Source organism: Simochromis diagramma, unplaced genomic scaffold (assembly GCF_900408965.1).
Source record: "Simochromis diagramma unplaced genomic scaffold, fSimDia1.1 OVJJ01000580.1, whole genome shotgun sequence".
Lineage (NCBI taxonomy): Eukaryota > Metazoa > Chordata > Actinopteri > Cichliformes > Cichlidae > Simochromis > Simochromis diagramma.
This window is the reverse complement of record NW_024387396.1, coordinates 843-103,323: the sequence shown is the minus strand read 5'-3', so window position 1 is coordinate 103,323 and position 102,481 is coordinate 843. Positions and strand designations below refer to the sequence as shown.

General features: G+C 43.0%; 8 protein-coding genes and 1 non-coding gene across 14 annotated transcripts; 4 read left to right on the top strand and 5 right to left on the bottom strand.

The window, feature by feature from the left end:
* Nucleotides 1–11,730: 11,730 nt before the first annotated feature.
* Nucleotides 11,731–32,884, bottom strand: LOC120720378 (low affinity immunoglobulin gamma Fc region receptor II-like). Of its 2 annotated transcripts, XM_040010045.1 has the most exons (8): nucleotides 16,847–17,411; nucleotides 15,771–15,945; nucleotides 14,434–14,475; nucleotides 14,088–14,354; nucleotides 13,768–14,007; nucleotides 13,508–13,684; nucleotides 12,808–12,933; nucleotides 11,731–12,549 (listed from the first exon to the last, which is right to left on the bottom strand). In XM_040010045.1, exons 2-8 carry the CDS (start codon nucleotides 15,799–15,801, stop codon nucleotides 12,545–12,547), a joined length of 888 nt encoding a protein of 295 aa, XP_039865979.1. In that variant the 5' UTR covers nucleotides 15,802–15,945; nucleotides 16,847–17,411; the 3' UTR covers nucleotides 11,731–12,544. The 2 variants fall into 2 exon arrangements, with proteins under 2 accessions (XP_039865979.1, XP_039865980.1); XM_040010046.1 differs by lacking the exons at nucleotides 14,434–14,475; nucleotides 15,771–15,945; nucleotides 16,847–17,411 and adding exons at nucleotides 30,291–30,332; nucleotides 31,868–32,884.
* Nucleotides 32,885–34,859: 1,975 nt separating this feature from the next.
* On the top strand, nucleotides 34,860–35,613 carry LOC120720380 (CST complex subunit CTC1-like). Its single transcript, XM_040010048.1, has 2 exons — nucleotides 34,860–35,095; nucleotides 35,239–35,613. The coding sequence occupies exons 1-2, from the start codon at nucleotides 35,010–35,012 to the stop codon at nucleotides 35,570–35,572; spliced, it is 420 nt and encodes a 139-aa protein (XP_039865982.1). The 5' UTR covers nucleotides 34,860–35,009; the 3' UTR covers nucleotides 35,573–35,613.
* Nucleotides 35,614–38,327: 2,714 nt separating this feature from the next.
* LOC120720379 (CST complex subunit CTC1-like) lies at nucleotides 38,328–53,160 on the top strand. Its single transcript, XM_040010047.1, has 8 exons — nucleotides 38,328–38,398; nucleotides 38,519–38,604; nucleotides 38,776–38,911; nucleotides 39,188–39,256; nucleotides 39,330–39,492; nucleotides 39,695–39,750; nucleotides 39,857–40,013; nucleotides 52,250–53,160. Exons 5-8 carry the CDS (start codon nucleotides 39,361–39,363, stop codon nucleotides 52,406–52,408), a joined length of 504 nt encoding a protein of 167 aa, XP_039865981.1. The 5' UTR covers nucleotides 38,328–38,398; nucleotides 38,519–38,604; nucleotides 38,776–38,911; nucleotides 39,188–39,256; nucleotides 39,330–39,360; the 3' UTR covers nucleotides 52,409–53,160.
* LOC120720377 (E3 ubiquitin-protein ligase TRIM39-like) lies at nucleotides 42,629–53,269 on the bottom strand. Its single transcript, XM_040010044.1, has 2 exons — nucleotides 53,157–53,269; nucleotides 42,629–44,491 (listed from the first exon to the last, which is right to left on the bottom strand). The coding sequence occupies exon 2, from the start codon at nucleotides 44,480–44,482 to the stop codon at nucleotides 42,836–42,838; it is 1,647 nt and encodes a 548-aa protein (XP_039865978.1). The 5' UTR covers nucleotides 44,483–44,491; nucleotides 53,157–53,269; the 3' UTR covers nucleotides 42,629–42,835.
* Nucleotides 53,270–61,476: 8,207 nt separating this feature from the next.
* LOC120720376 (E3 ubiquitin-protein ligase TRIM21-like) lies at nucleotides 61,477–67,474 on the bottom strand. Its single transcript, XM_040010043.1, has 2 exons — nucleotides 67,098–67,474; nucleotides 61,477–64,555 (listed from the first exon to the last, which is right to left on the bottom strand). The coding sequence occupies exon 2, from the start codon at nucleotides 64,544–64,546 to the stop codon at nucleotides 62,897–62,899; it is 1,650 nt and encodes a 549-aa protein (XP_039865977.1). The 5' UTR covers nucleotides 64,547–64,555; nucleotides 67,098–67,474; the 3' UTR covers nucleotides 61,477–62,896.
* Nucleotides 67,475–74,784: 7,310 nt separating this feature from the next.
* LOC120720383 lies at nucleotides 74,785–83,604 on the top strand. Of its 5 annotated transcripts, XM_040010051.1 has the most exons (8): nucleotides 74,788–74,954; nucleotides 76,843–77,199; nucleotides 77,298–77,393; nucleotides 77,772–78,098; nucleotides 78,906–79,238; nucleotides 81,465–81,794; nucleotides 81,962–82,291; nucleotides 82,357–83,604. In XM_040010051.1, the coding sequence occupies exons 1-8, from the start codon at nucleotides 74,906–74,908 to the stop codon at nucleotides 82,446–82,448; spliced, it is 1,914 nt and encodes a 637-aa protein (XP_039865985.1). In that variant the 5' UTR covers nucleotides 74,788–74,905; the 3' UTR covers nucleotides 82,449–83,604. The 5 variants fall into 5 exon arrangements, with proteins under 5 accessions (XP_039865988.1, XP_039865987.1, XP_039865984.1 ...); XM_040010053.1 differs by having other exon boundaries at nucleotides 74,786–74,954; nucleotides 81,465–81,478; nucleotides 81,976–83,604; XM_040010050.1 differs by having other exon boundaries at nucleotides 74,787–74,954; nucleotides 81,962–83,604.
* A 646-nt stretch (nucleotides 83,605–84,250) lies between these two features.
* On the top strand, nucleotides 84,251–84,322 carry trnap-agg. Its single transcript has one exon. It is a non-coding gene; the product is annotated as a tRNA-Pro (tRNA).
* Nucleotides 84,323–85,905: 1,583 nt separating this feature from the next.
* LOC120720384 lies at nucleotides 85,906–93,180 on the bottom strand. Its single transcript, XM_040010055.1, has 6 exons — nucleotides 93,130–93,180; nucleotides 91,181–91,469; nucleotides 89,854–90,093; nucleotides 89,543–89,614; nucleotides 89,255–89,380; nucleotides 85,906–87,279 (listed from the first exon to the last, which is right to left on the bottom strand). Exons 1-6 carry the CDS (start codon nucleotides 93,178–93,180, stop codon nucleotides 87,242–87,244), a joined length of 816 nt encoding a protein of 271 aa, XP_039865989.1. The 3' UTR covers nucleotides 85,906–87,241.
* Nucleotides 93,181–95,672: 2,492 nt separating this feature from the next.
* On the bottom strand, nucleotides 95,673–99,684 carry LOC120720381 (E3 ubiquitin-protein ligase TRIM21-like). Its single transcript, XM_040010049.1, has 2 exons — nucleotides 99,393–99,684; nucleotides 95,673–97,604 (listed from the first exon to the last, which is right to left on the bottom strand). The coding sequence occupies exon 2, from the start codon at nucleotides 97,593–97,595 to the stop codon at nucleotides 95,934–95,936; it is 1,662 nt and encodes a 553-aa protein (XP_039865983.1). The 5' UTR covers nucleotides 97,596–97,604; nucleotides 99,393–99,684; the 3' UTR covers nucleotides 95,673–95,933.
* Between the last annotated feature and the right edge of the window lie 2,797 nt (nucleotides 99,685–102,481).

Sequence of the window (102,481 nt, the reverse complement as noted above, 5' to 3'; positions counted from 1 at the left end):
TTAAAGTATCTGTATGCCGTCCGGACCTGGAGCTGCTAGCTGTTAGCTTGCGGCCATATTATCTACCTCGGGAGTTCAGTCATGTGATCTGTGTGTGTGTTTACATCCCTCCGAGGGCCGACGCAACAGCTGCCTGTGAGAAAATACACACAGTCACAGCAAGACTTCAGACACAAAACCCCGAGGCTTTCATTATTATATCTGGAGACTTTAACCATGCCACACTGGATTCTACTCTGGCTGCTTTTCACCAGTTTGTGAATTGTCCCACAAGGAGCAACAGGGCAATTGACCTACTGTATGCTAATGTGAGAGATGCATATAGAGCCACCCCCCTCCCCCCACTTGGGAAGTCAGACCACAACCTGGTTTACCTACAGCCACAATACACACCCCTCGTCCAAAGGCAGCCTGTCACAACATGCTCCATCCGGAGATGGACCCCAGAAAAGGAGGATGCTCTGAGGGACTGTTATGACACCACAGACTGGGATGTGCTCCTGAGCCCACATGGTGAGGACATAGAGGGGGCGACACACTGTCTTACAGACTACCTCAACTTTTGTGTGGACACAGTCGCCCCTGCTAAGACGGTACGGTGTTATCCTAATAACAAACCGTGGGTAACACAGGAAGTCAAAGCTGTCCTCAACATGAAGAAGAAGGCTTTCAGGAGCAAAGTGAAGGAGGAGATGAAAGCAGCACAGCGGGAGGTGAAACGCTGCCTGAGGGAAGCAAAGGACACCTACAGGAGGAAGGTGGAGCAGAAGTTGGAGAGGAACAATATGAGGGAGGTCTGGAATGGTGTGAAAACCATCACAGGCCACAACACCAAGAAAAGCACAGTGGGGGGGACTGTGGAGAAGGCAAACGAACTCAACAACTTCTTCAACAGGTTTGACCAGCCCACAACCCCCCCACCCTCACCCTCACCTTCACTACAGAGTCCTCTCCCCACTCTCCTGCCTCCCTCGCTTCCCCCCCTTCCTGACACCATGACACCCCCCTCCTCCAATCCCTCTCTCAGCAGCAAGACATCTCCCCCCCTCCCCTCCTCCCAAACATCTCCCAGTGTCACAGTGGATCAGGTCAGGAGGCAACTGAGGAAGCTTCGCCCCAGAAAGGCAGCAGGCCCAGACAAGGTGTGTCCTAGGATGCTTAAGGCGTGTGCTGCTGAACTTGGGGAGCCGCTACAACGAGTCTTCAACCTCAGTCTGCGACTGGGGAGAGTGCCCGCCCTATGGAAGACATCCTGCATCGTCCCGGTCCCTAAAAGGAACCGGCCCAATGAGCTGAATGACTTCCGACCGGTGGCACTGACGTCACATCTTATGAAGACTCTAGAGCGGCTCTTCCTCAACCTCCTCCGACCACAGGTACAACATGCCCAGGACCCACTACAGTTTGCATACAAGGCGGGTGTCGGAGTGGAGGATGCCATCCTGTACCTCCTACACAGAGCCCACTCACACCTGGATGGGGGAAAAGGCACGGTCAGGATCCTGTTTCTTGACTTTTCCAGTGCCTTTAATACCATCCAGCCCTGTATGCTTCAGGAAAAACTGAACAGGATGGAGGTGGACCCCTGCCTGGTGGCTTGGATCTCCGACTACCTCACCGACAGACCACAGTACGTCAGGCTGAAGGACATCATGTCTGACACTGTGGTCAGCAGCACAGGAGCACCACAGGGAACTGTGCTGTCCCCTCTTCTCTTCACCCTGTACACCTCTGACTTCTGCTACAACTCTGAATTATGCCACATTCAGAAGTTTGCAGACGACACAGCCATCATGGGGTGTATCTGGGATGATCAGGAAGAGGAGTACAGAAGTCTGGTGAGGAACTTTGTCGCATGGAGTCACACAAACCACCTGCAACTCAACACCTCAAAGACTAAGGAACTGGTTGTGGACTTCGGGAGGTCCAGAGAAGGTCCACTGCCGGTTCAGATAGAGGGGGAGGAGGTGGAGGTGGTCAACAAGTACAAGTACCTCGGGCTGTGGGTGGACAATAAACTGGACTGGTCATGCAACACAGAGCACCTGTATAAAAAAGCCCAAAGCCGACTGTACTTCCTCAGGAGGCTGAGGTCTTTTAACATCTGCAGGAAGCTCCTGAGGATGTTTTACCAGTCGGTGGTTGCTGGAGTCCTTTTCTATGCTGTGGTGTGCTGGGGGAGCAGCACAGCAAAGAGGGACTCATCCAGGCTGGAGAAACTGATCAGGAAGGCTGGCTCTGTGGTCGGCATGAAGCTGGACACTCTGGTGACAGTGGCAGAGAAAAGGACATTAAAGAAACTGCTGGACATTATGAACAATGCTGGGCATCCTCTGCACACGGCCATTAACAACCAGAAGAGTCTGTTCAGTGACAGGTTGCTTCTCCCCAAGACAAGAACTAACAGACTTAAAAACTCCTTTGTCCCACACGCCATCAAACTGTTTAACTCCTCTCTGGAGGGGAGAGGGAGGGGAAACAGGGGGACAAGGGAGGGGGGAACAACTAAGCTGTAGTGCCTCTTCACCTCACTGTACAATACCTTTGTGCAATACTTTTTGTAAATAGTCAACAGTGCAATAGACTCAATACTTGAAATGTGCAATTCACTTGTATTTTTATTTTTTATTCCTATTTATTCTATTTATCCCCTTTGTATATTTTATTTATATTTGTCTCTGTATTTATATATGTGTGTGTGTGTGTGTGTGTATATATATATATAACAATTCTGTAACTGTAACTTCGGTCGTTGCTGTGCTTTTTTTGGAAGTCGAATTTCCCAGAGGAACCCACCCGAGGGATTAATAAAGTTCTATCTTATCTTATCTTATCTTTAAAACCAGCAGTACCCCAAAGTGTTTTACAGTAATACGATCATTTATAGGAGGGAAACATTAAAAGCCAATAAATACACCAACAGGTGGAGCGCACTAATTTGCTGCAGTGCAGTGAAAATATGTAAAAGAAAATACAAACACAACTCGACTTAGAGATTATTTAACAATAAAATAAAATAATTAAAACTACATAAAAGAACATTTACAGGATACAGACAATAACTAGGGAAGGCTAGATTGAGTAAATCTTTTTATTAAATTATGATCCCTGTGACTTTACCTGTAAGCTTCTCACTGGGAAGTTGCAGTTTCAGATCGCTATGAAAGTCCTGTGAACGACTGTCACTGCAAGGCTGCTGAGCTTGAACAACTGCCTTTACAAACCCAGTTACACAAGATCTGGGGGCCTTCGTAAAATGTAAATAACAACAGAAAGAACTGTTTCGCAAATCTCAGATTTCATTTTTTATTCACAATAGTATGCAGAAGTACGAAGCCCTGCAGGGGACATGGGAGAAAAAAAAGAATTAGGGAGAAAAAAAAAAACTTAAGACGGACTAAAAAAAAATTAGGGAGAAAAAAAAAATTAAGACGGACTTTTGCGAGATCTCGCAAAACAAACTCGGGATCTCGCAAAAGTATTGCGAGATTTCGCAAAAGTTTTAGCCGCATTCTTCGGAGGCAGCCAGCTCGAAGCCAACCGGGAGGTCGAGGCACGATGTGCCGGGAAAGCGGTGTTCCTCCCGGCTGTATTAGGTCTCGACCTCCCGTTAGCTTCGAGCTAGTGGGTGTCAGATCTCCAAAAACGTCGGAGCACTTTTGCAAATATGTGATGTCTTGTAAACCGAGCAGGTATCTGACATTTACACAACTACATTCACGCCTCAAAATATCTTAAAAGTGTATTTTGTGACCCAGAAAGAGTAATATTACAACTAAGTAGCTGCCGCCATTGTTGGAATTCAACTTTCGTGAGAAAGTTTTGCGAGATCCCGAGTTTGTTTTGTGAGATCTCGCAAAAGTTTTGTGAGATCTCAAGTTTGTTTTGCGAGATCTCGCAAAAGTTTTGCGAGATCCCAAGTTTGTTTTGCGAGATCTCGCAAAAGTCCGTCTTAATTTTTTTTTTCTAGCTAATTTTTTTTTTCTTAATTTTTTTTCCATGTCCCCTGCGGGGCTCCGTACAGAAGTCATTTAGAAAAAGACTGAGGTTGTGATCAGGAAGATTTTTCATTTCATGAAGTTTCTGCATCTATAACCAGAAATGGTGGAATTATGTAAAAACATACAGAAAAATGTGTCAGTGCTTCTTTAATTACCTTATTAAGCAGAGAAGACATCAGATCATCTTTTTTTAATGGAGTGTTTGCCCAGGGTGCCATACAGGCTAGCCTCTGCCTATTACTAAAAACATAAATAAAAACATTTAAGTTTGTGGTTTTAAGGTGAAAAAATGTGTAAATTTTCAAGGGGTATGAAGACTTTTTCAAGCCGTCCTAATCCCACAGATGATCTTCTGTAAGGGAAGTGAGTCTGGAATCAATGAGGCAACTAGAAAAATTTGCATTTCCTGTGAAAATGCAGTGTGGATGCTTTAAAGCTGAAGCTGTCTGCTGAAAAAAGCTGAAAAAGTTGGAAAGAAAAAAAAAAAATGCTGCCCTGAGCAGGATTCGAACCTGGCCCTTCTAGTCTCAAGGAAGCTACTCATCTCACTGCGCCAAACTCTTTCTCACAAAGAAGAGGTGGAGAGACTGACAATTCTGCTGAAATGAGCAGAAGCTGCAGAGAATTGAGGTGAAAAGAGGTGAAAAGGCTAAAACTTTGCAGAAAAGAGATGAATCAGCAGAATTTCTGCTCAAAAGAGTTTTTTTTCTGAAAACAGCTGAGATTTGTGCTAATAAGAGGTGAAAAGGCTGAAAATTTTGCAGAAGAGGTGAATAAGCAGAATTTGGGCAGAAAAGAGGTGAAAATTCTGAAAATTTTGCTGAAAAGAGTTCAATCAGCACAATTTCTGCTGAAAAGAGGTTATAAAGTATAAAGATTAAAGAGAAACAGGAACTCAATAGTGTGGATGCTTAAAGCATCCACACAATTAAACACCTGCTTGGTGGCAGAGCCTGTAGTGTGGATGGGATTCACTTTGAGTTCCTGAAGGCTCTCGATGTTGTAGGGCTCACTTGGTTGACAGGCCTTTGCAACGTTGCATATCTGGGGCCCTTGACTCTCAGACTCGGGTAGTGGTCCCCATATTTAAATATTGGGGAGTGAAGGGTGTGCTCAGACTGTAAGGGGATCACACAACCTCAAAGTAGAAATTTTGACCGAATTTTTCTTCCTTTCAGCTGATTGGTTAACGTCATGTCAATCACAAATTTAACAATCCAGTGAGAGAACAGATAGGTTTGGCTGTTGGAGGGGTGCTTTACTGAGCTTCAGGTCCTGGAGGTAGTTCATTCTTATGGTTCTTATGGGCTAAAATTGTTGGTTCTTCAGCCTAATTATTATTAGGCTGGTAACAATAATAATTATTGTTATTATTATTTTTCTTTTCTTTCTTTTAAAAAAACAAAACAACCCAAATCTTTTTTGCACACACACCAATTTGCATCTATAGATGCACAAACATAAATGTTTTAGATATTTTGGTTTACAAGGTTACAAAACTCAGTTCACAACTAGTCGGTCAGATTTACAAGTACAAAATATTTATGACCACAATTTGAGCCCATAGATGTGTGTGGAGAATCAGTTTGTGTTGAACATGTTTCACCTTCACGAATCCTCACAGTCAAGGGAAGAGGAGACAGGGAGGCAGGAACCAATGAGAGACAAGGAGGAAACTGAAAAGAAGAAAATAAAGAAGAGTGAAATAAATGAGACAAGGAGAGAGTAGGCAACGAAGGAGGAGTGAAGGATGAAGGAAACTTTGAGACAAGAAGATAGAGGCAACATAGGAGGAGGCAGGAGATAAAGTGAAAGAAGAGAAGGGTAAAAAGAGTAAAGAAGCGATGAAGGAGACATACATAGAGGAGGAAGGAACAATGAGACTGGAGAAGTAAGAATGTGAGAGTGGGGAAGACATGGTGGAAGGAGGGAGGAGACAAGGAGGCAAGATGAAAGGAGACACATAAAGGGAACAGAAATAAAGAAAGTTAATTTTGGACAATTTATGCCTTTATTTTCAATCATGTGACTCCGACGCCCTCTGCTGGTCAGTGCTAACGTCACACAGCTCACAGAAGAAACATTTCCCTTTGTTTGCACTCAGGTTTACTTCTGCTGCTGATGTCATCACTCATCTCTGTGAACGATAGAAGAGACAGGTTACTGTTAATGTTTGTCTGACTGACACAATAAAGCCTAAACATTTATTCTTTACTGACTTTAGTCACTTTGAATCAATAACCAGGATCCATTTACCTGACTTTACCTGTTTAAACTCATTCGTGCCTTTAATGCTACATGGAATATACAAAGGAGCACGAGGAAGATGAGGAGAGGACTGAACAGCGCTTGCCTTGCCTGAAGATCATTACCTCTCCTCACCAGCAAGTCTGCAGCTCTGACCTCAGTTTCCATCATTCATTTTCCATTTGATCTTCTTCTTTTGTGGTGTCTGTAGGCCCTAAAGACCTGGGCCTTCGCATGATGTGCCCAGTCACGCCACCCAGGTCTCACTGTCATTGTCCACATGAGCTCTAAAGTCTCCAAAGATTCACTGGATGAAGAACCCTTGAGTACCCCACCCAGTTACCCCCAACAGACTGGCTGCTCTCAACTGTTGTTTGGTGCATAAATACAAACCACAGTCAGGATTTGTTCACTTTCTAAAGATGAATTCATTTGTTCATGCTTCTCTGGACCTCTGTGGTTAGTCCACATACAGGTACGCCCAGCCTACCTTCGTTCTCACCTGTGTGGCGACGTCAGTGTTGTTGTGTATGAGTGAGTGAAGGACTGAGTTTGAGTTTCTGTCTGTTGAACTGAACTCAGATTATTTGTAATTTTTTTTTACTGAGAATGTTTAGAGACAGTCTGAATGTCTGAGAACAAAATGCTTTTGTTCATTGGTGCATTTTTTAAATTGAGGTGCTGCGATAGTCCAAAGCCGAGACCCTAACATTGAATGAAATGTATTGGTGGGATTTCAGAGAGCTGTGCATAACGTACATAAACGTCAGTGAGCTGAAGCAGCACTGTGAAGAAGATCACGTTTTTCAGTAGTCTTGAGATCAATGTCTCATGGAGGCTTCACCTGTTCACCTGTAATGACCTACGCCTGTATTCACACCTCTGCTCGTGTGATGACTCACATGATCAATATTCGGTCAATGACCTTCAGGACAGAGGTTAGTGTCACAGTTTCAATGTAGAAACAGACACAGTTACTCTTAATGACCTCTTTGCAGATATAAATATTTAGTTCTCTTCCTCTGGTTCTGTTTTTATCTCACATTTACATCACCTGTCAGAGAACAGGTAAACGTGTACTTGTTAAACAGCTTCTAGTCTCAGGTGTAATCAGCTAAATCAGCTGCTTCACCCAGAAGAACTGATGTAGTGTCTGATAGACTTCATACTTCTGTGTTTCTTTCATAGAAGTTGAACCAGAACCAGAACGGCCAGAAAAACCACAGCAGCCATGACTGTGATGATGAAGGAGGAGGAAGAAGAAAGAGCTGGAGGAGGAGAATAGGTGGTGTGAGTGTTTGTTGTTGTAACGGAGGCTGTGGTTGGAGGACCTGCAGGAGACATGATAAAGCTGGTTCAGTCAGTTTATGATCAGTTCAGCAGATTGTCTTTATACAGGAAGTGATGTCAGTGTTATGACCTTTGACCCTCAGAAAGCTCTGAGGAGATGATCCAAATTCATCAGTAGAGACCTTCATCAGACTGCTGCACATTAATCATGATGCTGTTTTGGTTAGTTGTCCATTAAAGTAGAAATAAGCAGTGACTATGCCACCAGTTTTGTCTTTGCAGCGTAGAGTGACATCACTTCCTGTCTTTTCAGGAAGTGTCAGGATGTCAGGATCCTTTCTTTATATAAAAATGAAAACAGCGTGCTGTTATTCTGATGATTAAATGAACGTGTCATGAGGGCCAGAACTGAGCAGAACCCTGGAGGAGAAGCAGGGTTTAACAACATTTATTGGTCTAGCACAGGTTAACACTTGGCAGTAGCAGAAAACAGCGACACAGAATGTAACAGTGACTTGGCGTGAGAAACCTGGTAACGTGGTTGTGGACCAAAAGCGGAAATTGGGCTTGAAGGGTAACTGGAGCGTGACAGCTTAGGTCTAGCTGTCACACAGAGGAGAAAGGAGAACGGAGTTAGAAGAAGGGGAAACACTGGAGAGGGTGAGTTTAGCTGTATTTATAGCTCACTGGGAGTTGGAGTGAAAAACGCTTTGAGGGAGGGGCAGTGTGAGTCCAGGTGAGTTGGATGGTGTGAGCTGGCTGATCTACGTTCCACAGGTTTGGATGGAGCGGGATGGCAGGCCGGTGAGGCACGGAGAGATTTCCAGAGTGAAGATAAGTTGTTTGAGGTCCAAGGGATGAGCTTAAGGTAGAGTAAGAGACGTGGAAAACTAAGGCACACGACACCAAGGGACATGAACGCCAGCTCCAACATGGAGTAGCTGACTAACTGGTGGAGAAGGAACGTCAGTGTGAGGCTTAAATATCTCCAGCCTGATTGCCAAAAATCAGCTCCAGGTGAGTGGAGCAGATGAAGAGATTATGGGCCTGCTTGGGGCGGATATGAAAGAGGTTCAAGAACCTGGTGGAAATTTGCAGCCACTCACCTCGATTGTAACGGAATGACACACCAGTAAACTCCACTGATTTGTTGTTTGTTTGAGTTGATGCTCCCCACTCAGGCTCTCAGCAGCTTTGGGTGAGTGGACAGTAAAGGTACTGCAGGCAGGTCTTGCAAATTAAAAAAGCACATTCTTGAAGGTTAGATGTTTATTCCACCTCAGCTGTGGGATGAACAGTGTGAAAAAGCTGTTTCATGGATTCTATTTGCAGGTTTACGTCCTGTTTGAGTCTCACTTTGCTCATATTTGAAGCTCATCATCAGAAAGTAACAAAGCATACAAACTCTGAGAGAAATTAAATTTGACTCAGTTGACATGATGGAAAATTTGTAAACAGAAGAGGAAGTGAAGACTATACAACAAAGGCCGGTCAGACAAACATTTAGTACATGCAGCTAGCAGCTGTGGTTTCCTGAGTGAAAGCTGATATCTGATGATTGTTGGCTGATATCTATACAAACCATCATGTTACAGAAACTGAAAACATCTCTACTTGATTTCCTCTTCACAACATGACAAACAAATATCAAATAAAACCAAAACACAAAAGAAGATGAGTGAACTCTTCCTGTCGCCTAAACAACACATGAAACTGTGGACAGACCTGAACAGATTTGATTTTAGAGTCAGTCAGTGAGAGCTCACACTCTGTTAGTGTGTCTATCTGTGACAGATGAGTGAAGCACTTCAGTGTTTACACTCAGTGTTTGTCCTGGACCATGGTTCACTTCATCTACTCACCTGCAGTGCAGACAGCAGCAGCACACACACACCTGCAACAGGAGGTCAGAGGTCACTGAAGGTCAGAGGTCACTAAAGGTCAAAGGTCATTTAAAGACACTGTTAATTTAATGTTACAGTCACATAGTCTTTGGCTGTTGCCAAATTCAGAGGCCGCATTTGTAGGCCGAATAGGTCACAGTGAGGCGATGAAGGCTGTTCATATTTGAAGGCTCCTCCAAATGTGGCCCACAAATGCGTCCTCTGTCTCCCCAGATTTGAAGGATGGGTCTCGTGAATCCTTCATGGGCAGCCATAAATGCAGCAGCAAGGCGCATTAAGATCAAATGAACATCGTGGAGGGGAAATCAACAGAGGACAGGAAATCTCTACCTTATCCCACTGAGATTCAGCATTCTGAACAAGCTGAAGATGAGAGAGCAGAGCCGGGCTGATACCAAAATAAAGACTATCACAGTAATCAAGCCTGGATTAAATAAATGCATGAATAACTTTCTCAAAGTCAGCCGATTACAAAATGTTCTTATTTTCTGCCCTGAGCTGGAAGAAGTTGGCTTTTACAACGGAATTGATTTGTTTCACAAATGAAAAACTGCCATGAAAGAAATCACTTGCAAATTTTTTAAACAGGAAGTTCTGGAGTTTTCCAAAGGGCTAAGGTCACCCTAAAGATAATGACGGGGCTCAAATCGTAAAATCTACGTTCTTTGATCATTTACATGCAAAATATTTAATGTCAACCATGATTTTAAATCATTGGGTTAATCTAGCAAAACTGCACCAGCTGTTTGTGGTCAAATAGCTGCTAAAAGGAGCTTAGTAATAGTAATAACAAGATAATAATAATAGTAATAACATCTTGGAGATTGAGAGACCAGTGACGGACATCTAGAGCAACTGTAAAATTGGCATGCAGTTTTTGCACTAAAGGAAAATCACTACCATCTCATGCGCCTACCACATTGGCGCCAGCTGTGGCCTCAAGGCTGGAGCTGGACAACAAGACCTTTCTCCATGATAACAGACTGTGTTTAGAATCTTCGTTCCCATCCTTTGCACCCCAAACACCTCTGCATGCTTATCTCCAAGGCCGAGGTCAGGGGGCAGATCTGGGCCCAGCGCATGCTACAGGACCAGATGTGCTGTCTACACCGGCTTACCCCCACCCCTGTTGCTTGTGCTTCTATGGTGTATTAAGAGTCATTGAGTGCTTAGAACAGGTACTGCTGAAGGGATTGGCTGAACAGCTGTCCCAATCCAAGGAATGGGTACGAGTGCAAGGATAGGTTGTGTCTTGGCCACTGTCACCCCAGGAGTAGGGACAGGCATGGGAAGTAGTTGGACACCAGCCAGGGTGCAAAGGTGGACTGGGCCTTGGATGTCCTCACGCTGGGAGCAGGTGACGGCTGGACACTAGCTGTTGCTACCTGAGGAACTGATATGGTTGCAGGGACAAGCGGAGCCCTAGCTGCTCTAGGCAACTGGGACTGACTGGACCACAGCGACCACCATTCAGGGAACTGGAAAGGGTGCAGGGGAAGGCAGGGTACAAGCCTCTCTGTGAGCAGGAACAGGCAGAGAGACAGGCTCTAGGATGGTCACGGGAGGGCAGAAACAACCAGAAAGAAAGAAAGCAGGGAAACTATAACTGATACGGGAAAATTTGACTGAACCACACGGCGTTGTTGAGGTGGAACTGCTGAGTGAAACAAAGCTGACCTTGAGGAGACAGGCATTTGAGGAGGGAGTTTGTGGGTCGTCTTCTTCCTTCTACTCATCATCATCATTTTTAGTTTACTGTAGTTCATGAGGTCATGGTATTTCATTCTCAGTAATAATTTGATCCAGTTCAGCACACTCTCATGTTCTGTCAGACACTGTTTATCTTTTCTTTCTTCATGGCGGGAAACAGTCCACAACGTTCGAACAGCAGTTAAACTGAACTTAAACACATAAAACACTTCGTGGTTTATCACACCGGTTGTTTTACCTGTGATCATTTCCCACTGGTGTCAACAAGGAAGCCCTGTCACGCAGAGACTTCAGCTTCTCTCATCAGTTAACCACACGAGCAGCACCTGTTTTGATGTGGGTGAATGAACGCTCGACTCTGGGAAAAAACAGCTACTGACTCAGGTGACTTCACCATTTATCTGCTTTTGATGTGACTGCTGCGTCTCACACAGGAGAACTTTCTCCCGTCACTTTGGTGACTCTGCATCTTCATCAGCTCCTCGTGCGTCGTGTGGAATCCAAAAGGTGGCCTAACCTCATCTTTGATCTCTCTCTGAGCGACTTGTCAACTTTATTTTTCACCAAACACACCTGGATAAAGAAAATTTCCCACATTTATTTTGGAAAAGGGCAGACGTTCATACTAACCTGAACTGACTCACACTATGTACCAATCACATTCTTCCAGTGCAGCGATCTGTTGAAGCTGCAGGATCAGTGCCACGGCTGTCTGACACTGTCACTGTCCCATTTTTCAAACAGTGAATCGACCACAGAGACCACAGTAAAGGTTTAGTGGAAACCAGTGACAACGTTAACTGTAAAACAGGAAACTAGCGAGAGAGCTGCAGACCTGCTGTGGATCCTGCGTTCCTGTCCCACTTTCAAAACTTTTGATATATTTGAGGTAAAAATATTTTTTTCCATGACCACATGTTACGACCTCAAAGTAGTGATGCTGTTTAAAACAAATAAAAACAGAATCCAATGATTTTCAAGTCTCATATTCTCTCAAAGACAGAAAACCAAACACATGTCAGAAGTGTCATTTTGTAATGCTCCTGTACAGCCTTGCCTTTTAACATCATTCTGGAAATGTCTGTGAACTGAGGACAGCAGCTTTTGGACTTTTTGGGAGTGGGATGTTGCTCCATCCGTGTCTGATGGAGGGTTTTAGCCGCCCAGCAGTCCTGGCTCTTCTTTGTCCTGCTTCTGGTTTCATGATGCTCCAGATGTTTTCATTGATGAAAGATCAGGACTGCAGGCAGGCCAGTTCAGCACCTGACTCTCCTACTATGAAGCTGCGCTCCTGGAATAGGTGGTGTGGTGAACTGTGTTCATTGACAGTCATTTCTGGAAGTGTTCCTCCTCCAGCTGTTGGTCTTTGGTACCACTTGGTTTTCTCTTCTTTTAACCTGTTTTTTGGTATTGTATTGTTAATAAAATATAAGATTTACAAATCTTTGTATTCTTTGTTTATATATTTTTTAAATTATTTTTAGAAAATGGGTTTACATTTAAATTTGTCCAGAATAAGAAACTTTCAGATTAATTTAGAGACAGAGGTCAAATACACATGGCAGCATGAAGAGGGGAAAAAAAGTCTCATCTTCTTCAACTCTCAATTTCTCTTGCTTTTATCGCTCATTTATGTCACCTGCTAGAATGTGTACCTGTAGTGTTTATGCTCAGGCTGGAGTAAATCACTTCTGGTTGGATGACTGACATCTTATTGGCTGACTCTCTAATGGTGACCTCGGCATATGTGACATCATTTGTAGAGGCTGGCTGGTGTCTCCCTGCAGAAATGATGTGATGTGAATGAACGTTGGTGATCACTTCACTGCTGTAGGATGTTTAGAAGACCTTCATAGACAGTCTGATGTTACAGGTACAGGATTCAGGAGCAAAGACTCGTTGATTATGGATTAAGCAGAGCCATGATGGCAGCATCAGAGTGATGAGACCACAGAACACTGTTCCTGTATCATACCACCTTAACAAGTGACAGCCAATCAGGAAAAACAACCCAAACTGGTGTTTGTGTCTGTGGGGTTTTAGTCTGAGTCTAATTTCTAGGGAGTGATTCTAAAATTGAAACCCTGATGGAAGCTGTCTGGACCTGACTTTGAATGAGAGATAAGCCCAGTTTATATCAGTAATACTTTTCATTTTTATGGACCCACTTCCAGAACTTTTAAAACTTTTCAGTTGGGCCATGGGAACGCATCAGTCTAAAGATGTTGGGACCCAGTGCTCTACAAAATAAATGCAGACAGGAAAGTCCCTCAGATTTTCTCAAGTGAAATTTCAAAATATTTTAATTTGCTGCTTGAACCAAAAGAGCCCAGGTGGGTCAGACAGATATCATACCTGTGCGTTTCTTCCAAAGAAGCTGAACTAGAACCAAAACCAGAACCACAAGGACCAGAGAACCTACAGTAACTATGACTGGGATGATGAAGGAGGGATTAGGAAGAGGAGGAGGAGAACAGGAGATATGGATGTTTGCTGATGTTTTTGTTGTTGTTGGTGTTGGTGTAGTAGGATCTGCAGGAAAGATATGAAGCTGGGTCATTCAGTTTGTTATCAGCTCAACAGGTTTAAGCTTTAACAGGAAACAGTGTTCTGACCTCTGACCCTCAGAAAGCTCTGAGGAGATGATCCAAACTCATCAGTAGAACACCAGTAGAGACCTTCATCAGACTGCTGCACGTTAATGGTGATTATGTGCTCTGATTTAGGTCCAACAGGACGTCCATTAAAGTAGAAATAAGCTGCAGCTGTGCCACCAATTTTGTTTTTACAGCGTAGAGTGACATCACGTCCTGTCCTCACAGGAAGTGCAGGGATCTCCAGGATCACTTCTTTATCTGAGGAAAAGACCCACAGAGTGATGTAGAGGTGGTATAACAGTGTGCTGTTAGTCTGATGAAATGAAAGAATTCATTACCTGATACAGTGATGTTGACTTCTTCACTCTTCTCTCCAGCTTCACCTTCACACCAGTAAACTCCACTGACTGGTTTGAACTCATCAAAAACACAGGATGGACCATTTATCTTCCCAAAGCCCCGCCCACCTGCTCCACATGACTCAGTCGCACTTCCTGTGTCCCTCTTCACCGTCCATCCATCAGAGCCCAGCTGACCTTCACATGTCAGAGACACTGAGGCTGCTGTGAAGAACTGCTGAAGGTTTGGACTGACGCTCAGAGAGACTGGAGGACAGACGGACAGTTTCTATCAGTGTTTACACTCAGTGTTTGTCCTGGACCATGGTGCACTTCATCTACTCACCTGCACAAACAGTCAGTGCAGACAGCAGCAGCACACACACACCTGCAACAGGTCAGAGGTCACTGAAGGTCAGAGGTCACTGAAGGTCAGAGGGCAGGAACCTGTTTCAATCTGGTCTTGTTCCAAAAACATCACATTAAAGGGGGGAGACCTTTAATTCACTTTTAAGGTTCTGTTTAGGTTTTAAAAGTACATTTAGACTTATAAACATCACACAAAGCGCCAGCTCAGTTTTAACACATGCTGACGAAACTATGTTGGTACACTTGGTCTGAATGAGGTGGGCGTCATATCTGTTTTGACACTCTAACACCCTGCACCTAAACATTTCCCAAACTAAGCAGATTTTGGGGAATTGTTGATTATTGGAAGCAGAAGAGAAACTGCTCCCCACTCAGGCTTCATGAAGACTCAGCAGTTTGGGGTGGATGGGCAATGTTGAATAAAAGAGTAAGGGGTACAGCAGGCAAGAAAAGCATTCTCAGGATTAAACAGTCAGAACTTATAAACCAAATTCATGGGATAAGGGTTAGTTGTTTATTCAGCATCAGCTGATGAATAAAAACCTGGAGAAGCTGCTTCATTGATCTTTATTCACAGGTTTGAGTCCCAGATTGCTTCTGTTTGAAGCTCATCATGAGAAAAATAACAAAATACACAAAAGTAAGGTAAATGACAAAAAAACAGTCTCCAGTCCTTTCATTAGAGTCCACATGAAGGAAAGTTTGCTCTCTATAGTGGAAGTGAAGACTACATAACAGACCAGAGGAGCATGTGGTACCTGCAGCTAGCAGCTGTGGTTTCCTGAATGAAAGTTGATCTTCGATAAAAAAAAAAGAGGTTGCCTGACTTCTCTACAAGTCAACATGTTACAGACGACAAACTGGATATGAAGGTCCAACTCTCTGAGTCCAGAACACACGATGGATCTGAACTTTGAGATGAAAATAGGTTCTGAGCAGCAAAACGTACAAACTGTTGATGAGACAACTTCAAGTCACATACAAACACACTTTCATTGTCCTTCTTTCACCTGTCAGGAACAAATTTCTCTTCATGTGGTGCCTCTGAGTTAAAAGTGTGAGCTGCCGTAAAAAAACAAACACATTTTACTTGATTTCTGTCAAACTTGACGAACAAATATCAAATAAAACAACAAAAAACACTAAAGAAGAAGAGTGAACTCTTCTTCTCTCATAAACGTAACTTCAGACTTTGGACCTGAAGAGATTTCATTTTAGAGTCAGTCAGTGAGAGCATCCAGCACACACTCTGTTACTGTGTTATAAGATAAATGAACGCTATGAGTGAGTGAAGGATTTCAGCGTTTGACTCACCGAGGAGCAGAGACACAGATGAAGTCTTCATGTTGTCGGGACGACGACTGGCAGCAGAGTGACACCTTCAGCTTCACCACTTCCCTGTCAAGATCATCACGCTGCTGCTTCTGGACAGCGAGGACGAGGAAGAGCTGGTGATGCGCAGTTAGCTGATTTGGATCAAAGCTGGCTCCTTATTTGGTACAGAGGAGGGAAGTAGAGGGCGGAGGTGGCTGTGAGCTGGGGTTTAAGAAGCTGCTGTACATCCAATCATCCAATCAACACTTAGGAACTCTTTCAAACCAGCAATCAGCAGCATCCACCTGCCTCAACAGTCAACACACACATATCCATACTCACATCTCAGAGAAAGCAGAGAAAGATGCACACCATCCCGTGGGAGGAGCCAAACATCTAAAAATATATGACACGTGATCATGTATCATGAAATTTAGCCCCACCCCAAAATCAAACATTTCTCCCCTAAAAGAAATGGACTTAGGGTTCAGAGTGTGTTTGGGGAGTGTGGGTTCATCTTGTCTCCACACTGGGTGAGTGCTGATTATTTGTATATGTGTGTATGAACAACACGTTCTCACTCCCAAAGCGTAACATTTTACGCTAGGTGACAAATCGTCAACATATTACGTTTTCGGCTACCCACCACGTTCCTAAATGACGACCTCGGAAAAAAGAGGAAATATGAGAACCGTCTGGACTGAATCTACACATGTTCGCTCTTTTTCTTCAACTCGCTTAGAAACACGCTATTTAACATCATTATAGTCCTGGTTAAGGCCAGGAATAAGGTTATGGTCAGGGCTAGAGATAAGGTTAGGTTTAGGGCTGGAATACAGGGCTGGAACAGGATTACCGCGGGAGCGTCATTGCACTGGATTCCAGCCATAACCCGCCGCGTACCATAAGAACGCCGAAGGTCTCCTTTCGCGTTCCTCACGAACGCCGCGGGACGTGACAAAACGTCGACATGTTACGCCTCGGGAGCGAGAACGGGCTGGTATGAAGGTGGTGTATGTTTGTGTCTGTGTGTGCATGTTTGTCTATGTCTATGTGTCAAGTCAGGTCTCACATACTGGCTCACTCCCGGCGGCTGCTTGGCAGGGCCTGGCATCCGTGACTCCGTCAGGCCCCTTTGGGGGGTGGAGGGCCCTCAAACCTCGGTCCGCTCTGGTGCAGCTGGCTGCTGGCCCTCTCTGACTTCTGCACTGTGGCTGCTGGGTCACATCCCATATAGGCATCTCCTCAGCTCTTTCAAGGAGGGTGGAGCATCTGCCCATCCGGTGGTCCTGGGGGGGGGGGCTGAATCTTGTCCATGCCCGCTATGACTCCCCACACCCACTATCAGATCGTTACACGGAAAAACCTTCTGAATACAAGTGCACACAGGTGTGTGTCAAGATGAACCGAATCAACCTTTTGGGACTGCAGGGAGGGCACTGGCTGCCCCGAGAGCGAAATGCCGTGACCTGTTATTGGAGATACAACATCAGGAAATCTTTATATGGTGTTAACCTGCTGTGCCCAGAAAATGGCCCAGCTCATGGTGTGTTTGAAAAGCTGGGAAATCTAATATTGGATGCACTTAAGCTGCAACTGGGAACCAGCAAGGTAACACATTCACATTTAATGAAGTTTCGTGTGAGTGAGCAAGTATTTCACTGAGGCAATTCAGTTCAGGGGGATGTGTAGGCTGGGATATCATCCACGTAGGCTTCTAGTTGAACAGCACTGACCAGCCTCATCAGGAATGTTGCTCGTTCACGTCTGCTAAATTTTTAAATCCAAAACTTCAATTATATTGTACGAAATGTTCAGGTGTGACAAAAGCATGTATGCATGATTACAGTTTTTACTGCCACGAGGACTGGACCGGATTCTGGACCGGAGTTTTCCCCATTTTGTGGATAAGCTGTCGGTCCACTGTTTACCTCAGCTGTCAATGCTGGAGCTGAGAAATGTCCACTTTTATTTACTCTCAAACAGGGTGTAAAACTTTGTGCAAGTTAATAAAGCTCACTGCTGACCGAGGACAGCCATGCTGAGGTGAGCTGTCGACGATATGCTAAACTGTTGGTTAGCGTTGGTATTAGCCTCTGTTAGACTGTGCCAGCTGCAAACAGCAGCTAACAGAGGCTTTTCCACTTTCCTTGAAGTGGATCCTTCATCATTTGTTTCTATTCATGTTTTTTGGCAGTTCTAGTAAATTGTAAACTCAGTCAAGAGAATCTGGATAAATCACAGATATTTTTACAGTACTTCATCTGCAAACAGACTGTTTTTCAATGAGGCCTAATACTTTTCTTATGTTGAAAGCTGATAGCTGACAGGGTTTGATGAATGTCTGTGAGAGATTAGAGATTCAGAACAGAAACGCTAAGGCTGCTAGTGTTTGTCTTTATACCATTTTTCTTGTATCCACTGATATTAGCTAATAAATGTACGGTCTGTACATTTCTTCTGTGTGTGATGATGATTTATTTGTATAAAGAAAAAACTAGCTGTCACAACACAAATCAGTCAAATGTCTGATGTTTTACATATGTATATGTGTTACAGTGCTGCATTTCTGCCCTGACCTTTGACCCCATGCTCAGACTAAAGGTTCACACAGGCGGTTAACAATCAATTTCTGTGTAAAGCATCATTTGTAGTAAACATTTAATGCCTGTCTCAGTTTTACACAACCTGATGGAAAAGAGAAGGAGAGCAAAGGTCAGTGAAGGGAACGACTGTAGTGCAAATACAGGTGATGTCAGTGAGGATGTGACCCTGCTGCCCTCTCCTAAACAGAGGAGACATTGTTACCCCAATACTGTCAGGCCAACATGAGTCAGCAATAAAACAGGGAAGATGTGGGGTTAATGCGCACTAATGTTAAAGAAGATTGTGTCACAGGGTTTTAGAGAAGCATTACATGTTAACTACAGTAGCTCCATAATGAATGAGTAACACGGGAAAAAGCTATCCTGTAAAATTCAAACAAATCAAACAGTTGGAGCTGTTTAGTAAAGGAGCCGCCTACTAATATCATGTGAAAATGTTTAAGAATTCAAGAAAATTGTTTCACCTTCTTGTACACAAACCAAAGAAACTTCCAGACATTTCACCAGAAAAAGATGACTCTGTTGATCTCACAGTTTTCCATGCTTTCATCTCCTCGAGTCTCCTCACGTAGTGCAGACTTTACTCAGTCAAGAGTCCAGCTCGTTCAAAACTCTGCTGCCACACTTTCAGCATATTTAAAAAACAGCGCTACACTGGCTACCTGTGATTTTACCATATTAATGGCTACTTTTAAAGCGTTCCTTGAGCTTGTTGAGACCCACATTACAAATGATGTTACGTCCTCAGATCAGAGCCCCAAATAAAGCTTATTGTTATTCATTTTTTTATTATTGGCTCCAATGGAGAGGTTGTTGTTCAGTTCCACCTGGAAACACAGATCCCGTTTGAGTTGCCTCAGGAAGCTCATCTAGTGCAAAACTGCCAAATCAAACATGCTGAGCTACCGGCTCCACCTGTTTATTATTTATTAATAATACATTATAGAATGTGTTACTGTTTATCTGCAAGACCTTCATTAGGAACCTGGAATTTTAAATCATTATGCTATTATTATCATTTCAAAATGCCAATCACTGGCTGTCACTACAGGTCTGTGCTGGACTTTCAGTAACAGCCACTTCCATGCAACAACTGCCTGAAACATAGTACACTAAAAATGAATTCTTTACAAATCCCTTTGCAGCCCTGGCAAAAGCCTGCTTTTAGTAAATGGTAGAAGGACTGGTTCTTATGTAGCACTTATATAGCGCTACTCTGACGCCACAGCCAGGGTTCAGTTTATCAGCAAGAGATTTTTATTTAAACAAAGGAATAAACTGAAGGCTTATTTTTGGCCAAGACAAACATCAAAGTTGAAGGCAGCTGGACATTTGGATGCAGAATGTACACTTTTTAAGCAATGGCAAGAAAAACAGATGACCAGGGCCTTCATACTGAAAAACAGGACAAGCTCTAAATCTTAGCAGGGAGCTGACGGGACTGGCAGAGAGAAAATCCTCTTCTTCCCATCCTCCTTTAAATTTGATCTGGGAAACTCCATCAATAACTCAGCCCTGATGCACAAGAGAATGAGAAGGAGTAGATGGTTAAAAGAGAATCCAGGAGATGAAAAGACAAGAAGAATAGAGGAGCAAAGAAATTATCACAAGGACCCACAGTGGACAAAGGGTCATAATCATATTTTGTGAAGCAATAACTTGTTGGATAACAGCTGAATGTGTACCTGCAGTGTCCTCGGACTGGAGAAAACAACATGTGAGTGTGTATCTGTAATTTTATTGGCTGATTGTCTGAAGTTCATATCCTGATAGGTGACTTGACTCAGACTTGATGACAGCGTCCTTTCTGCAGGAATGAGAAAGACGAGGATTTAAACAAGAGACAAAGAATAAAAGATTCTAAACCGAAGACGTCTGCCAGCATGGAGCACAAACTGGGAGTCATCAGGACGCTACAACACAGAGCGAACACCATCCCCACAGACACAGCGGCCAGGAGGAACATCACATCAAGAAGGCCCTGAGTAAATGTGGTTATCCCAGCTAGTGATGTGTCGGTCGCGAAGGAAACTCTCAGAGCCGACTCTTTGACGTGAACGACACGAGCCGGCTCCTTATCGCAAGCCGTGGGTTGTTTTTTTTTCTTTCTCTCACCCTCTCTCTCTCTCGCACTTTTTCCGCTTCACTGAGCAGAGGGGGGAGGGGCGGTAGTGACACTCAGTAGCACAGGAACAGAGCGGGAGGGAGAGAGAGAGAGAGCAGGGACAACAACGTCACATTAGAAAGGTATAATAATCATCCACAACTATTTTCAGTTGCAGATGATAAAGGATTCAGAAAGTTTATTCATGCAGGTCCATATGACAGAGAATGTGCATCTTGTTTTTGTTTTCATATTATAATTTATATTTAATTGTGTTGTGGTTTGCAGTGTTTTGTGTTGTTTCACTTTAAATTTGTTTAATAGGAAAAAGCTGAAAATTTAAATAGTTAAAAGTTGAAATGTGACTAGTTGGTTTTTGTATTATATGATTTATTTATTACATTTTATGTGGAGTGAATAAATAAAAGTATATTTACGGTGGCCCCTACAGACAAAGCACATACAAACTCCGAGGCATGTACAGAAGAGAACAGAAGTGCTCCAGGATGCTAGGGGGCAGTATTGAGCTTTTGTTACCTAGTGGCTACACAATCCAGCAAGTACCAACAACCGGATTTGGTGTGTGGTAGTAACAGGTAAATGAACATATTTTTTCAATTATTTGACTATATATGAGTTGTACTGCCTCTGCTATGGTTGGGCAGTCAGCTAAACTCCTTCCCCACATCAAGACTCTGATGACACGATTCCCGGTTCACAGGTTTATTGACACAGGGAAAGGTGAAACTGTAACAAACAGTACAAGGCATAATCACTGTACTTATTCACCATGTACATATATAACGATGAAAATATATTAACCCAGTTTTTTAATATGTCAACATGCAATGTTCATATGAATTACTTCCCTTTTTAAGTCAAATACAAACATCAAATTATGATTTTAACAAGTCTTGCTATAATGAATGCCTCCAATTCGTTTGTCATTCCCCTTTAACTAGCTCCATAAGTGATTGCTAGCTTAAACTGCACAAGATAGGTTTTATCATTAAACTTACAGAAAAATGAACTTACTTGAAAGAAAGTGGTCTATACATGCACATAAAATATAAAACAAGTCTATACATACCCACAATGCTACCAAAGGCATAGGATGTATGTGGATGCCACTGGATTTATCTGGCTAAGGCCACCATGCTGCACATGCCTTCTCCTTAATTCACAGACTTACTTCCTGTTTACCGACGACATCATGTCCTATTACAGACTACAGGTTTTAAGGTGGCACCAGAGAGTTACAATTGCATATTTAAACATTTACCAAATCCAAGAAAACAGTCTACCTTAAAAACTTTTGATATCAGAACACTCCCCGCCTGGCGTGATTAACGCCACCACACTTTGTCAATGACAGTTCAACACCTAGACATCTGAAGCCAGAAGAAGTACTATTTCTGTAATGGGTCTCACAAACAATGTTTCTCCTCCTGGCTTGATGACCTTGACCTCGACCTGGCGAACTTTACCATCTTTGCTTTGGAAAGTTTGTGTTACCAGACCAAGTGGCCACTTATTTCTTTGTACTTGACTGTCCTTGAGGAGAACAACATCCCCTGGCTTAATGTTTGGGTTAGATGACTGCCACTTCCTACGTGATTGCAATGTTGGAAGGAACTGCTTGCGCCACCTGTCCCAGAAGGTGTTGGACAGGTGCTGGACTTGTCTCCACTGATGCTTGTAGAGGTCAGCAGCTCCAAACTCTCCTGGAGGAGCAGGAACACAGTTTACCTTCTGTGTTAGAAGAGCAGCTGGCGTAAGAATGAATGAGTTGTCGGGGTCAGTTGTTACAGGAACAAGAGGCCGGGCATTAATGATGCCTGCTACTTCTGCCATGAAAGTTACCAACACTTCATGGGTAAGCTTCCCCTTGAGCTGGAGGAACATGGAGTCAAGAATCCTTCTAGCCAGACCAATCATCCTTTCCCACGTTCCACCAAAGTGGGAGGCATGTGGAGGGTTGAATGTCCAAGAGCATCCTTGGGCTGACAGATAAGACTTGACGCCATTGTGGTCGATGTTAGAGGGTATCTTCAAGGACTGACAAGCACCCACAAAGTTAGTGCCTCTGTCTGATTGAATACTTTTGACCGGCCCTCTAACTGCTAGAAACCGCCTTAATGCGTTGATAAAGCTGGATGTGTCGAGGCATTCTATGACTTCAATATGTACGGCTCTTACGCTCATACATGTAAAAATCACGGCCCACCTTTTGCTGTGTGAGAGGCCTCCTCTAGTCCGGCGTGCAGAAACACTCCAAGGACCAAACACATCAAGGCCAACATTTGTGAAGGGAGGGTCTGTTGAGAGACGATCTGCCGGAAGGCTGGCCATTTTTTGGCAGCTTACTGGAGCTCTAAGTCTTCTGCATGTCACACATCGGTAGATGATGCTGCTCACTTTTCTCTTTCCACCAACTATCCAAAATCCAGCTGCACGGACGGCCCCTTCCGTAAAGAGACGCCCTTGATGGTGAACTTGTTCGTGGTACTGTCTAATGAGCAGGGTTGCAATATGATGATTCCCTGGAATAATCACAGGAGTCTTCTCACTCTGAGCAAGACTCGAATAGTGAAGACGACCTCCGACTCTTAGTAGGCCATGTGCATCAATAAAGGGATCGAGACTTTTCAGAGGACTACTTCTGGGAACCTCTTTGTGTATTATGATACATTTGATCTCCTCGCCATAAACCTCTTCTTGGACTGTTCGAATGATGATGTCTGAGGCTTGGGTGGATTCCTCAACACTAAATCCTGTCTTACAAAGATGCCAGCCCTTACAAGGTTTGTTTGTTGTGATCATGTTGTAACAACTGGCAATATGTTTCAGATGGGCGATTGCACGAGTCAGTGACTGCCACGAAGAAAACTTGGTGAATCGCTGGGACCCAAGTTGCTTGGATGCTGTGGCAGTGCTTAATGTGGACACAAGCGGTTGGATGTCTGGATCTGAACCTGGGTCCACAAGATCAAAGGTGATGTCAGGGATGTCTTGCTCTGGTTTGGACAGAAACCTGGGTCCACTAAGCCAGTTGGTGTCTTTTAAAGTGCCTGCAGCAACAGAACGTGTTGCATGGTCTGCAGGGTTCTGGTTTGTGGCCACGTAGCGCCACTGGCGTGGACTGGAGGATCTTCGAATGCGCAGGACCCGATTACTTACGTACACATAAAAACGCCTGGTCTCGTTACAAATGTAGCCCAGAACCACCTTACTATCTGTGTAATAAGTCACAGCATTAAGCTGAAGATCAAGTTCTGCTGAGATCAGGTCTGACAACTCAACAGCCAGTACTGCTGCACAGAGCTCTAATCTCGGGATTGTGTGCTCTGGACGAGGAGCCAGCTTGGCCTTTCCCATGACAAACCCCACATGCTGGTTTCCAGCAGTGTCTGTGACTCTAAGATATGCTACTGCAGCAATAGCTTTTGTTGAAGCGTCAGAGAAAACACACAATTCTCTGTTGACAGCTGTCGATGGTGAAGTTTCAGTGTAGGGTCTGGGTATCGTCAGACTTGACAACTCTGTCAGTGAAGCTCTCCACGAGGCCCAAGCTTCCTCCTTGTCTCGAGGTAATGGCGCATCCCAGTCACCATTCTCAGCAGTGAGCTCTCGCAGAATGGCCTTGGCTTGTATGACAACTGGTGCTACAAACCCAAGAGGGTCGTAGAGACTGTTAATGATAGATAAGACTCCCCGGCGAGTATAAGGTTTTGTCTCCTGGGAGACACTGAAGACAAAGCAATCTGTTTGAAGGTTCCAGTTGAGCCCGAGACTGCGCTGCATCGGTACTGTGTCTGCATCAAGGTCAAGATCTTTAAGGTCACTTGCATAGTCTCTTGAAGGAAAGGCTCTCATGACCTCCTTCTTGTTTGCTGCGATCTTATGCAGCCTCAGGTTAGACCTGGAGAGGACATCCTGTGTCTTCTTTAACAAGTTGATAGCTGCTTCGACTGTAGGCAGAGACTTCAGTCCATCATCTACATAAAAGTCTCGCATCACAAAATGCTTTACATCAGGGTCAGCATGGAACTCACTGACCTGAACGGATTGATGCAGGCCGTAAATAGCCACTGCAGGCGAGGGGCTATTCCCGAACACGTGGACTGTCATGCGGTAGTCCACGATATCTTTGGAGAGGTCATTATCATGGAACCATAGAAACCTTAAGAAGTTTCTGTCCTCTTCTCTGACCAAGAAATAGTAGAACATTTGTTCTATGTCTGCTGAGAATGCAACAGCTTCCTTTCTAAAGCGAATCAATACACCCAGCAGTGTGTTGTTCAGATCAGGCCCCCTCAACAGCACATCGTTGAGTGACACACCATTGAATCGAGCACTGGAGTCAAAAACTATTCTGATCTTCTTTGGTTTCTTGGGATGGTACACACCGAATGTTGGTAAATACCATCGCTCTTCCTCCTCACCCAACGGAGGAGCCAACTCTGCATGACCATTTTTGAACATCTGTTCCATGAAGCTAAGGAAGTGTTCCCTCATTTCAGGCTTCCTCTCAAAGTTGTGAATGAGAGACTTGAGACGCTTCAGTGCCTGAGGCCTGTTGTTAGGAAGCTGCTGACGTGGACTCTTGAAGGGTAAAGGGGCTACCCAGCTGTTATTTGTGTCTTTCTGTAGTCCAGCCTTCATTATTTTCATGAATGAAGCGTCCTGAATTGAAGGAGCAACTTGGTTATCCTCTTTGGTCCTCTTGAACACATTGCATCCAAGATGGTCAACATCGCAGATGGACTCTTGCTCAGGACATGTTGGAAGATGGTCTGCAACCTGGATGGCGCTGTACCTTTCTTTAACACAAAACACATTAGGGCATGGGTTAAAGATAGATGGCCTTCGCAGCTCTGTGGTATTTGTATAGAAGGAGCTGATTGCTGATGGCCTATGGACACTGCCAAGACACACATTGCCCACAACAACCCACCCCAGATCTAACTTCTGAGCATAGGGCTGGTTGTGTGAACCATTCACCTGTTTGCGGACTTTATGTACTCTGATAACGTCCCGCCCTAGAAGAAGCATGATCTGGGCATTTGAGTCCAGATCTGGGATGAGGTGTGCCAGTTACTTTAAATGTGCATGATGAATAGTGACATCAGGGGTTGGAATCTCATCCCTGTTGTTGGGAATTTCATTGCATTCTGTGAGACTGGGTAATGGAATGCGGACAGTCCCATCAAGAGATTCCACCTCATAGCCACTTGCCCTCCTACCTGATGATTCTTTTACTCCTGCACATGTTCTCAGTATGTATGGCGCACATGGGCTTTTGTCACCAAACACTTCAAAAAACTGTGAGCGAACTAACGACCTGTTGCTTTGCTCATCCAAAATTGCATACAGCTTCACTGCTTTTTCTCTGTTCCCAGCTGGATATACCTTCACGAGGCATATTTTGGAACAGGATCGGTCCATCAGATCTCCCCCGCAAACCTTTGTGCATTTGGCTGTGATGTCCGATTGAGGCAAAGTTTCAACTTCCTCCCCGGCATGGTCTGGAGCAGGGTCCTTCACTTCTATCCAAGGTGCAGGCCCTGGATGTAGAGCTGTGTTGTGCCTTTCACTTTTGCACTCAGAACACTGCACTTTGACCTTGCAATCCCTAGCAAGGTGTGATGATGCTGAACAGCATTTGAAACACAAATTGTGCTCCTTCAAGAACATCTTGCGCTCATCAATCGGTTTTTCTCTGAATGCACGACATTTGCGTAATGGGTGTGGTTTCCCATGAATGGGGCATACTTTATCACAATCATCAAGCTTTGATGAGAACTTACTAGAATCAGAACTAGCTCTGGAGTATACGTCCGTTTTACAGACTGAGATTCCTCTATGCTTGTTTGGCTGCCACGCTAACTTTTCAGTCCTGGGGCTGATGTCTGTCTGAGTGATGAAGTTGAAGCTTGGATCGTTGGCAATGCTAGCCTCCTGGCTAACAAACTCTACAAAAAAGGTAAAGGGCGGATACGGCACATGGTCTCGCCGCTTGTACGATGCGCCAGCTGAAGCCCACTTTTCTTGCAGACGAAAGGGGAGCTTCTGCACGATTGGGTTGACACCTCTTGCTGTGTCAAGGAATGAAAGTCCAGGTAGGTCTCCTTCATCCTTAGCTGAAAGAAGTTCCATCAGAAGATCACTCAACTTTGTTAACTTAGCATAGTCTCGATTTCCTACCTTTGGAAATGTGTCAATGCGCTTGAAGAGAGAATCCTCTATTGCCTCTGTTGAGCCGTAGGTTCTATCAAGTCTTTCCCATATCATATCCAGCCCAGCTCCTGGATGATTAACATGAATTGCTCTGATCTGCTCTGCGTGTTCTTTTGACTCCTTGCCAAGCCACTTTAAAAGAAGATCCATCTCTTCACTCGCAGTCAAATCTAAGCCACTGGTTGCAGATAGAAATGAGCGTTTCCAGGCTCTGTAGTTCTGTGGCTTGTCATTAAATTGAAGTAAGCCTGTAGACACAAGTTCACGGCGTGCAAGATATCTCACAAAATCATTTGGGTTGGGGCTGCCATAGTTGGCGTTAGGAGATATGGGATAGGCTGAGGGAAATGCACCACTATAGTCATTTTGAGATCTGAGATTCTGGGTTGGAGTAGCAGAACTGTGTTCAAATCTTACTTGTCGTGGCTCGTGAACATCTTCTTCCTTACAGATCTGAACTCCATGTGAGCTGGGGAACGGCTGTGATTTTGTTGGCGTAACACTTTCATGCCGCTGATGCTCTGTCTCTGATACTTTGCCTTGGTCCGCAACATACTGTTGTGTTCGTTGAATAGTTTCTAGAGGGTCAGAATCTAGTACAAGGTCACAACTACGTCTTTCACTATTGATATCAGCTGCAGCTTCTAGCACTTCTGCCTCCGCAATGGCTGCAGCAGTTTCTTTCTTATATTCTAGCATTTGCATTGAGGCTTCCAATTTAGCCTTTTCTAGTTTTAGGTTTATTTCCTCCTCAGCATAAGAAAGACGAGCCTTTGCTGCTTCTGCACGTGCTCGTGCCTTGGCTGCAGCAGACCCAGTTGATGATGCATAGGAGTGCACAGAAGGAGCGTGCGAATGCGTTTTTGACATGGTTGTTTCTTCTGACTGGGACTGAACAATTTCTCAGCGAATCTCTGCTTAGATGTGCTAATTGTCCATTAGTTGATTGTGATGATGGTCTCCCTACCATCTGTCGGCGTTTCCACGTTATCTTGCCCGCTAGGAAGTGTGGTTTCACTGTACTGCCTCTGCTATGGTTGGGCAGTCAGCTAAACTCCTTCCCCACATCAAGACTCTGATGACACGATTCCCGGTTCACAGGTTTATTGACACAGGGAAAGGTGAAACTGTAACAAACAGTACAAGGCATAATCACTGTACTTATTCACCATGTACATATATAACGATGAAAATATATTAACCCAGTTTTTTAATATGTCAACATGCAATGTTCATATGAATTACTTCCCTTTTTAAGTCAAATACAAACATCAAATTATGATTTTAACAAGTCTTACTATAATGAATGCCTCCAATTCGTTTGTCATTCCCCTTTAACTAGCTCCATAAGTGATCGCTAGCTTAAACTGCACAAGATAGGTTTTATCATTAAACTTACAGAAAAATGAACTTACTTGAAAGAAAGTGGTCTATACATGCACATAAAATATAAAACAAGTCTATACATACCCACAATGCTACCAAAGGCATAGGATGTATGTGGATGCCACTGGATTTATCTGGCTAAGGCCACCATGCTGCACATGCCTTCTCCTTAATTCACAGACTTACTTCCTGTTTACCGACGACATCATGTCCTATTACAGACTACAGGTTTTAAGGTGGCACCAGAGAGTTACAATTGCATATTTAAACATTTACCAAATCCAAGAAAACAGTCTACCTGAAAAACTTTTGATATCAGAACATGAGTGCCTGTGTATAAATACACACACAAGACACACATGCTTTCAATTGTGTAACTTAAGTGATCTGCTCTGTTTGGAAGTTCAGTTAAAGCTAGAAATGTGTTTTGGAGTTTGCACGTGCTTTGTGTCGTGGTCCTCGTGCCTCGCTGGCTGACTCTGTGTTTGGCAACATGTTTTGTTTGGTTTTTTTCCTTTGCGCTCTCTCTCCTCTGCTGGGGCGGTGCTCATTACGGGGTCCCGCCCCTGGCCCACACACCTGTGCTCACCGTCACACCTGCAGCCGATCCCAGCTGATTTGGAGCACTATTTATGACGGCGGACCTGAACCTGTATCTGTGAGTTTGAGACTATCCCTAACCTGGACGTCTTTCTCTGTGTGTATATAGATCTGCCCTGGACCCGAGAGAGTGTGTGTGTGTTTGGAACCCACTGAGAGCAAGTATGGGATTAATCCCTGCTTCCCCCCGGACCCTGGAGCCCCGGACCGTTTTTAATTAAAGCAACAAAACAACCTGAAGAGCCGCTTGGGAGCCCGAAGAGCCAGTTCTCTAAAAAGAGCTGGAAATCCCATCACTAATTCCAGCTGGACTTTTGTCAAAACCTGTAGTGATACTGTTGTGACAGGAGTATCGGAGCAGTTGAGATGCATTTTTTCTAAACACTGGGTCTCTGTGGAATTTGAACCCCAAAACACGCTGCGCCAAAAATTGTTCCACCCCAAGGATCGGGTCTCGTACTTTATCAATAAAAGTGTCTCTATATGTTTCATGTAAGATAAGTTCTCTGCTAAACAATGTGAATGGGGACCGTTTATAATTGAATTATAGTATATAATTATATAATTATTAAGGAAAATTTATTTTTCCATGTAAAATGTTTCATCTAATGAGCTCTGGGGGGGTTGACACACTTTATACCTATTTTTTTGTTCCAAAACAGCAAAGCTGCAACCAGAATAAGATCCAGAAGACCCAGAGAACCCAGAGCAGCTACAGGTGAGATGATGGAGGAGGACGATGTAGTAGGAGGGGAATTGAGATTGGTAATTGTTGTTGTTGGTGGTTTGGTGGCACTTGGTGAAATGGTGGTGGTGTCATAGACATCTGCAGGAGAGATGATAAAACTGGGTCATTGAATTTATTATAAGCTCAGCAGGTTTGCTTTAAACAGGAAGTGATGTCAGTGTTCTGACCTCTGACCCTCAGAAAGCTCTGAGGAGATGATCCAAACTCATCAGTAGCACACCAATACAGACCTTCATCAGACTGCTGCACTTTAATGGTGATGTTTTTCTCTGATTTAGGTCTAACAGGACGTCCATTAAAGTAGAAATAAGCTGCAGCTGTGCCACCAGTTTTCTTTTTACAGCGTAGCATGACATCACTTCCTGTCAACACAGGAAGTGCAGGAATCTCCAAAATCACTTCTTTATCTGAGGAAAAGACCCACAGAGTGAGTTAGAGGTGGTATAACAGTCTGCTGTTAGTCTGATGAAATGAAAGACTTCATTACCTGATACAGTGATGTTGACTTCTTCACTCTTCTCTCCAGCTTCACCTTCACACCAGTAAACTCCACTGATTGGCCCGCTTTGCTTATCAAGCAAACAGGATGAACCATTTAACCTCCCGAAGCCCCGCCCCCCTGCTCCACATGACTCAGTCCCACTTCCTGTGTCCCTCTTCACCGTCCATCCATCAGAGCCCAGCTGACCGTCACATGTCAGAGACACTGAGGCTGCTGTGAAGAACTGCTGAAGGTTTGGACTGACGGTCAGAGAGACTGGAGGACAGACGGACAGTTTCTATCAGTGTTTACACTCAGTGTTTGTCCTGGACCATGGTGCACTTCATCTACTCACCTGCACAAACAGTCAGTGCAGACAGCAGCAGCACACACACACCTGCAACAGGAGGTCAGAGGTCATTTAAAGAAAGACTGAGGCTGCACAGTTTTTTTTTTTTTTGTTGTTGTTTTTTTTCTCTCAGGAAACTTTTTAATCTCCTGAAGTATCTGCCACAATCTAAGGAGCTTGGAAAGAAAAGCGTCTGGACTTCTTAAGTTGCTTGAAGACGTTTCACCTCTCATCTGAGAAGCTTCTTCAGTTCTAGGATCAAACGGTGAAGAGACCCACATTTAAGCTCAGTGGGAGTTTCCCACTGAGAGGGACAATGGACCCCCTGATGATCCTCTACCTAATCACATGAGCCAAGGTGTGATAATGGGTGTGGGTCACAATCAGCCAGGGTTTTACTGCTACTACTTTGTACTTTCTTACTTTGAGTACATTTCACAGTCTGTACTTTTTTTTACTTTTACTTGAGTTAATAAGTTGAATCAGTACTTCATCTTCTACTGGAGTATTTTTGAACAGTAGTATTTGTACTTCTACTTAATTATGGAAGGTCTGTATTTTTGCCAGATCTGTGAGCCACGCAGATTAAACTACACAAACACCACCGTGCACTGTAACAGGAACAGGAAGTTATAAAATACCACCGAGACAGCAACGCAGGTTAGCCTGTCTTTTCCTGTTTTCTATACATTTTTTGATCAGATGGCAATCAACGGTAAACATCACAGTGCACAGCATTGTAAACAATGGAGAAGGAACTGTGCATGGATGAGCTTTCATTCATGTGCAGAGAAGAAAGTGTGGGACTAAGAAGCCACCCTTCAAAAGCACAGTTTTTATTTTCAGATTTGCGGCCTGTTTCAGTCCCACACTGCTGCTGTTTAAAGGTCATCATGTCAACGGGAATGGGAACTTTAACAGTCAAAACCGTCTGTGGTTGTTTGAATACACTCAGTCCTCTTAATGGAAAATTGGCTGTGAATAGAGGAAGTGAAGACTAGATAAAAGAGGGGACGCAGTCAGAGGACCCTGTGCTTCATGCAGTCAGAGGCTGTGGTTTCCTGACTGAAGAGATGTTTGATGAAAAGAGGTCAAGTCTCTTTTGTTCTTTTGGTCTTCATGTTGCTGACACTTAGCTGGGCAGAAAGTTTAATCGCTGACTTAGTCCAGACTATATGGTGACTTTCCTGCAGGATTCCAGGTTAAACTGCTGAGAGTCTGAACCTCTGAGAGGTTTGCAGTGATGATGAGATCGATTTAAACCGAAAAACTTTCATCATGCATGTTTGAAACCATTTTCTATCACTCTTCATACATTTCAGTTAAAACTGTGAGCTCCATTATTCAACATTAACATCACTTCTTGGTTTCTGCCCAACTTCACAGCCACCAATCAAATGAAACCAGAAAGACATAAGAAGGAGAATGAACTGTTCCTCTCGCCTTGACGAAACTTTTCAGAATTTTTACATGAACTTTAAAGTCAGTAGCTGCAAGCTTGTAACTGCTGAAAGGTTGTTTTCCTGCCATATTGTTTGTTGGAGCTGTGATAAATAAATCGATGATTTTAGTGTTTGACTCACCGAGGAGCAGAGAGACCGGTGCAGTCTTCATGTTGTCTGGATGACGACTGAACGTCAGTCTGAGCAGCAGAGAGACGCCTTCAGCTTCAGCACTTCCCCGTTAACAGTCTTCAGTACGTCACGCTGCTGCTCCATCACAAAGAGGCAGAGCAGCTTCTCCAGCAAACATCAGTGAATGACATGTTCCGTTGGGTAATTCAGCTCCTGATCTATAATCCTTTTAAAAAACAAATTCCCTTTTCCTACAAAATGTTAATTGAACTCACATGTAGTTATAAGGAAAAACAGACTGTATGTGTCCAAGTCCAAACTATAAATGTATATCATCACTTTAGCTCCATCTTTGTAGAAGTAGTCGGTTTAAATCTGGTTTTACTATCTTAGAAAACATTATGAGTTGCAGCACTTTATAATAACTAAGAAGCTGTAAAATTAAAGGTGTTGAGGTGGCAGGCAGGATGTAGGACCCAAACGCAGGACCCAGAGACAGAATGATTAACTAAAGTGGCAGCTTTATTGCTGGAGAACATTCAAATAGAAATAGAAGAAAACAAAACTAGAAACTCAAAACTTAAGCCCAAACTAGAAACCCGGGAAACTAGAAAATCAAACCAGGAAAGAGTGAACCAGAACATTACCAGAAGCACATAGAAAACAAAACACAGTACAGTGAGGGTACAGCACAACAACTAACAGAGAAACACAGGGCTTAAATACACAAGCAGGACTACGAGAAGATGGGGAAGAGGTGGTAACACATCTGGGACAAATCAGGCCTAATGACAGAAGGGAAGCAAAACCAAGCACACTGCACACAGGACAGGGACTATCAAAATAAAACAGGAAACACATGAGGCACAGACTTGATACTGAACAGAGGGAACACAGAGCACAGGGACAGGACTGACAAACTGCAACATGAGACACGACTGAACAAGAAAATCAGCATGAAGACAGCACTAAACCTTGAGTAAACATGAGGGCTACAGGAAGAAAACCCAAGTACTAGAAATCACAAAACAAGAACTAGAGAGCTAGAAACACAGAACCATGAATCAAAATGATAAACCATGATGGAATTAATGATTCGGACTGCCTCGAAGAGATTCTGGCAAACCGTCAGACGTCTCAGGAGGGGAAAGCGGTGCTCTACCTGCACTGTGTATAGTGCTGGCGGAGCGCTGCTGACGTCGACTGAGAAAATTGTCAGGCGGTGGAAGGAATACTTCGAGGACCTCCTTAATCCCACTGACACGTCTTCCGAGGAGGAAGCAGAGTCTGGGGATGAGGGGAATGACCCGCCAATTTCCGGGGGCGAGGTCACTGAGGCAGTTAAACAACTCCTTGGTGGCAGAGCCCCTGGTGTTGATGAGGTCCGCCCCGAGTTCCTGAAGGCTCTGGACGTTGTAGGGCTGTCCTGGTTGACACGCCTCTGCAATGTTGCGTGGAGATCAGGGGCAGTACCTGTGGACTGGCAGACCGGGGTGGTGGTCCCCATCTTTAAGAAAGGGGACCGGAGGGTGTGTTCCAACTACAGGGGGATCACACTCCTCAGCCTCCCTGGGAAAGTCTATGCCAGGGTGCTGGAAAGGAGAGTTCGTCCGTTAGTCGAACCTCGGATACAGGAGGAACAATGCGGTTTTCGTCCTGGTCGCGGAACACTGGACCAGCTCTTTATCCTCTCCAGGATACTTGAGGGTGCATGGGAGTTTGCCCAACCAGTCTACATGTGTTTTGTGGACTTGGAGAAGGCATTCGACCGTGTCCCTCGGGGTGTCCTGTGGGAGGTGTTGCGGGAATATGGGGTGTCTGGCCCATTGCTACGGGCCATTCGATCCCTATACAACCGTTGCAAGAGCTTGGTTCGCATTGCCGGCAATAAGTCGGACTCGTTCCTGGTGGGTGATGGGCTCCGCCAGGGCTGCCCTTTGTCTCCGGTTCTGTTCATAATTTTTATGGACAGGATTTCTAGGCGCAGCCAAGTGGCGGAGGGCTTTCGCTTTGGTGGCCTCAGAATCTCATCTCTGATTTTTGCAGATGATGTGGTTCTGTTGGCTTCATCGGGTGAGGGCCTCCAGCTCGCACTGGAACGGTTCGCAGCCGAGTGTGAAGCAGCGGGAATGAGGATCAGCACCTCCAAATCTGAGGCCATGGTTCTCAGCCGGAAAAGGGTGGAGTGCCCACTCCGGGTCGGGGATGAGTTCCTGCCCCAAGTGGAGGAGTTCAAGTATCTCGGGGTCTTGTTCGCGAGTGATGGGAGAAGGGAGCCGGAGATCGACAGACGGATTGGGGCTGCGGCTGCAGTAATGCGGACGCTGCACCGGTCCGTCGTGGTGAAGAGGGAGCTGAGTGTAAAAGCGAAGCTCTCAATTTACCGGTCGATCTACGTCCCTACCCTCACCTATGGCCACGAGCTGTGGGTAGTGACCGAAAGAACGAGATCGCGGATACAAGCGGCAGAAATGAGCTTCCTCCGAAGGGTGGCTGGCCTCTCCCTTAGAGATAGGGTGAGAAGTTCGGCCATCCGGGAGGGGCTCAGAGTAGAGCAGCTGCTGCTCCACATCGAAAGGAGCCAGCTGAGGTGGTTCGGGCATCTGACAAGGATGCCCCCTGGGCGCCTCCTGGGTGAGGTGTTCCAGGCATGTCCCACCGGGAGGAGGCCCCGGGGCAGACCCAGGACACGCTGGAGAGATTATATCTCTCGGCTGGCCTGGGAACGCCTTGGTATTCCCCCGGATAAGCTGGAGGAGGTGGCTGGGGAGAGGGAGGTCTGGGCCTCTTTGCTTAGGCTGCTGCCCCCGCGACCCGGACCCGGACAAAGCGGATGAAGATGGATGGATGGATGGATGGAATTAATGATTAATAATAACACAAAACCAAACCTTGATGTTTAAATGGAACCAGTTTAATTGTACAGCCATCACCTTGGAAATAAACATTTTGTTATATTTGTTATGTTATTAAAACATTTTAAATTAACATTTTATCATCATCATTACCATCATCGTCTGATAAAGTCTGATAGGAGCAGGCTGCACATACATTGTTTATACATATACATACTTTATTCTTTAGTGTGTGTGTGTGTGTGTGTGTGTGTGTGTGTGCTGCAGCTTGTCTGGTGGGTGTGGTGCAGTTCACCATGGTGACAGAGAGATTCCTCCAATCAGATTTCCCCTCCTACCAACACCTGGACCAGGACAGGTTCACCACACACAAACACTGCAGGTACACACACACAACCTGCAGCATGCTGACTGCTCATTGGTCCATTCTCTGTGATGTAAGAGGGTGTCTGATTCGTTCAGGATGTGAGCTTCCTTCCTGGTTGTAAACATTACGAGTTAAATAAAGCTGGGTTCAATTCACAGGGTTTACCTGCAGTTCTCTCTGGACCACCTGCACATCCTGAGTCCATCTGTTGCCATGGAGACACACTTGAGACACAAGGGGGAGGAGCCAGGAGGGGATGTCACTGCCAGGAAGCAGACAGTGGAAGAAGAAGAGACTGCTGGGAGTAAGAGGAGGAGAAGAGAAGAAGAAGAAGCAGACTCCGGCAACCCCTGGCCCTGTGTCTCCATGGTGATCAGGGTGGAGCAGAAGGAGGGTGTGTCCTGGAGGAATACAGGGGCGGAGGCAGAGGATCAGAAGGCAGGGCTGAGACTGTGCTTCTCAGTGAAAGCTATGTATATATATATGTATTAGGGGTGCAACGATACACAAAATTCACGGTTCGGTTCGATACTTTGGTGTCACGGTTCGATATTTTTTCGATACAAAAAAATGTTCATGCCTTTTTAATTTGTCATTTATTAAATTTTCACGGCACATTCCGCACCACATCTCTGTGCGTTCATCATTTGTTTGAAGCCAGCTCACCTCCTGCAACTACTTTTCCGAGAATAAGTGCTTCTTTTGTGGTACGGACTCCTGACATTTGTTTGGAGGTGGAGGAACATCACAGTAATTGCTTAAAGGAGCTTCTTCGACATCTTTAAGAGTTCTAAACAAATGTCTCTCCTCCTCCTGAAAATCTTATGTACGCAAACACGCGTTGCAACTTCTTATCTTGTGCGCGTTTTTTATTTTGACAGCGAATGCGCACCTGTGGACCACTTATGTGCACCCCTGGTTATTTAGCTCATCATATCGCAGCCACAGAAATTCTTTTGTCCATGAAACCATAAAGCTGCACTTTCTTTTTGCCTTATAGTCTGATTTGTCATAACTTTTCCGTTTTGTGGTAAGCTTTTCTTTGGCTGTCACTTCTTCACCCTGACCTGTCTTATTTGGCTCAGCAGAACTAAAATATATATCCTGCTGCTTTTACGCACGCACTCACATAAGCTCAGCGATTCTCTGCGCGATCAACCTCTCACATGTTTAAGCTGCGGGAGATTTCACTTGTCATGTTTGATAGTAAGCTAACGATTGATAAGACGATGTCAGAGGAATTGGTGCGCAAATTATCATCACTCACAGATCAGTGCTGTCGCTCTCTATACACAGTTCGCGCGATTGCAAAGTGAAAGCAAAAAAACAAGCGCAAATTCAAACGCGATTTCAATATGTCACATATTGACAGTGGCTCACCGATGCCAATGACATAATTACCCAGCTACATTTCCGAAAGAATGCAAAAGCATTGAAATATATTTTTCCTTCCTATGATAGCCCGACAGGCAGGGCAGAGATAGATTTTGGTAGCCCGACTGGAAAAATCGCTAGCCCCAGGACGTCGGGCTAGCGATTTTGCGAGCCCTGTATCTGATTGAGGAATCCCTCATCTTTGGAAAAGAGAGTTTATTACAGAGAAATGGCTCTTTCCAAAATAAAAGCTATACTATATGCTTCTTCTGGGCTATATTCTCAGCAGCATATTAAACATATCAGGTCCCCATAAGGAGAATCATGTGCTAACGGCTATCTAAATGACTCGGGTAAAGTTTGTAGCATGCGTGCTTGTTGTTTTTGTCTGCTTCCACTTGTCTTTGCACTAGGATGATGTCGGCGTAAATGTGCAGTCATATTCGTTGTGTTCCCACTAGTGCCGTCAGCGTAAATCTCGTTAAAATGACGTTAACGCCACAAAACGGCAAATCTCCGTTAACGAGCTACCGCGGATCGCCCCGTGCATGGGGCTGGACGGCCAACACGTTAACGAGCTAACTGCGCTAACACACTAGCTCCCACCCATGTAATTGAGCATTGCGTGGCACATCCAACATACTGTTTTACTTTTGTCCATCAGGGTCATACGTCACATGAAAACCAAAATAGTTCCAAACGCCAGATCTGAATGAGGTTCAATTTGCCATGTTGCAAGGAGAGCTTAACTTCTGTCTCGCTAGCTTGCCCTGCGCTCAGTGAATCTGCGTTCGACTACTCCGCCTAGGCTGCACTGTCGAGCGCAGATTCACTGAGCGCTCAACACAGACAGCATTGTCAGAAGGAAAGTTGATAAAATAAATTAAAAATTTTGTATTGTTCGATACATATGCGTACCGAACCGAAAGCACTGTATCGAACAGTTCAATATCGATACGAGTATCGTTGCACCCCTTTTTTTTTTTTTTTTTTCCTTTTTTGCCTGTCCTGTTTGGCTCTTTTGCCATCAGAATTGTTGTCTAAAGGCGAAGAAAGATGCCCAACGGATTTACTTTACCAAATTGACCATCCCAGCCTTGCCGTAATGGTCCATTTGATTCACCTTTTATTGTTTATTTTATTTTCACTTGCTGAATACGGGACAGACTTGACTGGGGGAAAGAAGGGGAGAAAGAAAGAGGGAAAGAAAAACAGCTGAGAAGAGGGACGGGGGAGAAGGGCAAAAAACAAAAACCAACAGAAAACAAAAAAACAAAAACACATATCGTTGCACCCCTAATAAATATATATATATACATATATCAGTCTGGATCACATTCCAGTATTTTGTTGGCTGGTTTTCCTACAAAACACAACAAACATTAGCCCGCAAAGCCACAGTGAACAAAGCAGCATAGCAATGAATTCAATTCAAATCAATATAAGACTTATTTGTAACCTACATCAACAATTATGATAAATTACGTAATAACTACAACAGAAGACTGACCTTTGTGGAAATGCTTGGAGCAGACTAACCTGTGAGCTGGAGTGTTCTGGGACGTTATATTTGGTCTTTGAATGGCTGCAATACAGACCATCCGTCGGCTCTTTGTTACTTTGGAAACATGGCTCGAACAATTTCTCTTCCACGACGTGATTCGATAACAACCGATCTCTTTACCCGTCGGCTTCCCATGGCTGTCATGTGACCGGCTGTTGCAGTTAATAATACAGCAGCTTCTTGCCATTTTTGTGTTTCTTTTTATTACTGTGTGACTGTTTTCGTGTGAAAGCCTGCGTGCGCTAGTACCGCTTGCCACTCATACCTACCATCCTTTGCGGTTTTACCCCAGAATGACGTCACATTTTCCATCTCTATTCTCTGTGTTTTCAGGCCGTCCCACCCACAGTCTTGTCCGTCTCAGATGTCTTAGACTGCAGGTAAACTGCTCGTCCCTCACTGAGTCGCCCCCTGTGGCCAGCTGAGGAACTGCAGCTGCAGCCTGCTTTAAACTCTTACTGGTGTGTGTGTGTGTGTGTGTGTGTGTGTGTGTGTTTCAGCTCAGAGCTGGTGTGTTTTCAGGGTGTGGTGTCTGAGAGGATCAGTGTGAACAACAGGACTGCCCACTCTGGACACACACACTCAGGTACAAACACACAGGTGGTTTGTGTATCAGGCTTTTCTGCTGTGAAGTTGTAACATGGGAGTCTATGGGGGCGACTCACTGCTGCCTCTGCTGGACACTAGAGGAACTGCAGGCATCAGTGCTTCAGGTATGAGTCTCAGGTCTGACTGTTAGCTGAATGTGTGTCTGCAGGTGTGCGTCTCACGCTTTGTGACCAAGCTGGGAGGAGTCTACAGGTGTACCTGGACTTAAGCCACACCCCCTACCCACCTGGCCTATTGCCTGGTAACACTCTGCTGTTGTCTGGTTTCCAGAGGAGGCTGTCCAGGTGAGACACACATAGACAGGCTTATAAATGTTTGGACTCTTTATTTGGACTCATTTCCAACAATGTCACCCCCAATAAAGTTCTGGATTATCTTGGATTAATAGGCTGCTGGTTTTCTTTACTGGTTTCAGGTGTTACCAGCAAAATAGTTGTTTAATCATCTGGAAATGTACCCAGATTTATTTATTTAGACAGAGATCTTGACCCCCCAATGTTCAATACAAAGTCACGCCGATGGTTACGTACCTGTGCGGTTTACCTGTGTGTGTGTTTCAGGACAGGAAGTGTGTACTGCACGTACTTACCTGTCAGCTCCATAACTGTGTTCTCCCTGGGAGACACCAGGTAAGTTTACAGGTAAAGTCTGGTTCACGTGTTTGTCGTGCTGTTGTTTATTTGTTTGTTTGGTTTCTATCAGCTCGGCCCAGCCTCCTCCTCCTGCTCCCATCATGCACCTGGGTGAGTGGGCTCTGAGCAGCAAGCAGAGGTGCGCTGTGGGACAGGTCAAAGGTCACGTGGTGTGTTTCCTGTTCCTGCAACTGCAGTGGAGCTGCTCGCTGTGTGGCAGCGTGTACACACAGGTACTGCATAAAATACACACAGTGTGTACAGGATGTGTTTAGTTGCAGTTTCTCGGGTGCAGTGAAAGTACTCAGAGTGCTTCATGTGTTGTTAGCGTGTTGGTGGTGTGTTAGTGTTGGTGCAGTAAGTAAAGTGTCGTTTTGGAGGAAACTGCTCACGATTTCAGGTGTGTGTGTTTACCTGTTGCTCTCTCTCTCTCAGGGCTGCAGCAGCTCTCAGTGTCACTCGACCTCGTCAGTGTTTCAGTCCAAAGCAAAGTAAGAGCAGCTTCCTGTTGAGCTCACCTGCTGATACGTGTTAATCACCTGGATCAGTCAGGTGACAGTCACATGATCAAACCATGTGGCTCTGCTCTTCGATCAGGCTGGTGATCGATGACGGGACAGGTGAGGCTCACGTCTGCTTCTCAGCTGCTCTGGTTCATGCTCTGCTGGGATTGGCTGATGCTCAGTGGGAGGGGCTTCAGAGAGCACTCAGGGTCAGAGGTCACATCAGAGTCTTCCCTCGTGGGCAGAGCCAGGTCAGTAGCACCTGTCAGGTGTATATATTTACCTGTCACAGGTGAGTCACAGGTGAGTCACGTGCTCATCGTCGTCTTTAAGCTTTATTTTGTCTTTAAAAATTTAAGATCAGGTCATGTTTTTATTCCTGAGGCTTTAACTGTGAAAGGGAACATCCTGTTTACATCCTGGTAACAGCTCCGTCTGCTCACACTTTACTGCTGAACTGGTTTGGGGGCGTGGCGTCAAACTGAGGGTTTTCTTCATATTTACAGTCGGTGTGAAAACGTCAGAAGGTTTGAGTGAAAAGAGAGAAACAGATGTTTGTGAGGATTCACGTTGTGGATATCTGAGGTTATCAGAGTGTCAGGAAGGGAAACCTGAAGAAAGTCAAAGAGCCGCCCAGCACAGAACAAGCCTGTCAGAGCAAAGACTTCAAAGACTCTACAGGCTGCACAGGGACGCACTGTGAGCTCACAGAGCTCCACGTCTGCAGACACCTTCAGCCACACTGCTGAGGACGAAGACCTGCAGACTGAAACGTCCTGTGGTCAGAGGAGGTGAAACGAGAAGAAGATGCAGCTACAACCCAAAGAATAGCGTCCACACACACACGACTCTGAAGGTTGCAGTCAGGTTGGGTCAGGGTGGTGAGGTATCATCACAAAGGGGCCTATAACAGGTCATGTGACCCTTCTACAGGAAGTGATCCCTGTGAGTGGCGCCCACATCAGAGACGTTCTCAGATGGTGATTCATCAAACCTGCACCAGTAAAATCTGACAGTAGAAGGATGATGAGTGAAACTGGTTAATCTGGTGTTTGTGGCACAGAAGGTTTGACCTCCACTGTGTGACACGGATCAGACTCCAGCTGGGCCTGCCGCTCTCAGCCTCACTCTGAGGAAGCCCACAGTCTGTCACAGTGGAAACTACACCGGGGGACCCCATCCTTGGGGTGGACCCATTTTTGTTTTAGCGTGTTTTGGGGTTTAAAAGCCACAGAGACGCGGTGCTTAGGAAAAATGCATTTCAGCTGTGCTGATGCTCTTGACACGTATAAGACTGGGGAAACCTGCATTCAGCTGGACCTGAAAAACACTATGTCCAGATAAACACAATCAACTTTTGGAGAAAAGTAAAAGATTCTTCATCAGACTAACAACTAAAAACATGACACTTACCTTAACAGTATGGGCTACATCAAATATATTCAAGACCGACAACAACACTTCTCACTGCTGCTAATTTTAACAAAACTAAACAAAAAGTAGAAAAAGGCAATTCACCAAGTCTTGAAAAGTAAAACTGAAAAATAGAAACACAGAATAAAATAAAACATCCATCCAGATCTTTACCACCAACAACATAAAATCTGTCTTAATTAAATGGCCAAATTCTCCAATAAATTAGCAATAATAAAGTAAGAAAAAATAAGACATTCAATTCATGGACGCTCAAATTAACAGAGCGACATTAAACGCACCTCATTGCCTGCCGTAGCGTTCTTCGCAGCTGCACTTCACCTCAAAGGTCGGTTAATACATCGGATTGAACTTAACCAAAGTCCAATTAAAGGAAAATAAATGTTTCTAACAAATACAATGAAGAAGATTAAAATAATTCACTGTCAGTTACTGTCGCTGTGAGTTTGACGAGGTCAGCTGCTTCATTTGGTTCTGCCTAAAGTTCTCTCAGTGATCCAGTGTTTATATGATAAGATACGTGTTTAATGCAGAAAGTTGGAATTACAAGTTGGTAAGAAGCTTTTTAACAAAGGTTTGATTTAAGCTTTAAGTTCAAAGGTGAAAGAAATTTCACGTTTGATGAAGGAAGATCAAGGCTAACAAGGACATAGGTCAAAGGTCAAAATAAGGTGAGAAAATATAATAGATATATATAATCAATCAATAAGGTGAAAATATCAGATAAAAGGTTTTTTTGGTTATAAGGAATAAAGAGGTCAAAGGTCAAAACAAGAGACACTGGTAGAGACCTCAAATCATTGTTACTGAAGAAGGAGGAATTCTTTAACAGTACGACATTGATAGAGTTTGTTTGTGTGTTTGAGAGTTCAGACTGAAAGGGAGCGCACAATCGTGTGTGTCTGCAGCTGTTGTGTTGTTGCTGCATCGTTGCCTCAGGGGGAAAGTTGTGTGTGTGTTATGCAGACTAGCAGAGACTGCAGCTGTCAGCAGCCACACACACTTTCTATTCTTCAAATCAAATCACAGTGAAACATGTTCACTGACAGCTCAGCTTCAGCATCGTCTTCATGCTGTGACTGCAGCCGTTCAACTCTGTTTGTCTTTAACCCAAATCATCACAACATGCAAATATAATCATCAAAATGATGTGACTGGAAGGATGCAGCAGTCTGTGCTCCACCTTTCTCCTCCACACCTGCAGGTGGAGAACATGGATGCATGAATCTCTACAGAGTTCTTTGAATATTATCCGTCTCATCAGTTTTCAGTGAACAAAACTCCTCACAGAGCCAAAATAAGCAGTTTGTATCCAACATAACTCAGCTGGACTCTGATGCTCCGTATAACAGCCACACATGAGTCTGGATTCACTCAAAGCATTGAACAAACTTTATTGTAAATGAAGCTTTTGGACATTTGTTCACTGATATTTGCTCTTCAGCTCGAGTCTCCATCAGTGGGAACATTTCCTGATTCAACTTTTCTTCTGTTCAAATCAAACTCCATGAGAATCAAAGTGTGAATCAGAGTCCTGATGATCAGATTCTATAGAAACATGGAGACTGTAGAGGATTTACACTCAACATGTTCATTTGTTCCCTTCAAGAAAAATCAATCATTCATCCAATTAAATCAGTCATTGATCAGTTTGATTGACAGGACAGATGATCAGAGGTGCAGAGTTTTTACCTCCATCATTAGGACAGGGTTCGAAGAATGGGTGGAGTTTGTGAGTGAAGGAGCAGCCAGTAAAGGAGTAGATCAGAGCTGCAGCACCTACATCATAAAAGGAGACCAGACCCTCCTCATAATCCACAAACACCCCCACCTTCTCAGGACCAGGATGAAGACAGAGACGGACTGAAGGACCAGCACGAGCACTGTACTCATTTCCATTTCTCAGCACTACAGTCCAGAAACCATCCTGAGGTCTCGCTGTGATTTGTCCCTTCCTGTTGATTGACTCTGTGGCCACTCCTAAAGTCCACTCAGTCTTTCCTTTAACCTGAACCTCAAAGTAAAATCTGCCTGAAGAGAAACTCTGCTCTCCTAAAACACAAGCACAGTAAGAAAATCTCTCTGGGTTGTCTGGAAGTTTCTTCCTCACATCACTATGATAAACTTGTTTTCCATCATCAGACAGGATGAGATTAGGATTTGCTGTATCAGGATCCAGAGTCACATCCACCTCATGCTGCTGCACCCTCTGCAGCTCTGCCTCAAACAGCTTCTTCTTCATGGGTTTCCAGACTGTCTCCTCCAGCTGAGCCACAGCTCTCCCCACAGTCTCCTCATATGATGGTGGATGAACTCTGACCTCTGTCCAGTCCTTGCTGGGTGGAGCTTTCAGGGAGGAGAAGCTTTGGAGGAGGTGGAGGTGGTCTTCAGAGCGTGAGAGCTGCTCCACCTCAGAGCTTCTCTCCATCAGCTCAGAGATTTCCTGTTCCAGATCTTTGATGAGACCTTCAGCCTGTTTCTCTGTAGCTTCCTGTTTGTCTTCGATCTCCTTCATGAGCTCCTTCAGGCGTCTCTCAACAGACTCCATCAGAGCCGTGAGGACCTGAACACCTTCTGCTTTCTGTCTGTCTGCAGCATCTTTACTCATCTTCACCGACTCTGTGATCTCCTGAATCTTCAGTCGTCTCTTCTGGATCATCTGCTGAATCTCAGCCTCTGTCTTCTCCAGCTCTGCCTTCTTTCCTTCATATTCTTCTCTCAGAGGAACAAACTCGTGGTTCTTGTGGTCTAAAACAGGGCAGAGCATGCAGACACATGTCTGGTCGGTCTTACAGAACAGCTCCAGGAGTTTATCGTGCTTTGTGCACATCCTGCCTTCCAGGTTCTCCACAGCATCAACCAGCTGATGTCTTTTCAGACCTTTCAGTGTCAGATGAGGCTCCAGGTGAGTCTGACAGTAGGAGGTCTGACACACCAGGCAGGACTTCAGGGCCTTCAGTCTGGTTCCAGTGCAGACGTCACAGGGAACTTCTCCTGGTTTGGCAGCTTGTTGCTCTGAGCTGCTGCTGCTGGCTTTCGGCTGAGCTTCACGTCTGAACTGAGCAACCACCTCAGAGATGAAGGTGTTGATCTTCAGCTGAGGTCGAGTGTAGAAAGTCTCTTTACACATGGGACACTGACAGATGACATTCATGTCCCAGTGCTGACTGATGCAGGTTTTGCAGAAGTTGTGTCCACATGGTGTAGAGACTGGATCAGTGAACACATCCAGACAGATGGAGCACAGAAACTGATCTTCAGATCGCAGATTGCTGGCAGCAGACATGTCTGCACTCTGAGGGAGAAAGAAGAGAAACATTTGATTCAAAATTCACTTTAAAGGGAACATGGCTGACAGCAGACGAGAGTAGACGTGCATTCGTGAGCTCCCGGCGGTAGGCCCAGGAATCTACATTTATCCTAACTTGCCCTTATATAATTTTTGACCATAACAAGAGGCAAAGTTACAAAAGAAACTTCTGCATGGCAAATTATAATTTGCGACACTCAAAACGAAAGAAAACGACAAAAACTACGGGATACCAGCACGCATTGGCAGCAAGAAATATGGCGGATGGGGAGGAGGAATTGCCAATTAGCAAATTACTCAATGCTATCAAAGAAACTAAAGAGGAACTTACAAAACATATTGACAAAAAAACGGCTGATATACAAATAACCCTGACGAAAATTGAATCCTCTCTTAACACGCTTTCCGAGCAGGTTGAGGAGATGGAGGCACGAGTAAGTACAAACGAGGATGACATTAAGGAAATGCATAACCGCACCAATAAAGTGGAGAAATTGACAACTCAACTCAAGGACAAAATCGACGACTTGGAGAACCGCAGCAGAAGGTCCAACCTAAGGATACTGAACATTCCCGAGCAAGTAGAAGGCCATGACACTGTGGGATTTTTGGAGAAATTTATACCACAAATCCTGGGGAATGACAACTTTACATCAAACATTACCCTTGAAAGAGCACACCGCGTCGGGAAGAAGTCTGATAGACCACGGCCCTTCATTGCTAAGTTTCTGAACCTCAGAGACAAAGAGAAAGTCCTTCGACTGGCTAGAAGTAAGGGAGAGACGACATATGAGAATAAGAAAATATATTTTTTCCCGGACTACAGCGTAGACCTGCAACGCAGAACAGACGAGTTCCGTGACGTGAAACAAAGGCTGCGAGAAAAGGAGATTGAATATGCTCTGATGTACCCAGCGCAACTTCGCGTCAGACATCAGGGATCGATTAAAATTTTCCCCACTCCTGCTGAAGCGCAACGCTATCTGAAAGATTTTCTGAGTGAGTAGACTAAAGTGATGTAATGTGATGTCAACAAAGCAATTTACATCCGTACTCGCAGACGAGAAGTCCTCCACTGTTAAATCTGGGGATTGAGGTGAAATGAAGAAAAAAAAAAAGGGACTATAACATTAAGCATTGATACAGACTCTCGCCACCTCCCATCTGTCAGACGAATTGAATATATGATTTATAGCAATCTAGTAGTTAATAGCTAACATAAATATTTGCTTATTACTCAGCTAAAATAAGTACACATTTATAAAACTATAGACTTTGTGTGCATTTATGATTTAGATATTAATCCCTTACTGGATGAGTGTGATTATATTGTGGTTAAATATTTTACTTTTTCCTTTACACAATTACGTTCTGTATCCGACTGCTAAAATTTAATACTTTGCTGTTTATATATTACCGAGAGTGGCTAGAACTTTAACTTTAACAACTGCCTGGGCCACCACCATTGTTTAGTTGAATTACCTACCTTATGTGGTTTTGTTATAGGGGTTTTATGAGGCAGGTTTTTATTTTAATGTTTTGGGGTTATGTATGGTCTCTTACAAAAAATTCTTCTTATACTTATATAATTGTTCAGATAGCTCATTGGCTTAGGTTATATCCTACCATTACACCCATGTACAGAATTTTACTACACCGAACTTAAATTAAGGGTCATATAACCTGTATATCTTGGAATATTAGAGGGATCAATTCACCTATTAAGAGAAAAAAATGTTGACATATTTAAAGAGGCAAAACGTAGATGTCGCTTTTATCCAGGAAAGCCATCTCACAGACGCTGAACATTTGAAATTACGAAGAGATTGGGTAGGCAATGTTTTTTATTCATCATATACCTCCAAAGCAAGAGGAGTCACCCTGCTTATTAATAAACACTTGAACTTTCAACTAAACTCAGTTGAAAAGGACAAAAATGGCAGATTCCTACTTGTAAATGGTGAAATAAATAGAAATAAGATATCTTTGGTAAATATATACGGGCCCAACTATGATGACCCTTTATTCTTCAATAACTTAATAATGAAAGTGGCTACAATTGAGGGACAGTATATTGTGAGTGGAGATTTCAATATGGTCCTAAATCCCTCCTTGGACCGGTCCTCACCTAAAACAGTTTCTTTATCCAAAGCAGCAACTGCATTGAACCAAGGTATGAAGGATATAGGCGCAATTGATGTATGGCGAAACCTCCACCCAGGTCAAAGGGATTTTTCTTTTTTTTCTCCAGTACATAATATGCACTCAAGAATTGATATGTTTCTTATATCACAAAATATGATGGTAACAGTGATAGACTGCTCTTACTTAGCAGCTACTTTCTCAGACCATAATCCCATTAAACTTCTCTGGGCTACCAATATATCGCAAAATATAACCTACAGATGGAGGTTTAAGAATTATATGCTAGGAGACTCTGATTTTATTTCATACATGAACACTAATATTGAAATATTTCTAGATGCTAATTCAAATTCTTCCTCACATGCTAATATTTGGGAAGCGCTTAAAGCTTATATGAGAGGTATGGTTATGTCATATGGGGCTAATAAGGCTAAAAAGGTCAGAGAGAAGATATCTAAATTGGAGACCGACATTAAAAACTTGGAACAGGAATATATTGCCACCAAAAAGGAAGAATGTCTTAATACATTAACAAAAGCAAGGTTGCAGTATGATAATTTATGCACCAATAGAGCAGAAGCAGCTATGGCCAGAACTAGATATCACTACTATGAATTTGGAAACAAAACAAGTAAATTACTGGCCTGGCAAATTAAGAAAGAAACATCAGAGAAATTTATACGGACAATTCTAACGGAAGATGATAAACTTCTTGATGAATCAGTACTCATAAATGCAGAGTTTAAACGGTTTTATGAAGATCTGTATAAATCTGAGCAAGGGGTCGATGGTACTGTTGCAAAAAGATTCATAGATGGAATAACCCTTCCTAAATTACATAATGAGGACAAAGAACTGCTTGATGTAGATATAACGGAGATGGAGGTTCTTCGAGCCCTCAAGTGTTTACAAAATAATAAGACCCCTGGACCAGATGGATTCTCAGCTGATTACTATAAGGCCTTTTCTAATAAATTATTGACACCACTTACAAATATGATTAAAGAAGCCTTAGAAAATAACAAATTACCGGAATCACTGGAAAATGCAACAATTACATTATTGCCAAAGCCGGGCAAGGACAAACAGAGATGTGACTCTTATAGACCACTTAGCCTTTTAAACGCAGATTATAAAATATTATCTAAAATAATTGCACATAGATTGGAGGACATTATGCCTAAGATAATAAATGCCGATCAAACAGGCTTCATTAAAAACAGACAGGGAGCAGATAATGTGCGGCGCCTGCTCCACATATTGAATGCCGCTCAAAAAAATCAAGAACCATTGCTAATAATTTCCATGGACGCTAATAAAGCATTTGACAGGATTGAACCAAACTTTCTATTTCAGACAATGGAAGCCATGGGCTTCGGAGAAAAGTTCACCCGCTATGTTAGGATACTTTTTAACAAGGTTTGGAGGCCTATCTCCACCCACCACCACTTCCCCTGCCGGTGGCGGACTCCCTCAGGTGTCGGTGCGTTGGTGGTTCTTTGTATCTGGGGGTGGGCGTCCGGGTACACACCGGCTCACTCCTTGGCGGCCGCTTATTGGGGCTCGCCATTTCGGAGGTGGGGTGCCCCCGGCCTCTCGGCCTGGGGCTCGGTCACTCAGGCACAGCTGGCTGCCGGCGGAGCTCACGGGCGCGTCACTACAACTCCCCCTGGCTTCTGCTCCGCGGCTGCTGAGTGAGCCCTCATCTGGGAGTCTCCTTAGCTCTTACTGGGACAGTGGCGCAGCTGCCCCTCTGTGGGTCTTCCTTGGTCTCTTGTGTTCTGGGGGCCTCTGGATGTCTGGAGTTTTGATCTCCTCCATACCTGCTTGATACCATAAAGGACAGGGCTGTGGCCCCCCCACACTCCCTAGCAGATCGTTACATGGAGAAACCTTTGGAATGCAAGCATGCTGATCCACACAGGTATGCACACAGGTGTACACATGGGTATTCACAGACGCGGACTACAGCTTTCTTGGCTGCTGCCTCAAAGCACACTGTGCGCTGTCTATCTTGCGTGTTGCACAATATCGTTTATTATTTAGTAACTATTGATATCTACTGCTAGCTAGTTTATTGTGATGGTGCCGTTTTTTTCTATTATTATGTTGCTCTTTGTTGTTTGCTTTCTTCTCTGTTTTTTTTTTTTTTCTTCTCCATACAGGTGACCCAGGAGTTTTTTTTTGTTTGTTTGTTTGTTTTTCTCTCTTCCCCCCCTTCTCACCGTCTCTTCTCCCCTTTGGTTTTCTTTCTTTCTCTCCCCCTGTCCTATCCCACAGTTATGTCTGTCCCGTTTGCAACTGAAAATAAAATAAATTCATAATTATAATAAAGGTCAATCAAATGGACCAATATGGCATGGCCATGATGATCCACTTGGTAAAATAAATCTGCTTGGCATCTTTCTTGGCCTCAAGACAACAATTCTGATGGCTAAAGATCCAAACGGGACAAAAAAAAAAAAAAAAAAAAAAAAAAAAAAAAGGATACTTTTTAATGCCCCCGAAGCCAATATTATAACAAATAATGTGCTTTCTAACACTTTCTCCTTAACCAGAGGCTGTAGACAAGGCTGTCCAAGTTCTCCCTTGCTCTTTGCGATTGCGATCGAGCCACTAGCAGTGGCCATTCGTACTAATGTTGCTATATCTGGAATCAAATTCGGTACAAGCGAACATAAACTTTCTCTATATGCAGATGACCTCCTACTGTATATAACGGACCCTCTCAAGTCAATTCCCTCATTAATGAATTGTCTTAAAGAATATAGTGCAGCTTCAGGATACAAGTTAAATTATACCAAAAGTGAGATTATGTCATTAAATATACAAGATAATCGTGTTAGAGCTCTTACAGATCCACTACAGTGGTGTAATAATGGATTTACATATTTGGGCATACAAATTGGTAAATCTGAGGATAAAATATTCAAACTAAATTATATCAAACTGTTGGAACAAACTAAACTTAATATACAGAGATGGATGGATTTTCCATTATCCCTTATAGGGAGAATTAATGTTGTTAAAATGAACATTTTGCCCAAGTTTACCTATTTATTTCAATGTCTCCCTATAAATGTTCCAAAAAGTTTCTTCAAAGAATTAAATAAACTTATAACCTCCTTCATATGGCAAAAGAAAAACCCAAGAGTTAAACTCTCCTCATTACAGGCCCCTTATTCAAGGGGAGGACTCAACCTACCAAACTTTAGGAATTATTATCTGGCCTCCCAATACCGATCAATTTTGATTTGGTTACATGCAGAGAGGAGTGAGGTTCGATGGGTTCCAATAGAACAATATGAGGTGAATCCCATATCATTAAAAGACGTCCCATTTCTAGGTACGAAAAAATGTTTATCTAAGCTCACAAATAATTCAATAATATTAAACACCTTCCGTGCCTGGCAGGAATCCCACTCACTTCTAAAAATAAATATTTCTTTTTTTAGAAGGACACCCCTATGGGGCAATCCTGATCTCTCCCATCATATTTCCGACTCCATATTGCGGGGATGGAAGGATAGAAATATTCGAACTGTTGCCGATCTATACAATAATGACACATTTATTGACTTCCAACAACTAAAGGAAAAATTTAAACTTCCAGACCAAAATTTTTTTAAATTTCTACAAATAAGAGACTGGATCAAAGAAAAAACCAAAGGAACATTCCCTGAGATTCCTAAAGAAAGTCCTTTTGAAACGCATCTTTGCACCAAACCATGGAAGTCAATAAAAGGAATAGCATCTTCAATATACACTATTATTAATGAAAAATTACCTGACTACAACAAAACGGCTCTGAAAAGAAAATGGGAGGCAGATCTGGGCTATGTTTATGAAGAGGTAGAATGGTACCATCTAATGGAACAGGCACAGACCATGTTAATTTCTACAAATCATAGACAAATGCAATTTAATATATTCCACAGGACATATTATACACCTTACAGATTACATAAAATTGATATTAATTACTCTCCCAAATGTTTGAGATGTAAGGTGATAGATGGTGATCTCCTTCATATGCTGTGGAATTGCCCAGTAATAGAGGAGTTCTGGAGACGGACTACTGAAATAATTTCAAGGGTGATTGGGATCCAAGTCGAAATGGACCCAAAACTATGGATTTTAGGTGACATAGATTCTATAAATGTGGATTACCACAAGAAATATTTTATTTTACTTGCGAGTACTGCAGTTAAAAAATATATTCTGACACATTGGAAATCTGAAAATTCTCCAACACTGAGATATTGGATTAATGAGTTAGCATCCTACTGTACACCTGAGAAGATACCGCATAGTGTAAAAGGGAAATACGGAACCTTTAAAAAAATTTGGGGACCATTTCTTTCAGTATTACCGTCTTTGGATTTGACAGAATATAGAGATGACGTAAATTCCTCTGGGTTTACCCTGAATTGATCCTTGGTTAGGCCCTTCTGATCAGAGTTCTTGAATGTTGTGCTGATTCTTGTGTATAGACGGGTGTAAATATGGGCTGTTTGGATACACGAATGTGATGAAGTTGAGAGCCATACAGGGGTAAAGGGGTGGGGGGATGGTGGGAGGGGTTCACACGATATGTTTTTCTTTTTTTTTTTTTTTTTTTTCTTTTTTTGTTTTTTTTGTTTTTTTTTTTTTTTTTTTTTTTTAAATTTCTGTAATTACCAATACTGTTACTATTATAATTATTATTTTTTATTATTATTATTAATACGCCCGTATTTTCTGTGTTCGGTCCTCAGATGGTTGAGGCTATGTTTGAAAGATAAAGATACTAGAGTGTGTTCCTGAGAATATTTTTTTTTTTTGGTCATAATGGCCAGTCAAGCTTTGGCTAGTTGATGATACCTACTCTGTCCCATAACTGTAAATGTCTTTTATTGTTTCTTGTTCGTTTTCAATTTAAAAAATGAAAATAAAAAGTTTAAAAAAAAAGAAAACAAAATTCACTTTAAATTTCATTTTACAAAGAGAGAAACAAGCGTCAGTAGTCTGAGGAGCTTGGAGAGAAAAGCGTCTGGACTTCTTTGAGTTTCTTGAAGACGTTTCATCAGAGAAGCTTCTTCAGTTCTCAGAGTAACTGGTGGAGACCCAGCAACACACTCAGACACAAACTGGTTCATCCAAACACAAACCTAACATCGTAGTGTCTGCTGTACAGTGCAGCGTCCAGATGAACAGGATCAACGTTTGGGGATGAACATAAATACAGTCGTTACAAAGATGTGAAATTGTTTCTCTGACTGTTTTACAGAAGGTCCAAGATTCATCCAGATCATTTGTATACTTGAATAAATCAGTTTGTTGGATATTTTCCATCAATTACTGTGAAGTAAACTTCGACCTTGTTGGTGACTGAATACTTCTTATTGTACATCCAGATCAACGAGCCATTAATATTAAACAGTGACTGTTCCAGTAGAGCTGACAGTGAGGAGGACGATGAATCACAAACCTCAGAAATGTGTTATTAACTGTTGATCCAGTATTTTAATGGCATTGATGAGAACATGTTTATTCAGAGGTGTCTGTATATTTGGTCCATTTGTGCGTCAGTAAAAACTGTCCTGTTTTCTCTCACAGATACTGGAACATCACAGCTCCTCACAAACTCAGGATGTGGAAGAAGATGAACTTTTCCAGTCACTCGCTGGGATACATCATTCATGTTATTCTGGATCCTCAGAAAACATTGATTTATTTTTGTGTTTCATATATTTGTTTGTCCAAATCAAAGATTGATGTTAGTAGAGAAGAAGCCACCATGATAAAGCCTGTGTGTGAAAATGAGATCAGTGGATTTGATCAAAATCACATTTAAGGAGGAATTCTGTCCTCCAGTTTGTTTAAATAAGCTTTGGGATTAAACAGCATCATCTATGTTTGTGTCTGATGACATGTTTGATCCAGGTCAGCTTGAATATCACAGCTGATGTGTGGAACTCTGACATGTTTAAAGCCTGATTATCAGGATGATTCAAACACATCTGTTTAAATAATGAGATTCATGTTTCCACACAAAGTTATAAAGTGCAGCATCGACTGTTTTCTGAATGATTGAGGAACATCTGTGACTCTTACAGGATACACTAAGTCAGATAATCTTTGTAAAATGTGTGAATGACTTTTTGAAGTACTGACCAAAATCTACTGGTTGACAGTATCAAAGGCTTTATATCAATAAAGAATAAATAGGTGTTTTCACGTCTGTAATCCTTATGATCAATCAAATCCAGAATCAATCTAAGAGGAACAGGAAGTGATGAATAACCAGGAAGTGTGGAGTCAGTCTGAAGTCCAGAGCACAGCCTGAGTCCACAGTCCTGAGCAGAGCCACAGTGAGACTGAAGCAGCAGCTCGATGCTCCTACAGTGGATCTGTGGTTACATGAGCAGATTTCTATGGATCCAGTGTGACTGTGATGAGTCCTGATGAAGTGAACAGAGTGAAGATTTGTGTAGAAGCAGGAAGTGTGATCAGCTGCACTCACCACTGTTGCTGAGAGAAACCTGATGGACTCCAGTGAATCTTCTTTTAGAGACAAACAGGACTCGACTGCAGCTCTGCTGCTGCTCTCTCACACTGTCACTTCTGCAAAATGACGTTGACCTTCTTGTTTTTCAGGTGTTGCTCCGCCTCTTCCTGCCTCTCCCTTTACAGGAATCAGCCGGTCTGTACTCAGTGACTGTGTGCAGCGGGTGGAGGAGTGAGGAGTGGTGTGTGGGTTCACACAGTAATGACGGCCTCAGGTGATCAGGAGAAACTCACCTGGATTTCCTTTTTCCACAGCAGACTGAGAGCTTCAGGTGGACCCTGAAGGAGGTCTCAGACACAGGTGGTAAAAGTACACATACTGTGTACTGAAGTAGAAGTACTACTGTTAAAAATACTCCAAGTACTAATTCAACTTCTTTACTCAAGTAAAAGTAAAAAAGTACTGGCTGTGAAATGAGAGTAAAAAGAGCTGATTGAAGAACATTTCTAACACATGTTTATACAAAGCTGACTGAACCATGTGCTGCATCAACGTGATAATAAAATAATATTATTCACTTTGTTTCTAATAAATATTCCCAGCTTGAATCAGACAAGTTGAACATGAGCAGAGAAAAAGAAGGAAATCCAAATATTCCTGTGTTCAGTTTTCTCCATTTACAGGCCGACTGTGCCTCTAAACAGGAACATGAGCAGGAAGAGGCTGAAGTGGATTCAGCAGGTGGAGGATGCCTAACATCAGCTGGAAAGATTTACTGTGACGTTTGTTTGCTGTTTTCGCCTCGTGCACGAGAACATCACCAAATAAACTCGAGACAGTTTTTAATATTTCACTGTTCAAGAGCAAAAAGACTGACGGACTGTGTTTAAGGCCACCTCACAAATGTCACACATGAAATATTCAGTGTTTATTTGCTGGTTTGTTGGCAGCAGCTCCTTAAAGTCTGTCACACATCTGTTTGACCGTCTCCAGTTAATCTGAGACACCAGTTAATCTGCAACACCAGCATCAGGCGGCTCAGCTGATCTCTGGTGTGTAGCTGCTGTGCTGCGGTCCCATTCCTCAGTGAAAGCAACAGCAGAACAAAAACTCTCTCGATCCACATGTTTGAAAAGAAAGCTTTTAAACAGATGAACACACTCAGTAAAGGACAAAGAAATAAGTAAGAAAATATTAGAGTAAAGAGTAAAAGCAGGAGCGACTGAAACAGGCTGCATGCTAGCTGACGCATGCTAGCTGACGCATGAGCACTAGAACTGTTAAACTTCATTGTTATGATTTTAGCACCGAGTTACATGAAATCCTGCATCAAAAAGAACAACACAGCGATCACAGACATGTTTCTGCCAACAAACCAACATTAACCCAGAAAAGCCTCTAAAACAACCTGCTGTGGTTTGGAGTAGAGATTCCTGAATTTACCAGGTGCACCTGAAGGCAGCACAATTTAAACCGTAAATAATGATGTAGGTGCGCAAATCCTTTTCAAGCTTCACAGCGTCAAATGAGCCAGCTTACATTTGTTGCACTTCTACACCAAGTTTTTAGATTAGATTAGATAAAACTTTATTAATCCCTCGGGTGGGTTCTAATAGCACAGCACCGACAGAAGTCACAGAATGTGAGCTGAAATATACCATATATACACATGTATAAATACAGAGACATATATATACATATATAAATACAGAGTATACAGAACGGATCATAGATCACAGATCAAGTATTGCACAGTGAAAGGCACTACAGCTTTTTTTTTTACGCTCGCGTTTCTTCGTTGCTGATTTTTGTTCCACAAACCAAAAGAAAAAAGAATCAACCTTTAATATATTTTCATGTGTGTTTCAAGCACTGTGACATATCACACACACACATGCTGAGTGTGTCACTGATAAAGCTGTGACACAGCAGCTCACTCAGTCCAGTCCAGGTAACAGACTCACCTGTTAGCAGCAGCTCTGCCCTCACAGAGCTCAGCTGCTTATTTTAGTCAGCAAGAAACATTAATATTATGGACTACAGCCGTCTGTCAGGGCCGTTCAAGGACACAACGTCACACACAGGTTTAAACTGTTAGACTCTGTTAAGGTTCAAATATTGAGGAAGGAGAGTACAAACAACCATGGTCCAAGAGCTTGGTCAAACAATTGATTTTAATGAAATGCACGCGTGGGAAGACCAGTTCCGTTCGCAGAAAGCGCTGATCTCCGACTACTCAAAACATAAACAGATATTTTATACCATCAGGGTTTGAATTTAATGACGCCCCCTCAACGTCAAATCAATTTCATACATAGGTCAGATCAAAACCACAATGACTTTTAACACAGTTTAAAAAGAACATTGTCTTCGTCTTCATGGCAGGTACTTCCTGTCACTGCCGGATGCTCGCTTATCATCTTGACACATCAGCAGCAGTTCTGCGACAAACTGCTCTTTTGCAACCCCGAGCAAAACATGATTAAACTTCCACCTATAAATGATTCTCTCTAACTGTGTGTCTGTGTGTGTGTGTGTGTGTGTGTGTCTGTGTGCTAACCACAATTACACCCTATTTCACCTCGCCGACTAGCTCCTGACCTCTCACCAGACAGAGAGACAGAAGCCACTCTCATATATGTAATAACCGAACTGAAACTATGTATATGTCATCTACTGAATAAATGTTTTAATCAAGAACCTCTACTAAAGGCTTAATACAAGAATATGAACTTATAAACGATAATAAAAATGACCTGCTATAAGTGTTTTGTAAGCATGTATTGCAATTCCTTCTATGTTCTAGTTTCCCTCAGCATGGATCACCTGGACAGTCACGCCAGTGAAGCTTAAGACCCTTAATGAACCGAACATCAACTCAAAATAAGCACAGATATGCAATATGTATAAAATAGTTATAACTGCATCTGGAATACAAGGTTAATGTATAATGTTAATGCTAACAGTATGCATAAGCCTTTTAAGGCCATCTTAAAACTATCGGTTACATTGTTAAAGCAATGATCATACTGCAGATTATATTGTGCTGGTAAAATACTTTTGTTCATCCCCACAACTCATGAATACCCACAACGTTCGATGCACATTTATCTTTAACAGGAGCAAACGGCCTGATCAGATAATATAAGAACTCATAAAAGCTCATTTATGTAAATCTCTGCTTGGACCAGTGAAACAGTCTCACACTGACTAAACACCATCACTACTTCAGTAATGACAGAGGGGCGTAGGCGTGCTCGTGGGACAGCTTCCTCCAGCTGTGGAAACCAGATGTGGAAGCAGACTCCCTGATGTTGCAGTCCAACACCAGTGTGAGCAGAGAGGACTCAGCTGCTGGGCGGAGCTTATCTTCCTGTCCTGTTCAAATCCAGCATGAAACTCTTCTTATGTTCCCTCTTCAGTCTGATCCTGTCTAACAAACATCACTGTTCACCTCCTCCTCCCTCTGTGACTCCTTCATGTCCACTTTACTCCTCAGTAAGTCTCCACAGCTCCAAACCAGCTCTGCATTCAGAGTTAGTCCACGTTCTCACCTCCATCTTCAACCTTTCCTCAGCCAGAGTGTTGTGTCTGTGCTTCCACAGGCCCCGCTGGTTTACAAACTTGTTCCTGTTAACGGAAACAAGACGAACAGCTTTTACTTGCTAGCAAGGGAGGACCGCTTGGTGTCTCAGGAAAGCACTGAATCCACCCACAGACGACCTTTTACTGAAAACAGTTACAGTACACACAAGCACCACCCATTGTAAAACCCCCCTATGGTCAACAAACATATGGCACTATGTGTGTGTGTGTGTTTGGGGTGCGTTTGTGTGACCTCCTGCCCACAAAGGATGATAAAGCAGGAAGCTTACTAAGCAGCAAACAGAGCCCTCACATAGATGTGCCTATAAGAAAACACTGCAGCCTCCCCACCAACAAACTGACTGGAGAGGTGGTCAGAGACAAAGGAACGTCTTTGATCAGGCTGCTTGAACCAAGACTTACAAACTTAAGTAACACAATGACAACATTTAACAATTTGACTCCAACAGAGATTTTTTGTCCTGTTTTTACACTGAAATGTAGACGAGTAACAGATGAACACAAACACCTCTCATTATCTTGTAGTATATTTCCTTGTTTTATTATAAACAGTAAAATAGATGCACTCTGCCTGATCTGATCATGTGGGTAATAAACCTTTAAATAAGTGACTTATTTCTACAGCAATTCTTAGAACTGCTTCTATCAACAGTTTTCTCAATCTCCCTCCCACCTTTTGTGCTTCAGGTGAAGTCCCGCCTTCTTCCAGGAAGTAGCTCACCTGTGTGTCCGTGTTTAGTGTCCTGGGCCCTATTTCAGGAAGCCGGTTTAGAAAACTCAGAGTGAAAAACGATACTCAGGGTTGAGTAACCCCGAACTGTCCAACTCGGAATATTCGGTTTCAGAAAGGCTGATAACAATTAGTTCAGTCAACGCGGAGTTGCTTTAACCCCAAGTTAAGCGCGCGCACGAGGATACATAAAGCCCTGATTAGTGGAGCACAGATTAAGCGAGTCACCATGGAGACGGAGGGAAAGAAGGCGCGGTCAATGTATCTTACAGCGCTTGAGGCCGAAATTCTGATGGCAGCATATGCCGATAACATGCAAATTTTGCAGAAAAAAAGTAACACAGCCTCAGCTGCAAAAGAAAGGGAGCATGCATGGCAAAACATAGCCGACAGAGTCAATGCGTGAGTGTTAATTTAAACATTGATCTAGGGATTTCCACCCATATAACACGTTATTTTATTTTATTTTATTTTTTATTTTATACATTTTATTTTGTGATGTGATGTGAGCGCAGGTGCAACCCAACAGGCCCCAAACGTTCCTGGCAGCAAGTAAAAATGAAATATAAAAATATAGTCCAAACAGGTAAGGTGTAATTGTATTATGAGCCATAGTGCTTGGTCTGTTTGTCCGATGTAAATCAATTGCAGTTAGAGGCTACATTAATTTCCCCTCTGTAAGCACTTATTGAAATTATCTGAGCACATTACAAGTACATATTTGCTTACTCTGTATGCTCAAATGTGACCCGTTATGGCCACTAGAAAAAAAGCGGAGGCCCGAAAAACAGGTGGGGGTCCTCCACCACCACCACTCACAGAGGCTGAGCAGTTGGCTTCCACATTTGTGATAATGTTGGCAGCATCACATATGATCTTCACAGTGCAGAGAACACAAATTAGCATCCATTACTATAATGAAATAATTTGTTAGTTTGAAATGCTACAGGGAACTATGTACCTGCACATTAATGCTGTGGAAAGACTTCCTGTTCACATAGTCTCCTTCATTTACTGAAGGAGCAATGATTGGAATGTGAGTGCCATCTGTACAGCCAATCACGCCTGGGAACCGTGAGAATAAATGTAAAATTTAAGTAGTAGTTCAAATATCACCACATCATGAATTAAGTTTCGTTCATCCTGCTACCTGCAATTTTGTGGAATCCCTCTTTGATGAATCTTGTGGGTCTATGACCGGGGAACACCACAAACGAGTACAGGAGACGTTTCAGTGCAACTGTAACATTCCTGACTGCCCGACAGACGGCAGCCTTGGAAACGTGCTCAGCGTCACCAATATTATACAGAAAGCTCCTGTTTGCAAAAAACCGAAGTGCGATACAAATAATATGTACAGAACTGAGAGCATGTCCGCGATGTGTCACATGAGCAATATTAGGCCTGAGGATGTTATTCAAATAAATTATAGATTGTGCTGAAAAACGGTAACGTTCACACAGGAAATCATCAGGAAATGATAAAATGTCCAAACGCGCTCTGATCACTCTCTCCCGGCGGAGAGCTTCACGGAGTGTGTCGTCATAGTAACTCACTCGGGATTAATCTAAACTCGCTTTGTGAAACCGAAAACCCAGAGTTTTCGTTAACTCAGGGTATACTTACTCAGAGTTTGCACTAAACCGGCTTCCTGAAATAGGGCCCTGGACCATGGTGCTCTTCATCTACTCACCTGCACAAACAGTCAGTGCAAACAGCAGCAGCACACACACACCTGCAACAGGAGGTCAGAGGTCAATGAAGGCCAGAGGTCAATGAAGGTCATAGGATATTAAAGGTGAGAGGTCACTGAAAGAGAGTGGACATTATGACCAGAAGGCAGTAATAGGCCTGGGAGAGCATCTTCTATGTTACCATGTTCACCCTTCACCCTGCTATGATGGCACTTGTTTAGCCATTTGTCACATAGACTCTGGATGTTATATTTCAAAGCTGCACACTGGTTATCTGTGTAGGTCACAGTTAGGTGTTGTGAGAAAGTTGGTGACACCCAGTTGGTGGGGAGGTCCTGGTGGTGAAGTCTTCTGTTCTCCTGTGTCAAGAGTGCAGACAACAGCTGTTGAAACACCTTCTCTTTTAACGTCTATTCAACTAAATGCTGTGCTATTCATCTTTAGTGACTGTGTACCTGCCCCCCCCCCCCCCTCTCTCTCTCTCGTGCTCATAAGAATGAAAACGAATAAAAACTTGTTGATTACTGCTACTCATGTGACAAAGTGCAGGAAGACCACGCCCGGGTGCATATTTTTGGTAATAGCCCGTCACCAGTAGTAACCATCTATTGCCTTTGACGAGCCACCTGGGAAGGCGAGACAAACTTTGGAGCAGACACAAGACACTTTGTCGAGAGACACTTCTGCATCGATGACGGGCTGATTTCAGTTCCCACAGAGTCTGCAGCCATCGATCGGCTTAAGCACACATGTGCAGCCGAGTCCAACCTCAAACTCCACAAAATTGCCTCAAATAGTTTCTTAGTCATGCAAGCCTACACCCGGTGTGGAGTTCTCTCCGTATGTAATAGTATCTTCAACCTCTTGTATACTCCCAGTGGAAAACAGTTAAAGAAAAAAAAACATAAACATGTTTAATGAATACCTTTCATAACTTGAAATGCAAATAGAAATTATACATTTTTAAAAATGATGCAAACAACAGAGTAAAATGTTTTTATTCACCCCAAAATGCAGCCAAGGCCTCAGATTTTTTGCACAATCATTTCAAACTATTTACAGAACAATCAGGTGTGTTGCATCAAATAAGAAGGCACACAAAGTATTCATGCAACTCCCAAAGAATAGGTCCTGTCCACTATAAAACAGAGGAGAACACCACAAGGTCTGACAGCAGGAGCACCTGTGACATTCACTAGTATAACTCACAAAAACCCAATAACTGCATAACACACTAACTACAGCCTCCAAGTAACTCCCTGATGGATGACATGAGCAATGAAGAGCTTCACTGATTTTATTAGGTTCTCTTTGAGTCTCAACCTGCTGCTGTTTGAAGCTCATCACCAGAAAAACAACAAAACATACAAACTCTGAGGGAAATGACCAAAACAGTCTCCAGTCTTTTGTTAGACTCTGTGTTTATAGTGGAAAATTTGCTCTTATTAAAGGAAGTGAAGGCTACATAATAGGCAGATTAGAAAAACGTGTGATGAGTGCAACTAGCAGCTGTGGTTTCCTGAATGAACGTCGATGTTCGAAGAAACGAGGTTACTACACCGGGGGACCCCATCCTTGGGGTGGACCCATTTTTGTTTTAGCGTGTTTTGGGGTTTAAAAGCCACAGAGACGCGGTGCTTAGGAAAAATGCATTTCAGCTGTGCTGATGCTCCTGACACGTATAAGACTGGGAAACCTGCATTCAGCTGGACCTGAAAAACACTATGTCCAGATAAACACAATCAACTTTTGGAGAAAAGTAAAAGATTCTTCATCAGACTAACAACTAAAAACATGACACTTACCTTAACAGTATGGGCTACATCAAATATATTCAAGAACGACAACAACACTTCTCACTGCTGCTAATTTTAACAAAACTAAACAAAAAGTACAAAAAGGCAATTCACCAAGTCTTGAAAAGTAAAACTGAAAAATAGAAACACAGAATAAAATAAAACATCCATCCAGATCTTTACCACCAACAACATAAAATCTATCTTAATTAAATGGCCAAATTCTCCAATAAATGAGCAATAATAAAGTAAGAAAAAATAAGACATTCAATTTATGGACGCTCAAATTAACAGAGCGACATTAAACGCACCTCATTGCCTGCCGTAGCGTTCTTCGCAGCTGCACTTCACCTCAAAGGTCGGTTAATACATCGGATTTAACTTAACCAAAGTCCAATTAAAGGAAAATAAATGTTTCTAACAAATACAATGAAGAAGATTAAAATAATTCACTGTCAGTTACTGTCGCTGTGAGTTTGACGAGGTCAGCTGCTTCATTTGGTTCTGCCTAAAGTTCTCTCAGTGATCCAGTGTTTATATGATAAGATACGTGTTTAATGCAGAAAGTTGGAATTACAAGTTGGTAAGAAGCTTTTTAACAAAGGTTTGATTTAAGCTTTAAGTTCAAAGGTGAAAGAAATTTCACGTTTGATGAAGGAAGATCAAGGCTAACAAGGACATAGGTCAAAGGTCAAAATAAGGTAAGGTGAGAAAATATAATAGATATATATAATCAATCAATAAGGTGAAAATATCAGATAAAAGGGTTTTTTTGGTTATAAGGAATAAAGAGGTCAAAGGTCAAAACAAGAGTACTGTTAAGTTAAAATTAAAAGGTCAAAGGTCAGATTAAACAGGTTACACAGAAAGGATCGGCAAAACTTAAACAAGGATAAAGAAATAATACATTAAACAAGGAAATAAATTAAAAGTCTGAGTTAATGAGAAATTAAACGTTTAAATCAGGTTAAGAGTTAAATTTGAAGCTTTTCTTAGTTAAACTAAATAAAATAATCAGAAGAAACGATTGGAGGAAAAAAGCAAAGATGTTGTGATCAAATAGTTTGTACGGCAGAAAGAAAAACATGTTTCAGTATGTTGAGCTAAAACCACAGTAGACACAGTAGACTCAAATCATTGTTACTGAGGAATTCTGCCTTAAACAGTAAAGTGTTCTTTAACAGTGTGTGTGTGTGTCTGCAGCTGTTCTTTGTGTTGTTGCTGCATCGTTGCCTCAGGGGGAAAGTTGTGTGTGTGTTATGCAGACTAGCAGAGACTGCAGCTGTCAGCAGCCACACACACTTTCTATTCTTCAAATCAAATCACAGTGAAACATGTTCACTGACAGCTCAGCTTCAGCATCGTCTTCATGCTGTGACTGCAGCCGTTCAACTCTGTTTGTCTTTAACCCAAATCATCACAACATGCAAATATAATCATCAAAATGATGTGACTGGAAGGATGCAGCAGTCTGTGCTCCACCTTTCTCCTCCACACCTGCAGGTGGAGAACATGGATGCATGAATCTCTACAGAGTTCTTTGAATATTATCCGTCTCATCAGTTTTCAGTGAACAAAACTCCTCACAGAGCCAAAATAAGCAGTTTGTATCCAACATAACTCAGCTGGACTCTGATGCTCCGTATAACAGCCACACATGAGTCTGGATTCACTCAAAGCATTGAACAAACTTTATTGTAAATGAAGCTTTTGGACATTTGTTCTCTGATATTTGCTCTTCAGCTCGAGTCTCCATCAGTGGGAACATTTCCTGATTCAACTTCTGTTCAAATCAAACTCCATGAGAATCAAAGTGTGAATCAGAGTCCTGATGATCAGATTCTATAGAAACATGGAGACTGTAGAGGATTTACACTCAATATGTTCATTTGTTCCCTTCAAGAAAAATCAATCATTCATCCAATTAAATCAGTCGTTGATCAGTTTGACGGGACAGATGATCAGAGGTGCAGAGTTTTTACCTCCATCATTGTTACAGGGACTGAAGAATGGGTGGAGTTTGTGAGTGAAGGAGCAGCCAGTAAAGGAGTAGATCAGAGCTGCAGCACCTACATCATAAAAGGAGACCAGACCCTCCTCATAATCCACAAACACCCCCACATTCTCAGGACCAGGATAAAGACAGAGACGGACTGGAGGGGAAGCACAAGCTTTGTACTCATTTCCATTTCTCCGCTTCACAGTCCAGAAACCATTTTGAGGACTCGCTGCAATTCCTCCCTTCCTGTTGATCGACTCTGTGGCCACTCCTAAATCCCAGTCAGTCTTTCCTTTAACCTGAACCTCAAAGTAAAATCTGCCTGAAGAGAAACTCTGCTCTCCTAAAACACAAGGACATGGAGAAAATCTCTCTGGGTTGTCTGGAAGTTTCTTCTCCACATCACCACAGTACACTTGTTTTCCATCATCAGACAGGATGAGATTAGGATGAGCTGTATCAGGATCCAGAGTCACATCCACCTCATGCTGCTGCACCCTCTGCAGCTCTGCAGCCTCTAACAGCTTCTTCTTCATGGGTTTCCAGACTGTCTCCTCCAGCTGAGCCACAGCTCTCCCCACAGTCCCCTCATATGATGGTGGATGAACTCTGACCTCTGTCCAGTCCTTGCTGGGTGGAGCAGCTTTCAGGGAGGAGAAGCTTTGGAGGAGGTGGAGGTGGTCTTCAGAGCGTGAGAGCTGCTCCACCTCAGAGCTTCTCTCCATCAGCTCAGAGATTTCCTGTTCCAGATCTTTGATGAGACCTTCAGCCTGTTTCTCTGTAGCTTCCTGTTTGTCTTTGATCTCCTTCATGAGCTCCTTCAGGCGTCTCTCAACAGACTCCATCAGAGCCGTGAGGACCTGAACACCTGCTTTCTGTCTGTCTGCAGCATCTTTACTCATCTTCACCGACTCTGTGATCTCCTGAATCTTCAGTCGTCTCTTCTGGATCATCTGCTGAATCTCAGCCTCTGTCTTCTCCAGCTCTGCCTTCTTTCCTTCATATTCTTCTCTCAGAGGAACAAACTCGTGGTTCTTGTGGTCTAAAACAGAGCAGAGCATGCAGACACATGTCTGGTCGGTCTTACAGAACAGCTGCAGAAGGTTATCGTGCTTCGTGCACATCCTGCCTTCCAGGTTCTCCACAGCATCAACCAGCTGATGTCTTTTCAGACGTTTCACTGTCAGATGAGGCTCCAGGTGAGTCTGACAGTAGGAGGTCTGACACACCAGGCAGGACTTCAGGGCCTTCAGTCTGGTTCCAGTGCAGACGTCACAGGGAACTTCTCCTGGTTTGGCAGCTTGTTGCTCTGAGCTGCTGCTGCTGGCTTTCTGCTGAGCTTCACGTCTGAACTGAGCAACCATCTCAGAGAACAACGTGTTGATGTCTAGTTCAGGTCGTCTCTTGAACACTCTGTTACACATAGGACACTTATGTCTGCCATTAGTGTCCCAGTGCTGACTGATGCAGGTTTTGCAGAAGTTGTGTCCACATGGTGTAGTGACAGGATCAGTGAACACATCCAGACAGATGGAGCACAGAAACTGATCTTCAGATCGCAGATTGCTGGCAGCAGACATGTCTGCACTCTGAGGGAGAAAGAAAAGAAACATTTGATTCAAAATTCACTTTAAATTTCATTTTTACAAAGTAAGAAACAAGCGTCAGTAGTCTGAGGAGCTTGGAGAGAAAAGCGTCTGGACTTCTTTAAGTTTCTTTTCATCACAGAAGCTTCTTCATCTCATCCTCAACATGGACCAAGGAATGAATACTGCACTTTTGGAAGAACTCCCTCCCCTGCAACCTCTTATCGTCAAAGGGACGGAGGTGGAGAGGGCAAACAGACACAGATTCCTGGGACTGCAGGTTTCATCAGACCTGAGCTGGACTCTCAACACTACAGCAACTGTGAAAAAAGCCCAGCAAAGGCTTTATTTAATTCGGCTGCTCAGGAAAGCTGGCATGAACCACCACCCTCTCACCCAGGCCTGCAGAGGACTGATAGACAGCATCCTCACCGCAGGCATCACTGTCTGGTATGGAAACACTACACAGACAGAGAGGAAGGCTCTGCAGAGTCATAAAGTCTGCAGAGAGGATTATGGGAACAACACTTGCATCCATGGACCTGCACATACAAAGCTGCACATGCAATCTCAGACACAACAGAGCGGACAGCAGCATCACACACAGAACACGATTCTTCAACAGCTTCTTCCCCACAACTGTCAGACTGACGGCAAACAAAAACACACTGAACACTTAAAATAACACAGCACTACTTAACCTCACTTTGAATGTATCATCGGTTCACTGACCATCGGGCAATACACTCACAACAGACTTGTGAAACAGATCTGTGGAACAAATGTGCAATACTGTGAGTGCGATAAGAGGTAGAGAACTACACACTCTCTGTACATTTTCTTCTTTTTCTTTGTATATAGAAAATAGTACGACTACCCTACTCCGGACTTCATTTCTATCCTTCTGCTTTTTCTGTCTTTATATTGTTAAAGTGTGATTTGACTTGGAAAGCTCTGCACAAGTATTCCACTGTGCATGGACTGTTGGTCCTGTGTGCAAATGTCAAAATAAAAATCAGAGTTGTCAGAGTAACTGGTGGAGACCCAGCAACACACTCAGACACAAACTGGTTCATCTCAAACACAAACTGAACAACGTCGTGTCTGCTGTACAGTGCAGCGTCCAGATGAACAGGATCAACAGGATGAACATCTTTTTAACAGTCGTTACAAAGATGTGAAGTTGTTTGGCTGACACAGACAAACAGTATCCCACATTCTTGATTTTTAGCTCACAAACACGTCTTATAAGGACTTATTGATCCTGAAATGTTGGAGGTTTTAGCTCTTTAAACAGTAAAGTTACAGGAGGATACAGATAATTATCAGGAAAATGTCCTCGGTTTGTTCAAATGATCCCGTCCGATAACACACGAGAACAATAAATGTATAATTTTCTGTTGTAACCCACAAACTGAACGGTCACACTCATCTTTCATGTTGTCACTAAAACATCACTCCTTCCACGTCTAGTTGGTCATGATGGAGGCGGAGTGCGTTGGGTCCGCTTTCCCTGCCCAGCCGATGTTCCTGACGCAGGGAAACAGATCCTGTTGGGGATCCCTACCTTGGCACAACACCTGCCATGGTCTTTGCACACTCACCACAGTAAATGCATCATGTTGTCAGCTTTACAGTACCATAGTCAGAGAAACTGGTCAGGCCGCTCTCTTCCAAATGTCTACACTTCACCCTTTTACTGTCAGTGGGCTCAGAGTCCATCTAATGTGGCTCATTATCTGATGCCGTCTGCAGACCAGTGTTAGACACTGAGAGGTTGATGGCTCCGTGTCAGAGCACCGGCCTTAACGAAAAAGTTATCAATCGTTCTTTTCATCTTTTCTCATTACCCACAGCTACATCCACTCCTATCACGCTGCTCACCTCTGCTGCGACGATTCAAACAGCCGGAAAGTAAATAATTTGGAGACGGTGCGTTTGTGTCACAGTGAACAGTGAAAACAGAGACTTTCTAAAACAATGATGCATGTTAGTCATGTGATGCAGGCATGTGACCAAATAAACAAAGATAGTGGAGAGCATTATACAGCAGCAGTTTTGACAGTCCTATTAAAGATGAATATCAGTCTGTACATGCTCCACAGAGCTTTTCTTCAAATTCTTTAATTCTCTCTCGCTTTTGCAACTTTGTACTTTTGTGTTACTCGCAGCAACAACTCCACCTCATTGTTAGTCCATTTTAAAACTCGGTGCTTTTCCTCCACCTTTTGCCGCGACGTTTCAAACAGCTGGAAAGTGAATAAGCGGCAGACAGAAATGAGACCGGTCGAATCGTCTTGCGTTTCACGCATGCGCAGGACTGGAACGTAAGCGTTTTCAGCCGTCTTAATGTGGACGCACAACTCTGTGAAAACGACTGAAAACACTAGTGTGGACGCGGAGCGCTGTTTTCAAATCTATCTGGGCGAGTGTGGACGTAGCCTAAGTGGCACCATGGAGAAATGAGGTGGCGCTCTAGAGCCCTGATGAAGTGAACAGAGTGAAGATTTGTGTAGAAGCAGGAAGTGTGATCAGCTGCACTCACCACTGTTGCTGAGAGAAACCTGATGGACTCCAGTGAATCTTCTTTTAGAGACAAACAGGACTCGACTGCAGCTCTGCTGCTGCTCTCTCACACTTTCACTTCTGCAAAATGACGTTGAGCTTCTTGTTTTTCAGGTGTTGCTCCGCCTCTTCCTGCCTCTCCCTTTACAGGAATCAGCCGGTCTGTACTCAGTGACTGTGTGCAGCGGGTGGAGGAGTGAGGAGTGGTGTGTGGGTTCACACAGTAATGACGGCCTCAGGTGATCAGGAGAAACTCACCTGGATTTCCTTTTTCCACAGCAGACTGAGAGCTTCAGGTGGACCCTGAAGGAGGTCTCAGACACAGGTGGTAAAAGTACACACAGTCTGTACTGAAGTAGAAGTACTACTGTTAAATATACTCCAAGTACTGTTTCAACCTCTTTGCTCAAGTAAAAGTAAAAAGTACTGGCTGTGAAATGAGAGTAAAAAGAGCTGATTGAAGAACATTTCTAACACATGTTTATACAAAGCTAACTGAACCATGTGCTGCATCAACGTGATAATAAAATAATATTATTCACTTTGTTTCTGTCTAAATTTGAATTCTAATAAATATTTTAGCTTGAAATAAGTGAAAAAAATCTGCCAATGGAACAAGTTAAAACTCTCTATTTTTTCTCTGGTTTCAAGATTCACTGTCTTGAAAAAAGTTCATATCCGGTGGCGGACTCCCTCAGACGTCGGTGCGTTGGTGGTTCTTTGTGTCCGGGGATGGGCGTCCAGGTACACACCGGCTCACTCCTTGGCGGCTGCTTATCGGGGCCTGGAGCCTGGGGCTCACTTGGGCCACTTCGGAGGTGGGGTGCCCCCGGCCTCTTGGCCTGGGGCTCGCTTACTCAGGCACGGCTGGCTGCCGGCGGAGCTCACGGGCGCGTCACTGCAACCCCCCCCCCCCGGCTTCTGCTCCGCGGCTGCTGAGTGAGCCCTCATCTGGGACTCTCATCAGCTCTTTCTGGGCAGAGCGTTCTCACTCCCGAGGCGTAACATGTCGACGTTTTGTCACGTCCCGCGGCGTTCCTGAGGAACGCAAAAGGAGACCTTCGGCGTTCTTATGGTACGCGGCGGGTTATGGCTGGAATCCAGTGCAATGACGCTCCCGCGGTAGTAGACGTTCCAGCCCTGTATTCCAGCCCTAAACCTAACCTTATCCCTAGCCCTGACCATAACCTTATTCCTGACCTTAACCAGGACTTTAATGATGTTAAATAGCGTGTTTCTAAGCGATTTGAAGAAAAAGAGCGAACATGTGTAGGTTCAGTCCAGACGGTTCTCATATTTCCTCTTTTTCCGAGGTCGTCATTTAGGAACGTGGTGGGTAGCCGAAACCGTAATATGGTGACGATTTGTCACCTAGCGTAAAATGTTACGCTTTGGGAGTGAGAACGGGTTGTTCTGGGACAGTGGCGCGGCTGCCCCTCTGTTGGTCTTCCTTGGTCTCTTGTGTTCTGGGGGCCTCTGGATGTCTGGAGTTTTGATCTCCTCCATACCTGCTTCATGCCCTGGAGGACGGGGCTGTGGCCCCCCCACACCCTCTAGCAGATCATTACATGAAGGAACCTTTTAAAAAGAAGCACGTCCATGCTCACAGGTGTACACACGGGTGATCACACCCACAAACTACACCCTTTTTGGCTCCTACTTTAAGGTCAAGGTCAAATTTATTTATATAGCACATTTCAAACAGTCGATGCTGCACAAAGTGCTTAACAATATAAAAATGGTATTGAAAAGCAACAATGTAATACAATAATAACAATAAAAAACAATAATAGGACAGTAAAAGAATTAAAACAATAACTAAACTGATTCAAATAAGATCAAAATGCTTGGGTCATAGTGTGTTAAAAGCCAGGGCATAGAAATGTGCCTTTAGTAAAGATTTAAATTGCTCAAGTGTTTGTGCAGATCTAATATTTAAGGGGAGACTATTCCAAAGTCTGGGACCTGCCACAGAGAAGGATCTATCACCACGGGATTTGAGGTTAGTCCGTGGGATGGACAGCATTAGTTTTGAGCTAGACCTCGTGGTTTTTCCTGGAGCATAGGCAGAGAGGAGCTCAGTCAGGTAAGGAGGGGCTCGGGCGTTAAGTGACTTAAAAACAAAAAGTAGAAGTTTAAATTGGATCCTGTAGGAGACAGGAAGCCAGTGTAAAGAAGCTAAAAGTGGGGTTATATGATCTCTCCGTTTGGTACCAGTTAGCAGGCGAGCAGCTGCATTTTGAACCATCTGAAGATGATGGATGGTGGCCTGATCTAGACCATAATACAATGAATTGCAGTAGTCCAATCTGCAAGTAAGAAAAAGGTGAATAACACGCTCAAAGACGTTAGCCGGAAGGTATGGCTTTATCTTGGCTATCTGTCTTAACTAAAAAAACAGGACTGAACTACTGCACTCACCTGCTTATTCAATTTAAAAGAACCATCAATGTAGACACCGAGGTTTTTTACATGTGTTTTACAATACGAGGAAAGGGGCCCAGAGTGCTGTCGATATGATTAAAGTTGCCAAAAATGACAACCTCAGTTTTATTTTCATTTAGCTTTAAAAAATTTAATGGCAACCACTGTTTGACATCATCAAGGCAGCGTAATAAGAGCTGGGGATGGTCTGACCTTGCTTTTAAAGGTAGATAAATCTGCAAATCATCAGCAAAACAATGAAATGAAATGCTGTACCGCGAGAAGATGGAGCCCAATGGCAACAAATAGAGTACGAACAGGGCAGGACCCAAAATAGAGCCTTGAGGTACACCGTATTTAAGAGGGGCTATTTTGGAGTTGTGGGGGCCCATACTGACATAAAAAAACCTTTCTGACAGATAGGACCGAAACCACTGTAAGGCAGATCCTTTTAGGCCAGCATGAAATTCTAGCCGTGATAACAGGATGTCATGGTCGACTGTGTCAAAAGCTGCTGACAAGTCCAACAATAAAAGGGCAGCAGGGCTGCCAGAGTTAAAAGAATATCGTTAAAAATCCTTAAAAGTGCCGTCTCAGTGCTATGTAGTGGAGGCCGGAGACAGCCCTGATGCCAAAGGATCCCAAGAAGCAAGTGGTCTCACCCGAATACCTCGGTACTTCATATAAGTTCCTGTTAGGCATAGCAACAAAGAGGAATAAGGGTTAATATGTGAGTGGGGCACACAAAGGAAAACTACACTGACCAACATATGCACCACCTGCATTTACTACAAGAAAGCCGATGACTCTGTGCCTCACACAGGGATCCTGGAAGTGCGCAAGATCAACTGGACTGCAAGGACCTTCATGAGTCACCATCAAGTGCATTATTTACCAAGGAGTTGCTCTGTCCTCACAGCTGTTTCTTGAAGACGTTTCATCCGAGAAGCTTCTTCAGTTCTAGGGTCGAACCGTGGAAAATCCCAGATTTAAGCCCTGTGGGAGTGTCCCCCCAAGAGGGACAATGGTGTGAAAACGGGTGTAGGTCACAATCAGCCAAGGTTTTTGGGTGAGTTCATTGTGAAGCCTAACGCCACCCTATCATGTGATTTCCTGAGGTCAGATGGCCCAGGGTGTGAGTGGGCGTTAAGGCGTCTGGGAAGGATCTCAAAACTGGATTATAGATGGCAGATAGTTGGTGTCGTAAACCACCGCCTCTGTTCAAAGATGGTCGCTCACAGTGGACATAGATGGCTTGTGAACTTTGGCATCCTCAAAAGAGTGACCTTTGTCCTTTAGATGCAGATGGACTGCTGAGTCTTGTCCTGTGGAGGTGGCTCTTCTATGCTGTGCCATACATTTATGAAGTGGCTGTTGGGATTCCTTAATCTTAGATAAGTAAAAGCCATATCTGAACCATGGCTGAATGAAGGCACCTGTGAAGCCAGAAGAAAGTGTAGAGAGCTAAACGTAAACGGAAGAAGGATGAACTTCAGGTGTCAGCAAATATTACAGTATTACTGGAATTCACATCCTGAAATGACTGCAAATTACAAACCAATTTCCAAATTGAGTTTTATCTCAAAGATTCTTGAAAAGGTGGTTTACAAGCCATGAATGTTCATTTTTAGAAGAATGTTGTGTTTCTGAAGTTTTTCAATCTGGTTTTAAAGCTTTGCATAGTACAGAATCTGCCCTTTTAAGAGTTTTTAATAATTTTTTTAGGAACTGCATCACATGACTGTGTTATGATCGTGCTTTTAGATTTAACAGCTGCCTTTGATACAGTGGATCATAAGATTTTAATTTGCAGTTTAGAGCAGGTGGTGGGTGTTAGGAGAACTGCAGTGGTTCAGATCCTAATTGGCAGACCAAACTTTCTCTGTGAAACTTGGTGAGCTTGTATCCTCTGCTGCTTCTTTTCAATGTGGGGTTCCACAGGGTTCAGTTTTAGGCCCGCTTCTTTTCTCCTTATATCTGATACCACCCGAGTATATTTTCAGGAAACATGGGATTTCTTTCTACTGTTTTGCCGATGACTCCCAGATTTGTTTCCCTCTTAAAAGATAAATGGTTTCTCAGTAGGCCCTCTGCTCAGATGTCTTGATGAAATAAGGGCCTGGGTGCCTTTGAACTTTTTACATTTTAATGAGCAGAAAACAGAAGTGATGGTTTTTGGTGGCACTTCTGAGACCACTACTATGGATCTTGGTTTGCTGGCACAGTTTGTTAAACCAATCACCACTAACCTGGGAGTTTAAATGGAGGCAGATGATGAAGTTGAAAGCCAGGTCAGAGCTGTTGTAAAATCTGTCTTTTTTTTCATTTGAGACAACTGGCAAAAATAAAGCCCATCTTATCAGAGCAGCTTTTTGAGACAGTAATCCATGTCTTTGTTACATCTAAGATAAGAGATGAGATAAGATGTACCTTTATTAGTCCCACATGTGGGAATTTTCTAGACTCCATTATTGTAACGCACTTTATAGTGGGGTTAGTGATGCATCTGTTAGGCGTCTGCAGGTTATGAAGCGCATCTTTTAACTGGAACAAAAAGGTCCGAGCACATTACCCCCATTTTAATTTCACTCACTGGCTTCCTGTCACAAACTGGTTGTAGGAACTCAAGAGCAGAGCGGTGTGACGTCTCCAAAGACAGTTTATTTACAGCACCAGTGCACAATATATACAGTGAAGGGAAAATCCAAACTCCAGGGAATCACGGGGAAGCTCTCTCACACTCGCTCACGTCTTCTTGCCCAAACTCACACACGCTCACACGACAGGGAGGTCCGGGGAGGAAAGTCTGTAGCAGAGGAAAGGGAAGTCACTCACAAATCACAGGTATACTCAAGCACAGGTTCACAGGAGCTGGGAGAATCACTAACGTCTGTAGTACAATCATCCAGCGACGAGAGGATCTGTGTTCCAGCCTCAAATAGTGCTCCAGGTGATGACAGCTGATTGTTGTCAGGTGTGTGGGCCAAGGGCGGGAGCCCACAGTGAGCTCCACCCAGGCAGAGAGAGAGAAAACCAAACACCACATGCAGCCTTGTGGAGCCGGCCGGGCAGGCACGGAGACCATGTCACTACCTGTACATTTTAGCGTCCTTCTTAAAGTTCTCTATTTGTTTTTAAATCTCTTATAGCCTGCCCCCACCTCTCTGAGATGCAACAGCCATATACACCTTCCCACTCCCTTAGTAAGCATTAATTTGCTTTGGCTGTAGCAGCTCCAAAGTTGTGGAACGATCTGCCCTTGCACATTAGGCAGGCTTCTTCTCTTTCTGAGTTTTAAACTCTTCTTAAAACACATTTTTTTGCTGGCGTGTACAGCATTTGTGAAGCTGGGTGTCCATTCCTCATCATGCTTGGACATTGCTTGTGGTGTTCCACAAGGCTCTGTACTGGGTCCAAAATTATTTATTATTTATATAAATGATATTTGTAAGGCATCTGATATATTAAAATTAGTATTATTTGCAGATGACACAAATATTTTTTGTTCTGGGGGGAATCTAAAGGAGCTGCTGGATACAATTACTTCAGAAATGTGCAAAATTAAAAAATGGTTTAACAGGAACAAACTATCGCTAAATCTAAGTAAAACTAAAATTATCTTATTTGGGAATTCCCTTAGAAATGCACAAGTGCAGATTCATGTAGATGGTGTGGAAATTGAAAGAGTACTTGAACATAAGTTTCTTGGTGTGATTATAGATGATAAATTAAACTGGAAGTCTCATATAAATCATATACATAACAAAATTTCAAGAAGTGTCTCAATCTTGAGTAAAGTAAAACACATTCTGGACCACAAATCACTCTACATTCTCTATTGTTCCCTGATTGCACCGTATTTGAATTACTGTGCAGAGGTTTGGGGCAATACTTACAAATGTTCGCTATCATCAATCTTTATATTACAAAAAAGGGCCATAAGGATAATCCATGAAACTGGTTACAGAGATCATACAAATCCACTATTCTTAAAATCAAAAATTCTAACATTCACAGATCTGGTTCATTTTCTCACTGCACAAATTATATATAAAGCAATAAATAACCTGCTTCCTGACAATATTCTAAAAATGTTTTCTAAAAGGGAACGGGGATACAATTTGAGGGGGGAATTAAATTTAAAACATCCTCGTATCCGTACATTAAAAAGTTTTTGCATCTCTGTGTGTGGAGTGAAGCTGTGGAACAGACTAAGTAAAGATATGAAGCAATGTCCGAGCATGGCGCAGTTTAAAAAGCGGTTTAAGGATATGGTTTTTACAGGGTACAGGGAAAAGGTAGAGATTTGATAGGGTGTTCTTGTCTAATATTTTCATGTGTGTGCGCATGCACGGGTATGTTGGTATGGGTGTATGTATGTGTGTATGTATGTATATATATATATATATATATACATATACACATACACATACATATATATATACATACATATATATACATATATACATACATATATATTGCTCGTTTTCCTTTTGTTTTGCTTTGTTCATTTGTCTCTTTTAATTCTATTTTTTTTGTACTTTTTCAACATGTTCAAAATAAAGATTCAATCAAATCAAATCAAACCCTGGTTTTATTTTAAAGGGCTTTATAAATAAAGATGGTATCATGCAGTATGGTAAAGTTAAATTAACACCTATAATTCACAGTTAAATAACAGTGGCCATTATGAAGTGTTACCCACTCAGTTCCTTTCTGTTACTGAATGAACTCCCACTGGTCACCATCAGCCTTTGCTGTGTTTGATTTGAGTATCACTCCCTCTGGTGGGCTGTACCGGTATTACATGTAAATGGCAGTAGATTTTTTGTTGTTGTTTTTGCCGTTTTCTTCAGTTTTGTAACTAGAATTTAAATCTATCCTATAATATTTATGATTAAAAGTCACATTTAAAGAGAAATGAAAATAAAGATCAATCCCAGCTGTGCTTAGATGCACTTAGATGGTGAGAAAATAGTTAAAAGAGAGTGGGAATCAACAGATCCGAAACTGGAAACATTTAATTTTAGTGTTTCATGTTGAAAAAGTGTCATGATTAAAGTTATGCATAACAGATTAAAATCACAGATTTAAAGCAGGAAGTTTTTAAATGTGCAAATAGGTTATTTAGGTTTTTACTCTAATGAATGCTTCTTTCATTCAAACAGTTTCTTCTTTACTGGCTGAGGCTTTTGTGAACACTCCTCCTCCTCCTGCTTTTAAAAAAGTGTTTCCTCTTCCTGAATGAAAGCAATCCACTGGTGCTCTGTGTGACATGGAGAGCAGCCAGAAAACACCTTTGGCTTCTTGGCAGGATTATTTAGTCGGTTCAGGCTGAAGATTAACTTTGTAGATGTCTACTCTATGTATAGCAACATGAAGATTTTGGATTTGTTTGTGATCCTCCTGTACGGTAAGAAAAGTTTCTTTTAAACTTATGACACACACACATATTTACACAAGCACACACACACACACATATTTACACAAGCACACACACACTGGTTTTGCTTACAGAAACAGTCAGACAGGTTTGTGCATGTTGATCTGGAAGATAAGTTCTCAAATGCCGCAGGTTATTCTCGCATAGTTAAAGCCAAAAGAAAGAATTGTTTTTTGTTCTAGGACCAAGTGTATGTTTGCACCAGACTTTTACCATAAGAAGTATGTAAATGGGACAAAACTGTAGTCCTCTCATTTTTTAAAACAATAACGGGACTCAAACACAAACACACTGAAACTGAAGTCCAGCTGTAATCCAGGCCTGAGTTCTGAACAGTAAGACAGTCAGTGGGTAAAATATCACAGGCAAGGGGGAGAGATGACAGACAAAATATAAAAACAGCAAAGGTAAACACACACACACACACACACACACACACACACACACGCACACACACACACACACACGGCATTATTATAGACAGGAGAAACGTCTTGGAAATAGTCTTTGAGCATGAAGAATCCACATCTGTCACTGGTGGGCAGATAAACTGAGTCCGTTGATACAGCCATCCTTGGATGCGCATCTGAGGCAAATGATCAGACGGAGCAGGTGGTGGTCAACCTCCCGAGCAAACCACACCTCATCCAAAGTTTGGGCATGGAGGTGGTCACCACGTACAAGCTGCTGGGTGTTCACCTTAACGATAACCTGGACTGCTCAGAAAACACTCAAACTCGGCACCAGGACCAAAGTCGACTGTGCTGACAGGCTGAAGTCTGCAGGACATTACTGAGGATGTCTGCAATCTTTTATCCAGAGCTCTGCTGTGGAGGCGGCAGCAGAGAGAGGGGCAGGTAACGGCTAAATAGCCTGGTGAAGAGGGCCAGCTCTGTCCTGGACAGTCCCCTAGACCCCATAAAGGAGGTGGGTGGGCTATTATGCACAACATCTCTCATCCCTGCATGAGACTGTGGACGGAGACTGTGGACGGAGACTGTGGAAGGAGACTGTGGACGGAGACTGTGGATGGAGACTGTGGACGGAGACTGTGGATAATAATAATAATAATAACTTTATTTATAAAGCACTTTCAAACAAAGTGCTGTACAACTATTTAAAACTAAAAAGATAAAAATAATAATAATAATAAAAGCGATACATAGCAATACAGGTAAAAGACACAATACAAGTTAAAAACAGTAAAAATTTAAAAACTAAAAGCCATAGAATTAAGACTTGTAAGATAAGGTGAACAAATGTGTCTTCAGCTTAGTTTTAAAAACCTCCACAGAGCAGCCTGCCTAACATCTTGAGGGAGGTTGTTCCACAGAAACGGGGCATGAAAAGAAAAAGCTCTCCAATTGTCTTTTTTCTGACTCTAGGAACCTTTAGAAGGCCAGAGTCCTGAGATCGGAGAGCACGGGATGGAACGTAAAGATGTAAAAGGTCGGAGAGGTATGAAAGTGCCAGTCCGTTTAAAGCCTTGTAGGTGAGCAGCAGGACCTTAAAATCTGCTCGAACCTGACAAGGTAGCCAATGCAGAGATCTCAGAACAGGGCTAATGTGCTCAAATTTCCCAGTTCTTGTTAAAATGCGAGCAGCTGCATTTTGCACCATCTGGATGGAGCGCTATCACAGGTCCTTCATCCCGACAGAAGCCAGGCTGTAACATTATAAACAGGATGAACACTGTTTATAAATATGTGTGTATAACTATCACTGCCTGCACTTTATGTGCACATAAAACATCTTGTGTTATTTTTCTGCACATAGTAACCATTGAATCTTTTTATTATTTATTTTTTCTATTTTTATGTGGGATCAATAAGGTCTTTGTCTATGTCTGTGACCTCAGTTTCCCAGTGTGCCTCAGGTGTGGAGGTACTAGAGGGGGCGGAGTTTGTTCTCCTGCCCTGTGAGTTTCCCACTTTTGAAGAAAAAGAATCCACAGCTGTGTGGAGTCGCTATGACCTCAATCCCTCCACAGTGCACCTGCGTCGACGAGAAGGCGATGACCTCCAGAACCAGAATGAGCAGTTCAGCGGCCGAACATCCATGAATCCCGACGCTCTGGAAACTGGAGCCCTCACTCTCACTCTGAAAAAGCTTCAGCTGTCTGACAGCGGCAGCTACAACTGCACCGTCCGTAAGTTTGGAGTAGAACTGGGTCAGTCAAGAGTGGAACTGCAGGTTCAGCGGGTCAAAGGTGGAGGTCAGTGCAAAGAGATTCAAAATCACATGGAGTGTCACAGAGTGTTAATCATTTTATGTTAACATCATGTAATGTTCGTGTTTTCATTGTGTTATAAGTTCCCATCATTGTCCCAGTGGCTCTGGGTGTCCTGGCTGTAGTTGCAGCTGTCATCCTGGGTGTTGGAGTTTACTTCAGAGGCTATTTTAAGGAAGGTATGTTGTGTGTGTGACGTGTTTGCATTGTGAATAATCTGAATCATCCCTAAACCTCAGATTTGTTTTACTTGACTTGCAGTGTTTTTCTTCTTCTTAATCTATTAGTTATGTTAATAGGTTGTTTTAATTGTCTCCTTTCTTTCAATAAAACACAAACCAGTATTTCCCCATGTTTCATGTTCTTAAGGAATCCTCCAGCACATTTTGCAGAACAGGCTCCTCTCTCTCATTGAGGAGCCTGAGGACAAACGGCAGCTATTTGTCTAGAATCCTAATTGAATTACTCTTTGCTCCCCTCACACACTTTACATGTCAAACATGGGGGCTTTGACAGACTGCGCGCACAAATCATTATTTGTTGTTCTTACTTCACAGTCCCACAGGTGGATGTGGATTCGGGGGTGGAGTCTGTTCAGCTGCCCTTTATAACCACAGGTCACCGACATGAAGATGTAACTGTAGAGTGGACTGACAGCTCCAACAGGATAGTGCACGTGTTTAAAAACGGTTCTGGCCACCTTGAAAAACAGCACTGGTTTTACAGAAATCGAACAATGATGAACAAAAACCTGCGGATAGCTGTGGACCTCAGCCTGACTCTGAAATACCCGACAAACAGAGACGCACTCACCTACACCTGCACCGTCTATAACAGGGGGGGAAACATCCTAAAGAAGAAACAAGTGAAGCTCTATGTCAGAGGTGAGTGCTGAAGACAGAAGATGAAGATGTGAGTCAGGAATTGAAGAGCTTGGTGACCACACTGATAATCTGTCCCTGAGGTGAACAGGACTTGATGAGTGAGCTACAGTAAGATCTATTAAGTTAGGTTTTTCAACCATTACTTTTTTATCAGCTCAAACTGAAGATGTGACACAAGTCCGAGAAATTAAGGAGTTTAAGAGAAATTTTAAAATACATTTTTAAGTAGTTCCCCATCCTTTTTTACATATGAGGCTCAAAGTAATTCTACAAATAAAATAAATAAATAATTTAGAATGAAAATATTATAATGATAATGTTTTTGAGTCAATGTCAGCCTGAAAGCACCAGGATTTTGAGGATCAGATGTTTTTGTGGGAAACTCACATGAGCTTCTTCTATTTCTTCTATTCCACACTAAAACAACCTCATTAAAATGCTGCAGGCTTTCTCTGGGCCTGCATAGCCCAGAATAATAGCTTATTTAACAAAAGTTCATATTAATCTACATGTAGAGAGAAAATTCAAAGGAAATATTAAGTAGGCAAGCTCCCATAACAGTCTATGAACGTTTCCAGTTTGGGTGTAGGAAGTGAAGATAAAGACAGATGGCACCGATGATAAATTTCTTCCCATAATTGATTTAGGACACCAAAGATAACACTGTGTCTGCTCAGTGGAGCAACAGGACAAATCCCAGGCTGCAGCCAGTCAAACATGTTTTCAGTGCAGATGTTTCACTTCATCCAAACAAAATGTTCTGATGATGCTGTGTTCAGCTCATTGTGGTATTTTTTCTCCTTTCAGTCCCCCTGGTGGAGGTGGAGCAGGGGGTCGAGTCTGTACAGCTGCCCTGCAAAACCAAACTTCACCTGCTTAAAGTCAGTAAAGTGGAGTGGACCTGCATTTACATCCGGACCACAAAGGTCCACGTGTCTGAGAACGGCTCTGACCAGCTTGAAGAGCAAGACCACTTTTACAGAGACCGAACGAAGATGAATGAAGACCTGCTGAAAACTGGAGACCTCAGTCTGACCCTGAAATACCCCACAGACAGAGACAACGACGTCTACACCTGCACCGCCTACACCAGCGAGGGAAACATCCTGCTGAAGAGAGAAGTGAAGCTGAAAGTCAGAGGTCAGCAATGAATTTAAGTCAGTTATTTATACAGCACCAAATCACAACAACAACTGCGTCAAGGCACTTTATATTATAAGGTAGTTCCTTCATTAATACAGAGAAAACAGAGAAAAACCCAACAATCATATGAGCCCACTATGGGTAAGTGCTTTGGTGATAGTGGGAGGAAAAACTCCGTTTTAACAGGAAGAAACCTCCGTCAGAACCAGGACTGGGGCGGCCATTTCTGACCCATTCCAACAAAACGATGGCTGATAAACAGACATGCTGTGGTAGAGAGGCAGAGGTTATTAATGACTAATTATTACATTCAGAGAGGTGTATTAACACATCATCACAATCAACACAATCATCATCTCGGCTCCTCTGACGACCTGTTTGCTGCTGTCTGCTGCTGAAAGGCAGTGAGGAGAGGGGACACTCGGACAGTGCATTTATCACGTATAATGTGTTTCCTGGATACACTGCTGCTTTTACAGCATTCAGAGATCGATGGCTCCGTGTCAGAGCTGGCTATGAATTTCAGACGGCTCAGACTTTAACTTAACAAAAAAGTTATCAATCGTTCTTTTCATCTTTCCTTATTACCCACACCTACATCCACTCTGTCAGGCCCAGGCTGCTCACTAGGGCTGGGTATCATCGCTGATTTCTATAATCCCTTTGATTCTGATTCACGAAGTCCCGATTTGATTCAATTTAGCCTCAGACAGTCAGAAATATTATAATTCTGATCATTTATCAGCACTGATACATGTGAGACTTCATCAGAATTGTGAGCATCACAGCAGATGTCTTTGTGTCAAAGTAACTGAGGATAAAACAGAGAAAAACATGAAGGAGATTTTCCTGGTCTGGCGTTTTATAACAGATAACCTTAAAAATATTCTACAGTAGATCAAAAACTGTAGAAAACCATGAATCGACATATGAACATTACCTGATGCTGCTGAAGTGAAGCAGAGCAAAGTTACAGAGGTTCTTTTTAAAAGTGGAATTAATGATTATCAAATGTGAGTTGTAGTTTGGATCTTGTCTGTGAAGCTTCTCAGTGATCCAGGTCATCGTAGTCTAAGGAGTGTGGAAAGGAAAAACATCTGGACTTCTTTAAGTTGCTTGAAGACGTTTCACCTCTCATCCGAGAAGCTTCTTCAGTTCTAGGACCTAATTGGTCACACTCTAGGGACTCCCCGGCAGACTACACCTATTGCAGCATAACTAAGGGAGGATTCAGGGTCACCTGGTCCAGCCCTAACTATATGCTTTAGCAAAAAGGAAAGTTTGAAGCCTAATCTTAAAAGTAGAGATAGTGTCTGTCTCCCGAATCCAAACTGGAAGCTGGTTCCACAGAAGAGGGGCCTGAAAACTGAAGGCTCTGCCTCCCATTCTACTTTTAAATACTCTAGGAACAACAAGTAGGCCTGCAGAGCGAGAGCGAAGTGCTCTAATAGGGTAAACTGGTGTAAGATCCAATAAAGTGTCATCTTGTCATTATATGCTCCACTTTCTTGTAACTAGTTACCAAAATAGATTGTACTGATACAATACAATAGATTTATACACAAAATGAGTTGAGATCAGGAGTATCTGTACTTCATTGATTTGATTGATCGCAATCTGTGTGTTACATGAACACACAGATTGTAGCTTTGGGTAAGTTTAAGGGTCCAAATATGTGTTTCACTCAATGATATACAGATGAATTTACCCTTTTTATGTAATCTTTCTTTTTTGGATTTTTTGTTAATAAATGGTAAATGGCCTGTATTTGTTTAGCGCTTTACTCAGTCCCTAAGGACCCCAAAGCGCTTTACATTACACTCAGTCATCCACACATTCACACACACATTCACACACTGGTGACGGCAGCTACAGTGTAGCCACAGCCACCCTGGGGCGCACTGACAGAGGCGAGGTGATAATTTGTCTCCCTTTATTAAAATTAAACTACCATAAAAAATTAGAGACTCATTCTTTCTTTGTGAGCAGTCCCACTCAAATCCTACTAAAGTGGACTGAAGGCAACAATTCAAAAGAAATGAAGAACAACCAATAAAATACATTAATCCTGAATTAAATTAGTGTAGTATATTTCATCTTTAGGAAATCAACACAAGCAAAGACAAACATCATAGTTTGAGCCTAAAATTGAATATTAAGGTTCTCTTTGGAATCATTGAATAAAACTGCTGCTGTGTCATGTTGTGTTTGTTGTCCTCTCAGTCTGTCAGGTGGAGGTGGAGGAGGGGGCGGAGTCTGTCCAGCTGCCCTTCACAACCACAGAAAACCTGCCTGAAGATGCTGAAGTGGAGTGGTGGCGCTATGAACCTGAACCACCGATGACTGTTCACAAATATCACGCCGGCTCTGACCAGCCTGATGCACGAGACCAGTTTTACAGAGAGCGAAACGAAATGAGAGACGACTCACTGAAAACTGGAGACCTCAGTCTGACCCTGAAACTCCCCACAGACAGAGACACTGGAAAGTACATCTGCAGAGTTGAGGGGAAAGGGATCAAGAGAAAGAAAACAGTTCTGCTGAGAGTGATGAGTCAGTGCAAATACCTATGAAATATTTGTTACAGTGTATTTGTTTATAAAATGACAATAACAATAATTAAATGTAAATATCAGACTGCAGCATAAAGAAGCTTAATAAGGTGTTTTCTAGATTCACTGCTGTCTGTACAGCTCATGTTGTGTTTGTTGTCCTCTCAGACCGTGTGGTGGAGGTGGAGGAGGGGGCGGAGTCTGTCCAGCTGCCCTTCACAACCACACAAAACCTGCCTGAAGATGCTACAGTGGTGTGGAGACGCTATGAACCATACAGGAAGGTCCACGTGTATGAGAACGGCTCTGACCAGCCTCACAAACAGCACCAGGTTTACAGAGACCGAACGGAGATGAATGAAGACCTGCTGAGAACTGGAGACCTCAGTCTGACCCTGAAACAGCCCACAGAGAGAGACAGTGGAGAATACAGCTGTAGTGTCAGCAGCAAAGAAAGAAGCATTTCAAGAGAGACCACAGTGCTGCTAAAGGTCAAAGGTCAGTATGAAAATATAAGTTTGTCTCTTGTTGTCTGTCCCTGTCTGACTGTCTTGTCTCTGCAGGGAGAGTTCAGGTCCAGGATCAAACAGGGAACATCAGGAACAGAAGCAGCTCCATTGATCCGACTCCTCTGATGGCTGATCAATCAGTTTGATCTGTGCTTAGTTTAGGATCAGCTTTTAGTTCAAGTTCAAATCAAAGTCCCTTTCTCATGACTACACTTTAAGAAAGGGACTGGAGCACACCAGCCTGATGGCAAAGTTCCAAGACTTTTGGGGAAAAAAACCCTGGACTGATGAGTGTGTCATTACACACTGCGTTTCAGAAAAGGAAGCTCATACCAACAGTAAAATATGGTGGTGATAGTCTGATAGTCTGAGGCTGTTTTGCTGCCTCGGGACCTGAAAGACTTGCCTCCCTAAATGGAACCATGAATTCGGCCCTCTTAAAGAAACAATTCTTTAGGAGACTATCTGCCATCCGTTCTCATCTGACCTGAAGCGCACTTGGTTTCTGCAGCTGGAGAATTATGCAAAACACCCAAATAAGTCAAAGTTCTTACCTGAATCTGATTTATATCCTGTGACATGACCTTAAAAAGGTGGTTCATGCTTGAAAACCCAGCAATGTGGCTAAATTACAACAATTCTGCAACAGTGAGTGGGCTGAAAATCCTCCACAGTGCTGTTAAAGATTTATTGCAGGTTGTTACAAATGCTTGGTTGCAGTTATTTATTAAATTCAGGGGGCAATAGCTTTTTCTGACATGTTCATCTAGGTTTGGGTTTTTCCCCTTAATAATAAACACATTTATTTAGAAACTGCATTTTGTATTTACTTCTGTTCTTTGTATAATATTGTAATTCAATTAATGTTTTATCACTCACCTTTGAAAGTTCAGGTCAGGGGTTAACGTGTAATAATGAGAAATAACAGAGAAAAACAAAAGGAAGGTGAGACATAGGAAATCATGATTCATGGCAAATGAAATTTATCAATAATTGAAAGCCATCCTGACAGTTATTACAAATTAATATTAGCAGGTTAGGTCCCAACTGATGACCTATAAAGATCTGTGTCATTACCAAAGTGTCACAAAAGAAACATCTCATGATGGGTAAAACCAGTGAGCCGTCTCAAAACCTTCACAACCATGTTGTTGCAAAACATACTGAAGGTATTGGTTCTAAACTACTGAAGGTTCTAGTGAGCACTGTTGGGTTCTTAATGCAGAGGTGGAAAGAACATCATTTCACCATATATAATAATGATCAGAAGAGTCGTTGAAGAGCCAAGGTGCTACAGAAAAACCTGGAATCAGCAGGTACAATTGTTTCAAGAAGGCATGGCATGTAGGTCACCATCCATGGTGCCATTGCTGAAGAAAAAGCATGATGAAGAGCATTTAAAGTTTGCTGATCATTTAGAGAAGCCAGTGAAATATGGTCTGGTCAGATGGTCATATGATTGTTTGGTTTTTCTCTGTAGGGTCTACCTTACAATATAAAGGTAACTGTTATTGTGATTGGTCGCTATATGAATAAAATTGACTGGAAATGAAAAGATGACTTGTCCATGGATATGCAGACTGGAGCATCCAGGAAATGATCCCATCAATTTTCCAACTGGGAAACGATCTGCTTTACCTCCTGAGTTGGCAGATTGACACCCCAAGTTGCTCTCTGATGCAAAGAATGAATGTTAGCATATCTTAGCTAGAAAGCACTAAAGCATGGACAAAGTGCTTGTCTGGTTGAATGAGGCAAGTTCTTTAAAATGACCGTTGCTGTGAGCTGATGTCCTGAAACGGTTTGTGTCCACAATGTGGAAAAACCATGGCGATGTGTTTCCAGACTTTTGACTGGCAGCTTTCAAGACAATGTTTCATATATTCAGCTTCAGCTACGTGCTCTGATGTGTGACTTTCAGAAAAGAAGTTGGTGATGGCATTTATGTGGCTCGTTGGTCTAGGGGTATGATTCTTGCTTAGGGTGCGAGAGGTCCCGGGTTCAAATCCTGGACGAGCCCACCTCACGTCTGTAGAGTTACAGGGTTTTGTTTAGGTTTCATCCAGCAAGAAACCTCTTAGAAATCCGTTATCTACAGCCTGAAATCACACGTTCCCATAGTACCTCATACAGATGTAGCTGAGAGATCTGATTTCCATTTCTTACAATTTAAATTCTCCAACAAGTTTTTTGAAGATAATTATTTGTCTTTCATGTTGGCCTAACAAAATAACACAGAGTATTATTTTAGATTAAATCAGAGTTGGTCTTTGTTGTTTGCTTTCTCTTCTGTTTTTTTTCTCCATACAGGTGACCCAGGTGTTTTTTTTTTGTTTTTGTTTTTTCTTTCTTCCCCCCCTTCTCACCGTCTCTTCTCCCCTTTGGTTTTCTTTCTCTCCCTCTCTTTCTTTCATTCTTTCTCCCTGTCCTGTCCCGTTTGTAGCAACTGAAAATAAAATAAATTCATAATTATAATAAAGGTCAATCAAATGGACCAATATGGCAAGGCCATGATGATCCACTTGGTAAAATAAATCCGCTTGGCATCTTTCTTGGCTTTAAGACAACAATTCTGATGGCTAAAGATCCAAACGGGACACAAAAGGAAAAAAAAATAGATTAAATCAGAGGGTGAAATCCAAACTTGTGCACAGAACTACAAAAATACACAGCTATCTATCAAATATTATAAATGTGTAACTCTTTGACACAACATTAACATAATGCATGTGGAAAAATGCACATACATTTCTTTCTTTTGCACAAAGATTGAACATCAGTAACTATTAATACTTTAGTATCACAAAGGAATCTAGTTCAGTGCTTTCTGCACACATGTAGCTTATCTACCAACTTAAATACAAGTTTACAAATTGGATTACAGCAAAAGTCTGAAATGTCAGCTGTTATTTGGAGTGTAACTAAAGCAAAAAAACAATTAGTTGGAAAAATAATGCTGGGAAATTATTTTAGTCCTTGCCAAGCTCAATACAGGACGGCTACACAGATAAAGGTCAGTAAAAATAGTGTTCAAGCTTGTGGTTTATTTTCCGGCTCTACATAAGAAACGCTTCAACCACGAGTGATGGCAGTTCACTGATCATCATTTATAGATGTAAACTGGTTGTCTGTGTAAACGAACTGCTGCTACTGCTCTAATCCAGCTGAGCACTCAAGACTCAGCTATTCACACACTGCTTTCTAAGCACCTTTATCAGACACTCACGTTTGGATGGAGGCGTCAGAAAAAATTTGGGGTTCAGTATCTTGCCTAAGAATACTTCAGCATGCAGACAAGAAGACACATTTAGAAGACAACCCACTGCATCACATGAGCCTCAGTCAGTGTTCACAGTGCACAGAGATCCTGCTGGTTTGCTGTTTATGCATTACTAATGTAGATTTATTTTTGACACGCGTGTTTAAGGTTCTGTGCCCAAACTGACAGTGACTGATGGCAACATTTAGACTGAAAACCAAACAATGAAACTCTGAGAGACAAGGACGATTATCGACTCTGTCCACACAGTGGAAAATCTGTTCTTAATAGAGGAAACATCGTCTACATAACAGACCCAATCAGCAGGAGCGATGCTAAACACAGCAGCTGTGGTTTCCTGTTTGATGAAAACAGGTCGTCTGCCTTCATGTTCAGTCGTCATGTTACAGATACTAACTGAACTGAACCTTCAGCAGGTTTTGGACGTTTATGAGACAAATTTAAATCACAAACTTTCATCACTTTAATCCTGCAGGTTTGAAACTGTTTTCTATTATTAGAAAGATTCTTTGTGTGTTTCAGGTAAAGTGTGATGCTCATATGTAAATAACATCTTGTTTTGTTTCCTGTCCAACTGGCCAGCTTTGAGATGAAACCAGTCATTTTTAACCAGGACATGTCCTTTAATGCACATATTAAACAAATATGTAGGACTGCTTTCTTCCATCTGAGCAACATCTCTAAAATTAGAAATATCCTGTCTCAGAGTGATGCTGAAAAACAAGTTCATGCATTTATTACTTCTAGGCTCAAAATCGTTTTCTGTGCCTGTCATGAAGAGCTGTGTGGCAGGCAGAGGCAAGACCCAAATGCAGGACCTGGAAACAAAGGGGTCAGCTAAAAGAGGCAGTGTTATTAATGTTAGAAGATACTCAGAAAGAAACATAAAAATACAAGAGAAACAAACAAAGAAAATTAGAGAATATAAACAGGAAACTACGAAGGAAACAGAACTCACAGAAGAACACAGCAAAACAGGCACGAGGGAGACTGAGGACTTAAACACAGGGATGGGATTACAAACACAATGAGACAGAACACAGAGAAAACAGACAAACGCAGGTACATGAGCGGGGAGACTGAAAGAATAACAAAACACAGAGAAGAGGCTGGCACAGACTGGACACGAAGGAAATAAACATGAACAACAAGAAATAGAGAATAAGAAATATAAATAATGACGACTCTGACAAATAAGGGAACCTGAGCTCAAGAGACACCAATATAGGACTAGAACAAAGGTCATCGAAACAAGAGAACAAATAAACACATAGTCCATAACGAACACAAAAACTAGGTCAAAGACTGAGGACCATCACAGGACACTCTGTGTCAAACATGAGTGTTCATAAGTTCAGAGTTTTGATCAGTTTGAAATGATGGAAGCAGCTCCTGAAAGTGACGACTCTTCACCTCGCAGTAGACCTTTGTCAGAGTTCAAGCTGCACAGACTCAAACCAGCAGCAGGTCGATTTCTTTAGTTCCCCGTCAATCCTGGTTCCTCAGGAGGAACTTGCTCCCACAATGACATCACTGTGTGAATGAATGGGAGTGAATGAAGAAAGGAGGAAGCTGATGACTGCCTGTAAATGTTCCCACGGTGACTGACAGAGTGAGACTGTCCACAGGAAGTCAGCGGGTCTGTCCTCAGCTTCCTGTTCACACTTCTTCTGTGGTGTCTGTGGTTCCTTTAGCTTCTGTAAAAATGGGACAGTGTGTGCAGTCATGGGGCAGGTCACTAGAAGGGTGAGGCATTTATTGTCCTACCAACTTTAAAACCTAATTAAAATGTATATGTATGTAACAAATATATGAAACTTTAAACCTAATTTTTAAACTGAAACTTAAAGAGAAAAAAGTTAATGATGGATTGCATTTATGTAACACTTTTCTAGGCACCCAAAGTACAGTTCCACAGTCACTCTCACACACTGGTGGAGGGAGCTACGGTTGCAGCCACAGCTGCCCGGGGACAGACTGACAGAAGCAAGGCTGCCATATCGCACCATCAGCCCCTCTGGCCAACACCAGTAGGGGAACTGTCTTGCCCAAGGACACAACGACCAGGACAGAGAGAGCAGGAGGGATCAAACCGGCGACCTTCCAGTTACAGAGGAGCTTCCCAATCCCCTGAACCACGGTCGCCCCGACAGCTCAGCATGTAATAACACTGGGACATGAGTCATATAGGTGCAGCCTCCCTACCTGTGTTCTCAGGGGTCTGAGTGATGATGTCAGCATTGGTCATGTGTGTTTTTGGGATGACATCATCAAGACAAGAACATGCCAATGAGTGACTGAATATCCGGGATTTATTTACAACTCACTGAACTTGGATTTCCCATCAAACCTGTTTGCCTGCTGAACTGAATTCAAATATATATTGTTTTCATTTAATAATAATCCTGCAGAAAAATCTTAATTCTTATGAAGACGTTGTGAGGGGCTTCATGAATCTCTCTCTGAAAAAGAACTCATTTTGTTTCACTTTAAACACTAGTCACACAAAGAGATGAAGACAAGAAACAAAGTTAAGAACATCTTTTGCTGTGTGGTAACTTTACATCTTCCTTTGTTCAGTCCTGTATCTCAGCACCGGTATCTGCTGACATGCACTCTCTCTACTCTCAGACACTGTTTACCTCTACAGAGTCCACAACATTCAAATAGCTGCTAGACTGAACTTAAACACATAAAACACTTCATGGTTTATGTGTTTTACCTTTGATCATTTCCCACTGATCTCAACAAAGAAGCTCCGTCACAGAGAGCTTCTCTCAGCAGTTAACCACACCAGCAGCACCTGTTTTGATGTGGGTGAATATGAACTACTGACTCAGGTGACTTCACTATTTATGTGCTTTTACATCTGATTACTGCTACTACTGTGTATAACCCTCAGATTTACATGGCAATAGAATAAATAATATGGTCACTGAACTAGCTTCTCCTGCTAGTCCCAAAAACGTGACTCAAAGTGAGAGCTGACTGGGCTTTTTCAGCTGTAGCCTAAACTGTGGAAGCATCACCCTGCCCTCGTTAGTTCAGCCCACTCGCTGCCTGTCTTTAAATAATGTCTTAAAAAGTGTTTTTGCTCCTCAGATTAGAGTCAGAATGAGAGCAGTACATTCTCACCTTGTACTGGTTGTTATTTTCCTAATTTTGCTGGTTTGTAGAGTATTTTTATTAAACTGTCCAACGTGTGCTTCTCCGATTTATTTTTGAAAAGATACATCTGGATTAAAAACAAACCAAATCCACTCAAATTATTTTCAATCTTCAGTTCAGGCCGACTGCTCCTGTTACACTGTGTCATACACACAAACCTGAATTGACTCCCATCAAACACGATCATATCTGTTTAAGCTGCAGGATTTCCTGTCTCAGTGCCACGTCTCTCTCTGCTGACTGCCTCATGTTATAAACACTGAACTGACCAACGAAACCACAGTACAGGTTTAATTATGAAACCAGTGACAGGTTTTACTGAGGAAACAGGAACCTGAAGAGTGAACTGCACCTGCTGTCAATCCCACTTTCAAAACACTAGTTTGATAAATTTGAGAAGAAGATTCTCATTGTTTCATTGACCACATTTTACAAGCCCAATGAAAACAATTTTGGGTTTATCTCTCATTGATGTCCCTCGCTAGAACACAGGTGAATGTGTACCTGCAGTGTTTGTCCTCAGACTGGAGTAAAGTACTTCAGGTTCGCTGGCTGGAGTCTTATTGGTCCAGGCTCTACTGGTGACCTCAGCATAGGTGACATCATTTACTGGAGCTGACTGGTATCTCCCTGCAAAGATGAAGTGATCTGAAAGAATACTAGTATTTGTGTCTGTGGAGTTTTAGTCTGAATCTACTTTCTAAGTGTTCTAAAAATAGAAATGCTGATGGAGGCTGTCTTGATGTGTCCAAGATGATGACTTTGGATGAAAATTTGAGACAGACGCCATACCTGTGCGCTTCTTCCACAGAAGATGAAGTACAAACAGAACCAGAACCAATAGCACCAGGGAACCTATAGCAGCTACAATTGGGAATATGAGGGAGGAGGGGGGAGAGGGAGAAGGGGGAGGAGAAAGAAGGGTAGAAGAAGAGGAGATATGAGTGTTTGTGAGTGACGTTATGGTTGTTGTTGCTTCTTTTGTTGTTGTAAACAAGGCTGTGGTTGAAGGACCTGCAGGAGAGATGAGGAAGCTGCTTCAGTCAGTTTATCATCAGCTCAGCAGATTGGCTTTAAACAGGAAGTGATGTCAGTGTTCTGACCTCTGACCCTCAGAAAGCTCTGAGGAGATGATCCAAACTCATCAGTAGAACACCAGTAGAGACCTTCATCAGACTGCTGCACGTTAATGGTGATTATGTGCTCTGATGTAGGTCCAACAGGACGTCCATTAAAGTAGAAATAAGCTGCAGCTGTGCCACCAGTTTTCTTCTTACAGCGTAGTGTAACATCACTTCCTGTACTCACAGGAAGTGCAGGGATCTCCAGGATCACATGTTTATCTGAGGAAAAGACCCACAGAGTGATGTAGAGGTGGTATAACAGTCTGCTGTTAGTAGGGATGGGTATCGTTTAGGTTTTATCCGATACCGGTGCCAAATCGGTACTCTTGAAATGGTGCCGGTGCTCAAACGGTGCTCAAACCGGTGCTTAAAGAATGGAGAACACAAAATTGGTCCAAAAACCTCATGTTCAGCTGTTTTTTGTAAAAAGATAACAATGTTAGCCTTTTCTGCAGCTATGGGGCATATATGGTATCACTCTTGGCTGGAAGCAGTGCTTAAACAATGGAAAAAACACAAACTTTGTCCAAAAACCTCTCATGTTTAACTGTTTTCCACTTTTTCTTTGGGCATTTTAGCCTTTTTTGCCAGGGTGAAGGGAGTATCTGCCATCAAACAAGAAGACAGCTGCATGTAGCTATGATGATGTTTGCTAGTTCACCTTACATGCATTAATGTAATAACGTGGTTAGCCTACTCAACGTAAATTACACACGAACAACATTAAGCTACTCACACAGAGAAGAACGGCTGCTGCTGCATCATCATCCTCATCATTTCTGCTACACTGGCAGGGCTAGGGGCCAGGACTCTCCTCTTCGGGTTTTTGGGGGATGTTGCATAACAGGCAACCCACCCGCACTAGATGTGCTCGGTGTGAGGTCTCGCAGCAAGCTATCAAATACGGCGCATTTCTCTGCTTTTAAAAAAAATGCTATGCGTCGCCAGGTGTTTCATCAGATTTGAGGTGTTACCTCCTTTGACAGTATCAGCTTAAAGCACTTGTTGCAGGCTGCTGAGTTTGCATATTTTGCTGTGAAGTACAGCCAGACTTTTGACCGCTTCACCATGGGCATTTTTAATCTGTAGCTCTGCTCTAAAAGAACGCACGTACCTGGGCCCGCCTACTATCCTCGGAAATGTAAAATTATTGGCTAGAAGTGTATCACAGCTCAGGAAAAAAAAGCACCGAAATAAAGCACAGAAATGTGCGCTGCTTTTCGGTCTGGTTACTACCGTTTATGTCAGAACCGGTGCCGGGACCCATCCCTAGCTGTTAGTCTGATTAAATGAAGGACTTCATTACCTGATACAGTGATGTTGACTTCTTCACTCTTCTCTCCAGCTTCACCTTCACACCAGTAAACTCCACTGACTGGCTCGAACTCATCAAAAAAACAGGATGGACCATTTATCCTCCCGAAGCCCCGCCCACCTGCTCCACATGACTCAGTCGCACTTCCTGTGTCCCTCTTCACCGTCCATCCATCAGAGCCCAGCTGACCGTCACATGTCAGAGACACTGAGGCTGCTGTGAAGAACTGCTGAAGGTTTGGACTGACGCTCAGAGAGACTGGAGGACAGACGGACAGTTTCTATCAGTGTTTACACTCAGTGTTTGTCCTGGACCATGGTGCACTTCATCTACTCACCTGCACAAACAGTCAGTGCAGACAGCAGCAGCACACACACACCTGCAACAGGAGGTCAGAGGTCAATGAAGGTCAGAGGTCAATGAAGGTCATAGGATATTAAAGGTGAGAGGTCACTGAAAGACATTGGACATTATGACCAGAAGGCAGTAATAGGCCTGGGAGAGCATCTTCTTTGTTACCATGTTCACCCTTCACCCTGTTATGATGGCACTTGTTTAGCCATTTGTCACATAGACTCTGGATGTTATATTTCAAAGCTGCACACTGGTTATCTGTGTAGGTCACAGTTAGGTGTTGTGAGAAAGTTGGTGACACCCAGTTGGTGGGGAGGTCCTGGTGGTGAAGTCTTCTGTTCTCCTGTGTCAAGAGTGTAGACAACAGCTGTTGAAACACCTTCTCTTTTAACGTCTATTCAACTAAATGCTGTGTTATTCATCTTTAGTGACTGTGTACCTGCCCCCCCCTCTCTCTCTCTCTCTCGTGCTCATAAGAATAAAAATGAATAAAAACTTGCTGATTACTTCTACCCATGTGACAAAGTGCAGGAAGACCACGCCTGGGTGCATATTTTTGGTAATAGCCCGTCACCAGTAGTAACCATCTATTAGCTATGACGAGCCACCTGGGAAGGCGAGACAAACTTTGGAGCAGACACAAGACACTTTGTCGAGAGACACTTCTGCATCGATGACGGGCTGATTTCAGTTCCCACAGAGGCTGCAGCCATCGATCGGCTTAAGCACACATGTGCAGCCGAGTCCAACCTCAAACTCCACAAAATTGCCTCAAATAGTTTCTTAGTCATGCAAGCCTACACCCGGTGTGGAGTTCTCTCCGTATGTAATAGTATCTTCAACCTCTTGTATACTCCGAGTGGCAAACAGTTAAAGAAAAAAAAAACATAAACATGTTTAATCAATACCTTTCATAACTTTAAATGCAAATAGAAATTATACATTTTAAAAAATGATGCAAACAACAAAGTAAAATGTTGCTATTTACCCCAAAATGCAGCCAAGGCCTCAGATTTTTTACACAATCATTTCAAACTATTTGCAGAACAATCAGGTGTGTTGCATCAAATAAGAAGGCACACAAAGTATTCATGCAACTCCCAAAGAATAGGTCCTGTCCACTATAAAACAGAGGAGAACACCACAAGGTCTGACAGCAACCTGTGACATTCACTAGTATAACTCACAAAAACCCAATAACTGCATAACACACTAACTACAGCCTCCAAACACACTAAACGTCACTAATCTCTCACATGTGAAAACTCTCTCTCTCTCTTTCTTTTGCTCTCTCTCTCTCTCATTGGTGTCACTCCTAAAACTTCTCCCTCTTCCTAAACAACCAAACGCCACATGTTGCCATATCATTTTTTGATTGGTGGACATGGTACACTTCAACATGAATAAGGAAGGGAAGTGGTGTTTTTTCTTTTTCACTCGCAAGTGGAGAGCGTTTGCTAGCGCTGTCCTTAGAAAACGCAGTTGCTGAGGCGGCTGAGGTCATTTGGAGTCCAGGGAGCGCTTTGAAGACCTTCTGTGACTCTTTGGTGGCATCTGTCATTTTTTACAGTGTTGTATGTTGGTACCTTAGGTCCCACATCTCCAGATTCACTAACAGCTTCTTCCACCCGGGCCATTCGGACATTTAACAAACACCATGTCCCCTCTGTTCTATCTCTGCTGTGATCCCAACAACCTACATGTAAAGGTCGTCCAAACTAATAAAATTGTCAGGAACTATAGTGGAGAGAGAAAACAGGCAGCTCCCACCCTCTATCTGAACATCAGTTTTGAGTGGCTATACAGTATATCTGCAGAGATACGGGCAGTACAGGTACAGCAGTTAGGTATTAAGAAATAAAAAAGAAAAGAAAAACATTTCCACATTTACTAAAAGCAAACAATGTAATGATATTAAAGTAACTCCCTGATGGATGACATGAGCAATGAATAGCTTCACTGATTTTATTAGGTTCTCTTTGAGTCTCAACCTGCTGCTGTTTGAAGCTCATCACCAGAAAAACAACAAAACATACAAACTCTGAGGGAAATGACCAAAACAGTCTCCAGTCTTTTGTTAGACTCTGTGTTTATAGTGGAAAATTTGCTCTTATTAAAGGAAGTGAAGGCTACATAATAGGCAGATTAGAAAAACGTGTGGTGAGTGCAACTAGCAGCTGTGGTTTCCTGAATGAACGTCGATGTTCGAAGAAACTAGGTTACTACACCGGGGGACCCCATCCCTGGGGTGGACCCATTTTTGTTTTAGCGTGTTTTGGGGTTTAAAAGCCACAGAGACGCGGTGCTTAGGAAAAATGCATTTCAGCTGTGCTGATGCTCCTGACACGTATAAGACTGGGGAAACCTGCATTCAGCTGGACCTGAAAAACACTATGTCCAGATAAACACAATCAACTTTTGGAGAAAAATAAAAGATTCTTCATCAGACTAACAACTAAAAACATGACACTTACCTTAACAGTATGGGCTACATCAAATATATTCAAGACCGACAACAACACTTCTCACTGCTGCTAATTTTAACAAAACTAAACAAAAAGTAGAAAAAGGCAATTCACCAAGTCTTGAAAAGTAAAACTGAAAAATAGAAACACAGAATAAAATAAAACATCCAACCAGATCTTTACCACCAACAACATAAAATCTATCTTAATTAAATGGCCAAATTCTCCAATAAATTAGCAATAATAAAGTAAGAAAAAATAAGACATTCAATTTATGGACGCTCAAATTAACAGAGCGACATTAAACGCACCTCATTGCCTGCCGTAGCGTTCTTCGCAGCTGCACTTCACCTCAAAGGTCGGTTAATACATCGGATTGAACTTAACCAAAGTCCAATTAAAGGAAAATAAATGTTTCTAACAAATACAATGAAGAAGATTAAAATAATTCACTGTCAGTTACTGTCGCTGTGAGTTTGACGAGGTCAGCTGCTTCATTTGGTTCTGCCTAAAGTTCTCTCAGTGATCCAGTGTTTATATGATAAGATACGTGTTTAATGCAGAAAGTTGGAATTACAAGTTGGTGAGAAGCTTTTTAACAAAGGTTTGATTTAAGCTTTAAGTTCAAAGGTGAAAGAAATTTCACGTTTGATGAAGGAAGATCAAGGCTAACAAGGACATAGGTCAAAGGTCAAAATAAGGTAAGGTGAGAAAATATAATAGATATATATAATCAATCAATAAGGTGAAAATATCAGATAAAAGGGTTTTTTTGGTTATAAGGAATAAAGAGGTCAAAGGTCAAAACAAGAGTACTGTTAAGTTAAAATTAAAAGGTCAAAGGTCAGATTAAACAGGTGACACAGAAAGGATCGGCAAAACTTAAACAAGGATAAAGAAATAATACATTAAACAAGGAAATAAATTCAAAGTCTGAGTTAATGAGAAATTAAACGTTTAAATCAGGTTAAGAGTTAAATTTGAAGCTTTTCTTAGTTAAACTAAATAAAATAATCAGAATAAACGATTGGAGGAAAAAAGCAAAGATGTTGTGATCAAATAGTTTGTACGGCAGAAAGAAAAACATGTTTCAGTAGATTGTATGTTGGAAACCACAGTAGACTCAAATCATTGTTACTGAGGAATTCTGCCTTAAACAGTAAAGTGTTCTTTAACAGTGTGTGTGTGTGTGTCTGCAGCTGTTCTTTGTGTTGTTGCTGCATCGTTGCCTCAGGGGGAAAGTTGTGTGTGTGTTATGCAGACTAGCAGAGACTGCAGCTGTCAGCAGCCACACACACTTTCTATTCTTCAAATCAAATCACAGTGAAACATGTTCACTGACAGCTCAGCTTCAGCATCGTCTTCATGCTGTGACTGCAGCCGTTCAACTCTGTTTGTCTTTAACCCAAATCATCACAACATGCAAATATAATCATCAAAATGATGTGACTGGAAGGATGCAGCAGTCTGTGCTCCACCTTTCTCCTCCACACCTGCAGGTGGAGAACATGGATGCATGAATCTCTACAGAGTTCTTTGAATATTATCCGTCTCATCAGTTTTCAGTGAACAAAACTCCTCACAGAGCCAAAATAAGCAGTTTGTATCCAACATAACTCAGCTGGACTCTGATGCTCCGTATAACAGCCACACATGAGTCTGGATTCACTCAAAGCATTGAACAAACTTTATTGTAAATGAAGCTTTTGGACATTTGTTCTCTGATATTTGCTCTTCAGCTCGAGTCTCCATCAGTGGGAACATTTCCTGATTCAACTTTTCTTCTGTTCAAATCAAACTCCATGAGAATCAAAGTGTGAATCAGAGTCCTGATGATCAGATTCTATAGAAACATGGAGACTGTAGAGGATTTACACTCAATATGTTCATTTGTTCCCTTCAAGAAAAATCAATCATTCATCCAATTAAATCAGTCGTTGATCAGTTTGATTGACAGGACAGATGATCAGAGGTGCAGAGTTTTTACCTGCATAATTTAGACTGGGACTGAAGAATGGGTGGAGTTTGTGAGTGAAGGAGCAGCCAGTAAAGGAGTAGATCAGAGCTGCAGCACCTACATCATAAAAGGAGACCAGACCCTCCTCATAATCCACAAACACCCCCACCTTCTCAGGACCAGGATGAAGACAGAGATCAACTGGAGGGGAAGCAGCAGCTTTGTACTCATTTCCATTTCTCAGCCACACAGTCCAGAAACCATCCTGAGGACTCAGTGTGATTTTTCCCTTCCTGTTGATCGACTCTGTGGCCACTCCTAAATCCCACTCAGTCTTTCCTTTAACCTGAACCTCAAAGTAAAATCTGCCTGAAGAGAAACTCTGCTCTCCTAAAACATTAGCACACTTAGAAAATCTCTCTGGGTTGTCTGGAAGTTTCTTCCTCACATCACTATGATAAACTTGTTTTCCATCATCAGACAGGATGAGTTCAGGATGAGCTGTATCAGGATCCAGAGTCACATCCACCTCATGCTGCTGCACCCTCTGCAGCTCTGCAGCCTCTAACAGCTTCTTCTTCATGGGTTTCCAGACTGTCTCCTCCAGCTGAGCTACAGCTCTCCCCACAGTCCCCTCATATGATGGTGGATGAACTCTGACCTCTGTCCAGTCCTTGCTGGGTGGAGCAGCTTTCAGGGAGGAGAAGCTTTGGAGGAGGTGGAGGTGGTCTTCAGAGCGTGAGAGCTGCTCCACCTCAGAGCTTCTCTCCATCAGCTCAGAGATTTCCTGTTCCAGATCTTTGATGAGACCTTCAGCCTGTTTCTCTGTAGCTTCCTGTTTGTCTTCGTTCTCCTTCATGAGCTCCTTCAGGCGTCTCTCAACAGACTCCATCAGAGCCGTGAGGACCTGAACACCTTCTACTTTCTGTCTGTCTGCAGCATCTTTACTCATCTTCACCGACTCTGTGATCTCCTGAATCTTCAGTCGTCTCTTCTGGATCATCTGCTGAATCTCAGCCTCTGTCTTCTCCAGCTCTGCCTTCTTTCCTTCATATTCTTCTCTCAGAGGAACAAACTCGTGGTTCTTGTGGTCTAAAACAGGGCAGAGCACGCAGACACATGTCTGGTCGGTCTTACAGAACAGCTCCAGGAGTTTATCGTGCTTCGTGCACATCCTGCCTTCCAGGTTCTCCACAGCATCAATCAGCTGATGTCTTTTCAGACGTTTCAGTGTCAGATGAGGCTCCAGGTGAGTCTGACAGTAGGAGGTCTGACACACCAGGCAGGACTTCAGGGCCTTCAGTCTGGTTCCAGTGCAGACGTCACAGGGAACTTCTCCTGGTTTGGCAGCTTGTTGCTCTGAGCTGCTGCTGCTGGCTTTCTGCTGAGCTTCACGTCTGAACTGAGCAACCATCTCAGAGATGAAGGTGTTGACCCTCAGCTGAGGTCGAGTGTAGAAAGTCTCTTTACACATGGGACACTGACAGATGACATTCATGTCCCAGTGCTGACTGATGCAGGTTTTGCAGAAGTTGTGTCCACATGGTGTAGAGACTGGATCAGTGAACACATCCAGACAGATGGAGCACAGAAACTGATCTTCAGATCGCAGATTGCTGGCAGCAGACATGTCTGCACTCTGAGGGAGAAAGAAGAGAAACATTTGATTCAAAATTGACTTTAAATTTCTTTTTTACAAAGAGAGAAACAAGCGTCAGTAGTCTGAGGAGCTTGGAGAGAAAAGCGTCTGGACTTCTTTGAGTTTCTTTTCATCACAGAAGCTTCTTCACCTCATCCTCAACACGGACCAAGGAATGAATACTGCACTTTTGGAAGAACTCCCTCCCCTGCAACCTCTTATCGTCAAAGGGACTGAGGTGGAGAGGGCAAACAGCCACAGATTCCTGGGACTGCAGGTTACATCAGACCTGAGCTGGACTCTCAACACTACAGCAACTGTGAAAAAAGCCCAGCAAAGGCTTTATTTCATTCGGCTGCTCAGGAAAGCTGGCATGAGCCACCACCCTCTCACCCAGGCCTGCAGAGGACTGATAGACAGCATCCTCACCGCAGGCATCACTGTCTGGTATGGAAACACTACACAGACAGAGAGGAAGGCTCTGCAGAGTCAGAAAGTCTGCTGAGAGGATTATGGGAACAACACTTGCATCCATGGACCTGCACATACAAAGCTGCACATACAATCTCAGACACAACAGAGCGGACAGCAGCATCACACACAGAACACGATTCTTCAACAGCTTCTTCCCCACAACTGTCAGACTGACGGCAAACAAAAACACACTGAACACTTAAAATAACACAGCACTACTTAACCTCACTTTGAATGTATCATCGGTTCACTGACCATCGGGCAATACACTCACAACAGACTTGTGAAACAGATCTGTGGAACAAATGTGCAATACTGTGAGTGCGATAAGAGGTAGAGAACTACACACTCTCTGTACATTTTCTTCTTTTTCTTTGTATATAGAAAATAGTACGACTACCCTACTCCGGACTTCATTTCTATCCTTCTGCTTTTTCTGTCTTTATATTGTTAAAGTGTGATTTGACTTGGAAAGCTCTGCACAAGTATTCCACTGTGCATGGACTGTTGGTCCTGTGTGCAAATGTCAAAATAAAAATCTTGAACCTTCAGTTGTCAGAGTAACTGGTGGAGACCCAGCAACACATTCAGACACAAACTGGTTCATCTCAAACACAAACTGAACAACGTCGTGTCTGCTGTACAGTGCAGCGTCCAGATGAACAGGATCAACAGGATGAACATCTTTTTAACAGTCGTTACAAAGATGTGAAGTTGTTTGGCTGACACAGACAAACAGTATCCCACATTCTTGATTTTTAGCTCACAAACACGTCTTATAAGGACTTATTGATCCTGAAATGTTGGAGGTTTTAGCTCTTTAAACAGTAAAGTTACAGGAGGATACAGATAATTATCAGGAAAATGTCCTCGGTTTGTTAAAATGATCCCGTCCGATAACACACGAGAACAATAAATGTATAATTTTCTGATGTAACCCACAAACTGAACGGTCACACTCATCTTTCATGTTGTCACTAAAACATCACTCCTTCCACGTCTAGTTGGTCGTGATGGAGGCGGAGTGCGTTCGGTCCGCTTTCCCTGCCCAGCCGATGTTCCTGACGCAGGGAAACAGATCCTGTTGGGGATCCCTACCTTGGCACAACACCTGTCTTAATGTGGACGCACAGCTCTGTGAAAACGACTGAAAACACTAGTGTGGACGCGGAGCGCTGTTTTCAAATCTATCTGGGCGAGTGTGGACGTAGCCTAAGTGGCACCATGGAGAAATGAGGTGGCGCTCTAGACCCTGATGAAGTGAACAGAGTGAAGATTTGTGTAGAAGCAGGAAGTGTGATCAGCTGCACTCACCACTGTTGCTGAGAGAAACCTGATGGACTCCAGTGAATCTTCTTTTAGAGACAAACAGGACTCGACTGCAGCTCTGCTGCTGCTCTCTCACACTTTCACTTCTGCAAAATGACGTTGGGCTTCTTGTTTTTCAGGTGTTGCTCCGCCTCTTCCTGCCTCTCCCTTTACAGGAATCAGCCGGTCTGTACTCAGTGACTGTGTGCAGCGGGTGGAGGAGTGAGGAGTGGTGTGTGGGTTCACACAGTAATGACGGCCTCAGGTGATCAGGAGAAACTCACCTGGATTTCCTTTTTCCACAGCAGACTGAGAGCTTCAGGTGAGCCCTGAAGGAGGTCTCAGACACAGGTGGTAAAAGTACACACAGTGTGTACTGAAGTAGAAGTACTACTGTTAAAAATACTCCAAGTACTAATTCAACTTCTTTACTCAAGTAAAAGTAAAAGGTACTGGCTGTGAAATGAGAGTAAAAAGAGCTGATTGAAGAACATTTCTAACACGTGTTTATACAAAGCTGACTGAACCATGTGCTGCATCAACGTGATAATAAAATAATATTATTCACTTTGTTTCTAATAAATATTTTAGCTTGAAAAAAGTTCATATCCGGTGGCGGACGCCCTCAGACATCGGTGTGTTGGTGGTTCTTTGTGTCCGGGGATGGGCGTCCCGGTACACACCGGCTCACTCCTTGGTGGCTGCTTATCAGGGCCTGGAGCCTGGGGCTCGCTCGGGCCACTTCGGAGGTGGGGTGCCCTTGGCCTCTTGGCCTGGGGCTCGGTCACTCAGGCACAGCTGGCTGCCGGCGGAGTTCACGGGCGCGTCACTGCAACCCCCCTTGACTTCTGCTCCGCCGCTGCTGAGTGAGCCCTCATCTGGGACTCTCCTCAGCTCTTACTGGGACAGTGGCGCGGCTGCCCCTCTGTTGGTCTCTTGTGTTCTGGGGGCCTCTGGATGTCTGGAGTTTTGATCTCCTCCATACCTGCTTCATGCCCTGGAGGACGGGGCTGTGGCCCCCCCACACCCTCTAGCAGATCATTACATGAAGGAACCTTTTAAAAACAAGCGCGTCCATGCTCACAGGTGTACACACGGGTGATCACACACAAACTACACCCTTTTTGGCTCCTACCTCAAAGCACACTGTGTTCTGTTGATCTTACAATAATGTTTAATATTTAGTATTTACTGTTATAGTCACATAGATCATCGTGATGTTGTTTATTCTATTGCTCTAGTCTTCCTCTGCTTGTTTTCTTTTTTCTTTCTCAACAGGTGATCCAGGGAAAGGAAAAAGAGAAAAAAAAAGATGATGAAGCAGATTTTCATTGTCTTTTCTCTCTCTCTCTCTCTTCTCCTTTTTCTTTCCCTCTCCTTCTGTTAACTTTCTCCTGAACTTTTCTTCTTGTTTTTCTTTCCCGTCCCCGAGTCCAGTCTGGCCTGATTACAATAACTTACGGTATAAAAATAACTAATAAAGACCAAATAAACTATGACAATCAAGTGGACCAGTATAGCAAAAGGCCCACTTGGGAAAGTAAATCTGTTGGGCATTTGTCTTGGCCTTCAGACATAATTCTGATTGCTACAGTGCCAGACAGGACACACACACACACACACACACACACACACAAAGAAAAAGATAGACTTGAAAAGCTCAATTGAAGGCTGGACAGCCCTGATGCCAAAGGATCCCAAGAAGCAAGTGGTCTCACCCGAATACCTCGGTACCTCATACTGAATCTTGTCCATGCCCGCTATGACTCCCCACACCCACTATCAGATCGTTACACGGAAAAACCTTCTGAATACAAGTGCACACAGGTGTGTGTCAAGATGAACCGAATCAACCTTTTGGGACTGCAGGGAGGGCACTGGCTGCCTCGAGAGCGAAATGCCGTGACCTGTTATTGGAGATACAACATCAGGAAATCTTTATGTGGTATTAACCTGCTGTGCCCAGAAAATGGCACAGCTCATGGTGTGTTTGAAAAGCTGGGAAATCTAATATTGGATGCACTTAAGCTGCAACTGGGAACCAGCAAGGTAACACATTCACATTTAATGAAGTTTGGTGTGAGTGAGCAAGTATTTCACTGAGGCAATTCAGTTCAGGGGGATGTGTAGGCTGGGATATCATCCACGTAGGCTTCTAGTTGAACAGCGTTGACCAGCCTCATCAGGAATGTTGCTCGTTCACGTCTGCTAAATTTTTAAATCCAAAACTTCAATTATATTGTACGAAATGTTCAGGTGTGACAAAAGCATGTATGCATGATTACAGTTTTTACTGCCACGAGGACTGGACCGGATTCTGGACCGGAGTTTTTCCCATTTTGTGAATAAGCTGTCGGTCCACCATTTACCTCAGCTGTCAGTGCTGGAGCTGAGAAATGTCCACTTTTATTTACTCTCAAACAGGGTGTAACACTTTGTGCATGTTAATAAAGCTCACTGCTGACCGAGGACAGCCATGCTGAGGTGAGCTGTCGACGATATGCTAAACTGTTGGTTAGCGTTGGTATTAGCCTCTGTTAGCCTCTGCTAGCTGCAAACAGCAGCTTTTCCACTTTCCTTGAAGTGGATCCTTCATCATTTGTTTGTATTCATGTTTTTTGGCAGTTCTAGTAAATTGTAAACTCAGTCAAGAAAATCTAGATAAATGACAGATTTGTGTATGAAATGTTTTTAAGTATAGTTTTTAAAGTACTTCATCTGCAAACAGACTGTTTTTCAATGAGGCCTAATACTTTTCTTATGTTGAAAGCTGATAGCTGACAGGGTTTGATGAATGTCTGTGAGAGATTTGTCATGGTTGGCTGTGTGGCAGGCGGGCAAGCAGGAGTGGTGGATCCAAAATGCAGGACTCAGACACAGAAGTTCAACTTAAAGCGCAGCTTTATTGCTGGAAAACCTCTTACTAACTAAACTCACCAAAAGACAAACAAAAACGCTGGTGGACTAAAACACTGAAGCAGAAATACTGAACTGGAACTAGAGCTGGAAACAAAACACTGGTAACACGGAGGCAAAACACACACAGCTTGTTGAGGGTACGACGCAACACTGACTCAGAGAAACACAGGGTCTAA

Coding starts and splice junctions, on each gene's coding strand:
- LOC120720383 (XM_040010050.1), top strand. CDS start 74,906: ATGTATAGCAACATGAAGATTTTGGATTTGTTTGTGATCCTCCTGTAC. Junction 77,394..77,771: donor CAGAGGCTATTTTAAGGAAG/GTATGTTGTGTG, acceptor CTTACTTCACAG/TCCCACAGGTGGATGTGGAT. Junction 81,795..81,961: donor AGTTCTGCTGAGAGTGATGA/GTCAGTGCAAAT, acceptor TTGTCCTCTCAG/ACCGTGTGGTGGAGGTGGAG.
- LOC120720376 (XM_040010043.1), bottom strand. CDS start 64,546: ATGTCTGCTGCCAGCAATCTGCGATCTGAAGATCAGTTTCTGTGCTCC.
- LOC120720380 (XM_040010048.1), top strand. CDS start 35,010: ATGGTGACAGAGAGATTCCTCCAATCAGATTTCCCCTCCTACCAACAC. Junction 35,096..35,238: donor ACCACACACAAACACTGCAG/GTACACACACAC, acceptor TTCAATTCACAG/GGTTTACCTGCAGTTCTCTC.
- LOC120720381 (XM_040010049.1), bottom strand. CDS start 97,595: ATGTCTGCTGCCAGCAATCTGCGATCTGAAGATCAGTTTCTGTGCTCC.
- LOC120720377 (XM_040010044.1), bottom strand. CDS start 44,482: ATGTCTGCTGCCAGCAATCTGCGATCTGAAGATCAGTTTCTGTGCTCC.
- LOC120720379 (XM_040010047.1), top strand. CDS start 39,361: ATGCACCTGGGTGAGTGGGCTCTGAGCAGCAAGCAGAGGTGCGCTGTG. Junction 39,751..39,856: donor GTGTTTCAGTCCAAAGCAAA/GTAAGAGCAGCT, acceptor CTCTTCGATCAG/GCTGGTGATCGATGACGGGA. Junction 40,014..52,249: donor TCCCTCGTGGGCAGAGCCAG/GTCAGTAGCACC, acceptor TTTCTCTCACAG/ATACTGGAACATCACAGCTC.
- LOC120720378 (XM_040010046.1), bottom strand. CDS start 31,898: ATGAAGACTGCACCGGTCTCTCTGCTCCTCG. Junction 14,008..14,087: donor AGTCAACATCACTGTATCAG/GTAATGAATTCT, acceptor TCTTTTCCTCAG/ATAAAGAAGTGATCCTGGAG. Junction 13,685..13,767: donor GAGCTTTCTGAGGGTCAGAG/GTCAGAACACTG, acceptor TCTTTCCTGCAG/ATCCTACTACACCAACACCA.
- LOC120720384 (XM_040010055.1), bottom strand. CDS start 93,180: ATGGCCCGGGTGGAAGAAGCTGTTAGTGAATCTGGAGATGTGGGACCT. Junction 91,470..93,129: donor CTGGAGATGTGGGACCTAAG/GTACCAACATAC, acceptor AAACACTGATAG/AAACTGTCCGTCTGTCCTCC. Junction 90,094..91,180: donor AGTCAACATCACTGTATCAG/GTAATGAAGTCC, acceptor TCTTTTCCTCAG/ATAAACATGTGATCCTGGAG.